The sequence below is a fragment of the Acomys russatus genome, chromosome X (assembly GCF_903995435.1).
Source record: "Acomys russatus chromosome X, mAcoRus1.1, whole genome shotgun sequence".
Lineage (NCBI taxonomy): Eukaryota > Metazoa > Chordata > Mammalia > Rodentia > Muridae > Acomys > Acomys russatus.
The window spans coordinates 42,861,810-43,005,988 of NC_067169.1; the positions used below are offsets into that span (position 1 = coordinate 42,861,810).

Sequence of the window (144,179 nt, forward strand, 5' to 3'; positions counted from 1 at the left end):
GATTTCTCTTTGGAATATCATAAGTTGATTCAAATTTCAAAATGAAAAATTAGCATACATGAGAAGCTAGACAATTTATGAATAAATTCTAAAGGTAGAAAATTATTTGCATTTCAAACACTTTTAGTAGAATTTAAAGTTTATTTGTAAAAATATATTTGGATTAAGAATAATTCAAAAAATGTGGTAAATTTATATTGGAGCAATAATTTTGGTTGCAATGAAACAAAAACACATAGCATAACATTTTGCAATATTGATCTGAATTGAATACACATGATTCATTATTAGTAGTAAAACTAATAAATTTATCTATGTAAAATTAATATTTTCTTTATGATTACATTAAACTAAATGTAAGGTCTATGAATATGTGTAACCTAAGACAAGATGTTGATCTCTACACTCTACAATCTTATTTATAAAAATAGCAAAAACCAATAATTCATTAATGATGAGAAAATGAGAAGATATGGTGGTGCATGCCTTTAATCTCATCAGCATATTAACTAGAATTAAATTTTATATCATTTTATTACTATTTTTGCAACAAGGTTTCTCTGTTTAGCCTTGGCTGTCCTGGACTCATTTTGTAGACCAGGCTGGCCTCAAACTCACCATACCAGACTCCTTCTATTATTTTTTAAAGTTAGCGTGCAGGGTAATATGATTTGTTCTGGAATTTTTACATATGTATACATATATTTTTATGTCTAGATATATAGGTATAGATATAGGTATAAATAAAGATATAGATATTGTTCTTGCTGTTGTTTCTGCTGCCCTAATCCTTTCCCCCATTGCCTTGCCTACCTTCTCCTGGTGCCCTTCTTCCCCTAGATAATCTGCTTCTACTTTCACATCAAATATATTTGCTTATTCTCTTAATTTCTTCTCTTTGTCTCACCTTAAAATTTACCCATCTCTGGGTCATATTTACACACACACACACACACACACACACACACACACACAAATCTAGTGTCTACCTATGAGAGGAAATATTTAGTATTTGTCTTTTGTGTGTGGCTTATTTAAATTTGTACACATCATTTGTTATTTTAAATTTTAAAAGGTTCAATTTTATATTTCGTATTACCAATGATATTTTTTAAACTGAAATTGACTGTGTTTATGATTGCTTTAAGGGCATAAACAAGTCCACACCTTTCCTCTTTCAGGTACTGATTTCAGTAACCTATCTTTAGCATGCTTTGCCAAATTAACTACACATTCATGTTGATAAAAATTGAAGTCCACTTTGGAACATTCTTGAGTGCACAAAACATATATAATTCCTGTTTGTGTTGTGTTTCATTATGATTAATTTCCTAAATGTTTTTTAAAAGATATTTTTCTTTCTGAAAAATGATTTCTTTTTGGATATTTAAAAATCGGTATAACTAGACATTGGTACAATTGAAATTTGAATTGTTCTGAATATTATAATTTTGATTTTTGCATTTCTTAATTTTTCAATGTAAAAATCTAAGAAGTATTATTCTTTTTCTAGCAAGCCAAATGTGAAGGATAAAAGTAGATTGGCTACAAAAAATATAGTAAAAATTGATTTAGTCTCTCAAGCTCAAAGTTTGGAATGACACACTATTATTGGAATGAGGGCATGTGTGTGACATGCAGCCTAGAAGACACTCAATTGCTAGTTTAAAAGATAACCATAAGTCAAGAATCTTGGAAAGGCACTGATGATGAATAACAAAGGGAAATTGATGGGAATGGGAAAGAGATAAAAAGAGGGTGAGGGGCAAGAGAATAATCAGAATACATTGCATAGATGTATTAAAATTTTCAAGTAACATAACCAATACAAAATTTAAAAAACAAAGTAGTAATCATCTCTTCATAAGAACAAATTAAAAGTATAAAATAGGTACTATGTAAAGTAGCTGTTTGTTATTTTTTAATCTTAAGCTATGCAGATACTCTTGTCTCATACCACCAACCAAACTCACAGAATTGCTAAGGGATTGTTACCAAGTAAATGAGCACTCACATCTGTTGATTTTAACTGCAGATCTTTTTTTTCTCTGCTGGAATTTCAAGGGGATGTTCAAAACAGGTGATGCTGTGTCAGATAGTAAGAAACCTTTTTTAGTATTGAATTCTGTTCCCCAAATGACTATCTGAAATTTAATGAGCTCAAGACTTTTAAAAAACATAACTTGCAACAATCTAAGATTAAGGTTTTCTTGTTCATTTGTTTTACTTTGCTTTGATTTGTTTGCTTAAGATTCTTTCCTTCTGTATAGATTTTTCCAAGACAACAAAACTCCAAGAAAAATTTACAGCTTTGTTATTTTCTGGCATTATATTAGTTTAATGAAATGGTATTCATGTTTCATAATTGCCACATTTTGTGTTTAAAGATCATTAATAAATGTAAGCAACTTAAGTCAATCAACTTTTAAAATATAGAGAATAAAACATGTAAATGAAGGAGGCAGCATCAACAACATAACCTTTTGGTAGAGAGAATCAGTGTAATATGTTGTACAAACTCCTGTGTACCAGTAAATTCAGGGCAAAGCCTTTGAGAGATATGAACAGCTTTCAAGTTTTCATGACATTGATGACAATGACAAGGAGGTGACAAAGGGAATTTTGTACTGAAGGACTTTAAGACAACAACAAAAACAATTGGCTGAGTTGGTCAACTTTGGGTTAGATACTATGTTTATTTTGAAGGATCCTGCTTTGGGGTTAAGTAAAAAAAGCATTCTTATGAAAGAGTAAAGGAGAGTGAGCAGGGAGGTGAGGGAGCCCAAGGAGAAGCCATGGGAGAAGGAAAAGCATGATAAAAATATATTGTATGAAAACAATTTAATGGGAAAATAAATGAAAGATTACATCAACAAGAGAATCGACTTGCCTGTTATGTTGTATTTGTACAGGAAACTACATAATGCAGGGCTTGTCTTTTACAAATGAGAAAGTCATGGTGCCTTAATATGTTAGCTACTTAAAATAATGAACAATTTTTAGGCCAGAATCTAAACATTACAAATTCTGCTGTTACTAGTAATTTCTTGCTGTTTTCAACATCTCTTTTCATCCCTCCTTTCTTTCCTATTTCTCTCCTTCCCTTCTTCCTTTCTGCTTTTTGTCTCCTGTCTCTCATGTTCTTCTATTCCATTTTTATTTGCTTCCTTTAGTATTAGTATCCAATTTTCCATCACAGAAATATTCAACGGTACACCATCAATTTAGGAAGTGTGTGATATGTGCTTTTATTACACTCATAGGTTACAACATGGTGCAGAGTTGTCTCATCATAGAATTCCATTGCTTCTCCAAAGAATTAATACATACAGAACTACAGGATTTGACACACACACACACACACACACACACACACACACACACACACACACACACACACATACACCCAAGCAGTATTTAAACAATATTATACTATTTCTTACTGTGATGATATGTAATCTTAGTTATTATGAAAGGAATATTATAGTTCTACTTGACTCCATTTAAAGAAAGCTGTATTCGTTACTTTTCTATTGCTATGATAAGACATAACTTATAGAAGAAAGGTTACTTGAACTTATGGCTACAGAAGGTTAGATGCCATGATGACAGAGGAAAGGCATCGTGGCAGAAGTAAGTAACTAAAGCTTCATACCACAGCAGAAGGCAGAGAGTGAGCAAACTAAAAATGGCTGGAATCTTTAAACTCTCAAGGCCTACACACTTCCTCCAAAAAGACCATAACTTCTGAGGCTCTGAAAACAGTGCAACTAACTGGGTATCAAGTATTCAAGTGCTCAAGGCTATGTAGGACCTCCCATTCAAACAATGAAAGCTAACAGAAAACTGATAACCAAGCATATGTCAGAGAAAGGCAATCTCTGATTAAAGCATCACTAGATGAACAATATTTGCTGAATTGAATGTCCAGTAATTTTTGGACTGACATTAGATTTTAGTTTATGTATATAATTCTATGCACTCCTGAAATAGCAACCACAATCAAGTCAATGAATGTATTTGTCATTTCTGAAAGTTTCCCCTTGTATTACTTTTTCAGTCATTACCATCTCCTCTCCACTGACCACACAACCTGAGGCAACACTCATTCTTCCCCTATAAGCAGATAGTGTGCTCTAACTAGCTACCATATTATAGACAGATAGATGTTGGGGATCTTTCTGATATATGATTCAGATTGGTTTTCTGGTAAAAAACATTTGCCAAGTTAAGTTTATATACACTTTTTTTTTTTGTCATAGCAAGAGGAACATTGAGTCACATTAGTAAAATTAGGGTTGATTATCTGCATAAGATAGAATTTTATTTTTACTCATATTGAATTCTCAATTATATAGAAAAGTGATTATGTTATCTATAGGCAAATATACTTTTCCTTGGAATTTTTTTAACTTGTTTTTTTTTTTAATTTTTTATTAATTTATTCTTGTTACATCTCAATGTTTATCCCATCCCTTGTATCCTCCCATTCTTCCCTCCCTCCCATTTTCCCCTTATTCCCCTCCCCTGTGACTGTTCCTGAGAGGGACTTCCTTCCCCTGTATATGCTCATAGGGTATCAAGTCTCTTCTTGGTAACCTGCTATCCTTCCTCTGAGTGCCATCAGGTCTCCCCCTCCAGGGGACATGGCCAAATATGAGGCACCAGAGTTCGTGTGAAAGTCATATCACACTCTCCACTCAACTGTGGAGAATGTTCTGTCCATTGGCTAGATCTGGGTAGGGGTTTAAAGTTTACCGCCTATATTGTCCTTGGCTGGTGCCTTAGTTTGAGCGGGATCCCTGGGCCCAAATCTGCCTATCATAATGTTCTACTTGTAGGTTTCCAGGACCCTCTGGATCCTTCTATTTTGCTATTCTCCCATGCTTCTCTCATCTAGAGTCCCAATAGGATGTCCTCCCCTCTGTCCCAGTTTCCTTGTAAGTGAAGGCTTTCATGGGACATTCCCCTTGGGCTAGTATGCAGATATAAGTGAGTATATACCATTTGAGTCTTTCTGCTTCTGGGTTAGCTTACTCATTATGACCATTTCTAGCTCAATCCATTTGTCCACAAATTTTGGGAATTCCTTGTTTTTAATAGCTGAGTAGTATTCCATAGTGTAAATGTACCACAGTTTCTTTATCCACTCTTCTACTGAAAGGACACTTAGGCTGTTTCCATGTTCTGGCTATTATGAATAAGGCTGCTATGAACATGGTTGAGCAAATGTTCTTGTTGTGTGCTGGAGCATCTTCTGGGTATATTCCAAGGAGTGGAATAGCTGAGTCTTGAGGAAGCTCTATTCCCATTTTTCTGAGATAGCACCAGATAGATTTCCAAAGTGGCTGTACTAGTTTGCATTCCCACCAGCAATGAAGGAGTGTTCCTCTCTCCCCACATCCTCGCCAGCATGTGGTGTCGCTTGAATTTTTGATCTTAGCCATTCTGATGGGTGTAAGATGGAATCTCAGAGTTGTTTTGATTTGCATTTTCCTGATGACTAAGGAGGTTGAGCATTTCTTTAAGTGTTTCTCAGCCATTTGATACTCCTCTGTTGAGAATTCTCTGTTTAGTACCAACCCCATTTCTCAATTTTATTATGTGTAGTGTTCTGCCTGCATATACACCTGTATACCAGAAGAGGGCACCAGATCACATTACAGATGGTTGTAAACCATCATGTAGCTACTGAAAATTGAACTTAGGACCTCTGGAAGAACAGTCAGTGCTCTTAACCTTTAAGCCATCTCTCCAGCCCCTTCCTTGTAAATTTTAATCTTGTAGTTTCAGTATTCATTGATGTTGCTTTGGGTGCTGTAAGTGATGTTTCTAATTCTACTACTCCTGTTATAGCCTTAAGTATTCTACAAAGGTCATTTGCCTTTCTTTCCTTTTTAAATGTCTTTCTATTCCATTGTATGTCTCATTTTTTTTTTTTTTGCATCCTGCATGTTGTAATTTATTTATGTCATTATGATGAATAATTTCAGACTTTAGATGTACAGATTATTCATTTTCTGGTCATTTGACTTATTTGAGCCCATCAAACTGTATATCCTGGGAACTACTGATATGGCTCCATTATCTATTTTACTTGCATATTGAAACAATCAAATATTCAGGGCTTTCTTTCATATCTCCCTTACCAAAAACCACAAATCAAATTTTTTTTATTGAACCCTCTGTAGCTTGTGACATTGGAGTATCATTTCTATTAGGTTCTTTCAGTGGGCATATTAGCAATTATGTATCTGTATCTACATACATTTCAAAGCTGTATATTAACATACACATTTTATCTTTAAATTAATATTCCAATATTTTTCTTTGAATATAATTTTGTAGAGGAATTTCAATCCAGAAATATGGCTACTCTGGAAAGAGAAAATATCGAAAGAACTAGGTATGTGTGATCCATAGACATGACACACCTTAAAGCTCTCTGGCTGGAATTTAATACTCACCTTTAATAATAATTAATCACATGTATTTGGGGGATCAGACAAAGTGACTAATCAGAAAAGATTTAACAGAATGAGTTAGAGATATGTCCAACTCTCATGAGAACAGGCCAGGAAAGAGAGGCTACTTAATAACATTGCAGGGAGAGAGTGTAGTTCAGTTTGATGCAGTTCAGTTAAGTTCTGATAGTTCAATTTAGTTTGTGCAGTCAATGCAGTTCAGTCTGAGGTGTTCAGAGACAGTTTTTCCAAGCAGAGCAGTTCAGTGAAAAGCTGAGAGAAGCCAGTTAAAATCAGTCAGTTTGGAGAGGCGTTTGAGACAGAATAGCTGAGTTGAACTGCCCAGCCAGAGTTCAGAAAGAACTAAAAAGGAGATTTTATTCAGCAGTAAGTCTCAGAGGATGAAATCATTCTAGGCCTAAGTTAGCATAAGGAGCCTGAAACTGAAGCCTTCAAGGTCTGAGCTCATAAAGAGTTGGAATCTATGGAGTCTAGAAGATTTCAAGCATAGGCCTAGAGTTTGTTACATAGAAACTCTCTGGACTCAGGCTATCCATGTGTGGCTCTCATCTCACCCACTATTCTGAGGAAATAAAATAACATTTACATAATTTTTAATGTGTATTTTCTAACACTGAAAATTATGGTTTCTAATATATTCCCTTACCTGTTTTATACCCTAACATAAAAATTTTCAAATTTTCTGTGTTAATTCTAACAGATATAATTTTCAGTAACTGTATTACAATAGCATGACAAATCTTAAAAGAAATAATTATTTTACTCATAAGTTTATAGCATCTATTTGATATTTATTCAATATTATCTGTTTGTTTTTAACTTTATATTTTAATTTATTGTTATGTCTTAACATCTTAGTATGTAAGCTAGTTGTATGATTCAAAATATATTTCTACTGTGGATTAGGGCTGAAGGTTTGATTATGAACATTCAGTTTGTAAGAGTGGCTAGTATTTTCAACGTACATTTATTATTAGGAATCTTTTTGAAGTAGTACGATATCATTTGCAAGTAGTTACATACCTTTGTAACAAGATGTTTCTACTTTAATTTTCCTATTCCTTTAATCGTAATGTTCATTGATTTGCTTATTAGTTAAAATTATCAAATCCGTTATTATTATCATTATTTTGAAAGAAATGTTAATGGTTAGATCAATTAATAAAAAATTAAGTTGTAAATGGTGGCACAGGATTGGAATCCAGCTACTTTGGAGTCTGAGGCTGAGTATTTGGAAAATATAGGGGCTAAGTAGGCTACAGAGTAAGTTCCTGCCCTCCTTGGCACCTTAAGACCAAGTTTCAGAATAAAACCTTAAAGAGTGCTGGAGGACATAGCTCATCGGCATTGCACTTGAATACCTATTTTTGCTGCGCCTAATCTGCCTGCCTATCTATCTATCTATCTATCTATCTATCTATCTATCTATCTATCTATTTATCTATCATCTAAGTTCTTATGTGATGAAGTACTCTAAATTTTTATCCAATCATTTTATAAATTGCATAGCAGCTAACTAAATATTAGTTTTGATGTCAATTATGCTTCTTTCTATGAAAAGAAAAAAAAAAAGCCTTTAAAGGTTTTTATTTGTTTGGAACGAGACAATTCTCTTCCAAGCCTAAAATATCTTCCACCAACACAACTATTCATGTATATGAAAGTTAATTTTTTGAAGTTAATTGAAATAATAAAGTGTTAGGGAAACGCAGAGAAATAAATTGTATTAATCCAAAATATGAGCTGTTGGGTCTATAAAGTTACCCAGATAATAAAGGCATCTGCCTCTAATCCTGAGCACCTGAATCTGATCTTTGGGACCAATAAACATAACATACAATAAATGAAATGTAATAAAACATTTTTAAGGACAGTTGTCCATTATTTGAACAATTGTGAACTGTCTATTGGGTGTTTAAATCTCTAATCTCTACTTACACATAATACAAATCATTTTTGTGTCTTAGAATTTATTTTAAAGTGTATGAGTTCAGTTTCAATGTGACATATAAAGAGCTTAGAAGTCATTCCTGTCCTTAAAATAAGAAAGAAATTTTTCCTTATCTCTGAGGTTTTTTTGAGAAGTTGTTTTGGTTTTATAACTGTTATATGAGAAAATCAGACAAACTTTATTTGAAAGACATTGCATAAAATACCGGGTTATTGTTCTTCAAAACTTCCAGTGCTATCAGAAGCAAGGAATGTGAAACTGTCAGTATAAATAGAAGCCAAATAAGGTATGTGTGTGTGTGTGTGTGTGAGAGAGAGAGAGAGAGAGAGAGAGAGAGAGAGAGAGAGAGAGAGAGAGAGAGAGAGAGAGAGAGAGAGAGAGAGAGAGATTTGGTGGTTAATATGGGAATCTGGAACAGAAGAGAAAATAAACAAAAACACAAATCATTGGTAGTAGGAAAAGAATTGTACCAAGATTTATTCATTAATTGTGACAAATGCAGCACACTACTGTAAGATACTGAATACAGGGGAAATTGTTTGGTTCAGTGAGTCTTTGTGTGTCTTTATTTTTGTTTCAATAAATTCTTCCTGAGCTTTATTACTCTTCCTACCTACTGACTTAGAATTTGACATGTTCTTCCATCTCCAAGGTGCTAAAGTGCATCATTAACTTATTTATTTGAGATAACTTTGGTTTTTTATTGTAGTCATTTGCAGCTATGAAAACATTTTAAATACAGTTTTCTTTATAGCACATGCATTGGCATGGGACGTTTTCATTCCTTGTAAGAATTTAAAAATTCCTTCTTTATATCTTTGGTGAATCATCATTTAAATGTGTATTATTGAATCTCCATGAGTTTTGTTTATGTTTTTTGTTTCTCCCTTTGTTGATTCCAGTAGTTGTATTACCTTTTGTGATATAGAATACACAATATTTCAATTTTTCTGTATTTATTGACTTGTTTAGTGTACTACTTTAGGAGAGGCTCATGGGCTGCTGAGAAGAAAGTATACCCTGTAATGTTTAGATTAAATGTATTGTAGATATCTGTTATGTCCACTTAATCTATGATGTCATTAACTTTGATGCTTCTCTGTTTATTTTTTCCCAGATGACCTGTGTATTGGCAAGAATGGAATATTAATGTTATTCATTATCATTTTGTTGGAGCTAATCTGTGTCTTCATATCTCACCCTACCAGTAATAATTTTTCTTTTAAGAAATTCAGTGTACCAATATTCAATGTATGTGTATTTAGAATTGTAATATCTTTTGATGGAGTGTTCTCTTAGTCAATAGGAAATGCCCTTCTTTATTTCTTTTGCATAATTTTAGTTCGAAGTCCTTTTCCCCAGGTATTAGACTAGCAGTGCCTACTTTTTCCTTGGCTCCATTTGCTTCAAATCCTTTCTTTCATTCTTTCACTTTAAGCCAATGTCATTGCTTGAAAGAGATATGTAGCTCCTGTCTCTTCTAGGTCCTTCTATCCCCCAGTGTTTCCATAAGGCTCTCTGTGCTCCACCCCCAAGTTTGACTGTGAGTCACAGCATGTGCTTTGGTCTCCCTCTGGGTAGCCCATAAGCAGCACAGTCTCCTTGTGGATCCCAAAATATGAGGAGTAGAGGCTACCTTTGTCAAGGACTCTGGTGCCCACTTGTTGATCACTTTCCCCTGGTGGGGCAGACTTACCAGGCCAGAGAGGAAGAGGATCTGGCAGTTCAGATGAGATTTAGTAGGCTGAGGTCAGATGGTAGATGAGGAGGGCTCCTTCTTTTGATGACTAGGAGCAAAAAGAAAGGGGATGAGGGAGGGAGAGTAAGAGGGAGGGAGGGAGGGTGAGAGGAAGAGAGCTACAATAGGAATGTAAAGTGAACAGATTAAAAATGACAAAATTTAAAAAGGAAGTACGATGTCTTTTGATTATAAAGCTTAGTATATTAATATTCAAAATTCTACAACTGTCTAAATATCTTATATTTTTTATGTTTATTTTTCAGTGTTTTGGTGTTTTTCTATTCCTCATTTGCTTAACTGCTGTTCTGATTTAATTTACTATTTTCTGTAATGTCATAGATATGTACATCTTTCTCTTCTGTCTAAAGAATCCCCCTAGTGTCTTTTTATAATGTGTCTTTAGTGGTCACTAATTTCTTTAGTTTGTTTTTCTTATGGAAACTTGTCTTCTCAACTAAGACAGACATGTTTGCTATATAAACTAATCTGTATTGCCAGTTATTATCTTTTTTATTAATTTATTCAGATTACCTCTCAATTGTTACTCCCTTATTTGTCTCCTCCCGTTCCTCCCTCTCTCCCTCTTTCATCCTATTCCCTTCCCTTAGGTCTGTGACAGAAGGAGACCTCCTCCCCGACATATGGTCACAGCCCAACAAGTCTAATCTTGGTAGCCTTCCTATTCTTTCTATCTTTTAAACCTTAGAATACATTATTCCTTATGTTCTAAGATTTTAGTGCTTCTATTGAGAACTAGCTTGTATTCATGATGAGTGTGTCTTTATATGTGACTTGATGCCCCCTACTACTATTTTCATTACTTTATCTTTGTTCTCGGTGGTTAATATTTTAATAAAACATGGGGAAATTTTTTCTGGTACTGTCAGCTTAGTCTTCTAACGGTCTCATGAATATTCTTTCCTTAGGTTTGGGGAGTGTCCTACTATGATTTTATTGAATTTATTATTTATGCTTTTAGGCTGGATGCCATTTTTATTTGCGCCCACGAATCACAGCTTTGGTCTTTTAATTGTTTCTTACAGATCTCAAATTAAGGAAACAAATTACATAAAATTCCAATGAGGATGTAGACAATAAGAAACAGTTAACCACTACTGGTTTGCATATAAAAAATTAAACCATTATGGAAGTTACTGTTGAGAGTACTCCCCCTCTAACTTTATCATTCTAATGGAATGTTTTAAGTCATAAGGAAAATGAAGTCATTCCATTTGCAGGAAAATGATATAACTGGAAATAGTCTTATTAAGTGAATTAAGTCAGGCTCATGGAAAGAACCTTCTCCTTTCTCTAATTTGTGGTTCCTATATTTTACATAGATACAAAGAATTAAGTATTCACACAAGATGTGAATATAAAAATGAAACTGCCTAGGGGAACAAATGGGACTAACAAAGAGGGAGAAGATAGAAGGTGGAGGAAATAGGAAGAAATCTGCTCATACTTGTTTGAAAATTTCCTTATGTTACCCAGCACCATATATAATGATTATAAACAATGGACATCATTGACATCATTTTGAAGATTATAAAATTATTTTTAGCACTGGTTTTTCTTATGAACAGAATGAGTACTCTTAGTTGAAAATGTTCATAAATAACCCTAAAAATAACACTGCTGTTAATTCTTGAGTTTCAGTGAGATAAGGAAAAAGCAAGAAAAATATATTCTTTCATAGCATAACTGCTGTGAAACTGTTGGAAATTTAAATACCAACTTTACTTTTAGACTAAACATGAGTGCCTGTCAGCTGAGCTTTTTGGTTTTTAGGCTGTTCGCATGAAAGAAGCCTTTCTGAAATTATGCTTTTAGCTTCTGCACTACTTTATAAAAAATCATACATGTATTTTGATCATATTCATTTTCCATTTCTTCCATCAAGATCTTTCCACACAATATATATCCCATATCCTTCTCAACTTCATGTCTTTTTTTTTACAGTAACTTATGGAATCTAGTCAATGTTGCCTACATGTACATTTGTGTAGGGTCATCCACTGGCACATGAGCATTATTATATCAAAGGCTGCCCTTCCTCCAAAGAAAAGTGAGTATCCTTGCCTCTGCAGCCATCATCTATCATTAGCTCTTCAGATAGGAGTAGAGTCTTTGTATCCACTCCCCCTCCATTCTATTGTTTTTAACTGTCCTGGCCTTGTAGAGGTTTTGTGTTTGTTACCACAGCTGCTAAGAGTTCATGATAAAAAACCGTCATGCCACGTCTGGAGTTCAGCCTTTTACATCACTCCATCTTCTAGCTCCTAAAGTCTTCTTCTTTCCTCAGTATGCCCTGTGCCTTTATTGGTGATGGGTGATGATCAATGTAGACATTCTGTCTATGGCTGAATACTCACAGTCATGTATTGTCAGAATTTTGAAGAGCTGTTTGTGTCTGTATTATCCGTTACCCTCTGAAGTATAAATATTGTCTTTATGGATAGAAAGATAAATAGCTAGAACATAAAAAGCTGAACACAGTATTATCATTAGCAAAACAAGGTTAAAAAGTTCTCAGAGACAATGGCTTCACTAAATGTGGAGATGGACTATGTTTATAGTACCAAGCATAAATTCCTTCCTGTGAGGCATGTCTTAAATCCAACCAACAGAGCATTTGATTATACCCATAAAATATTCCTCTACCCTCCACTGCTACTTTCTTGACTTCTATATGTATTTTATACTAAACATGAAAGCATAAGGGTTAAATTTAGCATACACATATGTAGGAGAACATGTGATGTTTGTCTTCTGCAGCCTGAGTGACCTCCTTCACTATAATTTTCTCAGTTCCACCCATTTACCTGCAAATTTTACGATATAATTTCTCTTTATAGCTGAATAATATTCCATTGTGTATATGTACTACATTTTTGTCATTTTTCAGTTGTCAGTCATATTGTCTATTTCCAGTTTCTGGCTATTACAAATAGAGTGGCAATGAACATTGATCTGCATGTATGTTTGCCCTAAGAGATAAAGTCCTTTGGGTATGCTCAAGATTGATATATCTGGGTCATATGGTAATTCTATTTATTTTTGAATTATTAATGACCATTTTATTCCAGGATTAAAGTTTTAAATTAAATATTTATTAACAGTGCACATTTGAATAAATATAGTTTTTTTCATAGTGATTACTTCCTAAAACTCACCTCAATAAAGCCTATATCCCAATTGAATTTTTAAGTAACCTTGAATACATTTGTAAATATCAATACTCAGAGGTTTCACTTAAGATATCACCTTTATAGTTAAATAAAAGTCATTTTAATCTAACTAACATGTTTTAGCTACAAAGTAGAAGGGACTCAGAGACTCAGAATGATGTGTTAGACAAAAGTAATAGAACATAAAATACTGAAGGAAAAAAATCAAGAGAGTTTTTGTAATGTTACATTTTGAAAATATTATAGTAACAAGTTGTAACTGCAGTTTCTTGTCTTTTCATTTTAAAACTATGTTCCTTTTAAAATGAGACCATGAAAATTCCAATTTTTTTTTTTTTTTGCCTTCCTGATTTGACTGACAAGAATCCTTCACTGTTTCGTGCTAAGACTAAATAAAATGATCTTTATTTTTCTGTTAGAACTATGAATTATAAATGATATTTTAAAATGTCATACCTAGACTATGACAATAGAGTTCAAAATGAAGAATGCAGATATTAGAGGTAGGTTAACACATCAATGACATTTCCCAAGCATTTTAGAAGGACAATGAGTGGGTACCTTATTATGAGTGCTAATTAATTTTAAAAAATAATTATTCTGGGTTTTAATAAACTTCAAATTAGCACATTGAGTCATATATTGATGCTTCTTAAATCATGCTTTGTGCTATAAATTGTATTGAACAGTAAATACATACTTTCATTTCATTTCTACTCTGTAGTTAGATTTTTCTTAGTTTACTAATAATTCTTCAACTAAAAAGGAAAGCAGTTGAAAAACGTACTAACACTTCTTGTTTCACAGATGCTATAAGATGCCTAATGAACTTAAATAAAACTAACCCCATTAATATAAATTTATTTATGTGCTACCTGGCTACTTTTTATTTCCAAAATATGTTTTGAAGAAATATTTGTATTCTGTGTGTTTTCAAGTAGATTGTTTTCTTTTGTGTGTATGAACATTTTAAATTGAAAATAGATTCTTCTCTCATACAATACATCCTTACAGTTTCACTTCCTTCCACTCTTCCCGGATCCCCACCACTTCCCCTCTCCCACAGATCCAGTCCTCCTATATTTCTTCTCCATAAAATAGTACATCTTCAAAAGACTACAGACACTTTTGACAAAACAATATAAGATAAGATGAAAACCCTCATATTGAGGCTAAACAACACAGTAGGAGGACAGAATCTCAAGAGCAGGCAAATGAGTCAGAGATAACTACTCCCGATGTTACGAGTATCACAAGAACACCAAGTTAATAGCCACAACATATATCCAGAGGACCTGGTGAAGACCCATGAAAGCCCATTGGTTTCTGTTTCAGTCCCATCAGTCCAGAGGCCATCTGACTGCAAAACTCTTTCTTCCTTCTCTTCCATACTGTCCCCCGATCTCTGAGTGGAGGTATCCAATGGAGACCTCCAATTTAGACTCTTTCTCTCTGGATAATGCTTTTTCCATACCAAAACAATCAACACATTCCTAGAACTTAATGATTTCTTTATGTAATAATTATCTATTAATAAACATCCATTGATTTTTAAAATATTTAATCACAATTATAATACATATAAGAATACAAAGTAAGTTAATCCAGCAATCATTTCCCAAAGAATATATAACTAATTTAAGGAAACTATGTGTGTATAAAAATATGTGTGTATACATATATTTTCTAAACTAGTTATACACACACACACACACACACACACACACACATATATGTTTTGTACTTCCTGTGTTTTCTTTGTCCATGCTATGGAATAGTCTAAAAATAATTCATAGTCAAAAAGCACATTAAAACTTGTATTTATAATAAACCTGTCAAGATCAAATTCTAATTCTGAAATTATCATGTATAAATTAGGAGAATAGGGGCCGGAGAGATGGCTCAGCGGTTAAGAGCACTGTCTGCTCTTCCAGAGGTCCTGAGTTCAATTCCCAGCAACCACATGGTGGCTCACAATCATCTATAACATGATCTGGTGCCCTCTTCTGGTGTGCAGGTATACCCGCAGACAGAGCATTGTATACATAAGAAATAAACAAAATCTTTAAAATAAATAAATAAATAAATAGGAGGAATACTATAGAACCTATAAATTTGTACAATGACCTCAATATTGGAGCCCACATATTTGCTTCTAAGAGGATTTTGAAATATTAATTGTTCATAAATTCAGAAATTTGTTTTATTCTTTCTAAATGTCATAAAATGTGACAAAGACGATAACACACAGAATTTTGGTAGTGAGGAAAATAAGTAGTTATTTTGTTTCTTCTATTTCCATGTCTCATTGTGATTTATGTAATTGATATCAAATGCCATGGAAAGTGTGCAATAATTTCTCTTGATTCAAATTTAAATATACATCACAAATACATCTTTACAAACCTACTTCTAAATGTACATTTGTTCTTTTTAAAAATTGTTTTATTTTTGTACATATACAGTTATATTATTGCACATATATACAATAGATTGCCTATGGCAAGAAGAACTGTGACGCAATCAGGAATTATATAAATGTTAAATTCTTAGTGTTTTGGCTATTTGTATTTGACAGCCTTGAAGATGACATCTTTCCTATCATGGTGCGTCTGAACTTCTGAATGTAAATCAATCTCCATCACTATCAACACCCATCTAGACAACTAAGCTTCACTGTAAAACTAAGCTGCTTGGTCTTCAACTCCATCAGAGACTTGAGAAGGAATAAACTCGGTTATCTGAGTATACAGGGAGTGCATGTTAGTAGCTTTCCAAATCAAAAGATGACAGAGACAGTTTTCTACCTGAATAGTCACCCAAAACTCTCTGTAATGTTTTACATATACATTTATATTATTACATATATATAGAATAAACTACCTACAGCAAGAAGAACCATGAAACAATCAGGAATTATACATATGTTACATTGATTTTAAATAACAATGGAATTAAGTTTATCTGAAACTTGTGGTTCTCAACCTATTTGTCTAGACCCCCAATAGAGGTTGAATACCAGATATGCTGCATATCAGATATTTACATTATGATTCATAACAGTGGAAAATTACGGTTATGAAGTAGCAATGAAAATAAATTTATGGCCAGGAGTAACGCAAACATGAGGAACTCCATTAAAGGGTCACAGCACTGGGAAGACTGAGAATCATTGTCTTAAACAATAATGGAAATAGTTGTTAGATTTTTTTTTTTTTTTTTTTTTTTTTTTTTGGTTTTTTCGAGACAGGGTTTCTCTGTGTAGCCTTGGCCATCCTGGACTCACTTTGTAGACCAGGCTGGCCTCGAACTAACAGTGATCCGCCTGCCTCTGCCTCCCTAGTGCTGGGATTAAAGGCGTGCGCCACCACGCCCGGCTTTAGTTGTCAGATTTTATAAACACATTTTGTCACATGGTTCCTATGGTTGTGTGAAAGCTCAGACTGTTTTATGGAAAAGAGAAGCAAATTATGGAGTTAGTTTGAATTTTAATAATTATTCCTAGAACTTTTCTTGTGTAATCATTCTTATGCAGTTTTTCAGCTTGCAAAAAACAGAAACTGAAAATTTCCCCTGTCCTTCTTTCCACTCTAGTAAGTTGAGCTGTTCTTAATTTAAAATCTTCAGTTTACTTAGCTGAAAATGGTTTAGCAAATAACTATCCATAAGCTATGTATGTATGTATGTATGTATGTATGTATGTATGTATGTATGTATGTCCTTAGGTTTAACTATGGCTGCCCTGAAATTAGAACTAAAGATGGAAAGCACGTGGCTATGAACTCATCATGCCATAATGAGATGGGCTTAGAGATTGCAGAGTGCTTTACTTTCACAATATGCAAATTGTGTACAATGCCAGATGCAGAAGCACTGATCCAATCGCCAAGTTCTATGGAGGGCATGGTGATTCATTCACAAATTATCACATATTTAGATACTCAGGAATTAGCAGCTTGTTTAGTTAGGGCTGCCTGCACACATAAGTTTACTGAAGACTATTATGATCTCCTAGCACCTGGAATGAGATTGCATCTTTAAGATCTTTCTTTGTAAGTCTACCATGCCATTAGACTTGGATAACCCCAGGATATAACGCAGTATGCTTATGTGTTGGTAAATATTGCATGTGTTTACTCATGACAGCGAGAAACCACTGAATTCAAAGAGATGTTTGAACTCTATAAATTCTCACTTCTTTCCACATTTGGGTTTGTAGTTTCTTCTTTGAAACTTTTGTCTAAGCTAAACTTTTATATTCACAAAATATATAATCCTAAATTCTACACAACTTCAAATATATTCTTATCACCTTGGTATAATATGTTCATTTACTTAGTAAATGATATTTGATAACTTGCAAGAAGCCAGAAACTAATACATTGAGAAAAACAAAACAAAATAATTAGATTCTATGTTTGAAATGCCAAATTCTAGTGAAAATGTAAAAAATTCATATATATGTATACATATACATATGTATATGTATATATATCCATATTCAAAACTATTTAATTATTTAGATTTTAAGTACTTGCTTTTGTTTTAGGGATGTTTGGTGGGTGGAATAGAAAGTGGATAGTAACAAAAATGTCCTGGCTAGTTACCAAGATAATATCCCACTGAGTAAGTGTGTAAAGAGACTTTTTGCAAAAGAGCAACTTAGTTTGTTCACTTGATCATTTTGCTGCAGGTTTATCCCTTGGGTCTAAGGTTTTTGCCTAATGACTTCATTTATTTTAGCAATTTTTTTTTACTTGTGGTGGTCCTTTATTATTCTTTTTTATTCTTTTAACAATTTATTGATCTTATGAAAGAATGAAATACAAAGGGTGTGAAAGCTAGCATATCTTTGAAGAGTTGACATACTTTAAAGAAATAAAATATTTTTCCTCTTGGCAAAAATAATACAGAGGCATCATATATATATATACACACATATATAATATCAGTTACATATATAATTTTTATTTTCTTGTAAATGTCTGTGTGTGCAGGTGCTCAAGGAGGCTAGAAGAAAACATTAAATCTTTTATACCTGGAAGTGTAAGCAGTTGTGAGTGCTTGATGTGGGTGCTTGGAAATGAGCTCCAGTTATCTGTAATAGCAGCAAGCACTCTTAACTACTGGACCATCTCTCTGAGACCACTAGAATATACTAGTTTTAAAAACTGAGAGAGAGAGAGAGAGAGAGAGAGAGAGAGAGAGAGAGAGAGAGAGAGAGAGAGAGAGAGAGAGAGAGAGAGAGAGAGAGAGAGAGAAAAGAAAATGGCTACGAATAAAAAGCTGTAGAAGCTTGCCTGCTATGGTGATTAATCTTAGCTGTCGACATACCTGAGAAGAAGGAGCCTCAACGAAAGAACTGCCTTTATCAGATTGGCCTGTGTGCATATCTGGGGGCATTCTCTTGATTGCTAATTGATACAGAAGGCCCCAGTACAATGTGCCCTAAGGTAGACCTTTGATCCCTAAGAAAGAAGACTAGAGGAACTAGGGGAATAAGTCAGGAAACAGAATTCTTTCATGGTCTCAGCTTCAGTTTCCTTCCTGCTTAATTTCTTGTTTTGGTTTCCTTTAATGAAAGACTGTGGCCAGGACATGTAAACTGAATAAATCCTTTCCTCCCCAAAAGTAAAATAAAATAAAAACCTAGATAGCTTTTATGAAGGTAGGAAAGCCATAGTTTGTGGAATAGAAGACACAGCTCCCAACATAAAAAAAAGTACTATTACCACAAAGTTATGATAATTCATTAGCACATTGCTTGTAAAGGTTTTCACACTGCAATAGAAGTAATTGTAGTAGAAGTGTGATGGCACAGAAAGGCTAAATATTTACATTGCCTGTTCTCAAAAATTCACAGACCTAGCTTAGAGGTTTGTATTCTACTTCTATAAAAATTAGTGCTATTTTCAGTAAATATATGCCACATATTGTTGAAATATAAAGGTCTGGGCAAGCGCTAGTTTCTTATGAAATGCAAAGTTGTTACTAAATGTATGTTTTAAAAGTTATTCAGAATTCATTCATATTTTAGAATGTGCTAATATTTGGAAGAGTTTTTTGATTTCTCAGAAGAAAAATTTTGAGAATCAGACTTTGTATAGCAGGACTAGATTTAAGATATTTCAGTGGGCCTCTACAGCTTGGACTCCATAGTTTCCTGAAGTAGGTGCCGATCATTCTAAGATATTTAACAGCACCTCTGGTTTCTATTCATTAGATAAGAGTAGCACTCTTCACGCATAATCACACTCACACTACTTTTGGTGACTAAAACCATCTGTAAACATTGACCATGCCTACTTGGGGGATAATTGACCCTGTCAGAGGATCACTGTTTTAGACAAAATCAAATCTGGTCCAGCTCAAACTAAGGCACCAGCCAAGGACAATACAGGAGGTAAACTTTAAATCCCTTCCCAGATCTAGCCAATGGTCAGAATATTCTCCACAGTTGAGTGGAGAGTGTGATATGACTTTCTCACGTACTCTGGTGCCTCACATTTGACCATGTCCCCTGGAGGAGGAGACCTGGTGGCACTCAGAGGAAGGACAGCAGGTAGCCAAGAAGAGACTTGATACCCTATGAGAATATACAGGGGGAGGTAATCCCCCTCAGGAACAGTCATAGGGGAGGGGAATAATGGGAAAATGTGGGGGGGGGGGAGGAATGGGAGGATACAAGGGATGGGATAAACATTGAGATGTAACAAGAATAAATTAATAAAAAAAAGACAAAAAAAAGAAAAGATTAAAAAAAAAAAAAAAAGATAGTAATTACTTCAGGAGGTTCTTAAGCCTTTTGTAACAACCACCGAATAACCTCAAATGAACTATGTTAGAGAATACTATCCTGCTAAATTTAGTATTTGAATTAAAAGTTCTTGGTAAAGGTCATCTAAGTCAATATTTGAGTCAATTAGTAATGATCTAATGAATTTAGAAGGTCAACTTCTGAAATGATTTTATGCAAAGAGAAAGTGGTTTTATATGCCTTTTATATATCATCATCACCATCAATATTCATGCATTAAACATACAAAAACATACTATTTATTTGAAAATACAATTCCACAAACATAATGTATATCTATAAGAATTTCCAATGAAATTCAAACAGTTCTTTTGCACATAAATAAAGGTCCCAACAAATATACAACTACTTTATAAAATTGGTAAATGCACCATAAAATGATTTGAACTCACTATGATGAATACAATTTGAATTCCAATTGTGACATTATCTGAATTCAAATTTTGAACAAATAATCTTTGTCTTAATAAGACATATACTTGACATAATAAGGACATATATTTGAATCTTCATTTCTATTTTACACCTTTAAAGGTCTTCCCTTTTGCTCTTTTCCCTGTTATACTTTCCTATAATAGAATTTTTTACATGCTTGTGGCCCCGGGTTTGAGCTCAATGCTACTAAGTAATTAATTGATGAACATTATAGTTTGAATCAAAAGGTTAGGGAGAATATAAGTTGCACCTTATTTTTTCTCCAACAATGTCTGTAAATTGCCTTGACCTACTTTGCAGATATAAACAGTGAATTCCCACAGATAACACATATTACAATGAAATGAGCTAAGAGATCTTTCATTTTCTTCAGTACGAGAGTAAATAATTAAGTTCTGGAAAGGAAGGAGATATTGTTTGGGAGCAAATAGCAGTTTTTTGGCTTGAACTTACAACCAGGTTGGGGTATTATTTGTAAATAATTGTTAAGCAGTAGAATCATTTGCTTCAAGTGCTTTTCCCATCTGTTGGGAGCATTATGAGTAGTTGGGGATGTTTGAATCAGCTGCCTTTCAGGGGAAATCTAGGGAAGCATCAGTTGAACTGGAAAATTACATTCCAGATTTGAGACTTTCTTCCAAATATCTGTCCTGATTTTTTTTAAATGAAAAAATGAGGACAACCCTACACTTTTAATTCTTCTTTAGTAAATTTGCATTGTTTTAATTATATGGGTTAGGTAGAAATGTATGTTTATATAAATCTCACAGAAAACATTAAAATTTTAAACATTTTTATAATATTTAAAATACCAAGTTAAGGTTTGGTCATACATGTTAATATATACCTCTGCGATTTGAATAAATAAGCTAAATGAATTTGCACTTAAGATTAAAACTCAATTCCCCACTTAGACTAACTATATATTCTATATTACAAGGAGAAAAGCTGATCATTTTGTTCAAAAGAATCTTCTATATTCCTCTCTGACTTATTTGCTCATGTTAGAATTTAACACTACCTTTAATATGAAAACTGCAGAAAAGCCAATTTCTATCAATTGTCTGTTTAAAATATTATCCCTAAGACATATATCATTGTTGAAGTTTATTCTTTAGCAGAAATACACTTTACCACAATGCAAAAGAGACTTATTTGTAAATTAGCCACCAAAGCACTAGGTTAGAATGAAAGTCCTCACGGTAACAGAATTTTTAAGTGGCAGATCATTTATTGTTAAGGCGTAAGTTCTAGGTAGGAATGCTCAAGGGTGCCTTAAAACAAAATGTTCCTATTTTGGAGTTTCTAATTAAAAGGAAAAGAGGACACCCAAGCAGCATTCACTCCAGGAATATAAGCATGTCAGAAGTTACGACCTTAGGCTGTGATAGGCTGCTGCATGTTAACAAGGTGTGCCTGAAGTTGCATATCTCGGATTGGTGAGTCACTCAATCCCTGAGGACATTTTTGCAAATAGAGGCAAAGCCTTAAGACCTCTTTCAAAAATTAAATCAGCAAGCTTCCTAGTTATCCTTCTGGCTTAAGCAGAGGGAGTAAATTCCTATTCCCTGAAGCATCTTGTAAGAGCAGAGCTGCCTGAACACTGTTCAGAGACGCCTTCAGCATGAATGCAGGCTGGAAAGAACGAGCCTTTTCTGAATATAAAACAGGGAGAGTTTTTTCTTCCTCAAGACCTGTTTGAAATATTTTTATAAAAAAGTAATTACTCTGTAATTCCTATATATACATCAGTGATCTCTAAGCAAAGTCAAAATTTTTAGAAATAACTTACTTATTGTGTACTTTTTATAAAATTCTATGAATATAGGTTTTCATGAACATCTATTTCATTTAAGATACTATAAACTGCTTTGGTTTTAATGCTTGCTTTGGATGCGTGTGTATAAAATAAAACCTGATCCCTATCTACTACCTTATTTCACCCCTTCAATTCTTCCCAACCCCTTTCCAGCATGGCTCCCTCACAACTTCATCTCTTATTTTTCCTTTTTATTTTTAAGTTCAATTTTTGCTGCCCAGACAACAATGCATGTGAGGTCCTCCACTATAGCCTGAGAAACCTACCAGTGGCCACACGTAAAATGAAATAATTCTTGCTCCTCCAGCAACTATCAACTACTAGTAAGTACTCAGTAAGGGATGGTAAGAAGAGAACCCCTCTTATCTATTCCAGAATTTTGTTTGGATTTACTTTGTTCAGGTTTTATGCAGAGATCCACAGTTCATGTGAGTTCATGAGAGTAATAGCCAGGGCAAGTCTAAAACTTTCATAGCACTTCTCCCCAACCATAATTCAGCTCATACATTTTCTCATTTTTTTCTCCTGTGATGTTCCTCGATCCTTGTTAAGAAGCAAATGAGAAAGAGGTCTCATTTAGGCCTGAGCCCTCACTCTCTTATTCTGAATACCTGGACCAGTATACAACATCTCTCCACAGGCTGATGCCGATTACAAAAGAAGCTTCTCTGACAAAAGTTGTGAGAATCTCAGGTGTATGGTATAAACACAAATATTTAGAAGGAAATTGAACAACATAACCATTTACCAAAATAACATTGTCAGGTTCTACTCCAGCGCCTGTGATCCCTTGAGCCACGAGGAGTATTGTGCTAAGCTTAAAGCTCCTTTTTGTGGAGCAAGTCTAAACTCCAATCAGAAAACTGTTAATCATCCCACAATAGTCATGCTACTACTGCACAAGTGGGTAAATTTTGCCTGTTAGGTTGGTGTTATAGCATGCAGAGTCCAGCACTGCGTCAGGCCATTGATATATTTTTTCCCTAGCAGCTTGCATAACACCATCTGACACTATGAATGCTAGCCAACAGGCAGGCAATTTTGACTACTATGATATATTTTCACTTTTATCAGTTTCAAACTTGTTCTTCTCTAATTGTTTCAAAATAAGCCAACAAAAGGTCAGAAAAATTGCACCATAGAATGTGTTCAATATTTACATCACCCCATACTATAACTTCTAGACACACATGTGATCATTGTGCACTTAAAAATGTAGGTAATAAGACTGAATAATTAAAACTTTAATTTTCCATTTCAGTTACTTTAAATAGGCAGTGATTTCTGTGGCTAGAAACTACCTTATTGGTATAGAATAGAAGGTACAACTTTAGAAAATCATTATGTAACATGTATTGGAGGATCTTATCTCATGGAGAGCTCAAATGCAATGTTGGGATGGGACTAGAGGATTTGCACTTCTAGAAAGTTTTCTGTTACCATTCACTAAACCACACTCCAGGTGGTGAAGTGTTAGAAGAATCATCCTTAACCTTTTTAACATCTTGAAATAAATTGAACACTATTGAAAAGATCAATATCCAGACTGAATCCATACCAAGAAGTCATGCTAATTTAAAAGAAAATATTTATTATTTTTATTTTATGTGTATGAATATTTTTCATCCATATATAGGCATCATGTGCTTGTCTATGCCCATGGAGTCCATAAGAGGGTGATAGATCTCCTGGAACTGGAGTTATCAATGATTGTGAGTCACTATGTGGATGCTAGGAACTAAAATAGGGTCCTCTGCAAGAGTAACACATGTTCTTAACCACTGATGCATGTCTCCAGTCTTCATGGGTTATTTTTATGAGTCATAGGTATCATCATATGTTTATATATCTCTGGATATTTCAGTATCTATCTTCATTTGAGAATGTCTGCTTTGGAATAGCCTTATTTTAATTTGAAGCGCCTTAGAATTGTGTGTGTGTACTTGTATGAATATGGATTGTAACTGAAAGAGGATTTTGCTTTAAAAAAAAGAAATTCTTGCAACTCTAACATTGGTAGTGTTTTATGAATACTAATACACAAAAGGTGTGTAATAGACCACTATAATTGGCATTTTCCTCAAACATTTTGTTATTTATAACTTCGTCCCCAACCTGAAAAAATTAAACCAGAATCAGAAAATGAAAACTACTCATAGACAACATACTTCTGCATTGGAGTCAAAGGGTCCTATTCTTGAAAACTTCAACATTATTTTTGGAGTACTTGCTAGGTTTCATATCTTTTTTAGGGTTCATATCTTATTCAATGATTCTCCATGTTTTATTTCAGGTTTAGTAACATCTATATTAAGGAGAACTTACCAGAAATATAAATCCTTCATCAGATGTCAAATTTTAGTTCTGGAAAGTAGGGCCAGCAATCTGCTTTACTGAGTCCCCTTGATGGTGCTCATGTATGTTAAATACTGAGAATGTTTGACATATCTTTTTTTTTGAGTTTAGAATGATGTCCCTTTAAACAGCTCATATGTTGAAGGCTTGGTCAACACTGTTGAGAGGTCATTGGATCATAATGGAATATTAGGAGATAATGCCTACATTGGAGATTAGGCCAACAAGTTTATGCCTTGGAATCATGTATATTATCTTTGTCCCTTTCCTGTTTGCATCATTGTTTCTTGGGTGCCAATGGGGTGAGGCATATTGTTTTCACATGCCCATGGGACATAATATTTTTCATTGTCCCAGTCATAGAAGAACTGGAGCCAAATGAACATAGATTGAGAACTCTGAAACTGTTAGCCAAAATAAATATTTCCTTCTTGAAAGTGATATTTGTGTGATTCTTATATATGTATGTATAAAACTTAGAAAACATAAGTTAATTTTCCCATGTATGAAAAGAAAGAATAGAAACATGGAATTTCCATTGCTTATAAAAATTCTAACATATATGGCTGGTCAAATGGTGGGGAAACTTCATTTACAAGCATAAAATTTGAAGAATTATCATAAATATTTTTTAGCAGGACCATGTTTGTGCCATAGGGAGTACATATTCTATTTCTCTTCATGGCTTCTAGCTACACTGAAAACATCTTCTTTTCATCATTCTTGGACACTTCTGAAAATAGCACTGGGCAATACTGATCATTAGCATCTGTAGGGTTTCCTCAGATTGCTAATTATAAAGGAAATCAGCTCCAATGAACACATCAAATCATTTTTTCTCTTTTTAATTATTTAATTAATTTATTCAGATGACGACTCAATTGTTATCCCATCACTTGTATCCTCCCGTTCCTCCCTCCCTCCTGCTTTGACCCTATTCCCCTTCCCTAGGTCTACGACTGAGGGGGACCTCCTTCTCCACTATATGGTCATAGGTTATCAAGTCTCATCTTGGTAGTCTGCTTATTCTTTCTTTGAGTGCAACCAGGGCTCCCCATCAAGGGGAGATGGTCAAATATGGGGCACCAGAGTTCATGACAGAGTCAGCCTCTGCTCTCTACATAACTGTGGAGAATGCACACGTCAAATCTTAAATTGCCAACAAGTTATGGAAAAACATTGCTATAAGAAAAAGAATAGAGTGAAAGCGGAAGGGAGAGAGGAACAGGAGGATACAAGTGATGGGATAACAATTGAGTTGTAATCTGAATAAATTAATTAAATAAAAAAAATAAAAATAAAAATAAAAAAAGAAGGAAAAATAAACAGAATGTTTATTGTGTATTTAACATTGTTAGACAATCTTCTGTAAAAGAGAAACTCATAGTTCATTTCTGCACATGCCTATTAAATTTTTCATAATTCTCTTTGTGATTCATCACTGCAATTGCCTATTTTTGTGCTTTTCTAGTTCCAGTAGCTGAGTCATGACTTTATTCTCTCACGTTAGAGCTATTTGTTCAATTGAATGGGTTTGCTGGGTATAAAAACGTTATTTTTCCAAGTCTCATGATTTCTTATTTTTTTAGTATTACAAGACTCTTTTAGTGAACTCTTTTATTTCTACTTACAAGCCAAGAAACCATTTTCAGAGCCAATGTATTTCTTGAAATTTCTTTGGTAAAGAAAAGCCAAACCAGCAGATACACAGGTCTACATCTTTGATACCTTTTCTTTGTTTCATGTAGATTTATTTATTTATTTTTAATAAACTACATATAGTAAGAACAGTTATGAAACAGTCAGAAAAGCCATATGTAAAAGTTATATTCACACTATTTAGATCATTTGTATTTGGAAACCTTGAAAAAAAATGCTACAAATCCTATCTAGGTGAGTCTAAAGCTTTGTGCCTAAATTATTCTGTCATATCTTATATTCATCAACTTAAAAAACATTTTTCTAGATCTTAAAACATTTTCTTAAATCCTAAAAACTTTTGCCTAGCTGTGAAACTATAACTATCTAGTCTTCAACCCCGTCAGAGATTTGAGAAGGAATAAAAGTATTAATTAAGTAAAGTGCAGACAAGCAGCTTCCAAAACTAAGAGATGGCAGAGACAGTTTATTGCCTGGTCAGTCACCCATTCTTTCTCTATGAACTTGTAGCTTCATCTTCAGTCTTCTAGCTCAGTGTATCTGGCAGACATAATTGTGAAGCATGAAATATGAAGAGCTTGTCTCCCCTGTGATGGTAGAGCTAGGCAGTCAACTCAGCCTGCATCCAAGTCTTGTCTATTTTGGACAGCACATACTCTGAAAAGAGAGCTGGGGCATTTTTGCCCAGTAGCTAGCTTGGCCTTAACAAAGCTATCTCCAAAAGATTTTATGATTCTTGTCATCTTGAGTTAGGCTGTGGGTATTGCTAGGAGCTGACATGCCTAAAGTAAAAAAGGCCTTAAATTAATAAAACATTTTTATATGTCATATTCTGTGGGTCTCTGAAGTTTTGAGGGACCATCAATCTATTAACATTTAATCAGCGTATAATCATATTTATCTATCAATCTATATATCATAAATATGAATGGCAAGCATTGTTTGTTTCTAGATATTTACTATCTGTTCAAACCTAGAATGTATATTTCTGTGATCCCTTTTCTTAATTTACAAATTCACTGCAATTTGTTTCCAAGTTGGCCTTTGTCAGTAGTTTTATCAAATGATTCACTGTTGCAGACCATGCATCATCATTCCATAGTTTGTTTCCTTACTATCAATCAAAGAGTCCTATTAGATTTTGTTTATGACAGCACATTTCTAGGTGCAAAATTCTATGGTTTCAAGACAGATGATACAATGTAAATTATCCTGCAGCTGAAAACATTACAGGTCTTTATCATCAAGATAGAATCTTGATACTGCTGCATATGAGAGCTAGAATAACACCATTAGAACTCAAAAATGTGGGGAGAGAAAAATGTTGATTTAGTCTTAAAATGACACATAATTTTCTATTCCCATAATTTTAATTGAAGAAACTCATATGTTTATCTATAATGAATGTGCAAGGATATGAAAACTTTCTACTTGCTAAGAAAAACAAATATATTCTGAAACTTGTACCAATGCCTGTGATGCCAAATACTAAATGAGGCAATTTAACTATCAATAATATTAGAAATGAATTTAACAAGTTTTTGAATTTTAGCAATATTCACAAATAATATAAACAGTCATTTACTTATTATACATTGCATATCGTACTCATATTACATGGATTCTCCTGTTACTTTTCTTACAGTAGCAAGAACAATGATACAGCTGGAGAGAAGACTTAGTTGTTCATACCCCTTCATGCTTTTTCAGAGGATTGGAGTTCACTTCCCAGCACCTGCATCAGATGTCTCACAGCTACCTGTAACTCTGGCTGCAAGAGAATCCAACACTCATTTTCTGGTTCTAAGGATACCACACACATTTGCATAAATAAACATATATGCAAAAAATAAACAAATAAAACAATGCTTATGATGGAGTGATATTTTATCATTTACTATATGTGGGCTCTATTTTTTCTTTTTTATACATATTTTATTATAATTTATTCACATTACTTCTCATTTGTAATTCCCTCGCTCTTATCTTCCTGTTCCCACCCACACTCCCTCTTCTGCCCTATTCTCCTCCCCTAGACCTCTAACAGATGGGGTCCTCCTCCCCCACCATCTGACCACAGCCTAATCAGGTCTCATCTAGATAGCCTGCATCCCCTTCCTCTGTATTCCCACAGGACTTGGCCAAGGGGCAGTGATCAAATGGTGAGCACCAGAGTTCATGTCAGAGGCAGTCTCCAGCTCTCCCCTCCCTTTCTCCATGTGGAGAATGAGTTGTTCATTGGCTACATCTTAACAGGACCTCTAGGTTCTCTGCTTCAATGTCTTTGATTGGTACATCAATTTGTGCAGGCCCCCCGTGTCCAGATCTACCAACCTTGATAAACTCCTTGTGGAGTTTCTGACACCTCCACCCCATCTTTCCATCCCCATATCTTTCATACAACTTGTAGATCTTTATTTTTATTTTTAAATAATTTATTCAGATTACATCCTGATGGTTATCCCCTCAATTGTATCTTCTTGTTCCCCCCTTCCTCTCTCCTTCATTCTAATCCTCACCCCTAGACCTATGTCAGAAGGGGACCTCCTCCCCCAACATATGATCACAGCCTATCAGGTCTCATCTGAATAGCCAGGTTCGCCTTCCTCTGAATGTCACCAGGCTTCCTCACCAAGGGGAAGGGGTCAAATAAGGGGCACCAGAGTTCTTGTCAAAGGCAGTCCCAGTTCTCCCTACAACCGTGGTGAATACACTGTCCATTGGATTTATCTGAATAGGGGGTCTAGGTTTACTACATGCATTGTCTTTGGTTGGTACAGCAGTTTGTGCAGGTCACCCTGGGTCCAGATCCACCATCCTTGATGGCCTTCTTGTAGGGTTCCTGAACCCTCTGGATCCTTCTATCTCCCCATTCTTCCATACCACTCTCACCTGGAGTCACAATAGTGAGTCCCTGCATCTGTTCCAATCCCCTGCTGAGTGAAGACCCTAAGCGGACATCCATGTTGTTCTAGTATCCAATTATAAGTGATTATATACTATGTGTGTATTTCTAGGTCTGGGTTAACTCACTCAAGATGATCATTTCTACTTCCATTCATTTGTGTAAGTTCTATATTCAGGTGCTATTTCCAGCATTTTATGCAAGCCATTTCAATGTATTCTTACAGCCATATAAAAGGTAGGTACTATTTCTTATCCTTATTTCAATTACAAAGATAGTAGTATAAAATGAACATGCTCAAGATTTACACTCTTCATTTTCTAATAAGTGGGGTTGGGCAAAAACTCATATTTCAAATCACTATTTTCATGCATTATCTGATTCTTTCATCTGAGATTTGAGGACACCACAAGAACATGGCCCATAGAATCAACTCATAGGGCTCAGAGGGACTCACAGAGATTGAAACAACAATTACAATTAGATAGCCTGTATGGTTCTGATCAAGGCCCCCTTAATATATGTTATGGATGTGTAGCTTGGTGTTCTTGTGGGGCTCCTAACAGTGGGAGGGGGCCTGTCTCTGACTCTTTTGTCTGGTCTTGGGACCCTTTTCCTCCACTGGTTTGCTTCATCCAGGCTGGATAAAAGTGTATGTGCCTAATCTTATTGTATCTTTTTATGCCATATTTGGTTGACATTCCTGGGAGACCTGCTCTTTTCTGAAGAGAAATGGTAGAGGAGTGAATTTGGGAGAGAGAAGAGGTGGAAAGGGACTGCATGGAATAGATGGAAGGGAAATTGCGCCAGAATATAATGTAGAAGAGGATAATGATTACAAAGCAACTTAAGCATTCAAAATAAATGAACAACTGTAATTTCTTACAAAAATAGTAGAAGTGTCTTCCCATTTGTCTATATAGCAATCTGGGAAGGTAACTTCAGATCTTTACCTGTCCTTCCTCTCCTTCAAATCAATTCCCCTTTTACACACTCAAGTCTGTAGGTGAATACCTGCTAAAGCCTCCCCTCTATGCCTGCCACCATCTCCAGTAGAACATACAGACCTTCTCTTCAAATCTTTCTTCCCTTCAGTCATCCCTTTATCTTAGTCCTCAACTTACAGTTGAGGGAAGCAGGAAGCATAATTCCAGATCTTAACCATTCCTTACTCTCCTCCAAATCTAATACCTCAGTGTCACTCCAATCATTGTAGCAGACCACCTGATGCAGCCTACTCCTTGTCTCTGCCCCCTTCTCCTACAGATCATATAGATATTCTCCAACCTTCTTCCCACTCATCCTGTTAGCCCATCCTCCAACTCCAACAGGCTTTCTCTCTGAAGCCACCAAGTATACCTTCCAGGGAAGAAAGTAAGTCAGTGAAACAGGTAGACAAGTTTCAGATATTTACTCTCCTCCATATACCTTAGTCTCATCCCCCACTCTGGGTGAGGTGGTACTCCTTGAAGTGTTTCCTTTCACTGAGAAGAAGGAAAGGGGGTATAAAGGGAACGGAGCATGAGGGTAGGACATGGAGAAGAGGAGGAAGGGGCCTGATATCAAGTTGTAAAGTGATTAAATCAATAAATAAATGGGAAAACATTCTAATGAACAAATAAAGTACTTACTCAGTAAAAACAAAACAAAAATACTTGCCTTCTCAATGGAGACTTTTAAATCCATTATAGCCTACACATACTCCAAGAGACCACAGCTTCAAACCCAGACTACCAGATGCAGCACAACTTTCAATCACCATAGATAGACAAAATAAGACAATCCATGATAAAGCCAAATTTAAGCAATATCTATCTATAAATGCAGCTGTAAATAAGAGGCTTGAAGGAGAACTTTAACCTAGAGATGTTAGCAACAACCAAGAAAATAGGAGATAAATAATTCCATACCAGAAAATCAAAATTGGGAAAAAACCACCACACACATGCACACACACACATGTATGCAACAAAATAACAGAAATAAATAATTACTAGATATTTATATCTCTCAAAAATCAATGCTCTCATTTCCCCAGTAAAATACACAGACTAAGAATGAATGCACCAAGGGGTATTGCAATTCTTAATATCTATACATCAAATACAATGGCATCAATGTTCAACAAAAGAAACACTACTACAGATTCAAATCACATACTAGCCATTACACACTGATAGTGTGAGACTCTAATACTCCATATTTGGTAATAATTAGGCCATTCAGCCAAAAACTAAAAAGAGAAATGCTGGAGTTAAATGAAATTATAAGACAAACGGACCTATGTGGAGAACAAAAGAATACCCATTCTTCTTAGCATCTCATGGGTCTTTCCCCAAATAGCCAAAATCAATAAAACAAGTGATAACTCATGCTGCTGAGGATTTGAAGCAAGGGGAGCATTCTACTATTGCTGGTAGGAGTTGAAAACTTGTACAACCACTGTGGAAATCAGTATTCCTCAGGAAGATAGAAATTGATGTACCCACAAGATCCAGCTATACCTATCTTGAGCATATACTCACAGGCTGCTTCATCCTACTACAAAATATTCCCTTAACCATGTTTATTACTACTCTATTCATAGTAGCCAAAAATGGAAACATCCTAGACATCCCTCAAAAGAAGAATGAATAAAGAAAAAGTAGTAAATGTCCACAGTGGGGTGTTAATCAGCCACTAAAAAGTGAAATAATGAAATTCACAAATAAATGGATGCAACTAGAAAAAAATCACCCTGAGTAAGGTATTCTAGACTCATAAATACAAATACGATATTTTGTTGCTTATATTTGGATAGTAGCTGTTAGATCCATGATAACCAAGCTATAAACAGTAGAACCACAGAGGTTAGGTATAGAATAAAGGCATTGTTGGGTGTATGAGGACGTAAATAGATCTCCCTAGGAAAAGAAAATAGAATAAATAGTTATGGATTGATTGTGGGTGTCTGGAACAGAAAGATTGAGTGAAGACAAGTAAGAAGGAGGGAGGCAAGGGCCAGATTATGAGAATAGACAACTAAAATGGAGGGCCATTTGAGGGGAAGTATGGAAACCTAATACAGTAAAAGCTTCCTTAAAAACATATGAAAGTGATCTAAATGAAATTGGCAAATAATGAGGAACACAGAATCTCAACTGGACATCTCTAGTCACAAAATGAAGATTCCTTTGCTGGGAATGGGTTACACCCAATTAAGTTATTAGACAAAGGGATCCTATGGGAACCCCAAGCAACTGAGGCTGTTACCAAAGCTATAGGTTGCTCTCCACAAACTGAAGGGAAGACCATATTGCTGAAGACAATACTCATACAACTCATTGAACCCTGAGAAGTCAAGAGAGTGCCTACTTGGAACATTCACCCTTACAGGCTAGTGTTCTTAGTATTGGAGGTACTGCATTCTACCAATGAAGAAATATGAATACCAACCCAGCCATAAAACTTTTAATATAAAACAGTGCAGATATGCTACTGCAGTAGTGGCACAAAGTTGTGGAGAGTAACCAAACAATATTAATTTGACTGAACCCCCACTCCATGAGATGGAATCCATACCAGATAAGACTTAGATTACCAAAAACCTGAGATGAGATAGCCCAGGTACCTAGGATAAAATCAAACACTGATGTTTTAAAAAACAAAACAAAATTAAATTAAAAAGTATCAATGAAATTACTCCTACTGACATTATAAATCAGTGACTTTCCCGGCTATCATCAGTGAGGCTTCCTTCTGCAGCATACAGAAACAAATAGAGAGATCTATAGCCAGATATTATGCAGAGAATGAGAGACCTGGGAACACTATGCTCCATCAAATCCCCCCCCCTTCCAGATTCAGAGAAACAGGAAGAATAGGAAGCAGAAAGAGTACAAAAAGCCAGAGGTGATGGACACCAAGAAAACATTGTCCTATAAGTTAATAAGATCGAACCACTTCTGTCAAAAATGGCAGCACCAATTGCAATTGTCTGATTAGCAGAAGAACCAGGACTACATAGCAACCTAAAGATCAAACTGAGAGCTACAAAAAGCAGTGCTGCAGATTCCCAGGTGAGTGTGATCCACATTCTGTAGGGCAGGGGTAGGTCTGACTGTTGGCCACCCAACTAACCCACAGAAAAATCCAGGAGGATAGCCCACATTATCCACCATCTTGAGAAGGACTGTGGGTTATTTGTGCAGCTCCTGAATCTCACTGCCTGTCTACTGCTTGCTGGATCCAGGACAGAGATTGGCGACAGGCAGAGCTGAGGCCTTGCACCTAACACAATCCCTATTAGCTGCCTCCCAAGAAAGAGTGTGGGGCATCCAAGCACCTTTGAGCTCTAATCCCTCTCAAGCCCCCAATGATTCCCTGCGTAGCCTAGCTGGGTCAAGAACAGATAAACATAGCCTTGCTATCTCAAGAGGGCCTGTAGAGAGCAGAGATGAATCCAAGCACCAGCAACAATCCACATTAGCTACCTACAAGCAACTTTAGGCCTTAATATATCTCTACCCACCCACCTGAAGCATACAGCTCAGACATAGCTAAGATACAAACAGGCTGAGCAGGGACCCGAAGGGGCCACAATCTGCATTAGTTGTTATCCTATGAGCAACTTCAGGCCTGGGTCGATCTTGGTCTGCCTGCCTAAAGCATACTGCTCTGACACAGCTATCCTGCTAGCAATTTCTGGCTCTGATCTCACCCAGCCCACCTACAGCCTATTGTCCTGATCCACCTAGGTCACAGAGAGACCTGTGTGAGCCACACCCACATTAGCTGCTGCTTCCGGAGCAACATTGAGCTCTAATCTCTCTCCACTGGCCAACAGTTTACTGACCACAGCTGATAGATCCCTACCATCTCAAAAAGGACTGTAGGGCACTGGAACAACTTTGTGCTTGGAAATCTATCATCTGACTCCTCTCTTGTCCTACGTAACTGGAATACAGTCAGGGAACCCAGCTGAGCTGAGTTCGGTGCAGGCTCTAACACCCACTGTACAAAATCCTGAGGAGGCCTCTGGGGAACCCTAAGATTTGAGCGCTCTTTACTTGCTCCCAACCTGCCTGGCCAATGTGGGACACAGATAGCCACCTCATTGGAAGAAGCTCTAGGCCTGCTAATACCAGAGACAACCAGATACCTAGAGGACAGCGCAAGAAGACTAGCGACAAAACTCAGAGCCATATAACAACACCAGAAACCAGTGGTCCTAACACAGCAAGCCCTGGAGACATGAATACCCATGATGCACAAGGAGAAGACTTTAAATTTGAGGTGATGAAGAGGATAGAAGCTTTAAAAGAGAAAAATAAACCACTCAAAGAAACACAGGAAAGTACATTCAAACAGATGAAAGGATTGAATAAATCCTATAAAAAATTACAAGAAAATACATCCAAACAGATGAAAGAATTTGATAAATCCTATAAAGAAGTACAAGAAACTTCAATCAAACAGGACAAAGAAATTAATAAAAGTATTCAAGACACAAAGAGGGAATTAGAAGCAGCAAAGAAAACACAAGCTGAGGCAATCTTAGAGTTGAAAAACAGGGAAGAGGACAGGAACAATGGACACAAGCCACCCCAACCAAATACAAGAGATGGAAGAGAGAATCTCAAGTGTGGAAGATAAGATAGAAGTTTTTTAATACATCAGTCAAAGAAAAACATTAAAACTAAAAAGTTCCTGACACAAAACACCCAAAAAATATGGGACACTATAAAAAGACAAAATATAAGAATAATGGGAATAGAAGAAGGAGTAGACTCCAAGCTCCAAGGTCCAGAAAACATTTAAAAAAAAATAATAGAAGACATTTTTCCCAACCTAAAGAAATAAATGACCATAAACATATAAGACGCCTATAGAACTCCAAGTAGATTTGAACAGAAAGAAAAATCCTCCTGCCACCTAGTAATCAAAACATTAAATGTACAAAACAAAGGAAGAATATTAAAAGCTACAAGAGAAAAAGGTCAAGCCACAGATAAAGGAAAATCCATCAGAATTTCACCTGATTTCTCAACAGAGACTCTGAAAGCTAGAAGGGCCTGAATGGAAGTCATGCAAACATTAAGAGAACAAACACGTATGCCAAACCAGACTACTAGACCCAGCAAAACTCTATAGGACTCTAATTAACCCTGGAATTTCTCAACATTTAGAAACTGGATCACAAATGCAATTCCTAGCTTGTTTAACCATTTCCCCAATTTTATTTGGGCCCCTACTACTTAGTATTCATCCCTAAGAGAACAACTCTCCATTTCCTTTAAGGTGGATTGGGTACATTTTTGGTTACGTCCTTGGATTATATAGGGTTGTTACCAGTGGCAATTGGATACAAGTTATTATTGGTCTTATTTAGAAAGAAAACAGTGTTAGACTCAGCGATGTCTCTCTTTTCCTTTATCTTATATTCTTAGGGTTGGAGATAAGGGTTGAAAAGAAAGAAGGAGGAATATAGAAATATATAGGGAAGATAGAAAAAAAGTAGATTAGTGAGTCTACTCCTCAAGTTGATGCCTCAATTGTCACTCAAAGGTTATTTTTAATTCACTGGTATAGAATTTTGTATATAGATGCAAAATAATTTTAATTCTAGATACAGTGTTATAGATTTAAAATATAAGTTTATTCTTCACACGTTATATATATATATATATATATACATATATAAGTATATACATACTCTAATATGAGGTATTATACCCATATAACTCAGTTATAATACAATAATAATTATCCAATATTTTTAAAGTTCTATTGCAGGCTGTTTAGGATAAATAAGTTAGTTACACAAGTTAATTGTTAGTTGATTAGATCACAGACATTTCAATTAATAGTATATTTTTATCATAAGAATATACATATTAGGCACAACAGATAGATATGATTCTATAGAAAGATAAGGTAAAATAGTTAGATAAGGTCTTCAAAAACCTCAGAGACATACCCAATATGGCATTTACAATGTTTTTTTATTATTATTATTTTAAAGATTCACTGACAATGATACACATTAACTCCTGGCAACACCCAGCCTTACTCAAAAATATGATAAACAGATAGTTTAGTTTTACAATTAAGTTTAGTTGTTTAGGGGTCAAGATGTTTTTAGCTCTAGACAGATGTTTTTAAATTAATAATGTTGAGATATAATTGATATTGATGTACATTAGGAATTGTAGATGAACCAAGATAGGAATGATGTTTTCTTCAAGGGTGTCAAATACAAATACACAAAACACTAAGAATGTAACATTTAAAAATTCCTGATTGTGTCATGGTTTTTCTTGCTTAAGGTAGTTTATTGTATATATGTGTAATAATATAAATGTATATTTAAAAATAAAACATTTTTATAAAGAAAAGATTGACCCACATATGAACTCAGAGACTGAGGCAGCATGCACAGGGCCTGCATAGGTTTGCATTAATGGAGTTCAAAAGCTTAAAGGAGAAGTGGACAAAATTCCCCCATCCCTAACCTAGAAGCAATGTCCAATTGAAAAGACTTGAAAATTACAATTTAGTTTTTGATAGTGGAGCCTCACTGGGTAAACCATCCACTATTATGTGTTGGTTGTATGCCCAGCAATAGATGGTGAACAGAAAATGAACTTAATGACATCTTTGGAAGATCCTTGTCCCATAATTTCATGTCTGGGCTCTTCTTATTTTAAAATATATATCTTGCTTTTATGTTTATGTATATATTTTTGTTCTCTTTTTTTACTCTGAAGATCCTTTTTTATTTATCATGGCTTTCAGGTTAGTGTTTTTATAGAATTCCAGAGTATGTGAATGAGTGGCACACTGTTTCTTGTGTCTTTTCTTGGGCTCTTTCCCTTCTGTTTTGTCAAATTGTAATGTTTCATTTATTTTATCTCAGCATATAGAATCACATTTGCTTTCTAATGAGAGACAGAAATGTGACAGATCTGGATGGAAGGGGAGGCAAGGATGAGCTGGAAGGAATAGAAGGATAGATTCCCATAACCAGGATATATTATGTGAAAAAAATATATTTTTCAATAAAAGAAAAAAAGAAATGATAATAGGTACATCATATGAATGTCTTAACCTAAGTTAGAATCAGATTTTATAGGAGTGATTATCCACATAGATATTAATTTCATTGTGTGTAATTGGAAAGACATGTGCTGATTCAAAAAACATATAATGAAAGTAAAATATTCATGAAAATGTTAAAGGTCAACAAACTTTGTGTATGTAGTAACAGTTAGAACTTAATTATGGCTTTGTAGATCAAATAATCTCTGTACTTTTACTCAGCTCAAGCACTGGAAATACCCAACAACAGTATTTGTATAAGTGGCTGTAGCCAGAACCTAGAAACAACCTAAATGTCCCTCAGTCAAAGAATGGATAAAGAAACTGTGGTACATTTACACTATGGAATACTACTAAGCTATTAAAAACAAGGAAATCTTTAAATTTGTGGGCAAATGCAAGAACTAAAGATAGTCATACTGAGTGAGTTAACCCAGACTCAGAAAGACTCACATGATATATACTCACTTATAATTGGACACTAGCCCAACAAGGATGTCCCCTGAAAATCTTCATTTACCAAAAGATTGGGATAAATGTGGGGCCCTCCTATTGAGACTCTAGGTGAGAGAAGCATGGGAGAATATGGAAATAGAAGGATCCAGAGGGTCCTAGAAACCTACAGGAAGAACATCATGACAGGCACATCTGGACGCAGGGGTTCTGCTCAAACTACTGCGCCAACCAAGGACAATGCATGCAGTAATTATTGAATCCCTACTCTGATCTAGCCAAGGGAAAGAACATTCTCCACAGTTGTGTGGAGAGTGAGGACTGACTGTGACTTGAACTCTGGTGCCCCATATTTGACCACTTCCCCTTGGTGGGGAGGCCTGATGGCACTCAGAGAAAGAATGTGAAGCCTACCAAGATGAGACTTGATAGGCTGTGACCATATGGTGGGGGAGGAGGTCCCCTTCTGTCACAGACCTAGGGGAGGAAAATAGGGTGAAAGAGGGAGGGAGGGAGGGGAGGAGACAAGCAAGGGGATAAAAATTGAGGTGTAATCTGAATAAATTAATAAAAATGTAACACAAAAAAGAATGGGCTCAAGAAAAAATAGTTGGTGTAGCAACAATCTAATAAAACTTTATTTACAAAAACAGATTTAGGTCAAATTTTGTATATGACATAGTTTGATGGTCCTTAGCTAAAAGAAAACTTTCCTAAAGTTCTCTAAAGTGTTTTAGGAATGAAAAAAAACTGCAAAAGTATTATCAAAAGGCAGTAGAAATAGAACAGTGCCTTCAAGTAAAACAAAAAATATCAAGTGTTACAAAATCACAGGTAGGTACAATGAAAATGACAGGACAATGTAATATCAATGAAAACAGGAATGTTCAGTCAGAAAAAGATAGAATTATTTTATTGATAAAATAGTTACTTAATTTTTAATTAAGTAGCATGTATGTGTCGCTGTGTGGTTATATGCACATGAGTGAAAGTACCTCAAGATGCCAGAAAAATGTGTTAAATCCCCTGGAGTTGCATTTAAAAGTGCTTAGGAGACACCTGATATGGCAGTGAGGAACTCTGTCCAGTCCTTCCATTGGATTTTGATTTATCAAAATCCCATTGTTGATGTCAAGTTTCAGCAGTGCTCCAGGAGTCAGAGTTTAGTGAAATCAAATAAATAAAATAAAGCAAAATAATGGAGTTCAGATAACTCTTTAATACTGTTTGATTATAGAGGAAACAGATATAATAATAGCTGGAGATGAATATGGTACTAAAAAATATAATTTTAGAATGAAGGATATTTAAAATTGAATAAAAAAGAACTAAAGAAGTAGTAGAAGATATAGGCTATAAATACTTTTAAAATAATATGCAGGAAAAATGAGCATAGAAAAATATTTCATTTATTGAGAGGAAAGAATATTCTTTAGTAGCATTAGAGAGGATATGATCACAATGTGTTAAAACTACTCTTCCTAATGTCATGGATTTCTTCTTCATAGTTCAGTGTTTTATTAGGGCTCTATTAGCATTTTTTAAACTTTATATATGCAGTCATGTGGTCCAATTACCCAGAGGTTCAGTTGGGGCTGGATAACCCCAAAATAGCTACATTTATCCCTAGTCATTAGTACATTTAGTGAAGACTACTAACATACTTTCATCTGCAGCAGCATAGACATTACTTCTCACAATCCAAGAGGGTGAAAATTGAAGCTGCAAGATCACTTAAGGACAGCTCTTAAGAGTTTGCTGTCTGTTCCATTTCATTCTACTGGTGAAGAAGATCATGGGACCAGCCTGGATTTAAGGTAGAAATGAGTATATTACATCTTTTAGAAAGATAAGAGATTCTATTGCCAGGGATCATGTAGATAAGAGATAATATTGCTAGTATTTTGTGAAACATCTCTCACAAGCCTCATTAGAGACCATTTATTTTAAAACATCCCCATTTTTCTTCCTGTTCCCTACAAATTAGACTGACTAAAAATACCAGATAGTATTAGGAATACTTTATTATTTTTGATAGAATTAGGGACCCTTTTAATTTATTTAGATCTTCCAAATGATACACAAAACCCAAAGTTGCTGAAGTGTATTTGATTCCATAATATTTAACAATTAAAAAATTTTTAAGTTAATTTAAAATCCTAGGATCCAAAATCAGTCTGACAACACGGTGAGTTTTGACTTAAGTTTTTGGTTTCTAGCAAGTTTTCTACTTTGAGCTAAAGAGCATTAAAAGTTAGTCTTTTTGAAACCCAGATCCAAAGAATTGACATAGGGTAGAAGTACTTATCCGAGAATTACCTGGGAAATTCAGTTGACTTCTTGAAATATGGTTAAATACTGACACACACAATGCTTAACACTAAGAATTTAGATTTTTAAAAAATCTTAATAGAGAGTATCAACAATAAAAATAACTGAAATTCCAGAATATAGGAAACAATTAAATCCACCACACCATGAAATGTAATCAATATGCTGAAAGAAAGATAAAAATAATATTTACTTTGAAAACATTTCTGCTTGCAAACGATTAGGGCAAAGTAGCTTTTTATTTGTGCTACAGTTTGAGTAACTTTTTACTTTCAAGTCACTGATAATGCACTAAGTTTTCTAAATTCTCACTTTGATATGGGCCATCAAGTCATTAGGGTTGTTAGAAGAAAATGATCCCAGGCAATTGTCAGTACTTTATACTTGTAGGCAGTAGAAACACCCACACATGAACATAGTTATCCAGTGAGTTGCATGCAATTTGGAAATGGTATCTCCTTATTAAGGAAATAATAATGCTATGAAGACATTTTTTGCAATTATTCTTTAACTGGGTGACCAATACTAGCATGCATCACCTATGTTTTGGTATACTTTGCTTGCATGTAAATGTGCAAAAGCTCATAAACATCATTGTCTGGTATTTCATGTACTCACTGCTAAATATTAAAGTATCACCTATGAGTTTTCTTTGTTCATCTTTCCACTGTATTTTTAACTTATTTTTGTCCATAATCACTGTAATCTTTATTGATCCCCATTTTTTCCTACTAAATCTATGTTAATTTGTGAGACCATATTTTTTTTGAGACAGGATTTCTCTGTGTAGCCCTGGCTGTCCTGGACTCACTTTGTAGACCAGACTGACCTCAAACTTACAGAAATCTGCCTGCCTCTGCCTCCCGAGTGCTAGGATTAAAAGTGTGTGCCTCCATGCCTGGCTAATGTTCCTGTCTTTAATGTTTTATTATCACATTGCAGTTTATAACATTCATTTGTGATGATGATATGATATACTTGGGATTTAATACAGGAAACTTTTTGTTGATTAACAAGTAATTCTATTGTAGTTTCCTTAATACAAAAGTTCTTGATGTTGGGATTGAATTTCCACTTTTTATTTACAGAGAAATAAATGATATAATTTAGGAAGAGTTGGTTTGTGTAATTTAAGGTTGACTCCAAGTAGTTCTTTTAATTTGATATACTTTAATGTGTTATACATGGATTGCATTCAGAGACATTTTATGTCTTTAAATGACTGATCCTGAGACAACTAGATACAAAATTTCAAGTGGATTATAGACCTAATTTAAAATCTAAAATGATAAATCTCTTAGAATATACTGTAAGATACTATTGTTGTGGCTTTTGGTTAGGAAATGGCTTTGTATGTATGGTACTGAATATATAATGGCAAAAGCATATATATATATGTATATAATGAACATCATCTTAATTCAAAAGTCTATACTTTAAAAGATACCATCAATGAAGTAAAAAGGTTACCATATGGCAAAAATATTTGCAACTAATATATGTGACACCTCAGACAGTACAAAACCACATTCATTAGCCAGTTGCTATGAGTACATTTTCAGAGATAGATAACTAAGGAGGTATGATCCACCTTGAATGGAATCAGCACCATCCCATATGCTAGTACTACAGGACAAACTAAAAGAAAGCAAAAAAGTATTTACAAGGAGAGTAGATTCTAAGAAAAGCAGGCCGTGTTGATAGTCATATGACTGAATGCAGAAGTGGAGCTACTGAAGAAACAAAGGGAATCTAGGAATCTATAGGGATGGAGAAATAATATGAAGAAGGACAACTAGAGAAGTGGAGGGACTAAAAGAAAGCATCATGAGAATGTCATAAAGAAACCCACTGTTCTATATGTTACCTTAAAAACAGATTAAAACAATAAACAAATATCAAAGAGCACCAAGTTAATTGAATTACACAGATATCTTCTTAAACATATGGCTTCCTTGCAAGCACATTAAGTGAATGTGAAGCTGATCGACCCCTAGACATTATCCCAACGTTTTCCTACTTCTAGTTTGTGGAAAAGGTTGTAGGAGTGTAGACACAGAGTACAAACCATTTTCATAAGTTCTGACTAAGATGATTTTTAAAGAATATCCACATCTTTTGCTGTTCACTATTCCATTCAGAGGTCAATTTTCTTGAATCTGAGCTGATCTTAGTGACCTTATTATAACCTGTAGACCACAATCTTAGAGCCTGATTTCCCCTTTCTCCTTGACTTTGGAATACCTGAATCCTCCTAATTCACTTGGTTATTTTCTTTGCTGGAGAGAAGGGTTTAGTTTTGTTTGTCTGTTTCATGAAGAAATTCTGAATATAGCATGTTATAATAAATTTTTGAATGTATAGAGTATGTATGTATACAGGTTCTCAGGTTCAGAGCCAAGCATAGTTTCCATCCATAGTCAACATGAACTGCTGATTATGTGAGTGGCAACATCTCTAGATGATTATGCCCAGTCCCACCATGTCCTCCCAATTGAGGGACAAATTTTTCCATTATGATACTATGTTCACATTTCTTACACAAAGAAACTTAACACATAATACAGTATAAACTTTTTCTACAAATTTTTAAATAAAGCAAAAGCAAAGAATTCTGAAAGCCCTTTCTCTAAATTTGCAGCCATATAAAAAGAAATAGCAAAAAGAATGACATGAAATGATTAAATGTGTATAAAAAGAGGACATCAGCTTTCTATGAATCATTCTTATACCTATGAGTAGAATAGATTCACTAATTTGTCAATAAGCATATCCACTTTGAATAGTAAAAAGAGACTTTTAGGCCATGGAGTAAAAAAAGAGTGGATCAGCTTGTTTTCTGTTTTGACAGTAAGTGAATACAAGGTTAGATAATTGGATTTCAGCATTTTTGCTGCTATCTTTCCTAAGATGGATATCAGTCTCCCAATCATGGTGGCTTTAAGAGTGACTCACAGTGACTTTGTGATAGAAGCTAAAATTTGCATTTGGAGGGAGGATTTTGAAGACAAGCAAAGGAGAAACAATGTCTTGTTGAACCTATCCTGGTTACAAGCCCCAAATGAAAATTGCAGCCAATTAACCCAGGTCATTCATCCAAACTAATGGAAGTAAATATGTCTAAATAGAGATCAACCATAGTATAGAGACAAACACAGGATATCAAGTAGCAAGGTTGAAGCTGAAAAAAATGGGGTCAAGGAAACTAACTGGTATGGCACATCATGGCTCAGGACCAACTACAGAAACTCGGTAGCAAGTATCCAGGGGAGCTGGTATATACTGGTATAATGAAGAGTTCAAGACTTGTTCTTCATAGTCATTTACATTGTAGTTGGAACAAAAAATCTGAATTAGGCCTGAGAGATTCCCATGGAGTACTTAACATTAATTTAAAACCCATAAATTAGGAAGCCAGAAAATTTTGCATCAGGGAACCCCACAATGATGTGATTCACAGAAGATTTCCTCTTAATACAGGTATAACCGTCAGCACCAGGCAAAGACACAGTAATAAGCAAGAAAAGGGACAGCAATGTAACATTGTTAGCTTTGCTGAAAAACTTTTTTTTGTGTGTGATAGCTTTCCTTCACAAGTCAAATTCCTAGCTTTAGAAGGTGGAGTTAGGGGAAAGAATGCCAGCTGCCTTTTTACCTTCATCCACTGCAAGCTATCAAGGTAGTGAACAGAAATGTACTGAGAAATAGGAGCAACATACCTGGAATATCATTATAGTATTAGACATGATGTCTCATGCCTATAATCCTAGCATTGTGGAGGTAGATGGGAGAGGTTAACGAGTTCAGGGCTAGCCTGACCTACATAATGACATTCATAAGTGACTTTCACACAAACTCTGGTGCCCCATATTTGCCCATACCCCTTGGATAGGGAAGCCTGGTGGCACTCAGAGGAAGGATAGCAGGCTACCAAGAAGAGACTTGATACCCTATGAGCATATACAGGGGGAAGAGGTCCCCCTCAGGAACAGTCATAGGGGAAGGGAGTAAGGAGAAAATGGGAGGGAGGGAGGAATGGGAGGATACAAGGGGTGGGATAACAATTGAGATGTAATATGAATAAATTAATAAAATATATTTTAAAAAATAAAAAATACTATCAAGATAAAAAGATATCAATAATAGTTCATTTCAGGCACTAATGGCTTGTATTCTCAAGTTTCTTTAGTGAGGAAGTAGGAAATTTACATGAATAATATGATATAATATAATTGAACATTGAGTCAGTCATGGAGAACTCACTATTGGAATTACTAGCTTACTCTGTGTGGTGTGATGGATAACTCCAAAGTCTCAGTATGTAGTGAGGATCATCAATCACTCTAGGCTAGCAAAGGGAGGAGGACCAAAGGCTATTTTAAAACATTCAGTCAGGGGCTGGAAAGATGGCTCAATGATTAAGAGCACAGGCTGTTCTTCCCAAGGACCCAGGTTCTTTTCCCATCATCCTCATGGCAGCTCACAACTGTCTGTTGCTCCAATTCCAGGGGAAACTCAGACATACATGCAGACAAAACACCAACGCACAGAAAATAAAAATAAATAATGCTTTAAAAATGATAGTCTTCTCAAAAAACATTCAGTTAACTACTTAAATTTTCTGTAATTTGTCTATCTGGAAAATGTTTGCCATTGATAATACCCTTCCTCCATCACTAATACAAATATCACGAAATCACAAACAAACACTGAGTTCATTTAAATTTCCAAATCAAAAATTATAATAATTTATTTTTAAGGTCTGATCATTTTTTGTGACTCTAAAAGACTTATTTTGGCTGGACTCACAATTGGAAATAAAAGCTCCCCATGAGGACAACCTACATCACTTGTCAGTCTATTCCTGGCACTTTTCTTTGGCTTCCATCATTTTCTTGGCCAAAAGCTTATCATATTCTGCAGCTTGCTCCTTATTTTCCTTGGTGTATTATTTTTTCAGAGCAAGCAGTAGGCTGACACTTGTGTTACAGAGCATATGGAGTAACAAGACACTGAATCTTGGGTGCTTTGGTACACATCATCTTTAGAGAGATTGTAAAGCTTTGATATTCTGCTAGCTTTTTTGGGCCCCAACTCCCAAGACACAGGAATATCTTTCAGTTTCAGAATCACTCTGTCTCTCTGTCTCTGCCTTCATCTGTCTCTCTGTCTCTAAGTTTCTCTGTCTCTGTCTCTTCCTGTCTCTCTGTCTGTCTTTCTGTTTGTCTGTCTGTCTCTCTCTCTGTCTCTTGCTCTCTGTCTCTCTGTATCGCTGTATCTCTCTCTGTCTCTCTGTCTCTCTCTCTCTGTCTGTCTCTCTCTCTCTCTCTCTCTCTCTCTCTCTCTCACACACACACACACATAGTAACCAAGTTAAGAATGTTCAGATTGACATCTACAATATACCTTCAAACAAACTTGTACTTCTCTCAAGTTCTCCTTGATCTAGATTAAAATAATTCCCATTACTCAACAGCAGACACATTCTGACTGGAGTCAAGACACCTTGTTTAATACAAAAACCTGTTTGCCACTCCTACTACTGATCTGAGGCACATAATCCACTTTTGACCTGGAGCATCAGCAGATATTTCTGTGCCTATGTGCTTCTCAGAAAGTACAAAATCTGCATTCATCATCCACTTCAATTAATGTCTGACAACTGTTGGCTGGTAAGGAGATACTCATCTTCATCTTCACTTGTGTGACCACCTTGAATGCACGATGAAAAGAGCACATGATCATTTTTATACAACTCCTCCTGTTCCTAACCTAGAATTCATCTTACATTATTTTTTTGCATGGTTTTACTTATTATTTTCTATGACAAGATTACTTACAGTTTAACACAGTTTTAGAGTATATTTCCTTTTCTTAATAATGTCACAAAATAAAAAGGTTTAATTTTGGCTTTTTTACCTTACATATGAGGAAAGTTGGAACACAAGTTTTAAAAAACTTTTTAAAAATCACAAAAGTAGAATTAAGTGCTGACTAAATTCTCCACCATTCCTTGTTATTACTGGTTCCCCATTTGCATGCTTTTGTCAGAAAATAATTGTAATGAACACAGATACTATATGAATCTGACAATATAACCATAAAACAGATTACCATAGCTGCACAAAAACATAAAGGAATGATTTTATGTTTTCTGTACTTTCCCAAATGGCTTAAAATTGTAAAATACATAAATAAGAAAAATGTGTTTTTACAATATAATGCTATGAAGTAAGATGAATAGACTCAAAATGTTTTTTAAACAACCAGTACTTTCTAGTGAAAAAACATGATGTAAAATTTTGTCATAAATTTAGGAAGTTTTGCAAAGGTTTTTGGATTTAAGGAGTGAAGTTAGATTGTGGGCAACTTTCATTTACTTAACTATCATTAAAATCTATATAGGCCTCTCAGCACATGAGAAACACTCTAACTATACACTACATATCCATGATCATCTGGGTGTGTGAGGACATTGTCCTTTTGGTTTGTGGCATAAAGTGACTAGCACATATACATGTGAATTTTATGCATTTTCTTAGCTTGGTGATCTTAGCCAATCAAGATAGACATATGAATGATTCTTGTGTTGGCTCCTTTTCATTTTCATTTTGTAGTTTCCCACATTTAAATGAGAATGAGGCAATATTATGTGGGTGCCAGTACTATCATGATTATAGTGTTCAATAAAACATAATTTTTTCAAGATAGCCATAAAATACTAATTCTTTTCTTTCTTTGTTTATGCGCATATATGTGTATTCTTGTATATTACGTGTAGATAAATAATGAGAAAGAATCCAAAAAAGAAAAAAGTAAAGAACTTAAACTTATTTTTGGTTTGTTTGTGGAGAAAAGGTCTTCCTAGTAAGTATAGACTGACTTCAAACTATCCCCTGCTTTATCATCACAAGTGCTAGAAGTGCTTTTTATCTTACTGTAGTACTGTATGTGTATATAATTCAAACTTCAATTGTAGATGGTGTGTTGGTTTCTAACTTTTTTTTTACTCCATTTAGAGTAAAACTAGAAGCTGAGTTTTTCAGACTCCCAGTGATTATAAGAAGCAAATGTAGGGTTATTTACAAACATCTTGAAATGCACAGCAATGTTTTTGTATCAAGTTGTTTCTTAGCCTCGGTTCCCTATGTTACTTAGTTTCTTGCTATGTTTCTAGCTTAGCATCGCTCTTGAATGTTTCTGTATGTTTCTGTGCTCTGTATCATGAATTTACTCATACTTTCATTAATCCTGGATGAAAACATGCTCTAATAGTTTGCAGTGTTTATTTTCAGTTGTCAACATAGTTATTTCTAAAACATTTCTTGATTAAACAAGATAAAATATTTCCAAAGTAATAAGGAAGTGAATATAACAGCAAATTTAATTCTTAAGATCTCTTCTAGATTGTGATATTTGTTCTCAGTTCTTTAGCAAGCACACACAACCTTGACTGCTACCTCTATTTACATTCAAGCAGATGGCCTTGCCTTTAAATAGTGAAATTTATAACATTATTTGTAGTGTCTTCAGGTCCTCACATTGACATGTATCTATCTGTAGCTCCATTCCTATACATGTATACCTTATATTATTCTCTCTAGGTAAACCTATTCCATGTATGATGATTTTACAAATGTCTTTAATCACCACATCAAAAATACAATTCTATTACATTAGAAAATATAAAGAGCACTAATAACTGGCTTGAGATTGGAACTGAAGTGATAAATGATAAATGTAATTTCTATGGCTCTTTCAGAGAAGGTGGTGCAATTTTTACTCCCAAAGAATATTGTCTCTCCCATTTTCTCCAGCTGGTCATCCTTGTAACTTAGCTATTGTTATGAGAAAGTGGGAGCCAAATGGAAGGTTCTTGTATATATGTTCTACCATTCAATCCAAATCAAAGTCCCAGCTGACAGCTGGCATAAACTACCAGGCATGTGGTTGAACAAAGCATTGAATGAGGGTACATCTTATGTTTGAGTCACCCCCAGAAACTGCAGAATAGAATAGAGGAACACTCTACCACAAGTGTAAATTTAAATTTATAATAAATATTTTAGTATTTAACACGGAGACAATTTAATATGCAAATTATAATGGGAACACATTTTGCTACTTGTATTTTCTTCGCTTTTGCCATAAATGTAAAGTATATGACTTTATAATTAAGATATGTATGGGGTAGATACTGAATAATCCTGTTAATGAAAATCCCATGTTTCCAAATACTCAAGAAGACAGTATAAATCATCTGAGAATTTCACCTTTGTTCTAATTATTTACTACATAGTAAAATATTTCAAAGTGGTTAAAGAAGCATGTGGAAAAATGTAAAGGCTTGATAAAAAATGTTTACTTATAAAATTTCAAAGTGATTCACTTATTTGTTTATTACTTAGTATGTAGGCACTGTGTGTGTGTATGTGTGTGTGTGTCTGTGTGTGTCTGTGTGTGTGTGTGTGTTTGTGTGTGTGTGTGTTTGTGTGTGTGGTGTGTGTGGGTGTGTGTGTAGGGAAGAATACATCCCATGGTATGAGGTAAGAGGTCAGAGGAAAATTTTGTGGATTTAGTTCTCTCTTTTCACCTTTGCATGAATTCTAGGGATTGAACTCAGATGGCCAAGTTCCAAGATTGGATTGGAAAGGCCTTTACCCATTGAACAATCTCACTACCACAGTTTTCAAGAATTTGAGAAATTCAAACCATTTGGTTCAGTTGTTAAGATCTGTTGGTCTTCAAAAATATAGACCTGGATTTGAATCTCGAGGACCCCCTAAAAAGCTGGACATGGCCATGTTTACTTGTAACACCATCAGGAGTAGAGACAGGCAAATCGTGATAATTTACCAGCTAGCCAGAATAGACAAAGTAGCAATATTCTTGTTCAGTGAGAGATAATGTTTTAAGCCAAAAGCAGAAAACAATCAAAGGATATTGTTGATGTCTGGTATGAGTGTATATGTGCATGTACTTACACACTCATGTTTGTGAACAAAATACACACACAAATACACAAACTTCAAAATATTCAAATGAAGAAGTTGTATTAGCACCAAGAAATGGCACAATGAGAGTAACAGATACAATAACATTAGAATTAGTTTTGTATGTTTAAAAACAGCAAAGAAATAAATAAATGAAATGAAAGCGATAAATCAATGAGAACAAAACCATACAGTATTTTCAAACATTTTCATTAAGAGAGGCTAGTTAATTTGGAACAATACTTCAAAAGAGAATGAATATTTGTATATAATTTTAAGTGATTGATTTGGAAGTATTGAAAAACTAACATGGATCAAAAGAAACAAAGGAAGCTTAAATAGATGAAGGACCCAGGGATTTGAATCTATGTACATCTACCAAACATTTAAAAAGTATTTGGGTTAATACGGTGGGCAAATTTTCTAATGGATTCTTAGCATAATGGGGGTAAAATGAATGTTCCATTTCCTATTAAACGCTATAAACTTTGTTTTATTTATACAGTGTTGTGTATGCTGTAAGAAAATGGAAGAAAACAGATGCTTTCCAGGGATTATCTCCAATAAAGCTTAAAATCCTTGGAAGATTCCAGATAATGCTGTAATTTGATATATATGTTATAATTATTTCACCAAAATCCATAAGACTCTATTAAAAGGGTTGGAACTCTAAGCATACTATCAAGTTTAGCAAATAATAGTGTACAGATTGTTCATAGATTATTTTAAATAAAACCAATCGCACAGACACCCAATTGTTTTCTCTATGGGTTTCTATATACAAGTCAGAACAAATGAGAATCTAGCAATCATACATGTAGAAAAGAAAAAAATTAGAAGGATTCAATGATGCACTTGCTCAAGCAAGAGAAATAACTAACAATCTTGAAGACAAACTATTTAAAATTATTAAGTCAGATCCAAGGTTTAAAAAGAGAATGACTACAAAGGATAAAAAAGCTCTAGAAACCTATAGTATATCATCAAGGGAACCAACATGTGCATTATGGTAAGAAAGAAAGATGACAGATTCACAAGCAACATTGCATGGAGCTTAGTAGAAGAAATAATTATGGAAAATGCCCAAATTTTGGGAAAAATAATGTGAAAATTTAAGGTCATTAAAGATACATTGAATAGTAAGATGCTAAAGAATCTTACGTTAAGGAATATTATAATAAAACTGTCAAACAGTATTTTGTAAAATAGTAAGAGAAATTTGATTATCACATATATAGGAGTTATCACAAAGCTATCAGTGATTTCTTTAACAGAAACATTACAAAGCATAGAAGAAGAAACTGGTAAAGAGGAGGAAGAGATGAGAGGAAAATTAATTGGATATTTATACATATGCACTGCTTATATTTATAATATATGTTATGTATAAATTTATATATGGTATAGAATACTTGTATCTTAGATTTTAAAAATTAACTTAGAGAAAGTGTTGCATGTATTCATGAGAGGACATATAAATTGATGTTCTTAACAAATAACCTCCTAATGGATATGGCTTCAAATGTGGCAAACAAGGCACCAGACAAAATGGCCTTGTTTCTGCCACAAACAGAATTCTGACTAAAATTTGGGCATACTTGGATGCAGGCAGAGTCGATGGCCAAACTCTGCCAAGACAGAGTAAGAGCAAGTCCTCAACAGTTCCTGCCTCACAAATATGTCTGCCAGATATATTGGACCAGAAGACTGAAGATGATGTTCCAATGTTATACAGAGTTTTGGGTAACTGTCCAGGCATCAAATTATTTCTGTCATTTTCTCATTTTGGAAGCTGTTAACCTTCATTCTCTGTCTACTCACATGATTAATTTTATTTCTTCTCAAGTCTCTGATGGGGTTGAAGACCAAATAGTTAAGTTTTACAATTAAGATTAGTTGTCTATGGGTTAAAATGTTTTTAGGTCTAGATAGATGTTTTAAGTTGATAAAGAAGAGATATGATACATATTGACTTACACTCAGAATTTTAGATGGTCTAAGATAGGAAAGGTGTTTTCTTCAAGGTTGGCAAATACAAATAACCAAGACAATATGAATGTAACATATATATAACTCCTGATTGTTTTGTGGTTCTTTTTGATGTAGATAGTTTATTGTAAATATTGTTTATATGTGTAATAATATAAATGTATATCTAAAAATATAGAAAACAAACTGTGTTTGTAACATTTTATTGTCTTCATAGACAGGCAGGCAAAATGGTTCAGTGTTTAAAGGTTCCTGCTGCCAAGCTTCACAACTTGAACTCAAACCCCAGGATTCATGCAGTAGAGAAAAATTCTCCTCTGACTGCATGCACACTGTAGTGCATGCACACACACACACACACACACACACACACACACACACACTTCCAAGTGTGTGTGCATGAATGCCTCAAACTAAATAAGCAATGTAATATCATAGTATGTATAAATTAATTCAGCTACATTTTTGATTCACTACACAGCCATGAAATCAAATGAATTATGGTTAAGCATACTATACAAATGAATATCAAACAATTTTCCGATAAAGAAGTAAGTTACTGGAGATTATTTTGTTTAATGTACAGAAATTGGCAGGATTCTTCAGAATAGTTAGAAATCAATGCATACAAACAGTCACTCCCTTAGTAAGAAGTAAGGTCATGCTCATTGCAGTCTTTCATCTTTAAAAATACTTCTATACAGAATGTGTGATGAAACTATCTTGCAACCCTCATAATCTCTTTTCTACCTCTGTCTCCTGCCTGACACCCTGATATACTTAAGTACTCACATGTGTTGATTCTACTTTCAGTATGTCTTTGAAAGCAATCCACCTTTGCTCTTTCGCTTTCCATCTTAATACTTGTCAACATATTACTTGTCTGTGGAACTTATGCAGCTCCTTAATACGTATCCCTCTCTGTGTTTTTGGCTATCCATTTTATCCATTCCCTTAGTGCCACCAGAAATTCCCTTACAATATGGGGGGCTGGAGAGTTGGCTCAGTACTTAAGAGTTCATACTGCTCTTAGAAAGAACCTAGTTCCTAACACCAATGCTGGGCAGCTCACAGCTTGGCTTTTCTTTTTTAAATGTTTTCTTTTTTAAAATTACTTTATTTTTGTACATATACATTTATATTACTTTACACACACACACACACACACACACACACACACACACACATATATATATTAGATTACCTATGGCAAGAAGAATTGTGACACAATCAGGAATTATATAAATGTTACATTTCTTAGAGTTTTGGCTGTTTGTATTTGGCAGCCTTGAAGAAGACATCTTTCCTATCTTGGTGCATCTAAATTTCTGAATGTAAATCAATCTCCATCACATATTGTGGTTATTAACTTAGGACACCTATATAGACATAAAAACCCTTTAACCCATAAACTATTAAGCTTCATTTTAAAACTAAGGTAACTGGTCCTCAGAGACTTGAGAAGGAATAAATTTGATTATTTGAGTATGCCGGGAGTGCAGGTTAGTAGCTTTCCAAATGAAAAGATGATAGAGACAGTTTTCTATCTGAATAGTCACCCAAAACTCTCTATAATGTTGGAATATCTTCTTCAGCCTTCTGGCCCAATATATCTGATAGACATATTTCTGAGGCAGGAACTATTGAGGACTTGCTTACCCTGTCTTGGCAGAGTTTGGCCTTCAACTCTGCCTGCACCAAACTTGCCTGTTTTAAGGCAGAATTCTGTCTGTGCTATTCAACTTTTATCACAAGAATATACATCTTAGGTACAGCAGATAGATATAACACTGTAGAAAGACAAGGTCTTCAAAAACCCCAGAGACATGCAGAATATGGCATTTAAACTCAGGCTACCAAGATGAGACTTGATAGCCTATGACTATATAGTGGGAGAGGAGGTCCCCCTTAGTCTTAGACCTAAGAGAGGGGAATAGTGTTGAAAGCGGGAGGGAGGGAATAATAGGAGGATACAAGTGATGGCATAACAATTGAGTCTTTAAAGATTCACTGACAATGAGAAAGGTTAACTCCTGGCAACACTCAGCCTACCTTAAAGAGGATTTTGAGCATCAAAGAACCTCCTTTTGGAGATGGCTTCAATGTGGCAAACTAGCCACTGACCAAAAGGTCCTTATTTCTACCACAGCTTGCCTTTTCAAGTATTGTATTTACCTATGGGGAGAGAGAGAGAGAGAGAGAGAGAGAGAGAGAGAGAGAGAGAGAGAGAGAGAGAGAGAGAGAGAGAGAGAGAGAAGAGAGAAGAGAGAGAAGAGCGAAGAGAGAAAATACAAACAGAGAGATATGACAGAGAGACATAGAGAGATATACAGAGAGAGAGAAAAAAGAAAGAAAATAAAAATATTTTAAAAATCCCTACAGAATCACTTAACCTCAGGCCATGGGGGCTCAAAGAGACTGAACCACCAAGCAAAGAGCACTCCTTGAATTGTCCTAGGCACCTTGCACATATGTAGCTGATGCAAGCTTGGTCTTCATGTGGATTCCCCAACAACTGGAGCAGGGGGCCCTATCTGCCTCTGATGCCTCCCTTTGGGTCCTGTTCCTCTAACTGGACTGCCATGTCTGGCCTCAGTGTGAGAGGATATGTTTAGTCCTGCAACAACTTAATCTGCCAGGAATGGTTGGTACCTTTACCTTCTCTGAGGAGGAGAGGGGAGGATTGAGGGGGATGTGTGAAAGAAGGCTTAGAGGGGTGTAATGGGGCAGAAATCAGGATGTAAAGGGAATGAGTTAATTTATAAAAAATCCAAAATTGCATTTGTTGCTCCTATAGTGAATTACTAGCGTACTTAGGATAAGTACGCATATGTTGCCTTAAAGAATAGATTACTGGCTAATCAACTGTTTGTTCTTATCTCTCAATACCCACTTACTTATCTCTTTGTATCGACACTTGCCCTTGACATTTCCTATTATGTCTGATTCGAATACTCTTCTAACACAATTATGCTTCACTCTCTTGATTGCCTCAAAAATGGATTGCAATTCTTCCATGAAGTCTTCATTAACTCCATTTGATTAATAAATTTCTATTTATTGTAAACTATATTGCTCATGTTACAAACTTTTCATTGCGTTTTGCATGATTCTTGTAAAGTTCACTGAGCTTTATAAGCACAGTAACAATTCCTGTTATGTACATTTCAGTTGTAACTAGCCTATAGGAAGCTAGTCTAAATGAAATTTGATTATTTACGAGTTCAATAAATGTGGTGCAAATTTAAGCAAGGCTATTTGTTTTAGAATTAAGTTCTTTATTCTCTAATAGCAGGATTTGCAAAATAAAATATCTATACCTTTAACCTTGTCATCTTGCCTAGGATATCAGCATAATAGTCGGACACACAGGATCAGATCAGTTCTTGATAAATGCAGGAAGCTAATTTTAAATAACTGTATATTTTTCTTTCTGACTACTCTTGTTTGCTTTTCATATTTTCAGCTTAACCTCTAAATGGGTCCTTTTTTGTTTTTTTAACTTTATTTTACTTTAAATGTTTTTCTTTATCACATATACATTTCACATATACATTTATGTTTTACACAAATAAACAATAAAACTACAGCAAGAAGAACCACAAAACAATCAAGAATTATATAAATGTTACATTCATGGTGTTTTGGTTATTTGTATTTGGCAGTCTTGAATAAAACATCTTTCCTATCTTGGTGAATCTAAAATTCTTAATTTAAATCAGTATCTATTACATCTCTTTTTTTTATCAACTTAAAACATCTATCTAGACCTAAAAACATCTTAACACAGTAACAACTAATCTTAAATGTAAAACTTAACTATGTGGCCTTCAACCTCATTAGAGATTTGAGAAGGAATAAAATTAATCATGTGAGTAGACAGGGTGTGCAGGTTAGTAGTTTTCCAAAGGAGAAAATGACAGAGACAATTTGATGCCTGAAAAGTCCCTCAAAACTCTGTATAACATTGGAGCATCATCTTCAGTCTTCTAGCCCAATATATATGACAGACATATTCATCAGGCAGGAACTGTTGAGGACTTGCTCTTACCCTGTCTTGGCAGAGTTTGGCCACTGACTCTGCCTGCATCCAAGTTTGCCCATCTTTAGGCAGAATTCTGTCTGTGGCAGAAACAAGGACATTTTGCCCAGTGGCTTGTTTGCCACATTTGTAGTCATCTCCATAAGGAGTTCATTGATGCTCATCATCTTCTTTGAGGTTGGCTGAGTGTTGCCAGGAGCTAACCTGTCTTATTGTTAATGAATTTTTAAAATAACAAAAACATCTTTAAACACCATATTCTGTAGGTCTCTGAGGTTTTTGAAGACCTTATCTAATTATCTTATCTTATCTATCTAAAGAATATCTATCTGTTAAACCTAGGATGTATATTCTTGTGATAAAAATAGACTAGTAAGTGACATGACCATGATTTGATCAACTAACCATTAATTTGTATTACTTAAATTTTCTAAGCAGCTTGCAATAGCACTTTCAAAGTTTTGCAAGTAAACCTTGTATTATAGTTGAGTTGTATGGATAAATTAATTCATATTAAAGTTGAAAGCTTTGACAAAGTCATTGAAAATACTGTAGATTAAGTTGAACACCATTGATAAAGAGTGAGGATTATTTGTGGTTTGATTCTGTGATAGTACATAATTTTTGAGATCGTAGAACAAGTACATTTTATAACACCCAGTATTTTCTGAAACTCTAAAATGTAAGCATCATCTCTAAATTTTAAATAAGGAAACTGAGGCTTATAAAAAAAATTCCCGAAATTTGTGGACAAATGGATTGAACTAGAAATGATCATAATGAGTGAGTTAACCCAGAAGCAGAAAGGGTCAAATGGTATATACTCACTTATATCTGCATACTAGCCCAAGGGGCATGTCTCATGAAAATCTTCACTAACCAGGAAACTGGGACAGAGGGGGAGGACATCCTATTGGGACTCTAGATGAGAGAAGCATGGGAGAATGGCAAAGTTGAAGGATCCAGACGATCCTAGAAACCTACAAGAACATTATGATAGATAGATTTGGGCCCGGGGTCCCACTCAAACTATGGTACCAGCCAAGGACAGTACAGGCCATAAACTTCAAACCCCTACCCAGATCTAGCCAATGGACAGGACATTCTCCACAGTTGAGTGGAGAGTGGTGCCTCATATTTGACCATGTCCCCTGAATGAGGAGACCTGGGAGCACTCAGAGGAAGGATAGCAGGCTACCAAGAAGAGACTTGATACCCTATGAGCATATACAGGGGGAGGAAGTAATAGGGGAGGGGAGTAAGGGGAAAATGGGAGGGAGGGAGGAATGGGAGGATACAGGGGAGGGGATAACCATTGAGATGTAATATGAAGAAATTAATAAAATAAAGAGTTAAAAAATAAAAATAAAAATGTGGCTCTCTGTGGAAATATCTTCAAGCATATGCAAAGTAAGGTTCATTGCATTTCCATGGAGGAAACATTAACTTTAATATTAAGAGCCTATTCCCTTTGTAAATAATTCTTCTCGTATTTACAGCTTGATACTGGAAATCCCCTCCCCCCCTTATATAAGGAGATGGGATAATATTAATTCTATATGAAAGCTAATTTGATAAATCCTCAAAAATATTTTTTCTTGGTAATAAAGTTTAAGAGTGAAAGAAAGATACTTTTTAAAATTTAAATAAGTGAGTTTTTTCAAATAAGATATTATATAAAACTACATATAAACAGATAAATTAACATCTGTTCTGGTAAGAAAAAGGGTAGATTTGCCTGTTAATATCTGATTCTGTAATATTGATGCCCTAAGGTATTTCTGAAAATATCCTAGTAGCTCAAAGCACACAAGAGTTACAGTTTGAGAAAAATAAATGCCCACCAGCAGAAAGGAGGGAAGATCCAGGGCTGGAGTGGGTGTGAACCAAAAGAGAAATTATATATAGTCTTCTCTATAGTTTTAATATATGCTTGGAACTCATTTAAAAAGTCTAACTTCCATCATTCTTTTTCATTATTTTCTTCACACCCTTACTAGGCAGGCATGTTAATTTTGGGAACTTCTTTAGCATCCTGAAAAGTGAACCTCAGCTGGGTAATACCAATGTATTTGGTTTGGAAGCAATGGTTTGCTTCTTGTGAGTTAACACTCAAATAGTATATATTGAAAATGTTATGGAGACTAGCAGTACCATTGTTCTCATACATTATCAATACTGTTATCACATTTGCACAGAATCTATTATATTCTGTTTCCAGATACTCATTTTCTTTGAAATACTTATTTGTATTAATTTCTCACTTGATATCCAATTCCACATGTATTTTTTATTGTGGCTAGTTTAGAGTATTTCACTTTTATTTTTACGTATATTGGTGACATAGCTTATTTCTTAAATAGAAAGTAGTATTTACCACTTCCACACTTACATATTTCTCAAGCAATTATTAAATGTCTAGTAGACAATTTAATAGTAATTCATATAGGAATGAATTAATGTACCTCAGCTAATGGGATTTACTAAAGAATACTGTCCTATGTGATATCAAAATTGAAAGGAAACAGGATAGAGAGATGGACTAGTGCTGAAAAGCATTTGTTTCTCTAGCAGGGGACTTAGGTTCAGTTTTCAGCACCCACGTCAGCCAGCACACACTTGCCTTAATTTGACACTCTCTTCCAGCCTCCTTGTTACAGCATACACATGGCAGTTATACATAATACAGGCAAGCACATATATACATAAAATAAAGATATAGTAAGAACTTATATAATTAAAAGGAAAAGAAGTCTCCATTACTGAAAACCCTCTAAAATTTTGCTATGAAGAAGATGAAACAACATAATCCAATTGAGTATTTTTGAAAAAAACACTATAGTTATAATTTTTGTCAGATAAGCTATAAACTATATATATATCAAATTCATAATGTTTCAAATAATTAACTACTGTCTTTTGTCCCATGCGTAACATTTTTATCCTGTGAAAAATTAAGTTAGCATGTGTTCAAACTTTCTTTGATTCTGGGCAGCACTAATTGGATTCAGTGGGATTTAAAAATTGAAAAGAATATGGAGTTGGAAAAAGAACATGTGGGGGCCTGGAGGGAGTTGGAGGGCAAAGTAAGGGGGATAGATATTATAAAAACACTGTATACATGCATAAAGTTCTCAAGTGCCAAATAAAAGATTATTTAAAATGAACACCAAGCTCTTCTCAATCCCATCCTCAAAATTCCTCAGACTTAATGTCTCCACTTATCATGTTCACTCACTTTTCTGTATCATTGATTTAATTTACTCTGCTAGATCAATCTTGCCATCACAGAAAAATTTATTCTTCCTGAATGAACCTTTCATATTTTGTTAAAGTTTAAAACTTTATTTATTTTAAGTTACAATTTTAACTTAAATAATGCCAGGAATGATTGTCAGTCACAGAAAACATAAACTGGTCCTGACTGCTAATATAAAAAGTTAATAATAAACAGAAATTAAAAAAAATAAACAGAAATTAAATTATTCATAAGAATATATGTACTTATACACATATATATTCATAGATGTACATGCTAATTATAATATTCATTAGTTAAATGCTTTTGCACTTATGTATGAAAATTCTGGATGGTACATAACACATATTTAATGAAATTACTCTAGGAAGAATGGATTTTATTGATTAAAATTTAACTTGTATTTCATTGACCTCTGTTATTTTTGTATGTATAATTCTGTAAACATCATCTGACTATACTATAAATAAAAATGTGAAATTAGAAAGGAATTTTAGCTGCGTAGTCCAGTTCTTTGTATTGCAGTATTAAGGAAGCATCAGAAGGCTCTAAAAATAAATGAGTATTTCAGGTCCATGTCTCTCTGTGCTGACATTTCATAAATAGTATTTTACTATTTTCTTAATATTTATATATTGTAAGTAGTGAAATGCCTTTTATAGAAAGAGTATGAATTAGTTTTAACATCTGATTTGGTACAGGTTATGGTGACCTATGTGTTTATTTTTCCTATTTTATTAAATTGGTCCCTTCTCTATTTAGAGAAGTTATTTTACAGGAGGATCAAGAAAAAAAAGGGAGAAAAATGTTGCAATGTTTCAATTCATATTTGCTGAAATAATGAATAGAGGAATTTCATCTAGTTCATTTTATGCTTATGTAAGAAAGTAAACACAAAATTAGGAATGAGAGTCCTTTGATTATAATTCATTGCTACGTTTATCAGACTTTCCAGGAATAAAGGCTAAATACAATTACACAATACAAATTTATTCGTTTTAATTTCTTGAAAATATTCTTTAAAAATATAGACTCCCAATTGTAGGTTTAGTCTGATCTCTGTGGTCCTGTCTGTGATTAGGTAATTCATTATTATTCTACTAATTAGCGCATTGGTTTTCAACCCTGGCTGAACATTAGAATCATTTGGGGAGCTTTTAAAAATCCCAGACTGAGGAAGCTGAACTCAGAACCAATTACCTCAGAATCTCCAGGGGTGTAGCCTCGGCATCAGTCCTTTTTTTTTTTTTTTTTTTTTTTTTTTTTTTTTTTTAAACTTCCCAGGTGGTTCCAAAGTGCAGTCACATTTGAGAATCACCAATTTAGTAGAAGTCACATGGTTTTCCCTTATAACAATAGAGATGAATTTCTTATCAAAGACACTGTACCTTGAAAAACTGGCAAGCAAATAAACAGAAATATCAATGGCTTTTTCAAGAAATTTATTTTAAATGTAGATCAGTAATTAAAAATGAAGCTCAAATATTAAAAGATAATCTTGGATCTTCATTTGGGCATGCAACCTGAGCAGGTATTGATTGAAAATGAATTTTATTTACTCAGGGGAAGTTGGTGTCTTATAAGTAACTTCAGCTAAAATCAAGATGGGCCCAGGGCAATGGTGCACCTGATGAAGAGAGGAGTATTAAGTCACAGGCTTAATGATTTGCATTTTGACTGACTTCATGGGATTGTAAGAATTACATTCTGATTCTCATGGGCTTTCTATAATCACCAGTTGTAACCTAAAATAATCATCTTTCCTTCTTAAATATGAACTACCAAATGCAAAAACATGTATGTGAATACAGATCACAATTTGAAGATAAGTGGAAACTAATGTTTCCAGTGTATTTTACTTTTCACCAAGCAGGAAATGTCGTTCAACTGCATGTTGATTTTTTCTTTAATAATTATGTATTATACTTTTAGATTTTCCTTTAATATCTATGCCTTAAGTTGTGGTATGTTATTATTCTGCAGAAAAACAATATTCTTAGGAGATTTTGCATGATTTCTTAGGGCATTAAAATAACTGTTTATAGTGATAATTCTTGTATGAGTTTCTACTTCATAATGTCTCAGAAGGTACTCTGCAAAGCATATTCATTTCTTAAAGTGTTAATTTGTAAAATTTATCTATTTTTTCAAGGATATTTATTCAATTTAGAACACATTTTTGTAAAGCATGTATCAATATCATAGTAATGAGAAGATATATAGACTCCAGCTAGTGTGAATTTTTCTACATATATGACATAGACATATGTAAAACTAAAACATAGATTTTCAACACAAGAATAAATAGTATATAAAATGAGGAACTGATTCATTTCATTGACCATCAGGCCTTGTCAACAAGATAGTGACCCATGTCTAATTACTGTTTGATCACTTGAATTTATTCAAGTAAGCATTTGTAGAGAAATATAAATATTCTGTAATTGTGTTCATTGAAATTAAATGACACTGAAAACAAATTACTATAGGCATGTTTTACTTACTTAACTAGGTCCTGCATAAAATAACAGCAAATGAAAAATATTTGTTGAATATTCCATGTGAGAAGAAAGTATACAGGATGACAGAAAAAAATGGCAACAGTGAATGAAAGATGCTTAAATAGAGATTAATAGATAAGAGGCAGGATGACCAAGGAGAGACTGAAGACAGAATAGAGTGGTAAAGCTAACTCAAAGCAGATTGAATAAACATTATAACAGGGTCATGTCAGGTCTCTAAATAGTTGTGCCTCTAGTGATTAAATTGATGTCTGTGTGGTTATTAGAAGGAATATTACCCAGAGTCTTTGGGTTTGGCATGCCCAAAATTTTCAGAAGGTAAATTTTAGTTGACTGGGACCACATTTTCTCTTTCTACCCATGCCAGGTTGGTACATTTGAACAGAGGAGTTATGTGAAATGGCAAATTATTTCTGTTCTACAAAGTCCTATAAATAAAGTAAAGTTCTTTCTTTCTCTAACGATTTTTAAAATGTCTTTATCATTTTAAAGCTTCACTGACAATGAGACAGTTTAATTCCTGACAACACCCAGCCTACCTCAAAGAGGATGATGAGAATAAAAGAACCTTCTTATGGAGATGTCTTAAAATGTGGCAAAAAAGCCACTGGGCAAAATGTCATCATTTCTACCACAGCCAGAATTCTGCCTAAAAAAGGGCAAGCTTGGATTCCAGTAGAGGCAACGGCCAAACTCTACCAAGACAGGGTAAGCAAGTCCTCAATAGTTCCTGTCTCACAAATATGTCTGTCAGATATATTGGGCCAGAAGGCTGAGGATGGTGCTCCAACATATTAGAGAGTTTTGGGTGACTATTAAGCTAGAAAACTGTCTCTGTCATCTTCTTATTTGGAAAGGTTCTAACCTGCACTCATGACATACTTGGGTAATCAAGTTTATTCCTTCCTGTCATGGTTATTCTTGTTATAGGTAGTTTATTGTATATATGTGGAATAATATAAATAAATATATAATTTATAATATATATAAATAAAAATGATCTTGATGAATCTGGGCTTTATTCTCTGAAAAAAATATTCTCTTCCTTTGACCTTAAATCCCCATACTTTTCCCATTCTCAAACAAAGGGATTTATAACTTTTATTGTTAGGCTAAGAATATCATAATTGCCTAATTAATTATCTTGTGATTTTCAATAGAGGAGAAAATGTTGTTGAACATTCTTAAGTTCAGGATAGTTTTCCTTAATTCCTTTTGTGTTTAGGAATTGAAGTCTAAATGCACCTTGAAAAACATTGGACTTTATTCTACAATTTCAAACAACTGAATTGAAGAACTTTAGACATAGACATGACACAATGGTCGATGTGCAAAGACTCCTTACTCTACCAGATAGCACATCTCCTTCTCCAGCAGACATGAGATGCAAGTTTAGAGCTTGCATAATTATTTTTCTACAAATTCACACCTTGTCATGCATTCAAAGTCTCAGGATATAGTTTTCTTCACGGGCATTGTAAGGCATTTTCTAAGGCAGGTATGAGAGGAAATCCCTGTTCATAGTTTACCGAGGAAATAGGAAAAAAAGAGGAAGTAGCCTGAGCTCAAGGCTTCACATAAGTCGAGAATCACACATATTTGCACAGTACAAGGCTAAAGTGAAAAGACAACAAAAATCTTGAAGTTCTTCTTATCCATCTCAGAGAAGGCACTGCCACTGATCTTGTTTACCATCTGCACCAAACCAGCCACAATTCTGTCCCTCACTATGGGCATGAACAGAATGTTCCCTTGTACTTTAGTCTATGTACAAGTCCACTTCCCTGTGAAAATAAAAGGAACAGCACTGTCACCAGAGTAGAAGGGCAGTGGGTAGAGATAAACAACATATCCCAACATAAATATCAACATAGTTTTATAGTTTAGATTCACGTGTTAACAACAGCTGGAATGGTACTAAGGACTCAAGACAGTTTAAAAATGAAAATGTTTTATTAAAACATTTCAAAAATACTCAGACTTGCTTGATCTTGTTCATGATAGTTTTCTAGGGCAGTCTTTACTGGAAGCTCTTGCCTCTCAGCATGTTGATTGTCAAATAAACAGACAAACAATGTAGGTGATTCAGGGGAAAATGCAGGAAGTTTGGTAGACAATATTTTCCTTTGAACTTGGTCAGAGTTATGAGACTGGTAACTTGTTAAAGAATTTTAAGTGAGACTACTTACATTAAATTTTAGAGCAGGGATCAACAAGCATGTTTATCCCCCATGAAGCACATGACTGCATTCATCTGTAGCTGGTCTACATCATCAGAGCATTGGGTGCATGAAGCAAAATTCTTCACCATCCTGTCCTTTAGACCAGAGGGTTTTGCTGACTCCTGAGATGTTTTATTGATTAATTTATTTATTGTAATTTATAAATATTACATCCTGGCCATTATCCCCTCACTTGTATCCTCCTGTTCCCAACCACCCTCCTTCTTCCACACTACTCCCCTTCCCTAGTCTTCTCACAGGGGGAGCTCTCCTCCTCCACCATATGACCACAGCCTTTCAGGTCTAATCCTGATAGCCTAGTTCTTCCTCTTTGGAATGGCCAGAGGACTTCCCACTAAGGGGAAGCAATCAAACTGGAGGCACCAGATTTTGTGTCAGAGGCAGTCCCTCATCCCCCAACAACCATGGAGAATGTGATGCCTGTTGGCTATTATCTGAGCAGGGAATCTAGGTTCTGTGTATGCATTGTCCTTGGTTGGTACAACAGTTTTTGAAGCCCCCTCCCAGGTCCATGTGCTCCGCTGGTCTTGACGGTCTTACTGTCAGGTTCATGAACCATCTGGGTCCTTCCATCCCTCCTACTCTTCCATACCACTCTCAGTGCTCTGACCAGTGTACAGCTGCAAGTCTCAGCATCTGACCCTCAGAGGACATCTATGTTGGGCTAATATCCAGTTATAAGTGAGTATATACCATGCATGTATTTCGGGATCTGGGTCATGTAACTCAGAGGAATGTTTTTACTTCCATCCATTTGCCTACAAATTTCAAGATTTACTATTTTTTAATAGCTGAGTAGAATTGCATTGTGTAAATGTACCAGTGTCTTTATTCATTCTTTAGTTGAGGGACATCTAGTGTGATTCCAGATTCTGGCTATTACAAATAAATCTGCTATGAACATAGTTGAGCAATTGTCCTTGTTATATGGTAGAGAATCTTTCAGGTATATGCCCAGCAGTGGTATAGCTGGGTATTGAGTTAACGCTATTCCAAATTTTCTGAGAAAGTGACAGATTGATTTGCAAAGTGATTGTAAAAGTTTGTACTCCCACCGGCAATGGAGAAGTGTTCCCTTTTCTCCACATCCTCACCAGCATGGGCTGTCACTTGAATTTTTTATCTTAGCTATTCTGGTAAACATAAAACAGAATCTCATACTTATTTTGATTTGTATTTCCCTGATAACTAAGGACATACAGCATTTCTTTAAGAGTTTCTTTCTTAAAATATACCTTATTTTATTACAAATTAAAAAAAAACAGAAAAACAAAGCAACATCCTAAAATTTTTTTACTGGTAATACAAATTCCTAGGAAGTTTTTTTTCTTTAAGAGTTTCTTAGCCATTTGAGGTTCTTCTGTTGAGGAATCTCTGTTTGGTTCTATACCCCATTTCTCAGTTGGATAATTTATTTTGATGGTGTTTAATTTCTTGAGTTCTTTATATATTTTGGATATTAACTCTCTGTCGGATGTAGGGTTGGTGAAGTTTAGTCAATAGGCTCTCATTTTGTTCTGTTGATGTCCTTTGCCTTACAGAAGATTTTCAGTTTCATGAGGTCCCATTTATTAATTGTTGGCCTTAGAGCCTGAACTATTGCTGTTTTGTTCAGGAATCTGTCTCCTGTGCCATTGAGTCCAAGGTTCTTCCCCACTTTTTCTTCTATCAGTTAGTGTGTCTAGTTTTATGTTGAGGTCTTTAATCTACTTAAGCTTTACTTTTGTGCTGGGTGATAAATGTGGATCTATTTGCATTTTTCTACATGTAGACAACCAGCTAGACCACCACAATTTGTTGAAGATGTGATCTTTTTTCCATTGGATGGTTTTGGCTTCTTCATAAAAAATCAAGTTTTCATAGGTGTGTGGGTTTACTTCTGGGTCGTGGATTCGATTCCCAAGCTGTTTTTATTACCTTTGCTCTATAGTTCAACTTGAGGTCAGGTATGCAGCTTCATCCAGAAGATCTTTTATTGTACAATAGTGTTTTAGCTACTCTGGGTTTCTTGCTTTTCCATATGAAGTTGAGAATTGATCTTTCAAGGTCTGAAAATAATTGTGTAGGTATTTTGATAGGGATTACATTGAATCTATAGATTGCTTTCAGAAAGATGTCCATGTTTACCAAGCCAATCCTCCTGATAAACAAGCATGAGAGATATTTCCATCTTCTGATATCTTCTTCAATTTCTTTCTTCAGAAACTTGAAGGTTTTTTTCATACATGACTTTAACATGCCTGGTTAGAGTTACACCAAGATAGTTTATATTATTTTTGGCTATTGTGAAGGGAGTTGTTTCCCTAATTTCTTTCTCAACCCGTTTGTCATTTGAATACAGAAGAGGTAGTGATTTTTAAAAAATTAATCTTGTATCCTGCCACTTTGCTGAAGGTGTTTATCAGCTAAAGGAGTTCTCTGGTGGAATTTTGGGAGCCACTGATTATATTATTTGGGGACCCCAAATAATAATATACTATTATATCACCTCTGAATAGCGATACTTTAAACTTCCCCCTTTCTTGATCTCTTTTTGTTGTCTTCCTTCTCAGGCTAGAACTTCAATTACTATCTTAAAGAGATATGGAGAGAGTGGGCAGCCTGGTCTAGTCTCTGATCTTAGTGGAATTTCTTTGAACTTTTCTCCATTTAAATTGATGTTGGCTTGCTGTACATAGCCTTTACTATGCTTAGGTATGTACCAGGTATGCTGGATCTTTACAAAACTTTAAAATGAATTGGTGTTGGATTTTATCAAATGCTTTTTTGGCATCTAAGGAGATAATCATGTTTTTTCTTTCATTTTCTTTATATTGTGAACTATATTGGTGGATTTCCATATATTGAGCAATCCCTGTATGCCTTGGAGAAAGCCTACTTGGTCATGGTGAATGATATCTTTGATGTATTCTTGAATTTTGTTTGTGAGTATTTTTGTATCAAAGTTGATGAGAGAAATTGGTCTTAAATTCTCTTTTTGTGTGTATGTGTCTTTGTATGATTTATGTGTCAAAGTGACTGAAGCCACTTAGAATGAATTTGGTAATGTTCCTTCCTTTCCTATTTTGTGGAATAGTTTGAAGAGTTTTGGTATTAGCTCTTCTTTGAAAGTCTTTTAGAATTCTGTGCAAAATCCATTTAGACATGGGCTTTTTTGGTTGGGAGACTTTTAATAAGTGCTTCTATTTACTCAGGAGACATACAACTATTTAATTTGTTTACCTAATAATGATTCAACTTTGGTAAGTGTAATCTATCCAGAAAATTGTCCATTTCATTTAGATTTTCAAATTTTCTGGTGTATAGGCATTTGAAGTAAAACCTAATGTTTCTTTGAATTTCCTTGATGTCTGCTGTTACGCTTCATTTTTCATTTCTGATTTTGTTGATTTGGATAGTATCTCTATAGTTTGGTTAAGGGTTTGTCTATCTTGCTGATTATCTCAAAGAACCAGATCTTGGTTTCATTGATTCTTTGAATTGTTCTCTTTGTTTTTAATTTATTGATTTCAGCCTCACATTTGATTATTTCCAACCATCTACTCCTCTTGAGTATGTCTGCCTATTTTTTCCCTAGAGCTTCCATGTGTGCTGTTAAATTACTTGTATGAGACATTTGCAATCTCTTTATGAAGGCACTTAGTGTTATGAACTTTCATCTTAGCACTTCATTCTTTGGGTCCCATAAGTTTGGGTATCAATCTGGCTCTTTCTCAGGAAATTGGGAATGGAGCTATCTCAAGACCCAGACATACCACTTCTGGGAATATACCCAAAAGATGTTCCACAATATAACAAGAACATTTGCTAATATATGTTCATAGCAGCTTTATTTGTAATTGCCAGACTCTGTAAACCACCTAGATGCCCCTCAACCAAATAATGGATAAAGAAACTGTGGTACATTTACACAAAGGAATACTATTCAGCTATTAAAAATAAAGAAATCTTGAAATTTGCAGGCAAATGGATGGAAATAGAAAAGAGAATTCTGAATGAGGTAATCCAGACCCAGAAATACATACATGGTATATACTCATTCATAAGTGGATATTAGCCACATAATACAGGATAAATATACTGTAAAACAGAGACTGATGCACCAACCAAGGACCATATATGATGTGGACCTAGACCCTCTGCTCAGATATAGTAGATAGGTAGCACAGTCTCCTTGTGGGTTCCTATATATGAGGAGTAGGGACTACTTCTGACATGGACTGTGGGCCCCCAAATTTGATCATTTCCCCCAGGCAGGGGGGCCTTACCAGGCCACAGAGGGAGAAGATACAGGTAGGAGAGATGAGACTTGACAGGTCAAGGTCAGATGTTAGGGGAGGAGTGCTCCCCTTTCTGAGGACTAGGAGAGGGAGTGAAAGATGATGAAAGAAGGAGAAGCAATCAGGATGTGAAGAATTTAAACTGCAGAACAAGCAGGTAACTTATATTGCTAATCCCACTATATGGGAATAACTCTGTGACTGGCTAAGACATGAAAGTCTGTGCATAGACAATGCTTCTTTTTGGCTACATAATCGCTGTGAATTATTAGATGCCATTCTTCATATGGCATGAATGAAGATTTACAGATGTGTTTTTTCTGTGCATGCAAAGAACAGAGAACCATCCTTAATTGGTTTGTGCATCAAGCACACCTTATACCTTTATAATTTTAGGACTATACAATGCATGTGAAGCTGGGTCAGACCTGATAGGATCCATTCCTCTCAGCATGTTGCACGCTGCCATCCTGCCATCCTTTATTTTCCAGCACCAAGTACTTCAGTTGTTGTTCCTCATTAGAACAAGAAAGCTCCCAGGACAGCTTCAAAAACAAAACAAGATTTATATAGATGAAAAATGTAAAAAAAAAAAAAAAAAAGATACACAGTGATAAGTGATTATACCACTGTGGATAATATCTAGTTTCATTAACTATAATGCTATATAGGAGTAGAATTTACAGTAAATATATACCTGACATGCCAGGAAAATCTTGGCAAAAAGTCAAACTATTTTCAATAGAACTTAGGTGAGGAGGACGGAATAAAAATTCTAGTGTTCATAACAAGCCAAAAATAATGTTCATATTTATTAACTTGGTCTCTGGGTGAAAAATAATACATTAATATGTGAACCACGCACTAGACAACAAAGCTTGGCATACTCTAGGTATCCTGAGGCTAAAAAAAAGTAACATAAATAAATCTTGTATGAAACTCTTAATGAACATGTGGTATCTAGCAGCACCAAATAAAAAAATTTAAATAAAATATACATTCAGGTCAATCCTCAAAGTACTCTTCTAGTTAAGTGTTTGCTTAACAGATGATCACTATGTATAGTCATAAAAGACAACAGGAACAATTTGCTATGGAAAAATATAAACATAATCTTCAAATACCACAACTATGATCCTAAGATAATGAGATTATATTTACTATATTTGTTAAAGAGTAGTAGTAAAGGTAGCAAGTAAGCAGAGAAAATGAAGGAAATATCCTTTCTTTGCAGTTTAGCCTATGAACCATAGTGCATATACAAATCATTACAACTAAACTTCAGAATACATAACTTCAGAAAGGAAAAAATAATGATAATTAAAATAAAAACATCTAAATAGAGACACAAGGCAGTCATTTACATCAATATGTGCATGTACTAAGCTTCAATTTTTATTATTAATATTAGATATTAAAATAAAGCATAGCTTCTTTGTCAAAAATCAAGTTACCATATGTGTCATATGTGTGTGGATTCATTTCTGGGTCTTCGATTCAATTCCACTAATCAACCAGCCTATTGGTGTGCCAGTACCATGCTGTTTTAATTACTGTTGCTTTATAGTACAGTTCGAGATCAGGTATGGAGATTCCTCTGGAGGATCTTTTATTGGACAAGATTGTTTTAGCTATTCTGGGTTTTTTGTTTTTCCATATGAAGTTGAGAACTGAACTTTCAATATCTTTAAAAAATTGTGTTGGTATTTTGATAGGGATTGCATTGAATCTGTACATTGCTTTTGGTATGATGACCATTTTTACTATGTTAATTCTTCTGATCCATGAGCAAGGAAGATCATTCCATCTTCTCATGTCATCTTCAATCTCTTTCTTCATCAGAGGTTTAAGGAAATATAATTTTTACATTACAATTTATACTTTTACAGCTAGGCAACCCACTATGACTCAAGAAGTATAAATAAAAATAAATTGATTAATTCAAGGCATCAGAAAGTATCTCACCCCAAATTGGTTCTGAAGTAATTATTAGATATTTTGTGTCAAGAATAAAAAGAGGCAGAAGTATAATACTAAAATATCTAAGGAACATCTATTATTACATATTGTTAGCTTGTAGAAGTTGTGGTAAAATGTATGTATTAGAAACAAGTGAAATTGAAAATAAGGTAAATGTCCAATTAGGGTAACTAAAACAAACAAACAACAAAAAAAGGTAAAGCTCAAAAGAAGAGCATAAATACTAGTTAAAATGAAGTATAGTGGTAGAGTTAATTACTAAAATTGGAAAAAGAAAGTTTAGCATTTTAGCTAATGGGGAAAATTTTGCTAGAAGTTCCTCAACAATAAAAACCCAAGAGGGCATATGGAACTGCGGTATAGTCAGTCAAAGTTTACAAGAAATAATCTGGGGGAAGCTGATAACAGTTAGAAAAGCAACACACACTCTACACATCTAGAAAAAGATCTTATACAGGACAGCAGTAACAACAGTAGAAAGGGGTTCTGGGGAAACTCTCTCCCCATGGTATGGAGTATCAGCAATGGCAAGATGCAATATCAAAAGGATTTCTTCCATGGAGGCTGCCATCACTAGCCCAAGAGCCTTGGTGTACCACACTCTCAGGAAATTCAGAGATAAAGTGATACAGGACTGTACATAACAATGTGAGACTGAAAACACAAACATCAAACAAACAAAAAAATAAAATAAAACAAGACACTTTCAAACCAAAATAGCCGTAAGGGAGTTAAAAACCTGGCAGATACAGAGGAACCTTCAAGCATATGGCAAGTAATGTGCAGGACATTTGTAAAAGCTACAGAGGGGATAAAAATCAGCATTCAAAAGCAGCGAACTGAAGGACTTTGCAGAAGTGTGGCCATATCTGAGATTCCACATGTGAAGCACTGAAGTGTTCCAAAGAATGTTGGTTGGACTAGGCTATGGGGTTTCTGTGCGTCAGCAGCCTAAGAGATAGGACAATTTTGGGATCTGACAATATATTTTCAAAAGATGAAAAATGACACCAAGAAATATTAAAAATCAACCAACAATCTTACTCCTGGAAAGCTGTTGCCCATGTAAATACACAACTAACATAAATAAAGCAAGACAGTTATCTTTCTAAATCTACCAAATTCAGGTGTATGTAGCTGAATGGAAATTAACTTAGACAAAGCATCAGACAAAAAATTAAAAAGAATGATAATCAGCATGTTCAAAAAATGAAAAAGGACACAATGAATTCCATAGAGAATTCAAACAAACAGCTGAATGATATAAAAGTTCAGTATGTGAAGATGGAAGTCAATGAAGTGAAACACGTAAGAAAAGCCAAACTGAAATGATGTAGTAAATAAAAACTTAAGCCAATTGGAAATTTAAAAGAAATATGTGAAATTCTAACTGCTTATGACTTAACAAAATAAGACCAAAGTGTAATAAATGACTTAAACAAATATGTAAAAAGTTATAAAATTGAAGCATTAATCAAAGAGTTTCCCTGTTTTAAAAATCCCATGCCCATGGGGATTCATTGTAAAATTGAAGTGACCCATTGAATGTGTACTAACAGCTTTTCAAAATGCTCTGTAAAATGTGAAATGAAATTCTTCAAACTCATTTTATGAAGCTAGTATTTGTTTGATATACAGACAGGACAAAGACAAAACTAAAAAATAAATGTTCTGACCAATATCTCTGATGAACATAGACATAAAAATTTCTGTTAGCATGAGTTCAAAGCAAATGCCAGAGCATATTAAAAATATTCACATAAAAATAATCAGAGTTCCTTCTTTCCAGAGATACCAAGATGGTTCAATATATACAAATTAGTAAATATGACACATCACATAAATGGGCTCAAGGACAATTATTATATCCTCATCTCCATACATACATAAAAAGCCTTTGACAAAACCAGTCATGACTTTATGATATAAAACCTGCTGTATCTATCTGTGACATAGCTATGTCCCATATCAGAAAAGGTGCCACTCAGAGGAAGGATAGCAGGCTACCAAGAAGAGACTTGATACCCTATGAGCATATACAGGGGGAGGAGGTCAATCACAGTCATAGGGGAGGGGAGTAAGGGGAAATCAGGAAGGAGGGAGGAATGGGAGGATACAAGGGATGGGATAACCATTGAGATGTAACAAGAATAAATTAATAAAATATATAAAAAGGAAATAAGGCAAATAATCAACAAATGGAACCTCATGAAATTATAAAGCTTCTTCATAGCAAATAAAACAGTTAATTGAGTGACAGATATAGCCTATTAATGGGAGAAAATATTTTCCGGTTGTGATTTTATATTAAAAAAAAACCTTAAAAATGGTTTAACAAATAGAGAACTGAACAGCGTGTACTCAAAATAAGAAGTACACATGGCCAATAAATACTCTAAAAAGTTTCTGCATCCTTAGCATGAGGCTAATGAAAATTTAAAGCACTTTGAAATTCCACCTCACTCCAGTTAGAATGGCTGTCATCAAGAAAAAAGAAAAAAAAATGGTATCAAATGTTAGCCAGGTTCAAAGAATATAAGAGCCAGAGGGTAGGAAGAAGTGCTTTGAAATGCTGTATTCTGGGTATGGTCCGTTCAAAGAAATTATTACCTCACAGTACCTGGGACTGCCATTACTACGCCTACACAAAACTGGGCTTATCAAGAATCATAGATTCCTGATCAAGAATCATAGATGGTCCTTGGAACCTTGCCACTCTTTGTTGAATTATTGTCTATTGATAGTTTCTGGGAAATGGACAGTCATTGTCTTCAATTGTGCAACCAATGAGGAACACAGCAGGATCCAATAGGTTGTTTAAAACCCTCATTTCTGCAGAGGATCCTTGTTATACTCAATGAGTCTAACTGGGCATGGGGTGGGTGGCATGAATGGACTTGTATAGAACAGGAAAGAGGACAATGATGGAAGAAAACTTGAAGAGGATCAGGGTGACAGTAATCAAGTTCATTGATTATGAACTTGTCAATGAACCAATTCGAAAAAAAAAAACAAAACATAAAACCACCCTAAACAAAACAACAACAAACTACCAAAGGAAATCACAAACCTGTAAAGGAGAGGCATAAAGCTATGGGAAAGGGCCAAATTGTCTTAGATCATTTTAACCATGTTTAAAATATATAGTGTTAGCTTTGAGATAATATGTAGTGTAGCAGTGCTTGTCTAGTGTAGGTGTAGCCCTGTAAACTGTGTATGTTCTCTTAAAATGCCAATGTACCATCCTTTTCTATTTGGGTCTTCAAAATATACTATATAAATTTACTAAAAAAGACCTAGAAACTACGGATTTTTGCCTTTAATCCTTACCATCAGTGCTGTTGTCATTGCTGACATTGGATAGAATATGTGAAAATGTTCGGATTGCCCTCTAAAAGATTTTTCATCTTTAACACCAGCTGAAAAATAGTATTTTTATAAACCTTGCCACATGGCATCAGGTAGAGTAAGAGGCTCCTGGGAGAAATTTTACCATGCATGTTAAATCATAACATTTTAGAAGTGGAAGATTATTTAGTGATGATCCAGTTCAACAGCCTCATTTTCCAGCTGACTAAATTAGGCTAAGAAGAGTCTAAATACGTACTTTTGGGGATAATTTAGCATCTTGGGATAATGAAAATGGCCTCTCTGTAGCATCTATAAAAATTAAATGGGGATCTATTTATTTATAGATGTACTTGTGACTATCTTGTACTAGAACTCTTGTATGACTCCCATCTTTTGTGTCCTTGCAAGAGTTACCCTTGTGGCTTCAATTTTATTAAGAAAAAAAGTAAAGGGCAGCCCGCTTTAACAGACACCAATAGTCTGCACAAAATATTGAGATTGAACATGGCGTACTCTACACTATTAATTAACAGATTACCTTATGTTATTTAAGAATTCTGTATACATAACATCTTAAAAATGTGTACCCAATTGACGCTTTTGAAGGGTTACTTAATAATATAGGAAGATAAAATAATTGCAATTTTCTGTACTCTCTTAAGCTGTTTAAATATGTAGATTATATTACATGCAGTCTATTTTTTATACTGTATCAAAATAGAATGTTCCCTTACAGGGGAAAAACTTTTTGCATTGTCCTGTAAAAGGTTTTACATAGATTCATATCTACAAAAGATCCTTTATATGTATCCATTGATTTGTGGTCACTTGATGTTTTCTTAGTAAACTACATAATGTTATACAGATTATTCAAGTACAACATTACATATATACAAAGACAAATTGTATGTCTGAAAGGATGCAGGATAATATGCATGAAATGTTGAATTATAATTATTAATGATAATTATGACAATTAAGAATGAATTGAAAAATTACATGAACTGGATATTTTGTTGGTATTGTCACATTCCACTTTTATAACAGATGACAAATACAAAGTACAGATGTACATGAATTAAATGCATTTTTCCTTTGTAGATTTACAGCTCTTTCAGATTTTGATATGCTTGGTCTAAAAGGCAACTGTACACTTACAGATCCAACCTGTGAAATTAACAGTTTAATTCCCAGTCTGTAGGCTGTCGCTTTGTTCTTTTGACAGTGTCTCTTGCCTTACAGAAGCTTCTCAGCCTCATGAGGTCCTATTTATTAATGGTTGTCCTTAAGGCCTGGGCTGTTGGTGTTCTGTTCAGGAAGTTGTCTCCTGTGCCAATGTGTTCCAGGCTCTTCCCCACTTTTTCTTCTAACTGATTTAGTGTCTCTGGTTTTATATTGAGGTCTTTAATCCATTTGGACTTGAGCTTTGTGCACGGAGACAAGTATGGGTCCAATTGCATTTTTCTACATGTAAAAATCCAGTTAGACCAGCACCATTTGTTGAAGATGCTATCCTTTTTCCATTGAATAGAATTGGCTTCTTTGTCAAAAATTAGGTGACTATATGTGTGTGGATTCATATCTGGGTCTTCAATTCGATTCCATTGATCAACCAGCCTATTGCTGCGCCAGTACCACGCTGTTTTAATTACTATTGCTCTATAGTACAGCTTGAGATCCGGTATGGAGATTCCTCCTGAGGATCTTTTATTGTATAATATTGTTTTAGCTATTCTGGGTTCTTTGTTTTTCCATATAAAGTTTAGAATTGACTTTTAAATGTCTTTAAAAAATTGTGTAGGTATTTTGTTAGGGATTGCATTGAATCTGTAAATTGCTAATTAATCTTTACCAACCCTGCATCTGACAAAGGTCTAATATCCAAACTTTATAAAGAACTCAAGAAATTAAACGCCACCAAACCAAATAACCCAACTGAGAAATGGGGCTCAGAATTAAACAGAGAGTTCTCAACAGAGGAATATCAAATGGCTGAGAAGCACTTAAAGAAATGCTCAACATCTCTAGATATCAGAGAAATGCAAATCAAAACAACTCTGAGATTCCATCTTACACCCATCAGAATGGCTAAAATCAAACATTCACGTGACAACACATGCTGGCGAGGATGTGGAGAGAGAGGAACACTCCTTCATTGCTGGTGGGAATGCAAACTAGTACAGCCACTTTGGAAATCTATCTGGTGCTACCTAAGAAAAATGGGAATAGGGCTTCATCAAGACCCTGTTATTCCACTCCTTGGAGTATACCCAGAAGATGCTCCAGCACACAACAAGAAAATTTGCTCAACCATGTTCATAACAGCCTTATTCATAATAACCAGAACATGGAAACAGCCTAAGTGTCCCTCAGTAGAAGAATGGATAAAGAAACTGGTACATATACACTATGGAATACTACTCAGCTATTAAAATCAAGGAATTCCCAAAATTTGTGGACAAATGGATTGAACTAGAAATGATCATAATGAGTGAGCTAACCCTGAAGGAGAGAGACTCAAATGGTATATACTCACTTATAACTGGACACTAGCCCAAGGGGCAGGTCCCATGAAAATCTGCACCTACCAGGAAAGTGGGATAGAGGTGAGAATATCCTATTGAGACTCTAGGTGAGAAAAATATAGGAGATAGGGAAGTAGGTAGATCCAGAGGGTCCTAGAAACCTACAAGAGGAACATTATGATGGGTGGATCTGAGCCCAGGGGTTCTGCTTGATCAAAGGCACCAACCAAGGACAAAACGTGCAGCCATCATCAAACCCCTACCCAGATCTAACCAAGGGACAGAACATTCTCCACAGATAAGTGGAGACTGGGGACTGACTTTCACAGGATCTCTGGTGCCCCATATTTGGCCATGTCCCTTTGATGGGGAGGCCCAATGGCACTCGGAGGAAGGATAGCGGACTACCAAGAAGGGACTTGATACCCTAGCACCATATTCAGGGGGAGGAGGTCCCCCTTGGTCACAGTCATAGGGAAGGGGGATTGGGGTGAAAGTGGGAGGGAGGGAGGAATGGGAGGTTGTATGGGATGGGATAGAAAATGAGATGTAATATGAATTATTTTATTTTTCAATAAAAAATAAATAAAATATGCAGAAAAGAACATGTGATATAATAATAATAATAATAATAATAATAATAATAATAATAATAATAATAATAATAATAAAAGAAATTAACAGTTTAACCAAAATCTAGAAAATTATGTTGGCATAAATAATTTCAAAATGATAGAAAATATTCATTACAATTAGGTGTTAAAGAACAAAATAATGACAAAATTTCCCTACGCTATGTAATTTTACAAAAAATATTTATTATTAGCATTGCATAGGTAGAATAATCTTTTTCATGTAAGACATTTATGTAACAAAATACAGGAAGACCAATTTTTGTCATTAGTGTCTTTTTGGAATTAATTCTCTCATCACCTTTGCAGGATGCATAGGAGAAAAAGATTGAAAAATATGTTGATATTATGTAGTAATTCACAATTCCCTGTTTGGTTGTCTTCATAAGCATCATTTAAAACTCTTGGACCAGATTCCTAAATTCTTGTTGGTTTTGAAAATATAATGCTATTTTCTAGCAATAGTATTAACAAATGCCAAAATGCACCATATGTCAAGTGAAATTGAAATACTGCCCTTGGTTTAAAAAGATATTTGCTGTAGCATAGATAATCTGCAAGGAAGGTAATGATGACAGTTCATGTACTGTTTATGTTTCCACACTGGACAGACTTATTGGCTTGTGTACCACCAAACAGTCTGAACAGTTATCCTGCTTGCTTGCTAAAAGCCTGTGAAATAATGTACTTATTTCAAAATTCCATTTTTTGTACTTACTGTTTTGATAGCACATCTTTCTTTTAATTTTATTGTGTATTAAAACTTTAATTTCATAAATTTTTTCTTGATAACTTTTAAAACCTCAGTACTTATACTCAAAATAATGTAGACTATATAATTTTCTGTTGAATGATAATGTTAGTAAATAAGTTATTTTATTATTAGTCTCCTAAATAATTATGAGTAATAACAATAGCAACCAATATTATTTTTGTAAGTTTCCAGTATTATTATTAATAATTTTATAAAAACAATATTATTAGATTCTGACCAATGAATCTCTGTAAATGCAAATAGTTCAGTAAAAGACAATACTTTGAAAATCCCAGACTGCTAACCAATTGATTTTTCTCTGACTTATTATGGGCTATGAATTAAAACCTTAACAAATAATTTTGGTGCCATAAACATTCACTCTGTGCTATCTACCATATGATTCTTGTTCTGAATAAAAACTAAGAATTTTCCTTCTCATAGTGACTGAAATGACATAGTCTCTGGTAAACATAATTCTCAGTGGAAAGAATTATTAGAAATTATTTGGTGCTTAGGAAATTTTGAATGGTATTGTGTTACAATGTATGTTAACTTTGATCTATATAGTATATTTACTTTGTACCAATTAACATTTTTCTTTGCATTTCAGACATTAAGTAAACACAGTCGTATATATAAATCAGAATTTTCAATGGAGAAAAGAGTCAAAAGAATGACTTGGACATCTTGAATTTAAAACACTGTATTCATCAGTATGAACGGTATGGTAAACCTCTTTTATGTGCAAGATAATCTGGTAGGAGTTAGAAAAGAAGGCTATGTCATACTATAAAATATATGGTAAATATTAGAAAACAATAACAAAAGTAAGATTGAAAACGGACAGGCTTCTAAAGCATCTCAAAGATTAATTTCTAGTGTACCCACGTTTGGAACCATGTATACTTCAAGTTACCATGATCGCGAAACAAATTTACATTAGTTTAAATATTATATATAATAAGTATATCTGCAAAAAAAGACAACTTTTGTACGGTAAACTAAACTAGGCTTTTCATGTTTAAGCTTTGTGTCTACTTGCATTTTCATCTCTCCACCGTCTTACTGTGCTTATTCCTTTAATAAGGAACACTTAGATGAATGAAATATTTTGCTGTATATTAATGTGAAGCCTTTTCAGACTGTGCACTTTCTGTCTGTAGTGTTTTTCTCTCCAATGTCTTTATTAATTTGAATAATTTATCTTCATCCCAATTTAGAGAAGTCTTGACTGTCTCCTGTCTCTAATAATTTATTCTTTATGTGTCCTTCAGCAATATATATATATATATAATATATATATATATATACACAGAATCATGCTATGCATATGAAAAATTAAAAAAAAACACTCAAAGGAGAATGAGATCAGTGACAAACTAGTTAGGTAAAGATAGAAATATTACACTGGATGTTAAGTCAGGAAAATACTTTAAAATGAAAAAAGCAGAAAAAACCAGAACTACTAAGGTAATTGATTTAGAGTAAAAATGAAAAAAATGACTCAAAATAGTTTTAAATTGAAATACCTGTAGAACAACATACAGAAAATATAAAAATAATATTTGAAGACATAAGTAAAACTTTTCTAGAAATGATGGAACATTCCATGCTCAGACATAAGAATATGGACAATTATTGTTTAAGATCTGCTCCTCCATGCTCATCCTGCCTAGTTAATTGCATTTGGTCCAGATATGAATGGTAAACTTCCTCAATAAACCACTAAGAAGATGTCCAGAGAAACTATCTATGTATACCTTACAAGAAAAGTAGAAGTTGGGCCTTGAATAATCATTCCAATGCAATGGTTCTCAATTTCCCTAATGCTGTGATCCTTTAATAAAGTTTCTCATGTGGTGACTCCCAACCATAAAATTATTTTTTCTATCTCATAACTATAATTTTGCTATTGTTATGAATACTTTAAATATCTGTGATTTGCAGGATTATCTGATATGTCACCACAAAGGGGTCATGACTGAGAGGTTTAAGACCACTGTTCAAGACAATAGTTTTCATGCTTGAGTCTGCATCAAAATCCTATCAAGGGTTGGGTGAAATGCCACTTCAGCTTTTTTAATTTGGTGCATTTGGGTAGAGCTTAACATTTGAGTTACATCTTGTTATTTACATTTAATCTATATACTTCAATTAAGTGCCTTACTTAGATATTTGAACTTACCACTACATTTTCAAAAATCTTTGTATATCTAATTATCTTCTCTTAAGTCTTTATCACAGTCCTTACTGAAACTTAACTGAAAAACAAAACATATAATTATGTATACTGTAGACATATTTCAAATTGCAATGGAAGGCCCAGAGTTATAGGCTCTATGGACAAGGGGTTTTGGTTAGGGTGAGTGAACCAAAAATTTGAGGACATAAAGCTTTGTTTTTCTTTCATATAATTCATAATACTGTCAAGCGTGGACTTACACTTGAATATTTCTACTTGAAAAGATTTATGCCAAATGGATTCCAAATTAGTTATAGCAGTGACTTTACAAATTGACAACAGATTGGTTCTTAAATTTAATGGCCAAAATTTTTTCTTCTTTGAACCTCTTCTTTTGTTATTGTTGTTTTCTTTTCAGTATTCTCCAGAAAGCTCATTGTAATTTTCTGAACTATTGAAGTAGAAGTCAAATGTCATGCAGCAAAACTATAAATATATGTTTTCGGGCAGCATATAAAGTGATCACTGCTTTAGAACTACTTACACCATTACTCTTTGTCATAAATCCAAACTAGACACTTTCAGCTTTTCATTACTGCTTGTGCCATTCTGGAAGCCATCATTTCCTGTTTGGTGTACTGGTGACCCCCAGAAAGGATGATGGCCACTAATCATGCTTGTAAAGCCAAAGAAGATAGGACTTAATATACACTGTACTATGTAATGACCTTATCATGGGGCAGTCACTATTCTCTATGGTCTAATGATCATGACCTAAAAAATAAAGTTGATGGGGAAAACAAGTAGTCATGCTCTATGGGTCAATATTTAATCACGGGAAACAAAAGTGGCATATAAATTATTCATCTTTTTTGAGTATTTATAAAACAGAAAGAAGTATCTCCATTAAAAAAATGGGCTTCAGCTACACATAATAAAAATCTATGGTTATCTCGGTAATCCCCATGTGGTAGTTTTTGTTATCTTGTTTTCATTATTTTCTTTTATTATATTTTGGAGCTCTTACATCTTGGTATTTCCTCCCCAATAAAGTACTGGATCTATCCTGTGGAGTCAAAGAAAGCATATTGAGCAATGAGATGCTAGTGTTTCTTATTTATTGAAAGAATTATTCTTTGTATAAAACAATTTTTATAAATAAAGTATTTTGAACTAGCACTGTGAAGCTTAAATCCAAGAATATATGATAGAAAACAAATTAATGCATATTATAGTTGTTTGAATATCAATATTTCAATTATTTTGAGGATGATATATTATTATATGAAATATAATCATTTCATTACCCTTTGGTCACCATATTAAATACTAAGTACTTTAGTATTAAATACTTTAAATAAAGAGAAGAGTACAGAGGTAATTGGCATGTTCTCAAAAAATGGTTTGTTGTTTTAACTTCTAAGAATATAGGTAGTTTGATATGAAGCAATAGACATTTCAAATAACCTAAATATACTTTAATAGTTATATTTTATAAATATTTTATTGAATAAATAAACTATAGAAACAAATTTTTTAATTTATGAAATTTTGCATACACATAATGAAAGTATACATATCAATATATCTTTCATCCAGTTTAAGAAATAAAATGTCATCAAATAGAATAAGAGTATTTGTATCCTTCACAAGCATATATCTCATCATTGTCTTCTGAGGTAACTATTATCATGAAATACTGTTTACAATTCTTTTTTATCTTCTATTAAAACATATTTTCTCACAAATATATGCTGGTTATGGTTTTCCCTCCCTCTACATCCAGTTCTTTCCCATTACCCTGCCATCCAGATCTATTTCCTTTTTGTCTCTCATAAGAAAAAAAATATGGAACACTTCACAAATTTGCATGCTATCTTTGTACAGCTGCTATGCTAATCTTCTCTTTATCATTCTAATTTTAGTACATGTGCTGAAGAAGCTATCACATGGATGGTGTTCTTAATGTCTTATGATTACTACATATTTTCCTTAAGGATTATAAACAAATGTTACAAAATTTTATACCATTGGTTTACTTGTATTTTGTACACAAGCAAAATTTGTATTTTATAACCATTAGCTTTTTATTGTTTATTTTATTTTTTCGAACTATTTCACCTGCATACATGTATGTGTACAACATGTGTGCCTGATACCCATGTGAGCCACCTTGTGGGGCTTTGGAAGTGAATCCAGGTCATTTGCAAGTGCTCTCAACAATGAGACATCTTTCTAACCCCTGTGCATGATAATTTATTCTGTCTAAACAATTTAATCACTGTACCTACACCATTTCTATTTGTTCAAACTATAAGCTTTGAATTGGCAAGATCAGGGTATAGGTTATTATTTGCCAAAACATTATGGGATAAAGATGCTCCAAAAATGCCAATGATTTTATTTTGTGTTGTTCATACATTACTGGCCATGAAGCCTGCCCATAAGATGGTTTGTATACCCAGTGAGACTCCACTGGAGAAAACTAAATTTTCATTGGAGATAGCTCCTGGGCTACAGATGGGGGTTTATAGCATGGCATGGTGGCACATGCCTGTAATCCCAGAAATCTGGGGCAGAGTCAGGTAGATATCTGTAAACTCACTACCCTGGCCTACAAAATGAATCCAGGACAGCTATGGCTACACAGAGAAACCCTGTCTCAAACAAACAAACAAACACAATAAAAAGAGGGGGTGGGGGCTTATGTCCACTTCTCTTCTCAATGCTGGGACATATCTGGCTTGATCCTATCCAGGTTCTGTGCATGCTGCAATAGTCTCTGTGGATTCATATGTGTGTCATTATCCCTGATGTGTCTAGAAGGCCTTATTTGGTAGGCATTCTTCATTTACTCTGTCTCTTACACTCTTTCCATCTCCTCTTCCCTCCCCTTGAGCCCTGAGGGGAGTAATTTAATAGGGACATTTCATTTAGTACTGAGTGTTCCAAATTATTTTACTCTATGTACATTGTCCAGCTGTGGGTCCTTGTATTTGTTCCCATCTATTGCAGAAAAAAAACTTAAGTGATAATGTCTTAGCAACACACTGATCTATAAATATAGAAGAATGCTATTAGGAGTTATGTTATGGCTACATTCCTTTAACAGAACAGCAGTATTTAGTTTTCCCCTAAGTTCCAGGCCTATCTAATGTCAGGTTCTTGGCTACCTGAACAGTGCCAGGGATGAGCTCCATATCAAGGAGTGGGCCCTAAATCCAATCAGATATTGGTTGATTACTCCAACCAATTACTCTAAGATTCATGCCACTATTGCACTAGTGCATCTTGCTATTAAATCATCATTATAGATCACAGAGTGTGAGCTGGGTTGATGTTTACATTTCTCCTTTGGTAGCATGTAGAATACCTTCTAATACAGTTCCCAGTCTGTAGTGGTAAAGATTCTAGGTAGGCACCTCCTTGAATTTTCTGTTCTATGAGTTAAGTAGTGTTGTCTCTTTTATTCTTAACAGAAGAAACCTTTACATAATTCATAAAATTTAGTAATTTCGTAAGAAGAAATAACTTCTATGTGTTCCTCTATTACTGTCATTTTTTCAAACATATGCCAAGTGCTTATTAATCTGATTGATTTAGATTCCACTTGAAATTTATTTATTCATGCATTTATCTGAATAGTAAATTTCTATCTGGTTCTAGAAGTGGTAGTAAGTAATGAGGAAAAAGATATGACTGGAGTACATTAACATAGTACAGAATGACGGTTAGTTTATTGAAAAAAACAGTGGAATGATATTTATGCCCTATGTTATATACCATGTTTCCAGAGGTAAGAAATTATCATGTAGGGAAGGTACTAGTGTATTGTACAGAGCATCTATATTCTCTAGTTTCATATAGTAATGAATCAAGTAAAGATAACATATATATCTTACTCTTCTTTCTTAGGCAAGGAGGAAATGCCTGCTATGGCAAAATAAATAAATAAACAAACCTGCTAGATAACAGTGATCTTAAAAATAGAGGATAGATCTCTTTTATAGAAAAGTTCATGGGAATCATGGAAAGTTGGAGAGATGGCTCAGCAGTTAATGTGGGAACCAGGCCCGACTGGGTTGCCTGCCTGTCTTGCTGCTGCATGTCCTGTTTTTAGCAGCTTCCTTGTCTGTGCTTATGTTGGTTAGCTAGTCATGGTTACCGTTCTGAGAATGCACCCCACCCTTCCTTGGGACTTTCCATCATGTGCACAATCATCTCTTGAGGGATGTCACCTGTGAGTGGCTTTTTTTTTCTTTTTCCATTTTCCTGCTTTGCTGCCTATAAAAAGGCTCTTTGCTTGCTGAGTAAAGGCCACCACTCTCTTAGCACAAAGGACCCACTGTTTTATTGTATGTTAAATCCGCTGTCCCTCGCCCTTGACTCAGTACAGCAGTGGTGTAGGCGCCACAGTTAAAAAAAACTGGAGATTGGTTTCCAGCACCATCAGAGTATGGCTCACAACCTCCTGTAATGAGCTCCTGGGAATCTGAAACTCTTTTCTGCCCTCCACAGTTACCTGTACACACACACACACACACACACACACACACACACACACACACACACACATGCACACTCATGAAAACATATATATGTAAAATAAATTTATTCTTGTTTAAAAAACTATAATTTATTCACATTATGCCGATTTTTATGCCCTTCCTCTTATCTTCTAATTCCCACCCTCCTTCTCTCCCTCTTCAGCCCTATTCTCCTCCCATAGATCACGGATGTTGGGCCTCCTCCCCCACCGTTTGGGCACAGTCTTGTCAGGACTCATCAGGCTAACCTGAATCCCCTTCCTTTCTGTGCCACCAAGGTGGCCCTAGCAAGGAGCAGCGATCCCCGCTCCCTATACACATACTTCAGCTATATCTGCACAGGGAGTCAAGGTACTCTGCATGCTTTGTCCTTGGTGGGTGCAGGGCCCGTGGGTCTAGATCCACTGGCCTGGTACTTTCATTGTGGAGCTCCTGACCCTTCTGGGTCCTTCTATTTCCCCACTCTTCCACACAACTCTCACCTCTTCTTTCATGGTCTGGCTGCAAGTCCCAGTATCTATCCTTAAACCCCGCTGGGTGGAGTTTCTCAAAGGAGGACTATATTGGGTTAAGTGAATATATATCATGTGTGTCTTTCTGGGTCTGGGTTACCTCACTCAGAATGATCTTTTCTAGTTTTATCCATTTGCCTACAAATTTCAATATTTCCTTGTTTTTGATAACTGAATAGTATCCTATTGTGTAAATGTACCACAGTTTCTTTATCCATTCTTCAGTTGAAGGAAATCTAGATTTTTTTTCCAGATTCTGGCTATTATGAGTAAAGCTGCTATAAGCATAGTTGAGCATATGTCTTTGTCGTATGGTGGAGCATCTTTTGGGTATATGCCCAGGAGTGGTATAGCTGGGTCCTGAGGTAGAGTTATTCCCAATTTTCTGAGAAAGCACCAGATTGATTTCCAAAGTGGTTTTTTTTCTTTTTTTCTTTTCTTTTTATTAATTTATTCTTGTTACATCTCAATGTTTATCCCATCCCTTGAATCCTCCCATTCCTCCCCCCCCCATTTTCCCATTATTCCCCTCCCCTATGACTGTTCCTGAGGGGGATTACATCCCCCTATATATTCTCATATTCTCCACAGTTGAGTGGAGAGTGTGATACAACTTTCTCACGTACTCTGCTGCCTCACATTTGTCCAAAGTGGTTTTTAACATAAAACCAGATACACTAAATCTGTTAGGATAGAAAATGGGAACGAATCTTGAACTTATTGGCACAGGAGACAATTTCCTGAACAGAACCCTAATTGCTCAGGCTCTAAATTTAACAATTCATAAATGGGACCTCATGAGGCTGAAAAGCTTCTGTAAGGCAGGAGACACTGTCAACAGAACAAAGCGACAGCCTACAGACTGGGAAAAGATCTTCACCAACCCTACATCTGACAAAGGTCTAATATCCAAAATATATAAAGAACTCAAGAAATTAAACACCACCAAACCAAATAACCCAATTGAGAAAAGGGGTTCAGAGGTAAACAGAGAATTCTCAACAGAAGAATATCAAATGGTTGAGAAACATTTAAAGAAATGCTCAACATCCTTAGTCATCAGGGAAATGCAAATCAAAATGACTCTGAGATTCCATCTTACACCCATCAGAATGGCTAAGATCAAAAATTCATGCGATACCACATGCTGGGCAAGGATGTGGAGAGAGAGGAACGTTCCTTCATTGCTGGCGGGAGTGACAACTTTTAAAAATAAATCTTAAAACAGTTCATGGACGACTTTTAATGTTTAATTTTTATTCTTTGAAAAATTGCTACATGCATGTAATGAATTTTGGCCATTTTCATAACCATTATTTTCTCTCATACCCCTTCCACTTCTGCTGAACTCCTTCTGCACAACTTTTTTCTTCTTTCATTCATGTTTCAGATAGGGTCAATTGTATCAGACGAAACAGAAGTAGCATAAAACAAGCTTAGCAAGTAGTCCTACTAAGCAAGGCATAAATTCTACATACTTTATTTCTCAAAGATGTCTATGACTAGCTCTAAATATTTGTAGGAAAACAGAACTTGGGTATTGCCAAATAGCTGTTCAAATATTATCATGGGCTTCCCAATGAGTCCAATACTCAAAATTTACTAGCTATCAACATCATGTTATTTCTTTCTTATTCTATTGGCATATATTACCACAGGAATATCGTAAAGTAATGTAAACTTAACTCTTATACATCCATACAAAACATATTTTAAATGCAGATATTGCAGAATACATTTGTTTACATACTTGTATAGATCCAAATTGTATATATTTTGAATTTTAATGGCTTGCATCTGACTGGCAAGGTAACTTTTGCTATTTTTCTTGAATAAGGTAATGGAAAAGATACATGTTTTATGGAAACACAGGCACAATTCTTAATTTATTGAAGTTTAGTATAACTATCCCTGTTCTCCTAAATAAACTGCATACATCTTGTTCTTTTCTTTAAGCTTGATTACATCTCTGCTCAATTACAGAAATGAGCTTTTAATTGGAATTCCTTAATTGCAAGTTTTTTGGTTGCAGAACAGAACTGCTCACTTGTTCGATAAGAATCAATTAGGTCTGATCTATGTGAAAATAGCATGAAAAATGAAATTTTGTGCCATTCCCTGAAAATCTAGTACAAATTTAATAGAGTAACCCATATCTAACCAAGTTATTGAATGAGTGGTTTTGATTATTCATTTAATACAGGTTATGAGTTTATAATCCAGGCTTGACTAGAAATTGCTATGTAATATTAGTGTTCCTCTGGATCCAAATGCTGGAATTACGAGCATATACTTCTATCCTCTCTCTGAGTCATTGTGTTCATTGAGTTATTGAGAGTTATTGCTGTCTGATAGTACTTACAAAGCATCTATAAATGGAAGATTTTGAATTACCTTTACTATATAAGTGGGTGCTCAGGTGCAATATAAGCAGACACTGTTCCCTGAACCCAGCTCCTGAGTGGTTTCTCTCCATGCCATTTACTGACCCAGAGGCATTGTAGTCTTTCCAGGGGATGCTCCAGTAACGACAGCACAAATCACTTACTCATTTAATATGTCAAAAACTCTAATACATACATAATATAGTATTACCATTGAAGACATAAAATTATCATGGTAATGAAAGTTATTACTATGGATACAGCTCAGATTATCTTAAAGTATTAATGTTGAAGTCTTGCTCTATTTTAAAAATAAGTCTATGTATGTAAAAATCAGCCTACAGTTACAGAAACAATAGTAGAGCCTAAATGAAAAAGCATATGTCAAATGAACAAAATATGCTGAATCTGGAAAAGTCACAATTTCTATTTTTACCTTTGAAATAGATTTAAACCCAATCCATCATCACTGGGTTAGTCTGTATTTTTAGAGTCAAAGTCTACTGTTCAGTCCAGTGAACATTACAAAACCATGCAGGAGTCCTAGTTCTCATTTTCCCCATATTCAGTACATACCGATCAAAGTTTGATCTGGGGGGTGTTTTTCTACAATTTAAAAGTTACTTCATCATTACTACTAGCAATATATAAACAAAACTATAAAGATTTCTGATTGTCAGATATTTCTGCTCTAAGTAAAGGACAAATGCTGTATGTATTGTCAGATTATATTTCTGTTTTTCTTTTTTGGAGGAAGTTGTTTTTGTTTTTGTTTGTTTATTTGTTTTAGCAATTAAGTTTTATACTTTTATTGGCCAGGTAACTGTTTATGGATACAAGTGCTAATTATTCCTTTGATTTTATGTATTATTTGATACTGCAAAATTATGTGACTTTTACAGTTTCTTATTGCAACTCTCACTAACTTAAAAGAATAAAAAAATATACATACTGCCCTTAAGATTATGGACTATGCTCTACATTTGATCTCCATTGCTGAAAATTGTAACCATGCATCCTCAGCTCACTCTGTAAATTTATATACTTTATTAACAAAAGATAAAACAGGAGGAATAATCATGCCATTTTAATATAGTTTCATGTATTTGCCTATCACCTACAAGGCACTCATAGCTGAAGAAATACTTTGTAATTCCTAAAAAGAAAAAAATCATAAAATTCTAATTAGATTGCTGTTGGATTAAGCATATTCTGTTAGGGTATTATTCTTTTTATTTTCAGTTAATTTTCACACATTTTGAATTAATTTTTCCATTTGCAAGTATCATTATGCACTCAGGGCTTTTCATAGATAAAACAAGTTCTAAATAATTGTAATTATTATTCTCTTTTTGATGTTTTAGTTCTTCACAAGTTGACCCATGGGATCTCTTTCATAGGACACACTTTTGATCTTTTAACCCTACTAGAGATGTATTTAGAAATACATCTATGTTTTCTGGAAATGAGGTTTTCTGATCCATTATTAATTTTTCCTACCTGAAGTTATTAAATAAGTTACTATCACCAGTGAATAATTATTTTAATTTGAAAGTCTTTTACAAATGCGGCAATTGTAATTACATTCCATTTGTTGGTGACAAAGCTTAGTAGTGATATTTATTTAAACAAGTCATGAGTTTATTTTGACATATTTAGAAGGTATTTTAGAAAACAGTAGTTATCACAGTAATTGCAATATTCAGTGCTCTTGTTGTCTTCTTACTTAGAGGAATATATTCCTGAGTAAAAGATTCTCACCTTCGGGCTTCCATTGCTGTGAAGAGACACCATAACTAAGGCAACTCTTATCAAGGAAAACATTTAACTGAGGCTGGCTTACAGTTTCTGAGGCTTACTCCATTATCATCATGGCTGGAAACAGAGAAGCATGCAGAAATACATGGTGTTGGAGGAGAGGAGAGTCAACATCCTGATCCGAAGGCAACAGAAGGAGACTGTCTTCTATAGCAGTCAGGAGAAGACTGCTGTTGGATTAAGCATATTCTGTCACGGTGTCTTCCTTTTTATTTTCAATTAAGTTTTTCACATTTTGAATTAATTTTTCCATTTGCAAGTATCATTATGTACTCAGGGCTTTTCCTCCTCTGGATGGAGCTTCAGCTTAGGAAACCTGAAAACCAGGCTACAGAGTAACACACTTCCTCTAACAATGCCAAACCTCCTAATAGTGCCACTCCCTGTGCGCCAAGCACTCAAATAGAGGAGTCTATGGAGGACAAACCCATTCAACCCACCGCATGCCCCAAGCACCTTTTAATATAAAGTCAGAAATTACAATAACCATTAATAGTTTAATAGCTTCCATATTCTTTTAAGCTATTTTAATTATTTTTAACAATTTATATATAGATAATGCATTTTGATTATGTTTTTTTTAACACTCTCTCTTATCTGCCATACAATGAGTCCTATCATGTGTGCGCGCGCGCGCACACACACACACACACACACAACCCCCTCTACCCCACACAAACACCATTTCCTTTCCTAGATTCATGACTTTTGGTCATGAATTCCATTTAGTGTTTATTCATTTAATTAATTAATTAATCAACTTATTTATTTATTTACACTGTTGCTTGTATATATAAAGGTTGAGTACTTGGTATTGAATAAACCTTTAGGGTGTTAATCTCAGGGAAAAACAAATTCTCCCTCTCCCATTGGTTTTTAATTGCCTGTAGCTCCTCAGCTAGGGGTGGAGACCTGTGTGACTTTTCTCATGCACATTGATATATTAGTTGGTATAGTTATTGTTCGTGTCTTTTTGTAAGTAGCCATATCATTGAGATTTCATGGGTGTAGTTTCTTTGTCATATCTACAAGATTTAATATTCAGTAGACTTTCTGGTCCTTTGTCTCTTACATTCTTTCTGCCCCTCTTCTGTGATGCCTCCTGCACCTTTGGCGGAAAGGTTGTGTTATAGATGTATCAACTGTGCCTATACACCTCAGTATGTTGTTATCTCCATTTTGGCTAGTTTTGGCTTTCTGTTGTAGTGATCATCTTCTGAAGAAAGAAAATTCTTTGATGATGGTGAGAACTACACTTGTCTGTGGATATAAGGGTAAGTATTTAGACTGAAGTTAGGAATTATACTGTTTTAGGAAACTCCAATGGTAGGCTCTTCCCTGAGATTTATGACTTCATTAGTCCCATGTAGTTGGCTAAGTTTTTGGTCTAGGCATGCTGTCCCTCTTGTTCAGCAAGTCTTACATCTAATAAGATAGCTGTTGGTTACCATCAAGATATAAATGCCATTACTGCAATTTTGGGGATATCCTGCCATGCTAATCATTGTTCTCATCAATAGGGTGACCCATTTAGCATAATCATAGCTATCTGTGTGATCATTCGATTGGGAATTGGAGCATGATGGGGCTATGAGTTGGTATGCAGATTAAGACACTGACTCCTCTTCTCTCTAAATCCATCAGTACTAAATGGATTAAGAGCAAGGAACAGAACCCATCGAACCCCAACTATTTGCATAGCTGGATGTCCATGGGTCCATTCTTATTCAGACCCAGTGCAAGCACTCTATGAACTGGTTATTGTAATGCCCTTTTTTTCTACAAAATGGCATTTATTGGTCTTTCTTCCTGTCACATGTCTCTATTTCTTTCTGCATCCTCTTCCACAATATTCTCTGAGCCTTAGATAGGATAGTATAAATATCTGCTATAAGGTTGAACATTCATTTGTCACTTGTTACCAGCAACTTATAAAGCCATGAAGATATACATCTTTCTTTCTATTAAAAATATTTATTGGCTGGGTGTGGTAGTGCAAGCCTGAAATTCCAGCATTCAGAGAGGCACAAGAAGGTGGATCTCTGTGAGTTATGGTCTACAAAGCAAGTCAATGACAGCCAAGGCAACACAAAGAAACCCAGCCTCAAAAACAAAAAAAAACAAAAAAATACTAAAAATATCTCTTAAATACTGTCAATATATGTATACTGGCATAGTAGCTTTTGATTCTCTCTAATCTGTTATATTGAAGTTTTACATTTGATACATACAATATATATTTTGGGATACAATGAGAATTTTTATGTATGTATGTGCTATATAATGTTCAGATTATGAAATCAGCATATCTATCATCTCAAGCATTTTTAAAATTAGTACATGTTGACAGTGCAAAGTAAAATGATTCATTTTGATATGTATTTACCTGTCCTGAGCACATTCACCCCTCTTTTACTCCCATTTTTTCTTCCTCTGTTCTCCTTCCATATCCTCAATAATCAGTCTTTTGCTTTCAATCTTTTCTTCTTTAGATACCTCTTATGAAAGAAAACATAAACATCTTATCTTGTCTTTTTGACACTGTTGGATTGCATTTATCTTGATAATCTCCAACTCTATATGTTTTCTTACAAGCAAAATATTTTCAATCTTCTTTATGTTGGGATAAAATTCATCTCTATATATCACATATTTACTTTATTAAATCCTTAGTTCATAGGCTTCTAGGCAGATTCTTTAACTTGGCTACTGTGAATAGTGCTACAGTAAATATGAACAGGGTATTTCTATATGTTTCCATTGTTTGATAGAGTCTCTTGATATTTTTTCTGAAATGTATACCAAAAAAGTTGTCCCTGTGAGTTTTTGGGGTATTTTTCCTTTCCCCACTTTCTATATTACTGTTGGAGCAATATAATTATAGATGCATACAACAACATCTAGCTTTATGTGAGTTCTAAGAACTTGAACCCAGGTCCTCACGTTTTCACATCAAACAAGTAATTTACACACTGCATCATTTACCCATCCCAAACTTATAACAGTATCTTTGTAATATATTTTAAAAAATTGAAGACTTGCTGCTGTAAAGATTCTATAATCAACAGAGTAAAACAAAGACTCAAGATTATGTATGCCTTAAATTATACCCATACATATTTTGCTGGTTGGTTTTTGTCAACTTGCTCAAAACCTAGATATACCAATTAAGTTTAAAGCTCTATCAGATTGCCTCTATAAAAGTCTGTAGGACAGTATCATTTCTGGGCAAGCATTCACGAGGTATATAAGACAGAAAACTGAGCAATCATGGAGACCTAACCATTATGCAACAGTTGTCCAAGGCTTCTGCTTCAATATCTACCTCGAGATCCCTGACTTGGGTTCTTGCTCTGATGACACTTAGTGATAGACTGATACCCAGAAGTGTAAGGTGAAATTAACTCTTTATTAAAGCAATTGAAATATAACAAGTACACATACTTTTACATTTTGAAAATTTACTTATTGATTCTCTTTGCATCCTGGTCATAGCCCCATCTGTTGTTATTAATTACCATTATTATTAGGCCTACCATGTTGGGTGCCACTTGTTGTTTTTAATTATCTGTATTATTAGTATGCCCTGCTAGCAATCAATCAAGACAGACACTTGTTATATTTTAAAATAGCCTTAGTTAACCTGGGAAAGCTCAGATATCAATCCTGTAAACTACTTCCCATAGTGGGGCAGGTATGTGATTCCTGTCCCAATCCCATGCCATCTGTTTCTAATAATTTCTATCAGGCTAACACCCATCCATAATTCAAAATACTTGCTAATGTTCTTCATCTCTATCCACACCAGCCACGTGTTTCTCTTCCATCTAATCCATGATGGTGAGACCTCCTTCCTTCTCCTCAGGTCTCCTTCTTCTTCCCATGATTCCTCTTTGTCTCTCTAAGCCTGGGAACCTTATGCACACCTATCTCATCTGACCTGCCCAGGTGGGATAGCTTTTTATTAATTAGGATAAAAATACATCAGACCACCCCCAACACCATCCATCCTCACCTGCCAGTCCCACCTCCCTCATTCCCCCCTCCCCTATTCCTCAGAAGAGTGGAGCCCCTTTCCCATCTACCCCAGCTCATCAAGTCCTATCAAGACTGAGTGTGTCTTCTTCCCCTGTGACCTGGCAAGGCAGTCCCACCATGGGAAAGTAACTGAAAAGCTGGCAAGAGAGTCCATGTCAGAGAGAGCTCCTGCTCCCCATACTAGGGGATCCACATGAAGCCTCAGCTGCCCATTGGCTACATCTTTGTAGCTGGCCTACGTTCAGTCCATGTATGGTCCTCTGTTGGTGCATCAGTATCCGCAGGCAGCCTCTGGGCCGTGACTAGTTGGCTCTGTTAGCCTTCTTCTGACGCTCCTGTCACCTCCAGGACCTTTTCTCTTTCCCTACACTTTTCTGAAAGGCTCCCTATGCAGTGCTCAATGTTTGGCTGTGAGTCTCAGCATTTGTTTCGCGGTACTTCTAGGTAGACCCAGCTTGATTGGAATGCGTTTTTCCAGCCCTTTCCTCTGAGGTACTGTCTAAATGTATTGCTGAGATGTTTTTCTTGTCTGCAGCAGAAGGATGGGTCTTGTTTTCACATCCATTCTCTTAGCCTGTTTTTTTTTAATTGGGGAGTTGAGGCCATTGATGTTGAGAGATAGTAATAACCAGTGGTGTTGGTTCCTGTTATTTAGATGTTGGTAGTGGGAGAAAGGTGTTCTATTCTTTGGTTTTGCAGACGTGGGGTTATTTATTTCCTGTGTTTTTCTGGGTATACTTAGACTCCTTGGGTTGGTTTTTTCCTGATATTATCTTCTTTAGGCCTGGATTTGTGGCTAGGTACTGTTTAAGTTTAGTTTTAGAATGGAATTGGTTTTTTTCCATCTATGTTGATTGAAATGTTTGCTGGGTATAGTAGTATGGGTTTATATCTGTGGTCTCCTAGTGTCTGTCTAGGGCCCTTCTGGCTTTCAAGGTCTCTGTTGAGAAATCAGGTGTAATTCTGTTAGGTTTGTCTTTATATGTGACTTGACATTTTCCCTTACAGCTTTTAATATTCTTTCTTCATGCTGTATATTTATTGTTTTGATTATTATGTGATGGGAGGATTTTTTTTCTTATAAAATCTATTTGAAGCTCTGTAAGCTATTTTTATATTTATAGACATCTCTTTCTTTAGGCTGGCAAAGTTTTTTTCTATTATTTTGTTAAAAATATTTCTGGGCCTTGAAGCCAGGAGTCTTCTCCCTCTATTTCTGTTATTCTTAGATTACATCTTTTTATAATGTACCAGACTCCTTGGATGTTTTGTGGCAGCTTTTTAGTTTTAACATTTTCTTTGACTTTTCTTTGAACATTTACTTCAACCATATCTTCTGCATTTGAGATTCTCTCTTCCATCTCTTGTATTCTGTTGTTGTGGCTTGTGTCTGCAGTTCCTGTTCTCTTTCCTAAGTTTTCCATCTTGAGGATTGCATCAGATTGTGTTTCCTTTCTTGCTTATAATTCCATTTTTAGGACTTAAGCAGCTTTATTCATTTTTTGCTTCCTGTTTGACAGTTTTCTCCTGTATCTCTTTAAAAGATTTATTAAATTCCTTGATCTGTTTGTATGTGTTTTCCTGTATTTCTTTGAAGGCTTTATTTTCCTCCTTTAAGGCCTCTATCCTTTCTATAACCTCAGATTTAAAATATTTTTCTTGAGCTTCTGTTGTGATAGTCTCTTCAGGCTTTGCTATGGTAGGACTACTGGTTTCCAGTGTTGTCCCATGGCCCTGAGATTTGTTGCTTGTGTTCTTATGCTGGCTTCTAGCCTTCTGGCTGCTTCTGGTGTTAGCAGTCATGATGGTCACCACTGGGGTCACTATCCAAGTCCCAGGTGGACCAGGCAGGTGAGAAGCCTGCAGAGAGAGCTCCAAGCTAAATGCTGCTCTGATGCTCCACTGATCTATTAGTTTTTTTCTATATTCTAACTTCTGAGTAACTCCGGATTGCACAATTTAATTTATCGTGGTTTATATAGTTATTTATTGAATATTTTCTAGGCACTGTTGACACAGTTGACACCTTTTTATTTTCCTAGAAATTAGTAGACTTTTATTTATATTGAACAACACAGAGTATCTTGCTTTCAAGGTTACGTTCATTATATAAATTCCATTTTTGATTGTCAAAAACTATTCTATCTTCCTAGGAATATTTAAAAGCTTTTCTTTCTTCAGTATACCTTGGTTTTCAATCAACTTTGATATAACCAATGTGTATTATGAGTTAGAAAAAATCAAAAAGCCAGGTAGGGTCACAATTGCATCCTTGAACACTTCAAAATATGCAGCAATGTAAAACAAATATTATTGATTGCTGTTGGATTGTTTATATCTACTGAGCATCTACCATATGCTGGGTTGCGTTCTAGGTATTTTAAAAAAATTCTTTTCTGAATTTATGTTTTAATAGATATTTATTAAGACCTTATGATTATTTCATATTAAATTATAGTATAAATTTTAATATTCGGTTGATTGGTGGTTTTCTCAAAACCACCATACAATCTCTATGACATCAACATGAATTATACCTTTATTCAAAGTAGCTTAATAAGCTCTGGCCTCAAAATATGTACAGTATAATTATTTGTAAGTCAACAGAAGGGAATTCAAAATATTTTATATCCAATAACAAATAAAGTCTGAAACTTCAGTTTATACCAGAACATAGATGGGGCTGAAGGTGAAATCCACATAACAAAATAAATATGAAATATATGTATAATATCTAAATTTATTTTTAATTGTATCTTAAGGATGTGGCCATCAAATTATAGTAATAAAAGTACTTTTCATATATTTCCAAGACTATTTTAATAATATAAATAGCTATAGTAAAATTAATATATGAAATTAAAATTGCAATGAACTACAAATAAAATTGGCAAACTTTTAAGGAAAACACTCACTATTTATTGTAATTTGGCAAGTACCATTTAAGCTGCTGTAGATAGGAACAAATACAAAGACCTACAATGAACAACCTGAAAGTGAAAGACCTTGAAATATTCAGTCATAAGTGGAATGTCTCCATCAAAGCCTCCCCTCAGGACTTACAGAACTCTGTGGAAGAGTAGGCAGAAAGAGCATCATGAATATTAGTCAGTAGGGATGAAGTTTCTAGTTAGACACTAGCTTTACTACTCCATGATCAATGAAATAAGTGTTGTACTCTGTAACAAGACCTTACCATCATGTTATAAAGAGCAACCTATAGGCTTGGCAATAGAATTATTTGTGATGTTTAGGAAGTTTAATGGCCAGTGCCTCAAAATCTGTAGGTTATTCTTGGCACTGGAGATTTTATTTGTGCTTTTATGTAAAGTTTGTTATTTTTAATTTGTATACTTTACATCCAGATTGCAGCCCCCATGCCTTGTCACCTCCCAATCTCACACTCCTACCCTCTCCGTCCCTCCTACCCTATTCCTCAGAAAGGGGAGCCCTCCTCCCCTAATACTTGACTTCAGCCAATCAAGTCTCCTCTGGATTGCCTGTATCTTCTTCCTCTGTAGCCTGACAAGGCCACTCTGCCATGGGGAAGTGATCAACTTGTGGAGTCCAGAGTCTATGGTAGAAGTAGTCCCCACTCCCCGTATTATGACACCCACAAGGAGACTTGATACCTATCTACTATATCCGAGGAGAGGGTCTAGGTCCTCAACATGCATGGTTCTTGGTTGGTGCACCAGTCTCTGCAGCACGCCCCTCCTCTGCCCAGATTGGTTGGCTCCATTGGTCTCCTTGTGGAGCTCCTGTCCTCCTCTAGGTCTCTCTACTCCCCAACTATTTCATAAGACTCTCTGTGCTCCACCCCAGAGTTTTGCTGTGTGTCTCAACATCTTCTTAGATTCCCTGCTGTGTGGAGTCTTTCAGAGGACCTCTATGGCAGGCCTCCTTCCTGTTTCTTCTCTTCAACAGCTTCTCAGGTCTACTCTATTTGCCATTCTGAATGAGAATTAAGCATTCTCACTAGGTTCCTTCTCTTTATTTAGTTTGTTTAGGTCTATGTATTGTAGTATGTTTATTCTGCATTATTTGGCTACCATCTGCTTATAAGTGAGTATATATAATATGTGTCTTTTTGGGTCTGGGTTACTTCACTCAGGATGATCCTTTATAGTTCCATCCATTTGCCTTCACATTTCAAGATTTACTTGTTTTAATAGCTGAATAGTATTCCATTGTGTAAATGTACCACACTTTCTTTATCCATCTTTGGTGAGGGACATTTTGGTTGTTTTCCAATTCTGGATATTATGAATAAAGCTGCTATGAACATAATTGAGCAAATGTCCTTGTTATATGGTGACACATCTTTTGAGTATATGCCCTGGAGTGTTATGGCTGAGGTAGAACTATTCTCAATTTTCTGAGAAAGCACCAGATTGATTTACCTGTGACTTAAGAGAGCTAGTTGGAGCATTTTTCCACCATTATATGGAGACCCTGTTTAGATTCTTTTCCTTTATGTATACAGCTAAAGAAGATCCTAAAGGCCCAGGTTTTCATATGGCTTTTCAAAAGGCCTGTAGTGTTAGTTATACTTCCCATGGTCCCATCTTCCTCATTTAATCCTCATTTTTTATTTTCTTCTTTGTTTCCCTATAATACTAGTCTTCCATTGCTTGTGATATTACTTCACCTAACTCACACCTTACTAGTTACCTAGCCTCTATGATTTTTCAGATAGTAGAACACATATCAAAGACATAAAAGCTAACTTTCACACTTAATAAAAAAGAAACAATATTTGTCTTTTGGGGTGTTGGTTGCCTCACTTAGGATAATTGCTTCTAGCTCATTACCTGCAAATTTCATGATTTTATTTTACAGAGAAGCAGAATAGTAAATTGTATAAATCTATTCCATTATAGTCGATAGGCATCTAGGCTCTTTACAGTTACTGGCTATAATACATAGAGCAGCAATGAACATGAATGAATGATATCTCTGTAGTAATATATAGTGTCCTTTGATTATGTACCCAAGATGGTACAGCTACATTCTGTGGTAGGTCTATTTTCAGTAATTTTAGGAATATTCACAATGATTTTCATAGTAGTTGTACTAGTTTGCATTCCCATTAGCAATGAATAAGTGTTTCCCTTTCTCCATATCCCCACTATTCTACATAAAAACATGCTGTTTGATCACCACCACTTGTTGATTATGTCTTTAATTCAATGTGTATTTTGGCATGTGCTGTCATTTGTTTTGTTGAGCTTGGCCATACTGACTTGGGTAAGATGACATCTCAAAGTATTTTGTTTTTTTGTTTGTTTTTTGTTTGTTTTTGTTTGTTTGTTTGTTTTTTCAAGACAGGGTTTCTGTGTGTGGCCTTGGCTGTCCTGGACTCGCTTTGTAGACCGAGCTGGCCTCGAACTCACAGCGATCTACCTGCCTCTGCCTGCTGAGTGCTGGGATTAAGGCGTGTGCCACCACCACCCAGCCTTCAAAGTGCTTTTAACTAGGCTAAGAATGTTGAATATTTTTGCCATGTGTTTCTCAGCCATTTGTGTTTTATTCTTTGAGGACTCTCTGTTTAGTTCTATGTCACTTTTTATGTAGGTTATTACTTTCCTTGGTGTTAAATTTTGTCAATCTTTTATTTTTCTAGATACTAATGATCTGTCAGATGTATAAGTAGTAGTTTCTCCCATTTTGTAAGATTCTACTTTGCTTGAATCAAGGTGTCTTTTGCTATACAGAAGCATTTCAGTTTCACGAGGTCATATTTATTATTTGATCATCTTTATATCTATGGTATCAACGTCTTGTTCAAAAAGTCTTTTCTCTAGCCAATAAGTTCAAGCCTATTTTCCACTTTCTCTTTTAGAATAGTCAGAGTACCTGGAATTATACTGATGTCGTGATACTTTTGGAATTAAAATGTGATGGATGATACAGTTTTTTTCTTCTACATGCAGTCATCCAATTTGGCCAGAATATTTTTTAAATATGCTGTCTTTAATTAAGTGTGTATTTTGGCTTCTTTGTCTAAAATCACATGTCTCTTGTGTCTGTGTCTTCTCCTGCAATAATGAGTCAAATGTTATAGAAGCAAGAAATCACTATTTTTAAAATTCAATTTAGGACCCACTCCATAATATGGAACCCATGCCTAGTACTGATAAAGTGTTCAATAACAGGAGACTAGATAGGTCATGGATTTAGGGGAAAACCTTTTAGTTTACTACTATTATTCTGCTAAAGGCACACAGCAATCAAATGATTGTTTCTGGCATATTAATACATGCATATACCATACATTGCTCAAATCTTATTAGAAAAGTTTGTTCTTGCAGTGGATGGCAATTATCAAAGAGATCCAGAGCTGAGCAATGTAAAGGATGTGAGAGACTTTGGAGCCCTAGGTCCTAATTGGGATGTCTTTATCAAACCCCTTCTTTCAAGGCTCAGGATTCTATGTGAAAGAAATGGTGCAAAGATTTTAAGAGGTGGTGGATGACTGCAAGAAAATTATGTCTTCTAGGCACAATAGAAGTGATATGCACATAAATTCATAGAACAATTAGAGTATCGACAAGACCTGCTCAGGTTCATACCTGAAGAATTCCAGCCTTGGACAACACAAGGACCTGGAAAAGGATATATATATATATATATATATATATATATATATATATATATATATATATATATATATATATATATATAGAGAGAGAGAGAGAGAGAGAGAGAGAGAGAGAGAAGGAGGGAGGGAGAGATAGACAGACAGACTCTGGGTTTACTTCAAAACTTAAGAATTCATATTTCTTCCACTGCTGTTTATATAACTAACCAACTAGTAGACATAGCGCTGTAAAGCAGAGCTTGATCAAGCCACATCTTGACCCCCTTATGTGAGTTCTTCATTTCTCATTTCCCTGCCTTAATGAAGTTGATTTCCCCTAGGAGAAATTCCTTTTAGGCACTATCTTGTGCTTGTAGTTTTCCATAGTCCAGGCCACCACATCTGAGCCATGATTTGTGCCAGAGAAAGAACTAAAGACCATCTGAACCTCAACAATAACCATTCTACATTAGTTGCTCTTCTATGAAATACTAGCCTGGGGTTCTATTCTCTATATACTCCTAATAACTTCTTCATTCTTTTTTAAATTTATTTTTTAATATTTACTTATTTAACATCCTGACTGCAGTTTCCCCTCTCTCCTTTCCTGCCAGTCCCTCCACTCCACTTCTCTTCCCCATCTAATCCACTTCTCTCTTCTCTTCAGCAAACCCTAACCCAGCCATAGCCAATCCATTTGCAGCAAGACTAGGCACCTCCTCTCCTACTAAGGTTAGATGAAGCAACCCAGTATGAAAAAAGAGTGCCAAAGACAGGCAACAGAGTCAGAGGCAGCCCCTGCTTCCACTGTTAGGAGTCCCCGGAGAAGAACAAGCTACACAACTGGAGTATATGTGCAGAGGCCCTAGGTCAGTCATAAGCAGGATCCCTGGTTGGTGGATCAGGTTCCTATGAGTCCAGGTTAGTTGATTCTGGGGATGTTCTTGTGGTGTGTTTGACCCGTCTGGCTCCTACAATCCATCCTCCCCATCTTCCACAGGATTCCCCAAGCTCTGCCTAATGTTTGGCTGTGGGTTTCTGCATCTGGTTGCTGGATAAAGCCTCTCTGATGACAATTGTGCAAGGCACCAAACATTATTTCATTGACTTTTTTGTTTTTATTTCTTTTTCTTTTTCTTTATTTATTTTACTTTTTGCCAGTTGAGTTTGGTTCTATCCTAGGTCTCTGGGCTATCCAGCTTCTGGTTACTGGCCATTCAGGCAGTGCTAAGGGTGAATCCCTCTTTTGGCATGAGTCATTGGTTGGCCGTTTTCACAATTTCTGCACTGCATTTACCCCAGTACATTTTTTAAGTCCAGGACTAACTGTAGATGAGAGGTTTTATGACTGGCTTGGTGTCCTAATCCCTCCCTCAGAAGTCTTCCCTGGTGACAAGAGATTGGTGATTCAGGCTACATATCCTCCATTGCTAGTAGTCTTTTTTAGGGTCATCATCGTAGATTTCTGGGAGTTTCCTTGGCCCAGGTTTCTACCTTGTTCCAGAGTTGCCCCCCAATTCCAGTTGTCTTCCCCTGGACTGTGTATTTTGTCTTCCTTATACCTAACCCTCTCATTGCCATCCCCACCCCCATCCAAACCTCTCTACCATCCATGCACAATTTCTAATCTATTTCCCCTTCACAGTGCACCCAGAATTGAACTCTCTTTTGTTATCGAGTTTCCTTGTTTTTGTTAGCTGAATAGTATTCTTATTCTATTGTGTAAATGCGCCGCAGATTCTTTATCCATTCTTCAGTTAAGGGACATTTAGTTTACTTCCAGATTCTGGCTATTACAAATAAAGCTGCTATCAACACAACTGAGAGGATGTCCTTGTGGTATGATGGAGCATCTTTTGGGCATATTGTCAGGAGTGGTAATGCTGGCTTTGAGGTAGAGCTATTCCTAATTTTCTGAGAAAGCACCAGATTGATTTCCAAAGTGGTTGTACAAGTTTGCACTCCCACCAGCAATTAAAGAGTGTTTCCATTTCTCCACATCCTCTCTAGCATGTGCTGTCATTTGAGTTTTTGATATTAGCCTTTCTGACAGGTATACAATCAAATCTCAAACTTGCTTTGTTTTGCATTTCTCTAATGACTAATGACATGGAGAATTTCTTTATGTTCTTCTCAGCCATTTAAGATTCCTCTGTTGAGATTTCTCTGTTTAGCTCTGGACCCCATTTTTAATTCGATTATTTGGTTTGTTGGTGTTTAATTTTTTGAGTTCTTTATATATTTTGGATACTATCTCTTTGTCAGATATAGGATTGGTGAAAATCTTTTCCCACTCTCTAGACTGCCATTTCAATCTATTGACAGTGTCCTTTGTTTTCCAGAAGCTTATCAGTTTCAAGAAATCCCATGTATTAATTTTAGATCTTAGAGCCTGAGCTATTGGTGTTCTGTTCAGGAAGCTGTTTCCTGTGAGAGTGGTTTCAAGGCTCTTCCCCCACTTTCTCTTGTATGCCATGACACAGGGGAAGAAGATGTGTTCAGTCCTTATGTGTCTTGATGAGCTGGGTTAGGTGGAGGGGTGACTCCCATTCTCTGAGAAATAGGGGAAGGGGAGGGGGAAAAAAGGAAGAGAGGAGAAAAGGCGTTATGGTCTGAAGGTAAAGTGAATAAATAAGTAAATAAATAAAATTTTAAAATTAAAAAAAGCAAAGCAAAACAACTCACTTTCTAAGGTTTAGTTAAAATCTACAAGTGTTTTGGTATCATGGAGCACTAAAAGTTGAAAGGCTGACATTGAGACTATTTGAAAGCTTAAAAATAAAAGATAAGCCTCAAGCAATATAAAATGTCTAGGAGTAACTCTAACCAAGCAGGTGAAGGACTTGTGTGAAAAAATTTCAACTCTCTGAAGAAAGAGATTGAAGATGACATCAGAAGATGTCAAAATCTCCCTTGTTCATGTATCAGGAGAATTAACATAGTAAAAATGGCCATATTATCAAAAACAATTTATAGATTCAATGCAATCCCTATCAAAATACCTACACAATTATTAAAAGACATTGAAAGATCAAATCTCAAGTTGATACGAAAAAACAAAACATCCAGAATAGTTAAAACAATCCTGTACAATAAAACATCTTCCATAGGAATCTCCATACCTGATCTCAAGCTGTACTATAGCGCAGTAGTAATTAAAACAGCATGGTACTGGAACAGCAATAGGCTGGTGGATCAATGGAATCAAATCAAAGACCAAGAAATGAATCCACACACATATTGTCATTTGATTTTTGATGAAGAAGCCAAGTCTATTCAATGGAAAAAGGATAGCATCTTCAAAAAATGATGCTGGTATAACCAGATGTCTACATGTAGAAAAATGTAATTAGACCCATATTTGTCACCATGCACAAAACTCAAGTCCAAGTGGATTAAAGACCTCAACATAAAACCAGAGACACTAAACTGGTTAGAAGAAAAAGTGAGGGAAGAGCCTGGAATACATTGGCACAGGAGACAACTCCCTGAACAGAACACCAACAGCCCAGGACTTAAGGTCAACAATTAATAAGTGGGACCTCATGACGCTGAGAAGCTTCTGTAAGGCAGAAGACATTGTCAACAGAACAAAGCAACAGCCTACAGACTGGAAAAAGATCTTCACCAACCCTACCTCTGAAAAAGGTCTAATATCCAAAATATATAAAGAACTCAAGAAATTAAACACCACCAAACCAAATAGCCCAATTGAGAAATGGGGCTCAGAACTAAACAGAATTCTCAAGAAAGGAATATCAAATGACTGAGCAACACTTAAAAAAATGCTCAACATCTTTATTCATCAGGGAAATGCAAATCAAAACAACTCTGAGATTCCATCTTACACCCATCAGTATGGCTAAGATGAAAAATTCAAGTGACACCACATGCTGGCAATGATATGGAGAAAGAGGAGCAATACTTCGTTGCTGGTGGGAATGCAAACTTGTACAACCACATTGGAACTTTATCTGGTGCTGTCTCAGAAAGCTGGGAATAGGGCTTCCTCAAGACCCAGCTATCCCACTCCTTGGAATATACTCAGAAGATGCTCCAGCACTCAACAAGGACATATGCGCAACCATGTTCATAGCAGCCTTATTTAGAATAGCCAGAACATGGAAACAGCCTAAGTGTCCCTCAGTAGAAGAATGAATAAAGAAACTGTGGTACATTTATGCTATGGAATGCTCATAAGCTATTAAAAACAAGGAATTCCAAAAATTTGTGGACAAATGGATGGAACTAGAAAGAATCATAATGAGTGAGTTAACCCAAAAGCCGAACGACTCAAATGGTATACTCACTTATAATTGGACACTAGCCCAAGGGGTATGTCCCATGAAAGTCTTCATTTACCAGGTAATTGGGGTAGGTGTGAGGACATCCTTTTGGGACCCTAAGTGAGAGAAGTATGGGAGAATGGGGAAGTATAAGGACCCAGATGGTCCTAGAAATCTACAAGAAGAACATTATGATGAGCGGATCTAGGCCCAGGGGTTCTGTTCAAACTATAGCACCAACAAACGACAATACATGCAGTAAACATCAAACCCTTAACCAGATCTAGCCAGTGGACAAGACATTCTCCACAGTTGAGTGGAGAGCGGGAACTGACTTTCATTCTAACTCTAGTGCCCCATATTTGACCATGTCCCCTGGATGGGGAGGTCCGGTGGGACTCAGAGGAAGAATAACAGGCTATCAAGAAGAGACTTGATATCCTATGATCATATAGAGGTGGAGGAGGTCCCCTTCAATCACAGACATAGGAGAGGGGAATAGAATGAAAGTGGGAGGGAGAGAGGAAAAGGAGGACACAAGGGATAGGATAACAATTGAGATATAATATGAATAAATTAATAAAAAGTCAAAAATTACAACAAAATAAAAATAAAAAATAAGTGTTTGTATAGTGTCTTATAGTTTATCATATTTGTAGTTCAAATGAGTTAACTAAATAGCAAGATATCAGGAAAGAAAATAAAATAGATGAAAATCAGATGTCTCTGGAATGTCATTAGCAGAAAAGAGTATAATGTTCTATAAATCTTGCTATATTCTCATTGGTAGAGATCTGTGATGCAGTAAATAGATATGGATGAGGCAAAAACTATCAATATTTTTAGATAGTTCCCTGTGAGATTATGATTCTCTGGGAAAGTAAGCTTCATGCTATCATTCATTGTCATAAAATGACCTATCTCCATTACTTGGTAATATTGCTTTGAACTTGAAATAGCAGTGAAATATAAGATCCAGAAAAAGAGAGACTTATGAGTAAAATGTCTACAAAGCTAGTGTAATTGGTCATGATAAAATATGGCTGAATTCTATTATGCTGCTATCTTAGTTATGCATGAATATTAAATTACATTCATTTCAAAGACAGTAGATTCCAATAGAAACTATGAATTTATGTCATTTGAGGAAATTTCCTATTGAATTAGTGAGAATTCTTTGAACACTAGTATGGATGACACTGAAGCTAATTCATTTTATGTGACATTATATAAAGATGTAAATCATAAAAAATATTTATAATCATATTTAAAACTCTATAATAGGCAATAGCTATTCAGTTATGTTAAAAACAGCTCTAAAATATGTTTTTGGGATTCATAAAATTTTACAGCTGATGACCTTTAATTATGACAAATCTACTCTCTTAATGGTATCAGCTTCTCACTTTGAGGTGATAAAACTATCTTCCTCTCCACAAATACCCTGTTTCCATTTAAATGTAGAAATAACATAGGACATTTTTTGTATTAGGGTTTTCCATAGCATTAAAAATCATCACTAACAGGATAGGTTAAAACAATACCCATTATCTTACGGTCTCAGATTATAATCAAGATATTTGCCAGACAGATTCTAGAAATCTTATCAGATGATTATCTAGGGAAAATTTTGCTTTCAAGCTGTTGATAGAATTAATTTACAAATGGACGAATAACTGGTACTGCCAACTATTTGCTCACTGCTGGCAGAGAGACAGGCACAGCTTTCACAGTTCACATTATGGCAATTTGTTTCTTGAAGATCATCAGGAAAACCAAATAATATCTCTCTCCTCTCTCTCTCTCTCTCTCTCTCTCTCTCTCTCTCTCTCTCTCTCTCTTTCTCCCTCCCTCTCTTCTTCCCTCCCTATGCCCTCTCTCTCAAACACACTCTATTTCATAATCAGACTTCACACAATCAAGAGAGTGAAATCCTATCATGTTTCCAAATTTTACTATTCATTATGAAGTTGTAGTCTCTTCCTACACTGGAAAGAAGAGAAGTTTGCAAGTGTATGACTTAACAAGTAATTTATCATACATCTCATACATCTTACTCCACAAATCAACCCCAAGGAAGAAAATGGAGCAGTAACTTTAGTAAGCATAGTCACAATAAAACATGCATGTCTATTAGAGAGTTATTTAAGCTCTTTTGCATAGTGTATGTGTTTTTCCCAGATGAGCTCTACTATGCAGTTGTCTACAGTAGTGATAGATGAAAACAATATAAGAAAAGTATTAAGCTTTGTCTCTTCTCATGTCTTTAAAACAAACCAACAGTCTCTTGAACACCAAAGTACATGGCAAGAGAATATATTACCTGTGTATCATACTGTATCTTAGTGTAGTAAAAAATGTTCAATGAAAATAAAGCCTTTAAAATAACTATTTAAAATAAGAAATGCAGATCTACCAGGTACTGATATGTCTAGTCATACTCTAACTCTAAAAAGGCCAGTGAAATTTAACCTAGTGAAACTATGTCTACCAAATTCTACCTCTTCCTAACTGATGTAGGGTTAAATTCTGGTCAGAGGAAATACTTCATTAAGAGGAAAATACTTATATTGACTCACAGTGTTTGTGAGCTTTAGTTTATTCTAATAGCATGCCTGATGACTTACATGATTTCTCTGATTCAATATATTAGATACCTGAAGTATAACTAAGATAAAAGTGACAAATTAACTACCGATACCATATGAAGTGAACATAGGTTTCAAAAGTTGAAATATCCAAAGTCAACATGCATAAACAGCTGTATGTCATGACATATAGCTTAACCCCAGCAGAAGCAGGAAAACTCTGTAAATCTGAGGCCTGACTGGTATACATAATGAAACCAGGCAAAACAAAATTATATGTAATAAAACGTCAAAAGGAAACAAGGAGAAATATTTGGTTAAAGAGGGGAGGGCATCCTATTGGGACTCTAAATGAGAGATGCATGGGAGAATAGCAAAATAAAAGGATCCAGAGGGTCCTAGAAATCTACAAGTAGAACAATATGATAGGCAGATTTGGGCCCAGGGGTCCCGCTCAAACTAAGGCACCAGCCAAGGACAATACAGGAGGTAAACTTTAAACCCCTTCCCAGATCTAGCCAATGGTCAGAATATTCTCCACAGTTGAGTGGAGAATGTGATATGACTTTCTCACGTACTCTGGTGCCTCACATTTGACCATGTCCCCTGGAGGGGGAGACCTGGTGGCACTCAGAGGAAGGACAGCTGGTAGCCAAGAAGAGACTTGATACCCTATGAGAATATACAGGGGGAGGTAATCCTCCTCAGGAACAGTCATAGGGGAGGGCAATAATGGGAAAATGGGGGGGGGGGGAGGAATGGGAGGATACAAGAGATGGGATAAACATTGAGATGTAACAAGAATAAATTAATAAAAAATTTTTTTTTAAAGTTTATTTTTTATCTGGTGTTTCTCTCAGTGTCTTAATTTCACTTAGATTTGTCAAGTGCAGTTTCAAATAGTGTTCTACACTTGTATCTTTCTGTTTTTTTCCCACAGTATTTAATGTTTTATTCTACCCTACAAGGTTGCTGTTTAGAAATTCACTTAGAATTTCACAACAGCAACTTGGCTTGTAATGAATTGCCTTCCACATACTGATTTCAAGATTCCCTGCTTGAACTCACACCTTTTCAGTTTGTGAAAAATATGTACTTATCCATTGATAAGTTGGAAGTTTTTGAGCTTCTTAAATGTGGTTTTTATTTTAGTCAATTTTTGACATATAATCTAGAATGGTGATCTTCTTAAAATTTCTGTCTCCTAGTTTATCTTCCTCCTTGCCCCAGTTTGGGTTAACTAGGCCATGATTTCTTCATAAAGAACCTCTTGTTTTCCTTCTGTGATTCCTAGAATATGTAGGCATTCTACTTTACAATATTTTATAATGGCCTTAGTGACCCTTCTTTCCTCCCACTGGTCTTACTTTCTACACATTGTGTTCAATTATCTTGAACGTTTCAAGTTCACTGCACTTCAGTGTAACCCGATCTAATCTTGGATTACTCTTGTAATTTCAAAATGAAACTATTTCATTCCTTAGTCCTATATATCTTGGTCTTTGATTTCTTTCTTTGTTGACAATCTTGTTTTCATTTTCTTCCTTCCACTCATTTGATTTGTTTATGTATTTATTTTTTCTTGTTCATTGAACATCTTTGGGGTGCATTTTAAATTATTTACTATAATATATTTTAGGGTCACGAACCATAAAATACATTTACTTAATTTAACTCTTCCCCTTGTTCCTCAAATATATTGGTATCTTTTGTTTGGATTTGGAAAATTGGAAAACACAGCCAAGTCTTCCATCTGATACCATGCTTTCATACTGCTAATTTCTTCATCAGAAATACTGGTCAGAGATTTTGGAAACTATTCAAGTAGCTTCTGCTGATGTACCTTCCTTAGGCATCTGTATGTGAACACCCCATTGAGCAGATTTACATTCCTGTAATGTAATACCATCTGTCTACAGGCAGTATCTCTCAAAGACAGATCACCTAATGTACAGCCCATGCTTCTCTTTCTTGTCCCCCAAAGTTGATAATTAGTTTTTTCTTAGTTGTGCACCACTTTGTTGATGGGGAGAGGTTGTGGTCAGTAAATGACATGGATATATTAGCAAATTCACTGCTTTCCTTGGCTACACTGATTAGAGCTAAAAGGACCTTTTAAATTGTTTAAGGAATTAGTATGCAAGCTATATATTTGCAAGTGGGTGTCTCTATGGGACAAAGTTGTGGGGTGCTTTATAGCCTGCCTTTTTGATGTTGTCATTCCTCAGAATTTTGTAGAAATTTTAATTTGAAACCATTTAAACTTAACTTTAAATTATATTTTTCAAATTTTCTTTAAATTTTTTCTGAAAATATTACATATTGTGATTTTCATAGTGAACATGGAATTCATGTAGAAAATCACCAATAGAGCACACAAAATGGGTAAATTCAAATGTATGTAAAGTATATTCTAGAAGATCTTAAATTACCAGGGGATCCGAGAAGGAGGCACTAATCACACACTGGGTCTAATCAGCAGGAAAACCAGGACTGTACAGAGCCCTAATGACCAAACTGAGAGCTACAAAACACCAGTGCTGCTGATTCCCAGGTGAGAGGGATCCACATTGTGGGGGGGGGGCACAAGTGGGTCAGACCCCTGGCCACCCAGCTAACTCACAGAAAAATCTCGGGGACAGCCCACACTAGCCGTCATCCTGGGAAGGACTGTGGGTTATCCTTGCAACTTCAGTCTCTCACCGCCCTTCTATGGCTTGCCTGATCTGGGACAGGATATGGCCAACAGGTAGAGCTGAGTCCAGACTCCAGATACAATCCATATAACCTGCCTCAGGAGAAAGTGTGGGGCACCCAAGTACCTCTGGGCTTTGATCCCTCTCAGCTCCCCAACTTCTTGCCAGCGTAGGTTAGCTGGCTCACAGAGGAGGTAAGCATAGCCCTGCCATCTCAAGAGGGTCTGTGGAGGGCAGAGCTGAATCCAGGTACCGGTCACAATCTGCATTAGCTGCCTAAGAGCATCTTCAGGCCTTGGTCTTTCTCTGCCCACCTTCCTGAAGCATACAGCTCAGACATAGCTGAGGCACAAGGCAAACAGGCTGAGCAGAGAGCTGCACAGGCTACAATATGCATTAGCTGCTATCCTGTGAGTAACTTCAGGCCTGGATGGATCTCCGCCCAACCACCTGAAGAATACTGATCAGAAACAGATAAGACACAAAGGAAACAGTCTGAGCAGAGACCTGCTAGGGCCACAATCCTCATTAGCTGCTATCCTACTAGCAGCTTCTGGCTCGGATCTCACCCTGCCCACCTGCAGCCTATTGGTCTGTTCTACCTAGGTCACAGAGAAGAGAACTGTGCAGGCCACATCCTGAATTAGTTGCTTTTTCCTGAGCAGTTTTGAGTTCTAATATATCTAGGAAGGCCAGTGGCTTACTGACTAAGCCCATCTGGAACACAGCAGATAGACAGAACCCTGCCATATAGAAAGGGACTGTAGGGCAACTGAGCAACTTTGGGCTTGGAAATCTATCAGCCCACTCCTTTAGTATATGACCCAAACTAGGACACAGGCAGGTAACCCATCCGAGCTGAGCTGGGTGCAAACTCTAATACCCACTATCCAACACCCTGAGGAGACGTCTGGGGCATGCTAGAAAACAACCTTAGGATTGGAGCTCTCTTTATTTGCTCCCAATATTCCTGGCCAACACGGGACACAGACAGTAAACTTATTGGAGGAACCTGTAGGCCTGCTAACACCAGAAAGAATCAGATGCCTAGAGGACAGCACAAGACTAGCAACAAAACTCAGAGCCATATAACACCACCAGAAACTCATGATCCTAACACAGCTCACACTGGAGATTTGAATACCCATGAGGCACAAGGTGAAGACTTTAAATCTGAGGTGATGAGAATAATAGAAGCTTTGAAAGAGGAAAATAAATCACTCAAAGAAACACAGGAAAATACATTCAAACAGATGAAGGAACAGAATAAATTCTATAAAGAATTACAGAAAAATTCAATCAAATGGGAAAAAGACATGAATAAGACTATTCAAGACCTAAAGAGGAAATTAGAGGCAACAACAACAACAACAAAACTGACAAGCTGAGGCAGTCTTAGACTTGGAAAACATAGGGAAGAGAACAAGAACAATAGATACAAGCTACCCCAACCCAATACAAGAGATGAAGAGAGAATCTCAAGTGTGGAAGATGTGATCAAAGTTATCAATACATCAATAAAAGAAAATGTTAAAACTAAAAATTTCCTGACACAAAATCCCAAGAAATCTTAGACATTATAAAAAGACCAAATCCAAGAATAATAGGAAAAGAAGAAGAAAATATTTTTAACAAAATCATAGAAGAAACCTTCCTCAACCTAAAGAAATAAATGACCATAAACATACAAGAAGCCTGCAGACCTCCAAATAGATTCAACCAGAAAAGAAAATCCTCGCACCATATAGCAATCAAAACATTAAATATATGGAAAACAAGAAAAATATTAAAAGATGATAGAGAAAATGGTCAAGTCACATATAAAGCCAAACCCATCAGAATTACACCTGACTTCTCAACAGAGACTATGAAAGCTAGAAGGGTGTGGACAAAAGTCATGCATACATTAAAAGACCACAGATGCCAAGCCAGAGTACCACACTCAACAAAACTTTTAATCACCATAGATGGGGAAAACAAGATATTTCATGACAAAACACAGTTTAATCAGTACCTAACCACAAATCCAGTCCTATAGAAGGTACTAGAAGGAAAACACCAACTCAAGAAGGCTACACACACAGGAAAACACAGGAAATAAATAACTCCATATCCACAAATCCAAAACACAGAAACACACACACTACCGTCACCAACATCAAGACAAAAGGAACTAATAACCACTGGTCATTAATATCTCTTAGCATAAATGGCTTCAACTCCCCAGTAAAAAGACACAGGCTGACACAATGGAAGCGAAAACAGGATCCATCATTCAGTTGCATACTAGAAACACACCTCAGCAATAAAGATAAGCATTACCTCAGAGTAAAGAGTTGGAAAATTATATTCCAAGCAAATGAACCCAAGAAGCAAGCCAGAGTAGCCATTTTAGTATCTGATAAAGTAGACTTTCAACCAAATCTAATCAAATGAGATGGGGAAGGTCACTACCTCCTCATCAAAGGAAAATTACTCCAAGATGATGTCTCAATTCCGAATGTCTGTGCCCCAAATGCAGGATCACCCACATTTGCAAAAGAGACCTTACTAAAGCTTAAATCACACATCGAACCCCACATATTAATAATGGGAGACATCAACACCATTCTATCCCCAATTGACAGATCATCAAGACAGAAACAAAATGGAGAAACAAGGAAATTAATAGACATCATGAAACAAATGGATTTCACTGATATCTACAGAAGATTTCTCCCAAACACAAAAGAATGCACCTTCTTTTCAGAACCTCATGGAACCGTCTCCAAAATGTACCACATACTTGGTCACAAACCAAACTTTAACAGATACAAGAAAATTGAAATAATCCCTTGCATTTTGTCAGACAAGCATGGATTAAAGCTGGAATTCAACAAGAAAAGAAAGAACCAAAACCCCACAAACTCATGGAAATTGAACAACCCTCTATTCAATGACATCTGGGTAAGGAAGAAATAAAAAGAGAAATTAAAAACTTCCTAGAATTCAATGAAATTGAAGACAAAACATACCCAAACTTACGGGACATAATGAAAGCAATGCTAAGAGGAAAATTCATAGCACTAAGTGCCTTTATAAAGAAACTGCAGAGATCCTATATTAGCAACTTAACAGCACATCTGAATGTTCTACAACAAAAAGAAGCAGACACACCCAAGAGGAGTAGACAGCTGGAAATCATCAAACTCAGGGCTAAAATCAATAAATTGGAAACAAAGAAAACAATTCAAAGAATCTATGAAACCAATAGATGGTTCTTTGAGAAAATCAACAAGATTGACAAACCTTTAGCCAACCTAACTAAAAGGCACAGGGAGAGTAGCCAAATCAACAAAATCAGAATTGAAAAGGGGGACATAATGACAGACACTAAAAACATACTAAGAATCATTAGGTCTTACTTCAAAACATATATGCCAAAAAGTTTGAAAACCTAAATGAAATGGGTAATTTTCTTCATAACTACCAACAACCAAACTGAATCAAGATCAGGTAAACAAACTGAAAAGCCCTACCATGCCTAAGGAAATAGAGGTAATCATTAAAAGTTTCCCAAGAACAACAAGAAAAAAGCTCAAAAACAGATGGATTCAGCACATATTTCTACCAGACCTTCAGAGAAGAGCTAACACCAATTCTTTTCAAACTATTCCATAAAATAAAAACAGAAGGAACATTAACAAATGCATTCTCTGAGGCTCAGTCACCTTGATACCTAAAACACAGAAAGACTCAACAGTGAAAGAGAATTTCAGACCGATTTATCTTATTAATATTGATGCAAAAATACTCAATAAGACATTCACAAACCGAATTCAAAAACACATCAAATCTATCATTCACCATGACCAAGAAGGATTTATCCCAGGCATGCAGGGGTGGTTCAATATACAAAAATCAATCAATGTAATTCATCATATAAACAAACTGAAAGAAAAAAAAAAAACAAATGAACATCTCCTTAGATGCTGAAAAGCATTTGACAATATCCAAAAACCATTCATGTTAAAATTCCGCTGCTGCTCCCACGAAAGCCTTCCCTTACCAGGAAACTGGGACAGAGGGGAGGACATCCTATTGGGACTCTAGATGAGAGAAGCATGGGAGAATAGCAAAGTAGAAGGATCCAGAGGGTCCTAGAAACCTACAAGTAGAACATTATGATAGGCAGATTTGGGCCCAGGGGTCCCGTTCAAACTAAGGCACCAGCCAAGGACAATACAGGCAGTAAACTTTAAACCCCTTCCCAGATCTAGCCAACGGTCAGAGCATTCTCCACAGTTGAGTGGAGAGTGGGATATGACTTTCTCACGTACTCTGGTGCCTCACATTTGACCATGTCCCCTGGAGGGGGAGACCTGGTGGCACTCAGAGGAAGGACAGCAGGTTACCAAGAAGAGACTTGATACCCTATGAGCATATAAAGGGGGAGGAAATCCCCCTCAGTCACAGTCATAGGGGAGGGGAATAAGAGGAAAATGGGAGGGAGGGAAGAATGGGAGGATACAAGGGATGGGATAACCATTGAGATGTAACAAGAATACATTAATAAAAAAAGAAGAAGAAAAAAAATTCCTGGAGAAAGCAGGGTTACAGGGCACATACCCAAACATAATAAAGGCAATATACTGCAAGCCTACAGCCAACATCAAACTAAATGGAGAGAAACTTAAATCAATTCCACTGAAATCAGGGACAAGACATGGCTGTTCACTCTCTCAGTATCTCTTCAATATAGTGCTTGAAGTCCTAGCTAGTGCAATAAGACAACAAAAGGAGATTAAGGGCATACAAACTGGAAAAGAAGTCAAACTATCACTCTTCCCAGATGATGTGATCGTATGCATAAATGACCCCCTTAAATTCTATCAAGGAAATCCTACAGCTGATAAACACCTTCAGCAACTTGGCTGGATACAAAATCAACTCAAAAAAATCGGTAGCCTTCCTGTATACAAATGACAAACAGGCCGAGAAAGAATTTAGGAAAACAACACCCTTTACAATAGCTACAAATAATATAAAATATCTTGGTGTAACTGTAACCAAGAAAGTGAAAGATTTATATGAAAGAACTTCAAATCTCTGAAGAAAGAATTTGAAGATTTCAGAATATGGAAAGATCTCCCATGCTTGTGGATTGGGAGAATCGACACAGTAAAAATGGTCATCTTACCAAATGCAATCTACAGAATCAATGCAATTCACATCAAAATATACATGCAATTCTTTACTGACTTTGAAAGCTCAACTTCATATGGAAAAACAAAACAACAACAACAAAAAAAACAGAATAGCTAAAATGATCCTGTACAATAAATGATGTTCTAGAGGAACCTCCATCCCAGATCTCAAGCTGTACTACTAAACAACAGTAATAAAACAGCATGGTACTGACATAGAAATATGCTGGTTTATCAATGGAATCTAATCAAAGAACCAGAAATAAACCCACATACCAATGAACATTTGATTTTTGACAAAGAAACCAAATTCAAACAATGAAAAAAAAGATAGCATCTTCAACACATGGTGCTGGTCTAACTGAATGGCTATGTATAGAAAAATGAAAATAGACCCATATCTATCACCCTGCAGATACTGAAGTCCAAATCGATTAAAGACCTCAACATAAAAGCAGATACTCTAAATTTGTTAGAAGAAAAAGTGGGGAAGAGCCTGGAACACATTGGCATAGGAGACAACTTCCTGAACAGAACACCAACAGCCCAGGCCATAAGGTCAACAATTAATAAGTGGGACCTCATGAGGCTGAGAAGCTTCTTTAAGGCAGGAGACACTGTCAAGAGAACAAAGCGACAGCCTACAGACTGGGAAAGATCTTCACCAACCCTACATCTGACAAAGGTCTAATATCCAAAATATATAAAGAACTCAAGAAATTAAACACCACCAAACTGAATAACCCAATTGAGAAATGGGGCTCAGAACTAAACAGACAATTCTCAACAGAGGAATATCAAATGACCGAGAAACAGTTAAAGAAATGCTTGTCCTCATTAGTCATCAGAGAAATGCAAATTAAAACAACACTGAGATTCCATCTTATACCCGTCAAAATGGCTAAGATAAAAAACTCAAGTGACACCACATACTGGCGAGGATGTGGAGAGAGAGGAACACTTTCTCATTGTTGGTGGGAATGCAAACTAGTACAGCCACTTTGGAAATCTATCTGGTCCTTTCTCAGGAAATTGGGAATAACTCTGCCTCAGGACCGAAACATATCACTCCTGAGCATATACTCAAGAGATACTCTACCACATAACAAAGACATTTGTTCAACTCTGTCCATAGCAGCTTTATTCATAATAACCAGAATCTGGAAACAACCTAGGTTTCACTCAACTGAAGATTGGATAAAGAAACTGTGGTACAGTTACACAATGAAATACTATTCAGCCATTAAAAACAAGGATATCTTGAAATTTGCGGGCAAATGGATGGAACTAGAAAAGATCATCGTGAGTGAGGTAACCAAGACCCAGAAAGACACACATAGTATATACTCATTCATAAGCAGATATTAGCCACATAATACAGGAGAACTACAACACAGAGACTGAAACACCTAAGGACCATGTATGATGTGCACCTTGACCCACTGCTCAGATGTAGCAGCTGAGTCTCCTTGTAGATCCCACATGTGCAGAGTAGGAACTACTTAAGACTTTCACTCTGGCCACCAAACTTACATCACTTCCCCCTAGCCAAGTACAGAGGAAGAGGTTACAGATAATACAGATGAGACTTGATAGGCTGAAGTCAGATGTTGGGGGAAGAGGGCTCCCCTTATTGAGGACTAAGGGAGGGAGGAAGAGGGGATGAGGGAGGGAGGGGGATCAGGAGGGAACGAGGGAGGGAGATATAATCAGGAAGTGAAGAATTTAAGCTGCAGAACAAGCAGAAAATTTATATTGCCTATCCCACTCTATAGGAATAGCTCTGATAATGGCTGAGACATGAATGTCTGTGTATAGACAATGCTTCTTGTTGGCTACAGAACCCTTATGAATTATTATTAGATGCCATTTTTCATATGGCATATTGAAGATTTACAGATATCATTTTTTCTGCTCATACAAAGAACAGAAAACCACTCTTAATTTTTCTGTACACCAAGCACACCTTAACAACTTAGAATTTTCAGATTTTATAATGCTTGTGAGAAATTATATGCTTTCATAACAAAAGACCCAGACACTGACATTGGCTCACACCTGAAATGATGTATTCCTCTCAGCATGCTGGACACTGACACCCTGTATCCTTCATGTTCCGGCACTAAGTGCTTCAATTGCTGTTCCTCATCAGAACAAGACAGCTCCCAGGACACTTCCAATGAAAGTTTCCAATCCCCATTGTTCCGGTATTTCAGACTGTCCCACACAGGACTCTAATTAACCCTGGAATTTCTCAACATTTAGAAACTGGACCACAAATGCGATTCCTAGAGTGTTTAAGCATTTCCTGAATTTTATTTGGGCCTCTACTAGGTAGTATTCATTCCAGATAAGCTGGGTTAAGCCTTATGAGAATGATGACCCCTTTCCTTTAAGAGGGTCCTATAAGTTTTTGGTTGCTTTCTTGGGCTATAGAGGGTTATTATCAATGGAAGTTGGTTACAAATTATTGTTGGTCTTATTTAGAGAGAAAAGAAGGTTAGACTCAGCAAAGTCTCTCTTTTTCATTATCTTACATTTTTAGGTTTGGAGATTGGGGTTGAAAAGAAAGAAGGGGGAAATATAGAAGTATATAGGGAAGATAGAACAAAAAGTAGATTTGTGAATCTACTTCTCAGCTTAATGCCTCAATTGCCACTCACATAAGTTTAATTCTAGATACAGTGGTATAGAATTCAAATATAAGTTTATTCTTCATACATACTATGTATATATATATACACTCTAATATGAGGTATTGTACCCATATAACTCAATTATAATACAAGGTTTACTTCCAATACTTTGAAAGTGCTATTGCAGGCTGTTTAGGATAAATAAGTCATACAAGTTAATTGTTAGTTGATCAGATCATGGTCATGTTAATGACTAGTCTACTTTTATCACAAGAATATACATCTTAGTTGCAGCAGACAAATATGATTCTATAGAAAGATAAAGTAGGATAGTTAGATAACGTCTTCTAAAACTTCAGAAATGTACAGAATATGGCATTTAAAAATGTTATTTTTTTTTTATTTTAAAGATTCACTGACAATGAGACAGTTTAACTCCTGGCAACACCCAGCCTTTCTCAAAGAGGATGATGAGTATCAAAGAACATCTTTATGGAGATGGCTTCAAATGTGCTAAACAAGCCACTGGGCAAAATGTCCTCATTTCCACAACAGACAGAATTCTGCCTCAAAAAGGCCAAACTTGAATGCAGGCAGAGTTGACGGCTATACTATGCCAAGACAAAGTAAGCAAATCCTTAATTGTTCCTGCCACACAAATACGTCTGTCAGATATATTAGACCACAAGGCTGAAGAAGATGCTCCAACATTATTAATAGTTTTGAGTGACTATTCAGGTAGAAAACTGTCGCTTTCATCTTCACATTTGGAAAGGTACTATCCTGCACTCCAGGCATACTCAGGTAATCAAGTTTATTACTTCTCACGTCACTGATGGAGTTGAAATTTAGTTGTTTAGGTTTTAAAATGCTTTTAGGTCTAGATAAATGTTTTAAGTTGAGAATTACAAGATGTGATGGAGATTGATTTACATTCAGAATTTTAGATGCACCAAGATAGGAAAGATGTTTTCTTCAAAGTTGTCAAATACAAATAGCAAAAACACAAAGAATGTAACATTTGTATAATTCCTGATTGTATCATGGTTCTTCTTGCTATAGGCAGTTTATTATATATATAAATATATGTGTGTGTGTGTGTGTGTAATAGTATAAATATATATGTAAAAATAAATAAATTAAATTATAACCATTGAGATGTAACAAGAATAAATTAATAAAAAAATTACGTATGTTTTTCAATAAACATGCTTTTTTCAAAATTTCTTTTAAGGTTTTAGCAATTTAATTTGATTATAAATTTAAGAAAGAAACAACCAAAAGAATAAAAACACTCATTTTAACTCTCAAATCCAATTATCTCACTTTGTGATTTTCTTATTTTAGTTTTATATTACCTAATTCTTAATTAATGTATTTTTATTGTTTTGTTGTTCAATTTTTATATTTAAAATAAGTGGATGATTTATGCTTTTTACAATAGTAGAACATTCTGAATCTTTGTGTAGGTTTCTTTTATTTCTTTTTGCTTCATTTTTAAATTATGTTTTAACTGTAATAGATTTATATCACTTTACCCTCATTCTTCCTTCCTGTTCCTTGTAGGTACCTTCTCTCAAACGACTCCCCTTTCAAGTTGATAGCCTCTTTATTATTATTATTGTTGCATACATACCTACCTATATTCATACATATATATGTTTGTGCACAGTATATAAATATGTAAATACAACCGGCAGAGTGCACTTTTTTGTTCATGTTTAGATGGCTTCAAGTTTGCCCACTCTGCATTGGACACAAAAAAAGTGGCTCCTCCCTGAAAGAGTCTGAGAAAGAGTCACATGTAGTCCTGGCTGTCTTCTGAATCTGAGGATATTCTCGAGCTCCAAATCTTCCTATCTACACCTCTGAAGAGTTCGGCTAATAGACCTGAGTCACCATCCCTGGTTTGTCAATGCTACCTCATTACTGGTTTGGAAATATTTATCTTTATTACTTCTTGGCAACAGGTATAATGAAATAAATTGTCTCAGGTTTTATTTGTCTGAGTTTACCTTTACCTATGCATTTTTGAAGGACTGCTTTACTAGAAGCAGTATTATTCACTGGCAGGCTTTTTTCCTTTAAATATTTTCTCTACAGTCTTGTAAAGTTTCTACTGGAAGTCCACTCTGACATAACTTGAAATTCTCTGATGTAAATTATTGACTTGTTTTCCTATGTGTTTTTGAAGCTTGCTTTCCCTTAAGTAGCTCAGTTGAATTCTCTCCCTGAGAATTGACATTTAACTCCTCACTTTACCACTTTATGGTGAATTTCTGGAACCTGATTTTGTCTGTTTGGAGAGGTCATCATTTTCAGAGAATTATTGATGCTTGTTGACGTATAACATCATCCACATATTGATGGATAATTCATTTCTTTCAGTCTTTGCATTTTAGTTTTGTGCCTATCTTTCAAGGAAGTGTGAGTCTCTTGATTATTGTTTTCTTAGGCTGTATTCAGTGTTGTTATTTCAGATTTAGAAGACACACAAACTAAGATTTAGCCTTTGCATTTGGCACGTTCAGGAAAGACTTGGGGAATGACAACATATTTTTTCTAATTGGTCTGTGACCTTCTGCTTGAAGTCCAGGCTGGCCTACACCACTTCTCCACAGTCACTATACTTTGGAAATTAACTAAAATACTTTTCCTGGCTATATAGCTCTTTGTGGTGGCTCTTACACTGTGCAAAAATGAAATATTTTGCACTTATGTTAGGACAAGATCAGAGGACACTGCCTGGTACTGGGTTTTTGCCATTATAGGCATGGCAGTGTGTTCTAAAATTAAAGCATATACCTTTTCCCTCCTTTTTTGAACAAAAGGAATCTGCTTCCATTCTTTTATGTCTGCTATTGGGGTGGAGAAGGAGGATAGGGAAGCTTATCTCTTTTTGTCTTCTCCAAAGGTAGTGTCTTTTTATTATGTTAAGTTCAGTTACTATGATCTTTCACCTGGATTCCCAAATACTTATTAAGTTTTTCACATGTGTGGATAGTTGTTAAAATTAGTAACTCTATGGAAAGCTGATGACTGGAACGTCTTCCTCTGACATCTATATGACACATTAGGTCATACTAATTGTGAAAAAATAACTGAAATCTAAAATTTCAAGAAACAAAGAGTGAATATCATACCATTGGAGGTATGATTTAAGACAATTATGCATTTATATTTTATTTTGCAGAGCAGAAGTAATAAATTTTCTTTTATTTACAAAGAAATATATATTTACTTAATGGCAAATTTTCTGATGAGAGTTGTTAACTACAAATGTATAGTGTGATATATTATTTAATGTATTACTGCCAAAATGAAGTTACCTGGAAGTGCTTGATTATAGTCATTTGTAAATACACTAATCTATTTTGTTTTTATACATGGAAAGAAAATTAGAAATGATAATATGTTTCCATGGAGCACTTTTAAAGATATAATAGAATCACTATAAATATGTTTCTCTTCTACAGGCCTTACAAATTACACTTTCTTACCCATAGTGTATAATAGCAGAAAACATTATTAATTAAAAAACAATTAAAATTAAAATAAAAAGCTAATTAAAATATAAGGATATGACTCATTTTAAGAATTTTGAAAACTGCCTTTAAAATTCATGTGTGATTATCAAAAATAAATGTAGAGAGACTTGAAGAGATGGAGCATGCACTACCCTTACAGATCTGAGTTTGAGTCCCAGCACCCATTCAGGCAGCTGACAACTGTCTGTAACCCTAATGCCTGGGGATCTGGTGCCTTCTTCTGTCCTTCTTAATCACTGCACTCCGTGCATACAAACCCATACCCAAACATATGTGATGTTGTTGTTGTTGTTGTTGTTGTTATTATTATTATTATTATTATTATTATTATTATTATTATTATTATTATTATTATTATTAAAAGTAAAACAAAACTGGTACAGAGAACAAACAATAGTTTTGTTCCTGGCCTTGAGCAATATCTTTATGCCCTTCTCACTAAAGTTCAAGGTAACAGTGTGAAAAGAGTAGTCAAAAAGAATCAAAAGATAGAGTGAAAACCAGTGAGATTCTGTTCTCTAGACTCACACAACAGTTGTAATCATCAACTCAAGAATCATAGTTTACAACCCTGAGTCCACACATGACCAGACTACCAACCCACCTACCAACTTAATGTACAAACTGTTAGTTAAGAAAGGTAAGGATATTAAAGAGCCCTACTCTTTACCTTGGAATGAATGGCTACTGATAGATTCTGTGAGAGGCGGAATCACTAGCTGTAGTTGCTTACTCCCTATGAGCCCACGAAGTTCTGAATGATATCTCCATATCCATGGTGACTAACCAGAGCTGGCTGTGTGATAGAAAATTTGTGGGGATGAGCATGATGTCGAACTGGTAAGGAGATGGGACAATGGAATTGTTGACATGCATTGCCCACATGTACAAAATTGTCTAAGAACAAATTTAATTAGTTTTAATAATAAAATTATGTCTGTGTTATTTCTTGTATCTAGACCTCTTTATGGAAGGCAGTGACTAGTAATTGTTTCTCATATGTACTACCAGGCAATTTATATATCATCATAAAGCAAAGCTATTTAATAATAAGTATCTAATACTGTATTCTGTGTTAGATTTCCAATGCTGTATAGAAGATCTGCTAACAATTAATTGACATCAAGTTATAGGTTTTTTATGGAATATTTATTACATATTATCTCATTTCAAAAATTGTTATTGAAAGATGCATCAAGTAGGTATATTTGTAGTCTAGGTACTAAATGCTTATAAATTTTTTTTAATTTGAAGAAAATAAAAACCTGGATAAACTTATGAAATTTGTACCACTTTAGAAGTTTAGGAGGAAGTTTAAAATTGGGGTAAGGCTGATATGCAGGTTAGTAAGATATAGGACACATATTGAGTTAACATATTTGCTATTAAAATAATATTAAAATGATATTCAGTCATCTAAACTGACACACCGATACTAGTTTTATTAATAGAACTATATTTCAAAGGGTAATATTTATGTTTTATATAGTGCCATGACCATGTAAATCTACCCATATTTTCATATAGGGATGGATACCTCTAGATAAGCTCACAGGAATATCTCCTGTCCTAAAGTATCAGGATACAGGATCTCTGCCAAGAAAGTATCAAATAGACCTAAAAGAAGACGTTCCAAAATAATCATATAAATGCTTTCATGTTATGTAGCTTTATTTTAATTTTATATTATATTTAATCCGTGTGTAACAAAAATGTGAATTAAAATAGGATTATTAATGGATAATTTCTCAAACCAGGTAAACATGCAAGTATCTGTGTGCAGGTCTATGAGAGTAAGTTAACAAACACTTCCAAGTATGAGATGTCAGATTTTGGCTGATTTCCAAATATCCTAAAATGCCTAGTGAAAATTTCAGTTTGAGATAAGCTCTATGCTTGGAAAGATAATACTGACCCTGCACCTGCCAGTGAGGCTGCAGATGGTGAATGGAACACACGAGTGCCTTCCAAACAGAAAGGAGGAGGAGAAGAAGGAACAGATTGCTGTGTGAAATGAACACACACATCCAAAAGGCTAATTACTTGCTCCCTACAACTATTTCCAGTGTGTTGAATCCTTAAACAGAGGCTCATTTAGGTGCATCATTAACCCCCACCAAAACTACTACAACAAGGTAATACATGAATGTATCATATTGTCATTCACAAATATGCACACTTTGTATATATTTTAAATTATTTATCTTTGGAATAAAGAAGTGTCCATTTTGGAATAAAGATTCTCACCTGTTTTGGGACAAAATTGGTTGTTTCCTCCTAGGATCCTGCAGTAGTGTGTTAGAGTCAATGTTAACTTTCCAGATGACCAAATGTCATCACAGTGCTATTTTATTTTATTTTATTTTTTTATTAATTTATTCTTGTTACATCTCAATGGTTATCCCATCCCTTGTATCCTCCCATTCTTCCCTCCCTCCCATTTTCCCATTATTCCCCTTAATCAAGAAACATTTAAAAACAAAATATTTATAAAAAAGCATTATTTTAAAATACTAATTTTGAAAATACTATCACAAGTAATCTAAGTAGAAAATAAATAATATAGATAGATATTAATAAATAAATATATTGGACAATATTCATATAGTGGCAAGAAAAATGTTTTACCACAAATGAATTTGGTAGGATAATAATTCAAATTTGAAATTATTCTATGCCTCAAATCAAAATTTATGAATTTCAGGGTCTCATGATATTTAGAAACCCATTTTAAAAGTAAATACATTTAATTAGACAATATGCATAATATTTAACTAAAAATTTTTCTGATGCTATAATTTTTGTATTTGTATTGTTCTAGTTGCTATGGTCATATTTATTTATGTATTTTAAAATAATTTGTACAATTAAATTATCTATAATCTTATTTTTTAATATCATTGTAAATTTAACCAAGTATTATTTTTAATATAACATTTTTGAAAATGTTAAAACTACACTCACTTCTTTATGTTTAGAATGTGTGTGTGTGTGTGTGTGTGTGTGTGTGTGTGTGTGTGCAGTGTTATGCATGCATGCTAATGTATACATGTATGGATGACAGAAGAAAACATAAAAAAACCTGTTCTCTCATTCACATTCTACCATGTGGATCCTGGGAATGGAGCTAAGGTCACAAGCCTTGGTTTCAAACACCACCAAGTCATATATTTTTCTATAATTATATATAAATATAAAAGCTTTAATGTTTTACACAAATTTTATTATTTTTAATCTAATCATTACTCCTATTTGTCTAAGATAACTGACCTCTAGACTTTATTGAATACTTTAACATATGCACAATCCAAGTCACACTGCTTCTTGTTGCTGTTGGTGGTGGTGGTGGTTCTTTCTCTTATCCTTGTCCTTGTTCTTGTTCTTGTTCTTGTTCAAGGCAGGGTTCCTCTTTGTAGTCTTAAGGGTCCTGGACTGGCTTTGTAGATCAGGCTCTCTTGGAACTCATAGAAATTCACCTTCCTCTGCTTCACAGAGTGCTGTTAATAAAGGTGTGTGCCACCATGCCTGGCTCAACCAACATTTTAATTTTATTTTTAAAGTTGTATTTTTCTTACTTTTAAAAAATGTGTCATACATATTTAAGATTATAAACTTTTCGTCCGCTAGGTCTTGGTAGGGGTTTGAAGCTTACTGCCTATATTCTCCTTGGCTGGTGCCTTAGTTTGAGGAGGACCCCAGGACCCAGATCCGCCTGTCATAAAGTTCTTCTTGTAGGTTTCCAGGACCCTGTGGGTCCTACTATTTCCCCATTTTCCATGCTACTCTAGCCTAAAGTCTCAATAGGATGTCCTCTCCTGACTCACTTTCTTGGTAAGTAAAGTTTTTCATGGGACTTATCCCTTGGACTAGTGTTTTGATATAAGTGACTATATACAGGATATTCTCCACCGTTGCGTGGAGAGTGAGATCTGACTCTCACACAAACTCTGGTGCCCCTTTTCTGACCACGTCCCCTGGATGGGGAGACCTGGCGGCACTCAGAGGACGTATAGCAAGTTACCAAGAAGAGACTCGATATTCTAAGAGCATATATAGGGGGAGGAGGTCTCCCTCAATCACAGACATAGGGGAGGGGAGAACAGGGGAGGTGGGAGGGAGGGAAGAATGGGAGGAAACAGGGGAAGGGCTAACAATCGAGATGTAATATGAATAAATTAATAAAAAAATTAAAAATCGCAGAACTGGAAACAACCATTCAGGGAAATGCTAAATCTGAAAAGTTCCTAACACAGACCATTCAAGAACTAAAAGACAACATGAAAAGATGAAACTTGAGAATAATAGGGATACAGGAAAGAGTAGATAGCCGACTCCACAGCCCAGAACACATCTTTAATCAAATAATGGAGGAAAATTTTCCCAATTTGAAGAAAGAGATGCATACGAGCATACAAGAGGCATACAGAACACCAAATAGAATAGACCTGAAAAGAAAATCTTCCCGCCACATAATAATAACAACACAAAATATACAGAACAAGGAAAAAATATTGAAAGCGGCAAGAGAAAAGGGCCGAGTAACATATGAAGGCAAACCTATCAGAATTACTCCTGACTTCTCAGCAGAGACCATGAAAGCCAGAAGGGCCTGGACAGAGGTGCTGCAAACCCTAAGAGAACACAGATACCAAGCAAGACTACTATATCCAGCAAAATTATCAATAACCATTGACGGAGAAGACAAGTTATTTCATGACAAAAACAAATTCAAACAGTACCTAACCACAAAATCCGGCCTTACATAAGCTATTAGAAGGAAAACTCCACCCCAACTGGTCAAACTACAACCAAAACTACATAGGAAATAGGTAAATACACCATTGCAAAATCACAACCTCACAATATCTCGACTGTTACAAATACCAAAAATGAAGGGACTTACCAATCACTGGTCATTAATATCTCTCAACGTCAATGGTCTCAACTCTCCAATAAAAAGACACAGACTAACGGAGTGAATGCATAAACATGACCCAACATTCTTCTGCATTCAAGAAACACACCTCAACCACAAGGACAGACATTGCTTCAGAGTAAAAGGTTGGGGAAAAATATTCCAAGCAAATGGTCACAAGAAGCAAGCTGGGGTAGCCATTCTAATATCTAATAAAATAGACTTTCAACCAAAATTAATCAAACGAGATGAAGATGGTCACTTCGTACTCGTCAAGGTAAAGTCAACCAAGAAGACATCACAATTTTGAACATCTATGCTCCGAATACAAGGGCTCCCACATTTGTAAAAGAGTTATTAACAAAGCTTGCCCCACTCATTGATACCCACACATTAATAGTGGGAGACTTCAACAACCCTCTTTCACTCAAGGATAGGTCTTTGATTCAAAAACTAAGCCAGGAAATAACCTCATTAACCAATGTCATGAATCAAATGGATCTAACAGATATCTACAGAACTTTCCACCCAAATGCAAAGGATTATACCTTTTTCTCAGCACCCCATGGAACGTTCTCTAAAATTGATCACATAGTTGGTCATGAAGCAAACCTCAACAGATACAAGAAGATTGAAATAATACCTTGTATCTTATCAGATCACCATGGTCTAAGGCTGGACTTCAACAGCAACAGAAATAACAAAAAGCATACTAACACGTGGAAACTAAACAACTTTCTACTTAATGACACATGGGAAGAAATAAAAGACTTCCTGAAATTCAATGAAAATGATGGAACAACATACCCAAATTTGTGGGACACAATGAAAGCAGTGCTAAGAGGAAAATTCATAGCACTAAGCGCCTTCAAAAAGAAAAAGGAATCATCCCACATAAACAACCTAATAACACATCTGGAAGCTCTAGAAAAAAAGGAAGCAGAAACACCCAAGAGGAATAGACGCCTAGAAATAGTCAAACTCAGGGCTGAAATCAATAAATTAGAAATAAAGAGAACAATCCAAAGAATCAACAAAACCAAGAGCTGGTTCTTTGAGAAAATTAACAAGATAGACAAACCGTTAGCCAATCTAACTAAAAGACAGAGAAACACTATCCAAATTAACAAAATCAGAAATGAAAAGGGAGACATAACAACAGACATAGTCTTTGTTTATTTATATGATAATAGACATTAAGTACTTTTTCATATGAACTAAGCCATTTATATGAAAACTATCAAAGTTTCTAATTAACAAAATGTATTTTTTGTGTCAGATTATATTAAATTAAACATCTGGGAGAAGAGAGTTACTGTATTGGTAATATTTTTGTTTCTATGATAAAATACCATGAGGAAAAATGGCTTGTGGATAGAAGGGATATTTTTTGCCTTATTGTTACAGAAGAATAGTCCATATGGTAGGGAAAACATGTGGCCAGAGCAGAAAGCTGAACATTACATCTCTATTCATACAGAAGAAGGAGAATGGATTGGAAGTGGCTGAGCCTCCTCCACTGATGTGCTTCCTCTAGCAAGGCTCCACATTTTAAAGTTACATAACATCCTCAAATAGTGTCAACAACTGGAGACCAAATAGTCAAACACCTGAGTCTATTTAAATGTTGATTACAGTGTGGCAATGACTTTTTTGCATAATTTTAAAATTTTTTAAATTCCATTTTTAAATTATATTTTTATTAATTTATGCAGATTACAACACAATTATTATCCCATCACTTCTATCCTCTCATTTCTTTTAATTTCTTATTGAACAGTTTTACATATGCATTTATATTATTACACATGTATGCAATAAACTACCTACAACAAGAACCAAGAGCCAATCACGAATTATACGCACACACACACACACACACACACACACACACACACACACACACATATATATATATGTTACATTCATAGTGTTTTGGCTGTTTGTATTTGGCAACCTTAAAGAAAACATCTTTCTTATCTTGGTGCATCTAAAATTCTGAATTTAAATCAATATCTATCATATCTCATCATTATCAACTTAAAACATCTATCTAGACCTAAAACATCTTAACCCCTAAACAACTAAGGTTAATTGCAAAACTGAACTATCTAGTATTCAACCCCATCAGAGACTTGAGAAGGAATAAACTTGATTACCTGAGTATACAGGGGGTGCAGGTTGCATAGGTTTTGAATTTGTTAACTTTTCATCCAGATTGTAGTCACCTCCTGGTCCCACCCTCCCTTGGTCCTCAGAAAGGGGAATCCCTCCTCCCCTAACATCTGACCTCAGCCTATCAAGTCTCATCTAGACTGCCTGTATCCTCTTCCTCTGTGGCCCTGCCAGGGGATATTAGCCACATAACACAGGGTTAACCACAATATAATACACAGACCTCAAGAAACTAAATAACAAAGAGGACCATAGGGAGAATGCTTAATTCTTATTCAGAAGGGCACATAGAATAGACTCCAAACAGGACTGGAGCCTACCATAGAGGTCCTCTGAAAGACTCCATCCAGCAGGGGATCGAGACAATGACCTTTTTTAATATAGTAAGGGACAGGTACATTTAATATAAATGTGCTATTGACATTTAAATTTTCAGCATCTTTTGTGAACAGCATCTTCTTGTTTGTAAGATGATTATATAATACAGTAATGTTTTAAAGTTGCATAATGAAATAGTACATATAGTAATAATACATATAGTAATGATACAAATAATAATATAGTAATTAAGCACTGAGACTGTAAATTAAATAATATCAGAAGGAAAAAGTTTCAAAAGAAGCTAGTAGTTACTTATACTTTACGAAATAGTCTATATTTGATGATAAAAACTTTCAAAATATATTATATTGTATCATGTACTTGAGAGGTTTTGCATTAGAAATGTTAATTGCTACTCATTCTATTAGGTGTATTCTTGATTATCATTTACAGATTTTTTTTTAAAACTCAGAATTCTACATGCTTTGTAGAACAGAGTAGAGAATAGAATGTAACTAGATTCTTTAAAGACTAAAAGCACGCCTTACTGTGTTTATCCTTGATTTTTGTGGTTCTCAAGTTTTTCATACTCCCTTAATCAATATTCATTATTTACACATACATATGATCACAATAATGCTTGGTTTAAAAAAAGTTTTATGATTATGTTTGTTTGGAGATCAGTCTCCTTACATAGTCAATGCAGCCTGGAATTTCCAATGCAGACTCAGTCTTGAACCTCAAATAATCCTTTGGTTTCTGCCTTCAGATTTTGAGTTCAGAAGAGCTCACCGTTCTGACCAGCTTGATTTTCCTTTATAAATAAGAGCAAGTAGCTTATATGAATTAAGGCAACAAATAGAAAAATACAAAATGTCATTTAAAACGAAAGAAATGCAAATGCAAATAGGCACTGTTTCCACACAAGGCATCACAGACAGGTTATACGTGGATAAATACATGAATATTTTCATAACTTGGAGATGGAGTAGGAGACCTCTTTATGATAGAGGAATTTAATGAAGCAACATGGCTGCTCTGGCAAGGTATAACATCTAAAGACCTTCTAGATCTATGTGATGCAGCTGGAATGCAGCTACTACATCCTGGGCTATAATATGATCTGGCTGGAATGCCAACAGGCCCTAGTATATAACTTTAATCACAAACAATAAAAGTAAGATTAGTTCATAGAAGGAAGCAGGCATGTTTGAAGTGATGTCTACTTGAGGGGCAGGCAAAATGGCTAGTCAGAGAAAGATTTGACAAAATGAGTCAGAGATAGGATATACCCAACTCTCAAGAGAACAAACATCAAAGAGGTTATTTAAGAGCAGTGCAGGGAGAGAGAGGCAGAGCAGAGTTTGGTGTAGTTAAGTTGAATGCAATTTAGTTTGTGTAGTTCTGATCAGTTCATGCAGTCAGTGCAGTTCAGTTCATGGAGTTCTGAGGCAGTTTTTCCAAGCACACCAATTCTGTGAGAAGCTAAGAGAAGCCAGTTGGAATCAATCAGCTCAGAGAGGAGCTTTGAGCCACAACAGCTGAGTTGCACCAGCCACTCAGAGTTCAGAAATAACTAGAAAATGGCCGAGTTCATTCAGCAGTAAGTCAGAGAGGCTGCAAGCTTTCTAGGTCTAGGTTAGCAGATGAAGGTTGGAAATGAAGCCTTCAAGGTCCAGACTTCCAGATTAGCTTGTACAGAGGCTCGAAGCTTCCAGGCCTAGGCCTAGGTATAGGTAAGATTTACAATGGTCTTATATATTTTAATAGAATTAAGCTACTGAAAAAAAAAAGATTAAATACAAATCCCCACAAAGTTTTGGGCATTTAATTTTTGATGCATAAATTATACTCCCTATGAAAAGCAGATAGATTAGTATCGCCATAAATATTTAAAGTTATATCATTGTCCCGTCATTCTTTTCAACAGGCCATTTTGGCTTTGTAGCTCTAGCTTCTACAGTTGTACATTATTCACTCTATATTCACATTGATATGCTGTCATTTACTTGTGCTTATTTAACACAGATATTTTGGCTTATTCTCCCATTTTTCTACATTTCCATTTTGTGGTGTGTGTGTGTGTGTGTGTGTGTGTGTGTGTGTGTGTGTGTGTGTGTTTACATTTGTGAAAATTTTAAAGGACTATTCTCCATATTCTCAATATTCTTGCAGAAAGTAGAGAAATCATCAGCTAATATTTCCTAGGCTTATTTTCTTTTTTTATTTTCTACATAACACAGAGTAAAAGGGCAAATTTCATTTTTGCATTCTACCACTCAGTGAAAACTTATCAAAATTTTGAAATCTGCTGACTCGAAACATTGCTTCTGAAAGTTACTAAGTATGCCTTGATGCTTAGTGACAGGATGGCCTATTTCTTCAGTTGACATTTCCTTTAGATTTGTGAGTTGAGTACTTTCTGCTTGTCATGGATGTAGCTTGTATTTTCCCAATTATTTTGCTTAAAGGGGTGTGGGGGACATTCTAAGATAATTTAAAGGCAACATATAGAAAAACTTAAAATATAGAAACTACATGTGAGAGAGAACATGCAGAAATTATTATTATTATTAGTTTTGTTAATTTTACTTAATAATACCCAAGTCCATGGACCTGAAACGTTCAAGTTTAATTTACATTTATGGTTATATAAAATTCTATGGTATATATGTTCCATATTCTCATGATCCCCTGATGAACATTCCAATTATTTCAATTTTCTTGGTTTTCTGAATAAGGCAAAAATAAACATAGATGTGTCAGTATCTCTGTATTAGGATCTAGAGTCCTTTGTGAGTTTCTCTTCTCAGAAACTCCAAATTAATATCCATATGCACTGAACATACTTGCACTCCCAGGAGCAACATATAAAGATTCCTCTTCCACCATATCTTAACAAGAAGTTACCATAGTGATGATGACAGATTATGGTGAGATAAAATATCTACTTTGTTTTAATTTGCATTACCTTAATGGCTAAGATGTCACACTTTTAAAAATATTTATTAGTTTTTCCATTTGTTTCTTTTAAGAATTCTGTTTACTTATTGGCCCATTTGTCAATTTGCAATTTTGTTATTTAGAATGATTTTATATGCTTAATTTCTATAATTCTTTATTCTATGTATCAACCTCCTATAGGTTCATTTACTTTGCTGGTAGTTTGCTATATTGAAACTTTTGAATTTTATGTAAATTCTTGGGATTATTTCCTGTGCTTTTGTAGTTGTTTTCAGAAAGTTTTTTTCTTATCTCCATAGTATGACATGTTTTCCTAAGCAGGCTCAATATTTAAGATTGACAGTTAAGGTTTTCCATCCATTTTGAGTTGACCTTAGCCATCGGAGAAATAATTTGCTCGTGGAAAATATTTGTAACCTTTTGTATCATTTTTCTTGTTTGATCACTTGATGGTATGTTCTTCAAGTATTCAGGAACTATTCAGAGGATGCCTCTTTATATATTCTCCAGAATCTACCATTTTCCTGTGAAAACAAGCAATTTTCATATCATGGTCTTAGGCTTTCAAACACCATTTCATAGTCTCTTTGTTTATCAAAATGAAAAGCTAACAGAAGTAGTACCACATACTCATAATCCCAGACTCTGAGAAGAAGAGATAGAATAATCATAAGTTTTTTTAATTAATTTATTCTTGTTACATCTCAATGGTTATCCCATCCCTAGTATCCTCCCATTCTTCCCTCCCTCCCATTTTCCCCTTACTCCCCTCCCCTATGTCTGTGCCTAGGTTTAAGGGAAACCTGGGACACATAAACACTATCAGAACATCCTTAGCCATGTAGGACATTCTTTTAAAGTGTGTGTGTGTTTAATGAAATATGGAGTAGGCTCTAATTGACCTCATTTTCTATTAGAAAAATATTAAATGCCAGTATATAAAAGCGTATATGTGAATACATTATAAAATTTTATTTTTATTGCATTAAAATAATTTGCATATTAATTATGCCTTAAATGTTCTCATACTCTCTTTTATTTGTTCTTTATCTCTCATAAAGGCTCTTTCAAAGCCTGTTACTGTGACAAAAATTATATGTATACCTTCTTTGAACACTGCATTACTCTCAATATGTTTACAATATTATCACTAATGTTTATCTAAAAATTTTATAATACAAGCTTAGAAATTCAAGAGTTATGGTTAATGAATTAAATAATTAATTACATTTTCTATCTAACTAACAAAGTCACACCATCATAGTAACCGTGGCTAAGTAAGCAGAAAAAGCTCTGTTATCTTATCTGAAGAGCTGTGAGACAAACTGCATGTGAATTAATCTGAGTCCAATATCTGACGAGAAAGACAGAAAGTCCAATGTCACACTCCCAAAGAAAATCTAAAGTGTCGCAACAGATAGCTAATAAAGTCTCCATATATATACTACTCAGAAAGTATTGAAAATGATATTTCATTATTAAATTAAACATTTATCTAGACTTACAAACATCTTAACCCCTAAACAACTAAGCTTCATTATAAAACTAAGCTACCTGGTCTTCAAACCCATCAGGGACTTAAGAAGGAATAAACTTGATTACCTGAGTAAGCCTGGAGTGCAGGTTAGTAGCTTTCCATATGATAGGATGACAGAGACTTTTATACCTGAATAGTCACCCAATACTCTCTGTAATGTTGGAGCATCTTCTTCAGCCTTCTGGCCCAATATATATGACAGAGAGATATGATAGATATTGATTTACATTCAGAATATTAGACACACCAAAATAGAAGAGATGTTTTCCTCAAGACTGTCAAACACAAATAGCCAAAACACTAAGAATGTAACCTTTATATAATTCCTGATTGTATCATGGTTCTTGCTGTAGGTATTTTATTGTATATATGTGTAATAATATAAATGTATATGTATTCTGCCTTACAGAAGCTTCTCAGTCTCATGAGGTCCCATTTATTAATTGTTGACCTTAAGGCCTGGGCCGTTGGTGTTCTGTTCAGGAAGTTGTCTCCTGTGCCAATATGTTCCAGGCTCTTCCCCACTTTTTTCTCTAAGTGACTTAGTGTCTCTGGTTTTATGTTGAGGTCTTTAATCCACCTGGGCTTGAGTTTTGTGCATGGTGACAAATAGGAGTCTAATTTCATTTTTCTACATGTAGACATCCAGTTAGACCACCATTTGTTGAAGATGCTATCATTTTTCCATTGAATAGATTTGGCTTCTTTGTCAAAAATCAAGTGACCAAATGTGTATGGATTCATCTCTGGGTCTTCAACTCAATTCCACTGATCTACCAGCCTATTGCTGTGCCAGTACCATGCTGTTTTAATTACTGTTGCTCTATGTAGAGCTTGAGATGTGGTATGGAGATTCTTCCAGAGGATCTTTTATTGTGTAGGATTATTTTTGCTATTCTGGGCTTTTTGTTTCTCCATATGAAGTTGAGAATTGATCTTTCAATGTCTTCAGAATATTTTGTAGGTATTTTGATAGGGATTTCATTGAATCTGTAAATTGCTTTTGGTAAGATTTTTACTATGCTAATTCTCCCGATCCACGAACAAGGTAGATCCCTCCATCTTCTGATGCCATCTTCAATCTCTTTCCTCAGAGATTTTTTTCAAATAAGTACTTCAATTGCTTGGTTAGAGTTTCTCTTACATATTTTATATTGCTATGGCTATTGTGATGGGTGTAGTTTTCCTAATTTCTTCCTCTGCATGTTTGTCATTTGTATATAGGAAAGCTACTGACTTTTTTCAGTTAATTTTGTATCCAGTCAATTTGCTGAAGGTGTTTATCAGCCATAGGAGTTCTCTGGTGGAATTTTGGGGGTCACTTATATACATTATCGTATCATCTGCAAATTGAACACCACCAAACCAAATAACCCAATTGAGAAATGGGGCTCAGAACTAAACAGAGAATTCTCAACAGAAGAATATCAAATGGCTGAGAAATTCTTAAAGAAATGCTCAACATCCTTAGTCATCTGAGAAATGCAAATCAAAATGACACTGAGATTCCATCTTATACCCATCAGAATGGCTAAAATCAAAAACTCAAATGACACCACATGCTGGCAAGAATGTGGAGAAAAAGGAACACTCCTTCATTGCTGGTGGGAATGCAAACTAGTACAACCACTTTGGAAATCTATCTGGCTCTATATGAGAAAACTGGGAATAAGGCTTCCTCAAGACACAGCTATTCCACCCAAAAAATGCTCCACTACACAACAGGGACATATGCTCAACCATGTTTATAGCTGCCTTATTCATAATAACCAGAACATGGAAACAGCCTAAGTGTCCCTCAGTAGAAGAATAGACAAAGAAACTGTGGTACATTTATACTATGGAATACTACTCAGCTATTAAAAACAAGGAATTCCCAAAATTTGTGACAAATGGATTGAACTAGAAATGATCATAATGAGTGAATTCACCCAGAAGCAGAAAGAGTCAAATGGTATATACCCTCTTATATCGAGACACTAGCCCAAGGAGCATGTCCCATGAAAGTCTTCACGTACCAGGAGTGTGGGTCAGAGAGGAGGACATCATATTGGGACTTTAAGTGAGAGAAACATGGGAGAATGGGAAAATAGAAGGATCCAGAGGGTCTTACAAACCTACAAAAAGAACATTATGACGGGTGGATCTGGGCCCAGGGGTCCTGCTCAAACTATGGCACCAGCCAAGGACAATATAGGCAGTAAACTTCGATCCCCTACCCAGATCTAGCCAACGGACAAGACATTCTCCACTGTTGAGTGGAGAGTGAGGACTGACTTTCACACAAACTCTGGTGCCCCATTTTTTACCACGTCCCCTTGATGAGGAGGCCTGGTGGCACTTAGAGGAAGGATAGTAGGTTAGCAAGAAGAGACTTGACACCCTATGAGCATATTCAGTGGGAGGACGTCACCCTCAGTCACAGACATATGGGAGGGGAATAGGGGGAAAGTGGGAGGGAGGGAGGAATGGGAGGATATAAGGGATGGGATAACAATTTAGATGTAATATGAATAAATTAATAAAATATTAAAAATATATATGTAAACAAAATATTTTTTAAAAAAGAAAATGAGACGCTGTTATTCACCATTGTTGTAGGGTAAATGAATGAATGAAAACAAAAAAATGACAGATACAATTTTAACATGCCATATTCTTTTGCCTTTTTGAAAGGCTTCATATGTTGTTTGCAATCCTTATAAGAAACAAATCACATTTTCAGAAAAATAGAGTCTGTGAGATAGTAACTTTGTTATATCTAATAAATCATACAAAAATTTAAATTATTTTATATTTTTAAGGTGACCATGTCCCTTGTTATCCAGAGCTACTATAAATGTGTTATATAGAGCTACTACAAATGATTTACATGCATTTTCAATTGAATGCTGAATGGTATATGACTGTCAATAAGTTTAAATGATAGAGTGATATTTGCAGTGGATAAGTTATATGGAACGTTATACTGAAACACCGCAGAATCTGCGGACATAGGAGTCCATTGGCTGCCCTTCTGTTTATTCTTAGTGTAACAACAATCATGGGTAAATCGATGTAAAGATTTTTGTAGGGAACAAATAGCTAGTGTATTAATGTTCTTATTTGCATAATTATGTAATTATGTAAAATCCAACAATAGCTTTTTTCAAATATTTGATTATATGCATATAATCTTATTGAATATTATCCAATTATAGCCTTTTTGAACAAAAGACATTTCTATTGATCTTATTTTTGTCTCTTTTTAATACCCTATCTCAGTCCTTTATATATGACAGACGCACACATACACATACAGTTACAAAAATAAAGAACTGAGAAATATAATGTACTTTTTTTTTTTAAGACCCAAATTTGGAAAGCTATAGCAGAACTGACAAGCAACATGTTAGTTTTAAGAAAATGCACATTTCAAAAGTAATTTGCATATCACTATAGCAAAAAAAATTTGTTACTGTCTTTCAGGAATTGTATGAAACTGGGACATTGATGTCCAAAGAATTTATGGATGAAAACAGCACAAAAATTAATAATAGCAGAGCTGTCTGGAAAATGTTTTTGTTATATTCATACACCTTTTTTTGGAGATCACTAAATGTCTAGGGCAACAAACAGATTCAAAAATAAGGTTACTTGTTACCATTACGCATATAGGAAATATATTTCTTCTTGTCTCTCTCTTTTCCTTCCCTCTTTCCAATACTTAGAGTAAAAGTTATTAATCTTAGTTTGCCCATCTGAAAAAGTTTTGCCAATATTTTATCATTCATTTAATTATTTATACCAATCATGGTGTCAATTATCAAAAATATATGTTCTTTAATGGAGTATTCTTTTTTAAAATGTATTTACACTTTTTAATTATTTTTACACATACATTTATATTATTACACATCTATACATGTGTCAATTATCAAAAATGTGTTCTTTAATGGAGTATTTGTTTTTAATTTATTTACAGTTTTAATTACTTTTTATACATAAATTTATATTATTGCACATATATAAATTAAACTATATACAGCAGGAGGAACGAAAGAACAATCAGGAATTATATCCATGTTACATTCACAATGTTTTGGCTGTTTGTATTTGTACAAAAAAAGGTAGAGAAATTCCACAGGGATGGATGGTCATTTTCTCTTTTTATGTAATGGATTATCAGTAGTTATTAACTAGAATGCACATAATAGACATGAGATTTTCATATAGGTATTATTGAAAATTATAGTAATTGAGAATTCTGTTTTACAGGTTGTATTATAAAGTGAATATTTCTTGTATCTATCCTTTAAAATCATCTAAGAGCAATAAGAGTACTGAAAATGAAAATACCTAAGACCAACAGACAAATGAGACCTCATTAAACTAAAAGGCATTTGAAGAACAAAGGACATTATGATTCAAGTTAAGAGGCAGTCTATATAGGATAAAATGTTTATCAACTTTACATCTGATGGTTGGTGTATGGAATACATAAATAACTCAAAAATTTGAGCACAATGAAAACAAAAAATTCAATTAAAAACTGTGGCATGGAACCAGAGTTTTCAAAAGAAGAAATACATGTGACTGTGAAATAGTTTTTTTTAATGTTCAACATCTTTAATCAGCATGGAAATACAAATTAAACTATTTTGGTATTTCATCTTTCTCTGGTCAAGAATCATATTTTTGTTATGGTGGTGTTTTTTGGGTGGATGATGCGACAAGTTAAACATTAACCATAAACAAGTGGATGTCATTTCAATATCAGTGGAATGGAAGCTTAAGTAAAAATAGGAAGTGCTTGATCTGTAGTGTTCAATCAAACAAGCAAAAAACAAAAACAAAGCTAAGAACACATCTTAGACTGAGAAGGAGGCTACCATAGAGGGGTTTAAGTAATCAAAGGCAAACATTATTTAATTATCACTACAGTTTTACAATAGCAAAGCTTTGAAAATAACCTAAATATGTATCAGTAACTGATGTGACTGTTTCTTAAGTAGAAAATCTTAAGGCAAATAGATAGCGTTCTTCTTAAGCACATATGGCATGGCATGCACAATTTAGTGTTAAATGAAAACAAGCAAACTAGAAGAATGAGTAATTACTATATTTTGGTTAAAAATTTAAAAATATGTTTGCATGTGTAAAAAAAAACTGAGTGGATATCCAAGAAGAAAATTGCTACTATTGTTACTACGTATAAAACTAAAACTTTTGTAACTATCCAAACTTAGAGCTTTAAATAGAAGATGATTTGTGGCCTAATTACAGATACTATCCTTTATTGTCTTACTCTAAGAATCAAGTTACCCAGAAGTCTTACTTAGGAGTTTGTAACTCTCAGAAACAGTCACACATTCACAGTTGAAAGCATAAAGGGCTAAAAGTAATAATATACATATATGTGTTCATAATTGTTACATTATTTATATATGTATATTACACATGATATATAGATGCAAATATGTATATATACACTTAAATAGCACCTTCTCAGTCTGCATAATGTTACATTATGTATATTTTCATGGCTGATCATCGGTATTAGAGAACCAATATGTGTATGTGCTCTACCCTAGAAAAGACTATTTGTCCTACACTTATCATTCCTTAGTTATATATAATTCTCTGTTCAGGGTTGAGGCCACATGGGCTTTTCCCCATTTACAATGACAAGTCTGTTGCTATTGTCCTTGTTCAGTTTATGTTTTTTCAGTTATGCTGTGTAGCTTTTTTCATTCTAGAAAACAGTGTCACAGCCATCTCCTTGATCCTCTGGCTCCTACATGCTTTTGCAACGTTCCCTGAGCCTTAACTTCAGGAGTCGTAATCCACTAGGACTTGGCTCCACATCTCTGTAGTTTGATTGTTTGTGGTGTTATGCACTGGTCTTTATCTGTTTCAAACAATAGTTTTCTTGATGAGAGGTATTTCTTATCGATGGGTGTAAGGACAAGAGTATAGTTTGGGATAATGTTATTTTAGTAAAGTGGTGGTTGTAGGATCTCCTCCAAGATATACATGTGTACATTAGCTCTGGGTAGTTGGCTAAGTTTCCCATAGAGAGCATGATTTCATTCCTGTTGAGTGTGTCTTATTGCCAACCAGAGAGCTATTGGTTATCCCCAAGGCATATAGTCAACTACTTTATCTTTATGGTTATCCTGCCACTCTGGTCTTAATTGTGGTTTGTATGTACCATAGCTGTGTAGGACTCCGATTGCTTCCATTCTTTGTAAGCTTTCATGGTGCCTTTTTTGTTGTTTATTTTGTTTTCCTTTTTTATGTTTCCTTTTTATACCATGAAAGCTAGTTTTCAGGATAGAGACACAGTTCAACTCCAGTTTTCTGACATCAAAACCATGTGTCAGAAGTTCATAGTGTTTTTAGCAGCAGGGAATTACCTTACCCCTTAGGGAAATGGTAGACAATGGAAATAACAATAGGCTGTATATTTCGAGAGTTTCTCAGACCATCTTGACCAACAACTCAAAAGAGGGATGCTCATTCCCAGTGTTGGAGTTTCTGCGAGGTGGTCTTTGTCTCCTAGAAGGAGCATTGCTATTCCCAATGAAAATTTTTATTTAAATTATATATGTATACTTACCTACAAACTTATGCATAATGTGGGGATTTTTAAGGTAGATAGTTAATAGTATTATTCCTTTTTTAGTATTTTTGGTATTTTACACTCTTTCTTATGTATTGATCTTCCACCTATTTAATTAGAGCAAGCTTTTCCCCTATCAGATCATTAGTATTGTGTTCCTTGCCACCCAAATTAGAGTAAACTTTTTACCTATCAGATTACTTGTACCATGCTTTATCCCTGTGTATTTTTTTTTTCTCCACCAACCTACACAGGCAGTCTTTTTATTTTCCTGTTTTCTAAAGTTCCTGCAGACTGTGTATTTATATCTAAAGATATGTATCTAAGAGCCTTAAATGAACATTTGTGTTTCTGGGTCTGTGTTACCTAACTCAGTATGTTCTTTTCTAGATCTGTCCACTTACCTGCACATTTCTTAATTTAATTTTTCTTTAAAGCTGAATGGTACTCTGTTGTGTATATGTAACACACTTTCATCACCAATTTGTTGATTGAAGGCTATTTTTAAAGAGTTATTTGGTTTCAGGTATTTTGTGGTTGGTTCAGAAAAACCTCTAACACAGACAATAGATTGAATTAATATCTATTGTATATTTAAAATAATGTACTGCTGTTTTATGGAAATATTAACTAAAAATAAAATGACTGAAGCAATATGTAACTCAGCTTAGCTTAAACTCACAATATTCCTGTCTTAACTTCCTTGTGCTGGTATTCTAGGTCAAATACAGTTGTTTGTTTGTTTTTTGTTTTTGTTTTTGGTTTGTTTCCACTTTTAAAATAATTTATTCAGATCATATCCTGATTGTTATGTCTATACTTGTATCTTCCCATTTCCTCCCGCCCCTCTTTCACCCTATTCCCCTTACCAAGACCTCTGACAGAAGGAGACCTCCTCCCTCACCATACCGTTTTAAAGAAAACAAAGAAATTATGTAATTTCTTTGAAAATAATATCATAATCATTCTCTGCATAACCAAAATAACATAATATAACCAAGTAATATAGCAAAAATAAAATAATATATTAACTTTAGCAATATATGAAAATTTTAATTTTCATTGTTTTATGATTACATATCAATGTGCATTTAGTTTTAAAAGAAATACTGAGGAAACTTTTATACTAATTTAAGGACGTGAAATTAGAATGGACAGTACTTTAAAAGAAGAAACTAGTTTATCAGAAGTGAATTAAAAAGCAGAACATTATATGAATGTTTGGGAAAAGTTACAGTAAAATATATAATTTTGCACAATTAAACTAATATACATTCTTTTAAAATCATGTAATTTGGGTATCGTGGCACACTCATAATTCCATCTTTGGGGGCTGGCACAGCAGAATATGATTGAAAAATCCAAGCCAGCCTCAGATAAAGGATAATTAAGTAATACAAGTTAATTGTTAGTTGATCAACTCATCGTCATGTCAATTACTAGTCTATGTTCATCACAAGAATATACACCTTAGATTTAACATATATGAGTCTATAGATAAATAAGGTAAAATAGTTAAATGAGGTCTTCAAAAACCTCAGAGACATACAAAATATGACATTTAAAGCTGTTGGTATCATTTTAAGGATCCTTTGACAATAAGAGAGGTTAAGTTCTGGCTACACCCAGCCTTCCTCAAAGGAGATGATGAGCATCAAAGAACCTCCTTATGGAGATGGCTTCAAGTGTAGCAAACCTGCCACTGAACAAAATGACCTCATTTCTGCCACAGACAGAATTCTGCCTAAAAAGGGGCAAGCGTGGAGCCGGCAGAGTAAGCAAGTCTTCAATAGTTCCTGTCTCACAGATATGTCTGTCAGACATATTGGGCCAGAAAGCTGAAGACAATGCCCCAGTGTTTTGGTGAGTTCTGGTTGACTGTCCAAGCAGCAAACTGTCTCTGTCGTTTTCACATTTTGGAAGCTGCAAACTTGCACTTCCTGCTTGCTCAGAGAATTAATTTTATTCCTTTTCAAGTCTCTGATGGGGTTGAAGACCAGATAGTTTAGTTTTACAATTAATCTTGGTTGTTTAGGGGTTAAGATGTTTTTAGGTCTAGATAGAAGTTTTTAGGTTTATAGAGATGAGATATGATAGATATTGATTTACATTTAAAATTTTAGAGTCACCAAGATAGGAAAGATGTTTTCTTGAAGGCTGCCAAATACAAATAGGCAAAACACTATGAATGTAACATTTATATAATTCCTAATTATTTTGTTTTCCTTCTTGCTGGAGTAGTTTATTGTATATGTGTAATAATATAAATGCATATATAAAAATAAAAAATAGAAAAATGAGTCCCAGAACTGCCTAAGCAATATAGTAAAATGCAATCTAAACATTTTTTTTAATTTTTGCTTTTGTTTAGTAAAATCACCATTGAAATTCTGATGCAGTGCACACTGAATCTGTAGATCAATATAGGTACTAGAAGCAATTGTCAGAATACTGCCTGGAAATCTAATTAGGTGCTAAGTAAACAATTTACCTTGTTCTTGCCAAACCCTCATATAGACCTCAGATTCCTAAACTATGAATCATGATACCATGATACCATGCCCATCTGATGATAATCTAACTGAATGCAGCTGTCTCAAAATAAATATAAAAGCAATATCAGATGCATAATATATCTGAAGTTGTTTATGGCAGTGCTTGTCCATGTTGTACCAGAAAACTTTACTACAGCATTGGTTCTGAACACATAAGCATACACTTTTTTGTATGTACTGTGGTGTAATACCAAGGAATACTCTCTGAAACATCTCAGTTCAGATTTGAGACTTTTGGATATTATGGACTGCAATGTTCAGGATGTACACAGTAAGGTTGTTGCTCACCTAGAGACCTAATGGTTTAATTACATAAAATTAAGACTGTCATTATTTCCTCATTCTTACCCTTCAGTATATATGTATGAAAATAGTATGTCTTTGTGTTATGTTGTGTTATTGTGTTAGAATGTTTGACATTAATAGCAGTTGTTTGAGTTGCAGACTTAAATTCAATAAAAAACAATCACTAAGTGAACTTTCATTTAAGATTATAATTATCTTAATTTTCAATGTTTTCTGAAGTGACCCCAAACCTTCTTTTGCCATCTTGTACTATATACTTGTGTGCAGTGGAATTCCAGTGTTGATGATGAAATATCAACCACTCTGAAAATGTTGAATATGATCTATGTCCTGAATTATCAACTATTTTTCCAAGATTTAATTATGTGTGTAAAAGTAAACAATTTCCTTTATGTCATTAGTATTTATAATTATTTTATATTTAATAAATGATAATATTAAGCCCATGTCAAATATTTATTTTAAAATAAGTTTCTCTTATGATTTCTCTTAAGTTAATGTTTGAATTGTATACCTATTTCATGTGCCCATACACTCAGGGTCATGTAAATATATAATTCCTTACTCTTAAGTTCCTCTCTTTGCTATAGTATAACTCTGACTTTTATTTCATATCTAAACTTATAATTACATAATTTATTCAGTTCTCAGTAAAAGATACGAGATACATCAAGAACGATCATTACTTTTATAGTATTTATACCGTTCATTCCTCCCCGCCCCACCATCTTACTTCAGTACACAACAAACAGAAACCAAAATGTCTTTTTGCCAATATTAGTTGTAAAACAGAATATAATTCTCTATTATGTATAAGGTTAGCCATAACATTTGGTACATATTGTCTTTCCACAGCATACCCCTTGGCTCCATCTCCAAGATGACAAGTAAATAAAACTGTTCAATTCCTTTAGCTTTCCAGTTATGTTATATTACACTGTTTGTGGGACCATCCAAGGACACAGGCAAGATTTCCATGTATACTTGAGGAGAACTCATGTCCAAAATTACAGTTTCTTTATAGAAGCTTCACAAAACTTTAGGATGACACTCAAGGAAGTTGTCTCATAACCCAGGAATTTTATTCAAAACATTTAAGTTTCTTCAAGATTTTGTTTAGTAGGGCTATTCTGTTATGTCTTCAATTAACTGCCCAACCAGAGTGTATAATTTTCTGTAGCAAGGTTGTTCTCAAAAAAAATATTCAAACATTATTTGGATTCAAAGTAGGACAACTTATTTATAAGCTACCTTTTCTTGAAATTATTGTGTTGATTCTTCATTTATCATATATTGCTTTCCGAATTTCCCTCCCACATATTCCATCACATTATGTAGAATTTTATATAAATCTAAGTGAAACAGAAACTATTTCTGTATGTATGTTGGTTATGAGTCATGTATATATGCATACATACACACACACACACACACACACACACACACACATATATATATATATATATATGTATATATATATATACACTCATTAAGTAAATATTTTAGAGTTCATTTCCGTAACTTGGAAGTTTCTTTTGTGATTGATTTCTGTTATTCTCTTTGCCTGTTATATTTACATTCCATAAGAGATGGGTAGTCAGAACAATAATTAAGCAGATCATCTCAAAATAATGTGCATTCAATCTTTGCTGTTATTTTAGCAGTAAAATCACAGAATAGTCATTTATCAGTTTTTCTGTTCATATTGAAAATTGTCTGTTTCAAGCATCTCAAAGTTTTCATTCAATCTCATTAGGGAAACTATTTCATCCAAATGTAAATCATTATCAAAATGTTCTCTCTGTACATGCATTATAATGCAAATACTGAAATTCAAATTACCAGTTCCCTTCTGGTGGTTTAATAATCATAAAAATTTTATTTCCAGGTCAAATGCCATTGACTTCAAATCATGAGATTAGGAAATGAATCGATGCAAAGCATGTGCCAGAATGAAAGGGAGGGTGGTAATGGATTAAAGTAAATGACAGTGTAAAAATAAAATCACAGCAGAGTGAAGAAAAGTTAAAATATGCCAAATTCTTTTCCATTTTGAGTTTAATAGTCATGCAGCTCATTAAGTAGATGATGGATTATGATAACCCCAACTGTAATTATATATGCTATCAGTTATATAAAGGTAAACGAGAGAGTGAGCCTGCATTGCCATAAAATTCAGGTTTGAGATAATCAGCATAACAGAATTAAGCTGTCACCAACTGACATTCATTATACAGCACAGGCCTAAAGCAGATGGATCTAACTCATTGTTGGCTGTATACTAGATGTCAAGAAACAAATATATTTAGCTGGCTTCTCAAATCTCAGGAAAATACTTAAATGGCAGCAGTGTAGTGACAGGCTTTCAGATAATACATATCAAATGAAAGCTAAAAACTACTGTCTGTCATTTTTAAGCTCTGGATCAATCAAGAACTCAAAATGGTCATACTAGAAGATTGTGGTCTACATCAATGTACAATAGAAAGAAGTTGTACATTTTCATCCTCGATTTGTTGATTCTTCAGAATGTATTCTGCTTTCTCAAACTATGTATCAAAATGTGTTAACACATTAAATTGTCAGACTTAAGGGGGCTAATAGACCGATCAAGATGCAAAATTCAGAAGTTGTTTAAAATTTTGGAGTTTTTGCCAGCTGTTGATAGTTCTGACTCATCCTATGCATACTTGTTTAGCTGTTGAGTCAGATGTTGTTTTTCCAACTCTGTTATACTCCCTCTACCTTTTCACTGGCTACACTTAGTCCAATCTAAATCTCCACCATTATATTCTTGGAAATGTTGTGACTCCAGATTTCAGGCAAGTTAACTTTAAAAATGCAAGAAAGGATTAAAAAGTATGAGTATATAAGGAAGTTATGATATTACACCATACAGACCAATCTGAACAAAGTGGAAAGTGAGTGTGGGCTAGTGGGTCAGGAGGAGTGAAAATTCACATACAAACATGGCAACTTTACCATCTACTTAGTTTGGGTTAAG

The 144,179-nt window shown here is 35.0% G+C and overlaps 1 non-coding gene across 1 annotated transcript; it reads right to left on the reverse strand.

Annotated features, from left to right (window-relative positions):
* Positions 1–80,818: 80,818 nt before the first annotated feature.
* Positions 80,819–80,925, reverse strand: LOC127185979 (U6 spliceosomal RNA). Its single transcript, XR_007830243.1, has one exon. It is a non-coding gene; the product is annotated as a U6 spliceosomal RNA (small nuclear RNA).
* Positions 80,926–144,179: the final 63,254 nt, after the last annotated feature.